This window comes from Hemicordylus capensis, chromosome 2 (genome assembly GCF_027244095.1).
Source record: "Hemicordylus capensis ecotype Gifberg chromosome 2, rHemCap1.1.pri, whole genome shotgun sequence".
In the NCBI taxonomy this organism is placed as follows: Eukaryota; Metazoa; Chordata; class Lepidosauria; order Squamata; family Cordylidae; genus Hemicordylus; species Hemicordylus capensis.
Window position 1 is genome coordinate 231,543,611 of NC_069658.1, and position 143,071 is coordinate 231,686,681.

At 47.7% G+C, this 143,071-nt stretch overlaps 3 protein-coding genes and 1 pseudogene across 13 annotated transcripts; 1 reads left to right on the forward strand and 3 right to left on the reverse strand.

Annotated features, from left to right (window-relative positions):
• Window positions 1–3,595: 3,595 nt before the first annotated feature.
• LOC128342314 (class I histocompatibility antigen, F10 alpha chain-like) lies at window positions 3,596–24,168 on the reverse strand (annotated as a pseudogene).
• A 2,908-nt stretch (window positions 24,169–27,076) lies between these two features.
• On the reverse strand, window positions 27,077–93,031 carry LOC128342295 (major histocompatibility complex class I-related gene protein-like). Of its 8 annotated transcripts, none has more exons than XM_053289449.1 (15): window positions 92,857–92,979; window positions 91,773–91,857; window positions 87,505–87,774; window positions 85,386–85,664; window positions 85,027–85,311; window positions 83,493–83,585; window positions 78,432–78,464; window positions 77,677–77,820; window positions 72,052–72,306; window positions 67,665–67,949; window positions 63,994–64,086; window positions 62,896–62,931; window positions 56,345–56,371; window positions 28,677–28,947; window positions 27,078–28,358 (listed from the first exon to the last, which is right to left on the reverse strand). In XM_053289449.1, exons 2-14 carry the CDS (start codon window positions 91,834–91,836, stop codon window positions 28,691–28,693), a joined length of 2,121 nt encoding a protein of 706 aa, XP_053145424.1. In that variant the 5' UTR covers window positions 91,837–91,857; window positions 92,857–92,979; the 3' UTR covers window positions 27,078–28,358; window positions 28,677–28,690. The 8 variants fall into 8 exon arrangements, 7 of the variants coding, with proteins under 7 accessions (XP_053145425.1, XP_053145424.1, XP_053145422.1 ...); XM_053289447.1 differs by lacking the exon at window positions 92,857–92,979 and adding an exon at window positions 92,013–92,110; XM_053289448.1 differs by having other exon boundaries at window positions 27,079–28,358; window positions 92,947–93,011.
• Window positions 32,826–38,864, forward strand: LOC128342303 (endogenous retroviral envelope protein HEMO-like). Of its 2 annotated transcripts, none has more exons than XM_053289474.1 (2): window positions 32,826–33,289; window positions 36,297–38,864. In XM_053289474.1, exon 2 carries the CDS (start codon window positions 36,586–36,588, stop codon window positions 38,266–38,268), a length of 1,683 nt encoding a protein of 560 aa, XP_053145449.1. In that variant the 5' UTR covers window positions 32,826–33,289; window positions 36,297–36,585; the 3' UTR covers window positions 38,269–38,864. The 2 variants fall into 2 exon arrangements, with proteins under 2 accessions (XP_053145449.1, XP_053145450.1); XM_053289475.1 differs by lacking the exon at window positions 32,826–33,289 and adding an exon at window positions 36,034–36,145.
• Window positions 93,032–99,386: 6,355 nt separating the features above from the next.
• Window positions 99,387–127,356, reverse strand: LOC128342302 (major histocompatibility complex class I-related gene protein-like). Of its 3 annotated transcripts, none has more exons than XM_053289473.1 (7): window positions 127,258–127,356; window positions 109,785–110,048; window positions 108,213–108,491; window positions 107,838–108,125; window positions 104,715–104,813; window positions 104,311–104,352; window positions 99,387–101,160 (listed from the first exon to the last, which is right to left on the reverse strand). In XM_053289473.1, exons 2-7 carry the CDS (start codon window positions 109,900–109,902, stop codon window positions 100,568–100,570), a joined length of 1,419 nt encoding a protein of 472 aa, XP_053145448.1. In that variant the 5' UTR covers window positions 109,903–110,048; window positions 127,258–127,356; the 3' UTR covers window positions 99,387–100,567. The 3 variants fall into 3 exon arrangements, with proteins under 3 accessions (XP_053145448.1, XP_053145446.1, XP_053145447.1); XM_053289471.1 differs by lacking the exon at window positions 127,258–127,356 and adding an exon at window positions 120,544–120,768; XM_053289472.1 differs by lacking the exons at window positions 104,715–104,813; window positions 127,258–127,356 and adding an exon at window positions 120,544–120,768.
• Between the last annotated feature and the right edge of the window lie 15,715 nt (window positions 127,357–143,071).

The following is a 143,071-nucleotide window of genomic DNA, read 5'->3' on the forward strand; positions in this document are numbered from 1 at the left end:
GGAGAGATTCATGCCTGGCCACTCGAGCCCAAGTTGAATTGCTGGTAGAGACTCAGGGGCAGGGAGCAATCTCAATCTCTCTTTCTCTCTCCCCATCCCACCCATGCTTTCCATCACGCTGACAGGGCTGGGGACAAATGAATCCACATAAATATTTGATGTGGTGGGGGGTATCATGATCAGGGGTCAAGATCCCTCCCCCAACAAAACCTAGTAACCCATATACTGTATTTTCAGTCCCATAAAACAAAACCTAATAACCCATATTTTTCAGTAGAAAAGGATATACATTCTTTTCCCACGCCCTGCAAAAAACGGTCTTTCTTCCTCAAGGTTTCTTTCCTCCTCCTCCTCCCTCTAAGGATAACCCAGGACTCTGACCCTTCTTCCCGCCCAACTCTGTCCTCTTCCAAAAGCCGCCTCCTTTTATTTCTATTTATTTATTTATTTATTTATTTAATTAATTAATTTTATTTCTATACGGCCCTTCCAAAAATGGCTCAGGGCGGTTTACACAAAGAAATAATTAATAAATAAGATGGCTCCCTGTCCCCAAAGGCCTCACAATCTAAAAAGAAACATAAGATAGACACCAGCAACAGCCACTGGAGGGGTGCTGTGTTGGGGGTGGATAGGGCCAGTTACTCTCCCCCTGCTAAATAAAGAGAATCACCACGATAAAAGGTGCCTCTTTGCCAAGTTAGCAGAGTGTTAGTCATTTGATTCAACTTGCATCTTAGAAAATGACTACCTTTTAACTGGTAAGTAGTAGTAACCTTTCACCTATAACTTCATGAGGCAGAGAGGAGGAAAGAAGGGCAGCATGGGGGTGGGGGGTGTTTCCTGAGGGGCGGCCAGGGAACCGGAGGAGTCCGATGGGGCAGCCAAGGAGCAGGAGGGTGGCGGCGGAGGGAGGTCCTGTTGGAGATGAACTTCCAGTGCATCGACCTTTTGCACCAGCTGTCCTAATGACAACTAGGGGCATTGGGAGGAGACAGTGAGTCAGGGTCTCCCTATCTGTCCCTATTCTATGACCCCTGAACTGACTCTGCAGCACTTCTTGTGCTGAGTCACACAATCCTTCCTTTCCTCCTAGAGAGCAGATGGAAACATCTCTCCCGCTCCTTACCTATCCACGATGTAGTCCTTTAGATTAGAGATAGGTCTTTCCTATCTAAGTGTATTTAACCAATAAATGTTTAGTGCTTAGTCATACAAGGATCTCCATGTGTTTTCTCTAAATAGCTGCAATATCCAAACCACCCTCTGCCACCTACTCTGTAACTGGAGTGTGTGCTCATTCCTTAGTGCTCTGCTGTTTTACCTATTGTGGGTAAAAATCAACAACCTCTAACAGGTCCAAGATGGAGGTGGTGCAGGGAGAGAAAGCTCAAGGCTGGCCAGGAAACCAGAGGAGCCCGATGGGGCAGACGGGTGGGAGGTCTCTGGGGTGAGGAGACAGTGGCAGGGGGTGAGGAGAGCAGTGTGCGTGGGCAGGGCTACTGAGGCCAGCATGCTTCTCTGGCAGGAAAGTCCCTGTGCCGTGTGAGCGGCCAAGGCAGTGGCAGCAAGGAAGGGCCCAGTCAACCACTGCTGCTGCTGCAAGGAGGAGGGGGAAGGAGCAGGAGCAAGGCTCAGGTGAGGGTGGGGAGGTCTCTGGGGTTAGGGGGCTGTGGCTTGGCCAATCAGTGCCGGTGATGCCACAGGCAAGAGGGGTGAGCGGGATGGAAGCAACGGGATGGAGGGGCAGGGGCATGGCTCAGGTGAGGATGGTGGTGGAGGAAGCAATGATGTGGGGGGCACTGAGAGTGTACGAGTGGGGAGAGAATGGGTGAGAAGCAATGACAGCAGAGGGGATGTTGCAGTGTGTGGGGGGGGGGCAAGGGGAGCAAACAAGTACTAACACAGAGATGCTCTTTGCAGGTTCAGCTAGTATTAAAGTATTTCTCTTTGGATTTTCTGCTTGCTCGTGAGAATTCTAGAATCAAGGTGTAAATTTAGATCGATGTCAGATTTCTTTTAGCATCTTGCCTGACTTCTTTCTTGCAGAAGAAGAGAGCTGGTCTTATGGCAGCAGGCATGAATGGCCCCCTTTGCTAAGCAGTGTCTACCCTGCTTAGCATTTGAATGGGAGACTACATGTGTGAGCCCTGCAAGATCTTCCCCGCGGGGATGGGGTTGCTCTGGGAAGAGCACCTGCACACTTGCATGCAGAAGGTTCCAAGTTCCCTCCCTGGCAGCATCTCCAAGATAGGGCCCAGAGAGACTAGTCCTGCCTGCAACCTTGGAGAAGCTGATGCTAGTCTGTGTAGACAATACTGAGCTAGATGGGCCACTCAGTAGAAGGCAGCTTCCTATGTTCCTAGAATGCAATTACTAACGCTCTGTGAAATTATCGTTCTTGTAAGGACTGTAATCAACTATACTTTGATGTGTTGTGCTTTGTTTTTATTCTATGGAAACCAGAGTCTTAATATTAGTTTAATTAATTTATATACTTCATATCCAAAAATTACTCAGGGCACTTCACAATATAAAAATAAAGCCATTTTAAATTTTAACATTTGTTAAAAAGAACCATTTAAAATATTAACATAATCCTTATTGAAAAACCATTAAGATCATTCAAATATTATTAAAAGCCAAGCTAAGAGGTAGGTATTTATGGCACTCTTGAAGGGAGAGGAGAGCTGGTCTTGTGGTAGCAAGCATGTCTTGTCCCCTTAGCTAAGCAGGGGTCTGCCCTGGTTGCATTTGAATGGGAGACTTGATGTGTGAGCACTATAAGAGATTCCCCTCAGAGCAGCCCTGGCAGGTTTCAGACCCCCCTTTCTGCACTCTGACATCTCTTTTAACTCCTCAGATTACACTTGGATGTACACTTGGAGAGAGAGCTGGTCTTATGGTAGCAAGCATAACTTGTCCCCTTAGCTAAGCAGGATCTGCCCCTGGTTGCATGTGTGAGCACTGTAAGATATTCCCCTTAGGGGATGGATCCGCTCTGGGAAGAGTATCTAGGTTCCAAGTTCCCTCCCTGGCATCTCCAAGATAGGGCTGAGAGTGATTCCTGCCTGCAACCTTGGAGAAGCTGCTGCCAATCTGTGTAGACAATACTGAGCAAGATGGACCTATGGTCTGACTCAGTATATGGCAGCTTCCTATGTTTCTAAGGCCTCCAGCGTTGATAAACGTCTTATACTCATGATGAGTGCATTCCACAAATTAGGGGCGACTTCGGAGAAGGCCCAATCCCAAATTGCCACCAGATGAACTGATGGCACCTGAAGACGGACCTCTCCCAATTATCTTAATGAGCGGTGGGGACCTTGCAGAGAAAGGTCCCTCTCAGGTAACTCAAACCTAAGCCACTCAGGGCTTTAAAGGTAATATCCAGCACTTTGTATTTTGCACAGATTGGCAGCCAGTACAACTGTTTAAGAACAGATATGATATGGCCTCTCCAGGCTACTCCAGAGGCCAATCTGGCTGCCACATTTTGGTCTAATTGGTGTTTCCGGACTATGTACAAAGGCACAGACTGCATTGCAGTAGTCCAGCCTAGAAGTTACCAGCTGATGCACCACAGTTTTGAGGTCTCAATATAATTATCTCAAGTTATTATATTTAATATTGTCAATGTAATATTTTAGTGTACACAAACCCAAAAGGGGACACATTGGCTAAAATGAGCTTTCCACACTTAGGCTTATCTAAATGATCCTAGAACAAATCAATCCAGAATTTTCACTCCAGGCACAAATGATCAGGCTCAAACTATCATACTTCGGACACATTATGCGAAGACCTACGGTAGCTACCTTGAGAAGTCCACAATGCTGGAAAAAGTTGAAGGAAAGAGAAGAAGAGGACGACCAACAGCAAGGTGGATGGACTCGATTGTGACAGCAATGAATGCACCACTGAGAGACCTTAAAGGCCAAGTTGAAGACAGCTAGTTCTGGAGAGAATCTATCTATGTGGTCGCTAAGAGTCGACACCGACTTGACGGCACTTAATCAATCAATATGTGAGGTGTGAAAAGTCATTCCATTAGAAGGAATCAGTTTGGCCTAACAGGGCAATTAAAGAACTTCCTTTCCACTGGTCTTGTGTCTGTCCATCGAGGTAGCATCTATACTAGCAGCATTTACAGAAGAACTGCTCCTCTGCTGCTTTTGTGTTGTTCTTGCTCCTCCTCCAGCGATTCCAAGAGGAAGACAGGGTCCATGTGATGGGAGGCAGTCAGTAGAAAGACGACATACACCTCACCACTTCTTTTTCAGTTCCTTTTCCTTCTCTCGTGTTGAAATCCTGTACAGGAGATGAGGAGTCGGACCTACTACGTTGATGTTGATGAGTACGGACATGTGGAGTGATATCTGGGGCACCTCCTGCTGCCTTCCTCTGTCTCACTAAAGGGCTAGCGTCGCAACTGACTCTCTTATGCACGGTGGGATGATGCTCCATATAGTTGCTGGATAGATGACTGGAGACGTTAACTGAGGAGGAATGATGGCTTCCTTCCTCCTGCTGTTGAGTCCCACCACTTGATGCTGCTTTTGGGGTTGCTTGGGAAACATCTAGCTGCCCTTCCTCTGCAGAGACAGAATTGGAGAGTGAAAACTTAAAGTGGCCGCCTCCCAGAGATTATCCATCCCCACCTCTGTAGTGAGTCAGAGCTCTCAGACCCTACACCCTTCCCATTTTCCATTCTCTTTGTGACAATCTGCCAGGAAGGAGATCCCACAGCCTTTTGGGGCAACGCATCACAAGAGCACATTCCCCACGGTCTATTGGAACATTTCCCATCATTGAGATGGTTGCCCACCCCTCGCAAAGTTCATTTACTTATCACAAAGCTGACACCTGCTGCAAAGCAGAAGTAAAGGAGGGAGTCAATATTGCTGTTTGCATTCTGGGGAAGGGCTTCCCAGTGCATTCCCTCTCTGTATTTCCCCACACCTAGCCTCCTTCCATAACAGTTCTGATCTGTGCATATGATTTAGCCATGACAAAAGATTGAGATAATAATTAAGTAATAGCCTGAAAGATCTCATAAGAACATCCCTGCCGGATCAGGCTCAAGGCCTATCTGGTCCAGCACCTTGTTTTACACAGTGGCCCACCAGATGCCCCTGAGAAGCCCACAGGCAAGAGCTGAGGGCATGCCCCTTCTCCTGTAGCTCCCCTGCAAATGGTATTTAGAAGTATATTACCTCTGAAGCTGGAGGTGGCCTATAGCTACCAGACTAGTAGCCATTGATAGACCTGTCCTCTGAATTGATCTAAGCCCTTCTCAAAGCCATCCAGGCTGGTGGCTGTCACCACATCTTGTGGCAGAAAATTCCATAGGTTAATTATGCACTGTGTGAAAAAGTACTTCCTTTTGTCTGTTCTAAATGTCTTGGCAATCAGTTTCATGGGCTGAACCCTGATTATAGTGTTAAGCAAGAGGGAGGAAAATTTCTCTCTCTCCACTCCATGCACAATTTTATAGACCTCTATCATATCACCCCTGAGTCACCTTTTTTCCAAACTAAACTTTTCTAGTCTAAACTGTTTCTAAACATCTCCTTCTTGTCCAGCCCCATAGAGGCAGGCATGAGACTCCCGACAGGTCCCAGGGCCCAAGCATGGGTGTGGGGGATGAGTACTCTTTGCCAAAACCTGGGGATACAGGACTGGACTACAAGGACATTGCCATGAGGGGAAAATAAGGTTCAGTAGGAGGATCATGGCGAAGGATATTTATGCAGACTTATTTCTCTCTAGCTAGATGGAGTGTCCAGAGCCTCTAACAAGAAGCAACGTTTGCTGGAGCCAATCAGAAGCAGAAGTAGAACCAACACTCTACACCGTGACCAGCTGACCCAGCCCCTCCTCCAGGATGGAAAGAAAGAGAGGGGAACAGCGAGACAAGTGTGCCCACTGATGCCCTACTCTCCTATTCCCCACAGCAGCAAGACTGCCCTTCTTTGATGGTAGTTGCCCATCCCTCGCAGACTCAACTCACCTGTGGCAGAGCTGGCAGACTCCTGGTCACCTGCTGCAAAGGAAAGGGAAAGGAAGGAGGCAGGATTGGTATTGGTGTTGTGCATTTCCGTTCCCATTTCTGCCTGTCTCGTGGATCTCTATTGGCATTCCAGGGCACAGGTTCCAATCTCCGCAGCCCCTTCTTTTCCTCTCTGATTCTCTACATCAGTTCTGATCTGGCCCAAAAGCAAGTTAACTCTCCACGGACGCACAAACATTTTCAATTGCACAGGGCCAGGAGCAATTTTCAGTGATCTCCCTTTCGCTCTGCAGTTTCCCGAAACTCTCCCCGAGGGTCCCGGGACCCTTGTCTATTAGGCATTTGTCAATGCAGTCAGGTATAACTAACAAGCCTGGTTATACACACAAAGCTCTTGGTAATCCCTTCTATTTTGACATGCTATGCTTTGTCTCTGCATGCTGCACTGGAAGCTATGCATTTACTAGAAACCACAACCGTATTCTAAGATGGTCTCTAACGTTTCTTACATTCAATATTGAACCAGCGTGGTGTAGTGGTTAGAGTGCTGGACTAGGCCCAGGGAGACCTGAGCTCAAATCCTCATTCAGCTACAAGACTCACTGGGTGACTCTGGGTCTCGAGGAGAGCTGGTCTTGTGGTAGCAAGCATGACTTGTCCTCTTTGCTAAGCAGGGTCTGCCCTGGCTTGCATTTGAATGGGAGACTATACCTGTGAGCACTGTAATATCTTCCCCTTAGGGAATGGGGCCACTCTAGGAAGAGCAGAAGGTTCCAAGTTCCCCCCCGGCATCTCCAAGATAGGGCTGAGGGAGACCTCCTGCCTGCAACCTTGGAGAAGCTGCTGCCAGCCTGTATAGGAAATACTGAGATAGATGGACCACTGGTCTTACTCGGTGTAAGGCATAAGGAGCCACTGAATCTTCAGAACAAACAGGCCAGGGGTTCCCAACTGGGGTCCTCCAGATGTTGCTGAACTACAACTCCCAACATCCCCGGCCACAATAATATGGAGCTGGGGATGGTGGGAGTTGTAGTTCAGCAACCTCTGGAGGAACCCAGGTTGGGATCCCCTGAACTAGGCTATTACACTTAAATCACATAGCTGGCTGCCACTGGCCTCTGCCTACCCTGGTTGATTGGCTGTGTGAGGTCATGAAACATTCACAACTATTTTAACTCATCAAAGCAAAAGTGTCAAGAGCAAAAGATAATGCTGGCTGGCCATGTAGTTTCTGTGAGGGAAGTGAATGGTCAGGTTTGCAAAAGGAGATGCTGAGTCAGGGCTTAGAGAACAGATCAGCTGCATGGGCAGGGAGGGAGCTCAGGGGTGACTGGGAGCTATGGAAGGCGGGGGCCAAGCGACAGGTAAGGCAGGAGGAAGCAACGGTGCTCTCTGGACCGGATCTCAGGGACAAAGTCCGGTTCTCAGCACCAGGGGAGGCCTCCGTGGGGCCTCCAAATTGCTCCTGGGGGGCCTCCCTCTGCCCTATACTGTGCAGTGAGGGGATCTGAGAGCCAAGCAGGAACATAGGAAGCTGCCATATACTGAGTCAGACCATAGGTCCATCTAGCTCAGTATTGTCTACACAGACGGGCAGCGGCTTTCTCCAAGGTTGCAGGCAGGAATCGCTCTCAGCCCTATCTTGGAGATGCTGCCAGGGAGGGAACTTGAAACCTTCTGCTCTTCCCAGAGTGGCTCCATCCCCTGAGGGGAATATCTTCCAGTGCTCACACATCAAGTCTCCCATTCATATGCAACCAGGGTGGACCCTGCTTAGCTAAGGGGTCTTCTTGCTACCACAAGACCAGCTTGTTCTACAGGCCTGCCTGCAACCACCTGGCCACTCACACCTGCGCAGTGTGACTTGACATCACGCACTTGCTACACTCATGCCATCACACAGCACAGGCGTCAGCAGCCCAGTGGCCACAGGGAGGCCCACTCAGCTAGCCTCCCTGCTGCACAGAACAGGGGAAGTCAACAGGCAAACAGGCCAAGAAGTTGTTAGCTTTTTTCTGAGGGGCCTCACCGGGGGTCAGGGTGTGCCTCCATAGCCCTCCAGGTGCGGGCTACAAAACTGACTAGGTGCACCAGTGGGAGGAAGGGTGGCAAGGTGGAAAACATGGATTGGTCAGTCCCGGAACTGAATCAAAGGGGGTGAATCCTCAGTGAAGGCCAAGGGAGAGACAGAAGTGGTTGGGTGCTGTTGACAGGAATAGGACAGACAGGCAGAGAAAAGGGGGCACTGGGAACCTCCAAAATAGTGGGAATAGTCCCTGAAGCTCATATACAGGACTGAACCAGGTCTCTGGCTAAATCTTTCAAGGAAGGCTTCTTGCTTTCCTTTCTCCCCCTCAAATCTGCCTTCCGCTGCTGCTTAGAGTCCACCCTCAGCCTATCTAATTTGTTTTTTTCCAGATGAGATGATTTGCCTCACAATTCAGAAACCTGAGCGAGTGAATGTGTGCGGGCATGAATGAGTAAAATGCAACACAGATCTACCTTCCACAAACTATGCAGCTTCAGCATGTGCCAGACACTCCATCTTCCCACCAACCTGCCCTCTACTACAGTCATATTTCAAAAAGGGAGACATTACTTACTGGATACTACTTTGTAGCTGATGCAGTGTTTCCGCCGTACTCCTGCAGGGAAGGAATCAGAGAGTCAGAGCCAGAAGATAATCCATCCTCACCCTCTGCAGTGATCTCAGACCCTAAAACCTCCCAGACCAAAACTCCTCCAGCAATCAGCAGAGGAGGAATGGCGAAGGGGCCGAGAGGCACCGAGGTTCTGAGGGTTTGCTTGGCACAACAGTGGGCAGATAAACAGGGTGGCACCTCCTCTGTTGGGTTCCCATGGGACCCAGTACAGGAGGTTACATAGGAAGCTGCCACTTACTGAGTCAGACTATTGGTCCATCTAGCTCAGTATTGTCTACACAGACTGGCAGCAACTTCTCCAAGGCTGCAGGCAGGAATCACTCTCAGCCCTATCTTGGAGATGCCAGGGAAGGAACTTGGAACCTAGATGCTCTTCCCAGAGCAGTTCCATCCCCTGAGGGGAATATCTCACAGTGCTCACACTTCTAGTCTCCCTTTCATATGCAACCAGGGCAGACCCTGCTTAGCTAAGGGGACAATTCATGCTTGCTACCAAGAGACCCAGCTCTCCTCCTGTTCTGTTCTCTCCATTAGGGGCAGAAAACCAGTTTTGCAGTAGCAAGCATGGACTGCACCATTTGCTAAGTAGGGTTTACCTTGGTTTGCTTTTGGATGGGTGACCACATGTGAGCACTGTCTGCTGCAAGATATTCCCCTTAAGGGATGGGGGCGTAGCTCAGTGGTAGAGCATCTGCTTTGCATGCAGAAGGTCCCAGGCTCAATCCCTGGCAGCATCTTCAGGTAGAGCCTGGGAAAGACTTCTGCCTGAAACCTCGGAGAGCTGCTGCCAGTCAGTGTGGATGATACTAAGCTTGATGGACCACTTCCGGGTAGTGAAATCCAAAATGGATTGTGAGCAGCTCCAAAAGGATCTCTCCAAACTGGGGGAGTGGGCAACAAAATGGCAAATGCAGTTCAATGTTACCAAGTGTAAAGTGATGCACATTGGGACGAAAAACCCCAACTTCAAGTATATGCTGGTGGGATCCGAGCTGTCGGTGACGGACCAGGAGAGGGATCTTGAGGTTGTGGTGGACAGCTCATTGAAAGTGTCGACTCAATGTGCGGCAGCTGTGAAAAAGGCCAGTTCCATGCTAGGGATCATTAGAATGGGGATCCTATATAATAAAAGGCTTCAGCGTGATCCTGTGCGCCCGTGTCTTTTTTGGCAGTTCTGAGCATGCGCTCCGCGCATGCTCAGAACTGCCGAAAAAGATATGGCCGCCCAGACACGGGTGGCCATGTTGTTGAAGATTAGGGGACAAATAGACCCATGTAATTCCCCCCGCGGCTGCCGCCGCCGACCACCCACCCTCCCAACTCCCCGAGTCCACCTTTCTTAAACCCCCCCCCCATGATTAAGGGCCAAAACGGCCCATGTAAATGCCCCCGCAGCTGTCGCCGCCAACCGCCCGCCCTCCCTCCCTCCCAGCTGCCGAGACCTCCTTACTCCTTATTTGGTTCATATTGGTCCAGGCATCGCATAGTTGATAGGGACAAACACATGGACACTGACCCAGAATGCTGGGTAATCTCATCAGCTTACTTTCCTTAAGGCAAGGAGGCCAAAAATAATAAATAAATTGATGCCAATTCCACAGAAGTCCCAGGGACTTAATTCCAAGTCCATGGGTTTAGGGCTCAGGGGAAATTTGGGCAGGAGAGGAAATTGTTTAGGTCAGGGTTTCTTAACCTTGGGCACCCAGATGTTGTTGGACTACAACTCCCAGAATCCCCAGATATGACCTTTGTGGCTGGGGATTCTGGGAGTTGTAGTCCAACAACGTCTGGAGGCCCAAGGTTATGAAACCCTGATTTAGGTGACCTTCAGGAGCCTTCCAGCTCTGGGAATTTTGTGGGCATAACCATGCGGGGATCAGCAATATGACCTTCAGGTGCTGTTCACTCCCCGTCCAAAATGGAACTTACAGAGAGATTTATGATGTGTGAAAATATCACACCGAGAGTTATGTTTTGATCAGCCTTACTCTAAACTTCAAAATGTCATTTAGGGAGGATGGGGCTGTTGGTACCGCTAGGATTGAGGGGTGGGTGGGTTTGCCACCCTAACAGCGGCCAATCCCAGAACATCCTCAGTAAGGGTTTGCCACAGAATATCATACACGTACCACACGACCCAACAAGTATGCTGAGTTTACTTACGGATGTAGAAGATGATTCCAGCCAACACCAGAACGGCAAGCACAGCCACGAATATGATTCCCACAGGCACCAAGGCTGAAATGGGACAAACATGCAAACCCAGAATGGTAGCGGTTCTCCAGGGACACAGGTGAAGATCCCGAGACCCTCAAACTGGAGCTGCTGTAGGCTGAACTATTGATGCCTCTGTGCAATGAGGTGCTTCTACCCCTCTGCCATGGAGCTCTGCTACTTGCACAATCCCCTCCTCCTAAGGATGGGCCAACAGAGCCCAGGACCCCAGGCCTTTGGGAAACATATCAATGCCTTTTCAGCTAAATAGGGCTTTTGTGACTTACCTCTCTCCCCAACCTCCAAAACGCAATACATACATTGTATGCTAACTGGGCAAAGAAGGCACCTTTTACCGTGGTGATTCTCTTTATTTAGCAGGGGGAGAGTAACTGGCCCTGTTCACCCCCAGCACAGTACTTCCAGTGACTGTTGCTGGTGTGTGTCATATGTTTCTTTTTAGAATGTGAGCCCTTTGGGGACAGGGAGCCATCTTATTTGTTATTTCTCTTTGTAAACTGCCCTGAGCCATTTTTGGAAGGGCGGTTTAGAAATCAAATTATTATTATTATTTCTTGTTTACACAGTCAGACAGGTGTTATTGACTGGTTTGTTTTATCCAGACATCGAGTCCTTCCCAAGGACCTGGGATGCCAGAATTTTATTGTCAATGTTGTTGCTGCTGTTATAGATATCGTCACAGAATATAGGCTGTTCCCAGTAAAGCTGCTTTTTGTAATTGGCTGATGGTGATTTCTGTGGCCCCGATGGTGTTGAGGTGCTCTTCAAGGTCTTTTGGAACTGCACCCAGGGCGCCAATTACCACTGGGATTATTTTGGTCTTCTTCTGCCACAGCCTTTCAATTTCCATTTGTAGATCTTTGTATTTGGTGATTTTTTCTATTTCTTTTTCTTCTATTCTGCTATCCCCTGGTATCGCTATGTCGATTATTTTGACTTGTTTTTCTTTCTTCTCGACTACAGTGATATCTGGTGTATTGTGTGGCAGATGTTTGTTTATTTATTATTATTATTATTATTATTATTATTATTATTATTATTATTATTATTATTATTATTATTACATAGAAACAATAACTGAGAGTTTATGCCTTTCCAGTGCCAGAAAGAAGCTCATTTCTTCCCAGGAGCACGCTGTTTACCCAACATGGGTGGTTTACCAAGAGGACAGCATTCTTTTGGAATTTTTCAGCATAAAAAGATCTTCAGCAGAAGCACCATCCATCTCCCACCAGGGCCCCCCTCTGTGCATTCTGGGAAGGAAAATGGTGGCAGCAGGGAGACCGGTGGCATGTCTGCTGTGTCTTCTTCTGTCAAGCAGCTTTTAATGCTCCAAGAACAAGAAGTCTGCTGTCATTCACAATTAGCCCCCCGCCCCGCTGCCCCCTCAAGTTTTGCTATGGCTTTTGTCTCACAACCCCACAAATTGGTAGGGGTTCTGACCCTTGCTACCCCCAGGCCTTCTTTACACCTGAAGTATGTTCAGGATCCTATCTGTGTTATTGTAACCCAATTGCCAGGAAATTTAGGTCCAACGAAAGAAAGCGGCTTTTCCACAGAGCACATAATTAATCTAAGGAATTATCTGCCACGGGATGTGGGGAGGGCCACCAACCTGGATTGTTTTAAAAGGGGCTTAGACAAATTCATGGAAGACACATCTATCAATGCCTACCAGTCTGGGTGGCTATAGTCTACCTCCAGGCTCAGAGGAAGGATGCTCTAAATACCACTTGCAGAACAACAGTGAAGCGGGGGGGGTGGGAAACCATCTTCTGTTTTGGGGCTTCCTACAAGTATTTGGTGAGCCACTGTGGGAAGCCAGATGCTCAACTAGATTGGCCTTGGGCCTGAGCCAGCAAGGCTCTTCTTATATTTTATCATTATTATTTTTTAATTATTATTTACATTTTATATCCCGCTCTTCCTCCAAGGAGCCCAGAGCGGTGTACTACATAGTTAAGTTTCTCCTCACAACAACCCTGTGAAGTAGGTTAGGCTGAGAGAGAAGTGACTGGCTCAGAGTCACCCAGCTAGTCTCATGGCTGAATGGGGATTTGAACTCGGGTCTCCCCGGTCCTGGTCCAGCACTCTAACCACTATACCACGCTGGCTCCTTCTTATGTTCTAACCTGCAGTGCTGCTCAGAAGACCATCTCTAGGAAAACGTCCTCCTCCCAGAATCTGCCACACCCTCCCCCAAAGGAGCCCTCCTTCTACCCCTCACAGTCTCTCACCAGGCTTCTCCCAGGCCATGTCCAGTGGTTCCAGAAGGCCATCATGTTCCACGTAGCACCGATACTGGTCCCTGTCCTTGGGGTCAATCTCAATGCTGAGCCAAGTGTGGTAGGTCCCATCTGAGTTGGGAGTTACAGCCCCACGGAAGGTCTCCTGCTCCTAGATCTCCCCGTCCTTCCTCCAGGTGGCATCGATCTCCTTGGGGTAGAAGCCGTGGGCCCGGCAGGTGAGTATCTCAAGGCCATCAGGGCCCACCTGGCGTGTCACCTTCATTGCGGGGGGGTCTGCAAAATCAGCACCACTGGAGTTAACGCTGAGACTCTCAGTTGGCTGGCAGGGAGGCTGGATGTTAAGAACATAAGAGCAGCCCTATTGGTTGACGCACAAGGCCCATCCATTCTAGCATCCTGTTCCACACAGTGGCCCACCAGATGCCTCTGGAAAGCCCACAGGCAAGAGGTGAAGGCACACCCTCTCTCCTGCTGTTGCTCCCCTGTAGCTGGTATTGAGAGGCCTCTTGCCTCTGAGGCTAGAGAGGCCTCAAAAGGGACTTAGACAAAGTCATGGGGGACAGGTCTCTCGATGGATACTCTTCAGGTGGCTATAGGCCACCTCAGAGGCAAGATGCCACTAAATAGAAGTTGCAGGGCAGCAATGGCAGGAGAGGGAGCAAGCCCTCACCCCCTGTCTGTGGGCTCCTTGGAGGCATCTGGTGGGCCACTGTGTGAAACAAGATGCTGGACTAGATGGGCCTTGAGCCTGATCCAGCAGGGCTGTTCTTATGTATTGAAGACCTGTTGCATCCCAACACATAGAAACCTCCCAAGATGGCCATTTCCTAACACTTCTTGTCCTGACATTGAACATTTCCAAAGGCAGTGATGAGCATCCATTGGCTCGCCCAGTGAGCGCTTTCAGGGCTTTGTGGTGAAGCTTCCCTGGCTGAACTGGTTAGGCCAAGGCCTATCTAGTCCAGCATCCTGTGGCCCACCAGAAGCCTCTGAGAAGCCCTCTCTCCTGCTGTTGCTTGGTTATGATACTTGCACTAATTGAAGGGTAATGACATATACTGGGTCTATTTTTAAAGTTGTTCAAGTGTCACCTTTTCCAAAACCCAGTCCTCCCCCTGCCTTCTCATTGTCAGCTGGCTCAGTTTCCTATAGAGGAATCTTATCTGACACAGGGAGTCAGATGTCAATTCACAAGTCACAGAGACAGACGAGGTCCTGCAGCGGCATGAAGAGAGGCGAGACCTGCGTTGCCTGCAGAAGTGGGAGTACAATCTCCTCCTTCTCTGGGCCACTGTCAAGAGCCCCTTTCACAGCTATTGTCACTGCCCTTTTGGCCCACCCACTTACTGAGTCCGTAGGTTTCCCATCTTTACTAAGGGAGCCTCCATTGTGGATTGACTCCCTGCTTTTTACACGGATTTGAGGTTCATTCACGCAACCAGAAGCAGGGTAGGAGAAGCGTCCCACCCAAGAAGAGAGAGCCGGGCGCAATCCCATTTTCCGCTTGTGTGTCAACAAGACAGGAGTTGCCAGCAGTCTTCTATTCTTCACAAAGGAATAAATTGAACATAATTCATAAGTGACTGCAAGGTATTCCCGCCAACAGAGGCACCATTCCCATTGGACCTCAGGGCACAAGTCCGGTCTCCTATTCCCAAGCTGTCTCAGGCCTCCCCCCGTCCACCCCAAATGCTCTATCTCTCTGTCTGCCGCTTCCTGGAAGGAATCTCCTGTCCCAAGGGGGCAGCCAAATGCACAGCAGTTTAAATTTCAACTCCTAACGGGGCGTGGTGGGGGGAGGATTCCTGTTGGCTGTCTTAATCTCCCCCCGCCAATGATCTTTTAAGCGTTTTTTAAAATATGCCAAAATATAATCCTTTGTTGTTTTGAAAAACAATCCAGTATTCCCTGAGTTGTTCACTTTTGAAGACCCTATGATTAAAGGGTAAAATCAACTAAGGGCATTTATGGTCGATTTCCCCCACTGAGGGCTCTTGCCCAAATGCAGGATTTTACACTTTCCGCTGCTCGTATTTTTAATTCTGGCCCAGTATTTGAGCATGTCCAGATATGACTGAATCTCGACTCTAAGATATTAGCTCCTGCCTTCCACTTTGTGTCATCTGTAGATCCAATAAGCATCCCCTCAAAGTATTTATGAAAGTGTTGAACAGCCCATGGCGCACGTCAGAGCCCTGTGGCACTGCACTCAAGGCCTTCCTCCAAGAAGACATGGCGCCATTCCTGAACACTCTCTGGGTATGAAAAGTCAATCAGCTGTGAATCCAGCTGTGAGTAGCAAGATACACTATATCCACAGCACTGCCATGATCTACTAAACTAGTAACTCTGTTGGGCACAAGGAAAAGTGTACTTTCCCCATTCAAACTGTGATGTGATACGCCGCACTCTGAAGTGGTACAATCCCAAACGTCTGCAATCTGCATAAATGGTATTGGGGGTGGGAGCAGAAGAACTGCTGCCCCTTTCTCCACAAACCACTCCCCTTCCCCTCCTCACCTCTCCTCAGCATAGACACCTTCCCATGGTCAAGGTATTTTTGCAGCCTCTCGATACATTGCTCCTCCAGATACAGCTTCCAAATTTGGGCAATGCCCTCTTCAGTCTCCCACTTCCTCTTGGTTTCTTCAACTTTGGCATCAGCCGCTGTCCAGGTGAAGGTCTCCTTGTCCAGGCTGATGAAGTCCCTCCCGTCGTAGCCGCACTGCATAAACCTTCCTTTCTGCTTCCCGTCTTTGCTCAGCTCACAGCCAACCAGGCACTGCCAGGTATGAAGCCCTGAAGGAGACACACAAGGCAGGATCATCAGAGGGTGCTGCGTGTCGGGTCTGTCCCACTCCTCATCCCAAATGGCTAGTATTGTAGTTTCTGCGCCTGTCCTCCATCCCCCACCCACACAGCCATCATCCTGGCCAACAAAAATGATGGGTGCTGGGGGAAGAGATGTATGTTTAAAGATGTGGTGTGGTCAGAAAGTACAAAATTGATTCTCCCCCCCCCTCCCCGCCCACCGCCCTGCCTCCTCTTCCTATGAAATGCTGCTTTTCAAACAGCCAGAGTGAATTGTCTCAGTTCACTTCGTTAAGTCCCATCCCATTCACTTGGGTATGGATATCCTTGGCTGCTGAAATCTGGCCCTTTAGTGCACAGGGCAACAAAGATGTCCCCTGACCAGGAACAGACAATATAGCCGGCAGCAAGTGGTGGTGCCTCACGGAAGACCCGTTCACAAAACTGCCTCCAAACGCTGAGAATTCCTTTGGAGAAGTGAGGGAATGCTCTTTGTTCAAATGGAAAAAAGCTGTAAGTGACTTTATGCCTCATTCTTTCCGGGTTTCCAAAGTGCATACCCATCTTGGCAGGACGTTCTGCTCAACGTCCTCCGGAAAGGTGAAAAGAAAAGAAAAAGACTGACATCTATCCTTTTACTTTGAGCCTCCCAGGGAACAATTTCCTATGGTGTGGCTAACACCACAGCTGTAGGGATGTGCACAAACCGGTTCGGAGGCCCTTTTTTGGGCCTCCGAACTGGTTTGAACCCTGGCCAGCTCGAAGGTTCGACGGCATGGGCGGGGGATGCCTTTAAGGGTGGGGGAGGATGCACTTCCCACTCCCCGCCACATTTCCCCCGCTGGCACACAACATCCAAAAAACATCCCCCCGTGGGCGCACAACATCCAGTCGGGGCGGCAACGTACCTCCCTGCCGCCCCGTTGCAACGTTTACTGGATATACCCAGAAGTACGAGGTGCACCTGCGTGTGTCGTGCACACACACCTGACATGAGCATGTGCACAAGCACACCTCGTACTTCCGGGTATATCCGGTAAACATTGCAATGGGGTGGCAGGGAGGTACACTGCCGTCCTGACCGACTTTTCGGATGTCGTGTGCTGGAAAGGGAAGCACGGCAGGGGTGGTGGTAAGTGCATCCTCCCCCCCACATTAAAGGCACACACACCCCGCCATCGACGCAGCCCCCGCCAGTTCTGTGCACATCCCTGTATAGTAGTTGTTATTATGGCTACCACTATTACTGCAATGACTCTATTGGACCACATACTGATGCATGTGATGGGAGCCAGCCAGCATCTTGGGGCTCCCACACTGAAAGCCCAGAAGAGACACACTGGATCCTTCAGACTGACTGTGCAGGCAGCAGGGGAAGGGCAATTCAGCTGTGCATCCACCACTCTATGCAGTCTGATAATGATCCCCACTGCTCCCTCAATCAAAGAATTTAATTTAGGTTCTCAAATCCCTTAACGGTTTGGGCCCGGGGTATCTGAGAGACCGCCTGCTCCCAAGGGTTGCTGCCCACCTGACGAGGACATCTGAGGGGGCCCTGCTCCGGGTGCCGACAATGAGGGAGGCCCGGCTGTCGTGCACTCGGGACAGGGCCTTCTCTGTTGCTGCCCCTAGACTCTGGAATGCTCTCCCAGTGGCCATTCGTTCCTCCGACTTCATCACGGCTTTTAGAAAGCTTGTAAAGACTTGGCTTTTTACCCAGGCTTTTACATAATCGTTTTTACTGCTGCTTCGGTGTGTTTTTATCTGTTGTATTGTTTTTATGCCTGTTTTTATATGTTTTTAGCTTGATGTTTTTACTGCTTTTTTATTATTTGTAAACCATCTTGGGGTTGTTTTTAACGAAAGGCGGTACAGAAATGTAAAAATAAATAAATAAATATTTTTTTAAAATTCACAGTGAAGTGCTTTTAAAAATTTGGGTCCTACTGCTAATTTTTGGAAAAGGTATCAAGGGAGGCTGTAGTGACTCTTTGATCACTGCAATTCCCATTCCGAGTAGCCTGTAGGAGAGATCTGGTGGCAGCATTTTGAACCTACCGATAACACAGAATAGTTTAAGGAGAAGCCCAGCCAAGCAGTTCAGCAGGGATGATTCAGCATTTCTTTCCCTCGTGTGAGCTTGCTCTAAGGCTGTAATCCGCTACAGAGGCGAACAAGTGTTCCATGTTAATTAAAAGATGTAATGGAAAGATATTTAAAATAAATGTTTGGCTGATCCCCTGATGCAAAATTGCTCCCCTACAAACCTGCTGTTAGTCTCAAAGAAGGGAAAAAAGACGGCAGCTCAAACCCAGGATCACATACCCGGCGGGATCCTTGAAGGCCGTCTAGTCCAACCCCCTGCTTGATGCAGGAAGGCCAAGACTAGAGCAGACCCAATGGGGTTATCCAGCCTCTCCTGAAGACCTCCAGACCTCTAGGGAATTAGTCCCATAGTCATTAAATAAGTTTTTCCTAAAGTCCAATCAAAATCTGTCCTCTTGTAAAGCCAATTAGACTTAACCCTCCCCTCGGGGGCAACTGAGAATATGTCACGGTCTTCATCTTTAGAGATTGTAATGCATGGAGTGGAGAGGGTAGACAGAGAGAAATTCTTCTCCCTCTAACACAACACTAAAACCAGGGGTCATCCCATGAAACTGAAGGCCAGGAAATTCAGGACCGACAAGAAGGATTTACTTCTTCACACAGCGCATAATTAGCCGATGGAATTATCTGCCATGGGATGTGGTGATGGCCACTAGCTTGGATGGCTTTAAAGGGGGGTTAAACAAATTCATGGAGGACAGGTCTATCAATGGCTACTAGTCTGGTGACTATAGTCTACCTCCAGCCTCAGAGGGAAGATGCCTATCAATACCAGTTTCACGGGAGCAACAGCAGGAGAGAGGGCATGCTCTCACCCCCTGCCTGTGGGCTTCTTGGAGGCATCTGGTGGGCCACTGTGTGAAACAGGATGCTGGATATGATGGGCCATGGGCCTGATCCAGCAGGGCTGTTCTTACTTTCTTAAGGCTGCTGTCATCATGTCCCACTACCTCAGTCTTCTGTTCTCTAGGCTAAGCATACCTCCGGCTGTTCTTGAACTACAACGCCCATCATCCCCTGCCACAATAAATTGTGGGGGGGCTGGGGGATTTATTTATTATTTATTTATCATATTTTATACCACCTGATATGTACATCTCTAGGTGGTATACAAAATCACAATAAAAACGATCCCATAAAAGAGATTATTAAAATTATTTCCAGTGAAAAGCCTGGTGTGCCTTGAGGGTCTTCCTGAAGAGAAGGAGACGCTCTTATTTCAACAGGGAGCATATTCCAAAAGCACTGGAGCAGCCACAGAGAAGGCCTGGTCCCAAGTCGCCACCAAAAAAGCCAGCGGCAACCATAACTGGACCGTTCCAGAAGATCGAATAGGCAGCAGGGCTCATGACCAAGAAGGCACTCTCTTAAATAATAATAATAATAATAATAATAATAATAATAATAATAATAATAATACCCTGCACCCAAGCCAGAATGTGGTTTAAGAAACTGTCGGTGGTGGGGCAGAGTGTGTGTGGGGGGGTGATACTCCCCTCCACCCGGCTATGAGTCTTGCCCTAATGCTGGTCTCCTCCACTCCCTTTCCTTCCACAAGAAAGGGAATTAGAAGCACTTCCACCTTTATCCTAGGGAGGGAGGGAGGGAGGGGTTCCTCACCCACCGGAATTTGCATTGACTATTAGGATGTGCACAGAACCAGGCGGGGTCTGTCTTTAAGGGTGGGGGAGGGTGCACTTGGCCTCCCTCCGCTTTGCCCCCGCCGGCGCTCGGTTTTTTAAAAGTCCTTCAGGGCGGCAGCATAACACCCCCTGCTGCCCCATTGCCCCCTTGACTGGAAGTACCAGATGCATCTGTGCACGTAGGCACATCAGGTATTTCTGGTCAAGGGGACAACGGGGTGGCACGCTGCCACCCCAAAAGAATTTTTTAAAAACTGAGTGCCAGCAGGGGGAAAGTGGAGGGAGGGCTACGTACACCCTCCCCAGCCCTTAAAGATTGACACACACACCCGCCTTCAAACCAGCTGAACCGCCAGTCGGTCAAACTGGTTCAGAGGCCCATAAAGGATCTCCGAATCGGTTGCGTGCACATCCCTACTGAATACGTGTGGAACTGGATGGCTTGCTGCCCCATTTCATCCCAGGATGCAAGCTTATTAATTCCTCCCCGCAAGCACCATCCCACACCCCACATGCTTCCCCCTTGCATTCCTCATTTTGGGGAGGAACGCCCCCTTTCCCTCCCTGCCAGCACTTGCCTCTCCTCGTCTCCTTTCCCCAGGGAAAGAGAGGCATGTTGGGGTGCAACGCCTTGTCCCTCTCCCCTCTACTCACCTCCATGCTGATTGTAGCGTCTCTGCAGGATCATCAGGGCCTGCTGGAAGAAGAACTCGGCATCCCGAGCATAATGGGTCTCCCACTCCCAGAAACTGGGATCCTCCGCCTTCTCCACCCAGGGGACTCGAGGCTGGTCCCTCCTTGTGTTGCTGTCATAGCGAGTGATGAGTTGGTCATCCACGAACCCCACCTGAGTGAACCAGGGAAGACCCTGGGTGGGCTCTGAAACCCCCAGGTAGAAATGGCGCAGGGAGTGCCAGGGGGATCCTAGAAAGGAAGAGAGGAGGGAAGAATTAAGGGGATGTGCAGCCTAGAGAACCCCAAAAAGAGGGAAATTCTAAGGGCATTAGAGAGAAGGCAGATATAGCAAGTGTGGAGGGAGTAACCATTGGAGTGGGGACAGAAGCACTCTTACTCCTGAACTTAGGGGCCAAAGTCCAGGGCCTCCACATCCTCTTTAGTCCGTCCTGGATGGTGTGGTTGCAGCCCCCAGGATACAGAAGGGGGCAATGCAAGAGGCCAGAGAATTCTTTGGGGCCAGTCTGAGCCTTTCCATAGGGCAGAAGAGGCAATCCCTTCAAGTAGCAGGTACAGGAGGGTGGGGAGGGGGGAAAGAGAGCGAGGAAGGACCCAATCCAGCCCTTCCAGGCACCTCGCATCTTCCTTCTCCCCACCCTGCCACCTCTTAGATGTCAAACTGCCCCCACACCCAACTGCTTTCAGAGAAACAGGGTTGCACAGCACTTACTCCAACATCTCCAGTATTTGTTTACGGTTGGCAGAGGTATGCCCTCAAATCTTCCTTGTCTCCGCCCCCCCCCCAAACGCCCCAATTCAGTTCCAATGGGCTGTTTGCAAAGGACTTTTTATCATTAAGGGCTGGGATGGCCAGAGCAGCTAACCTGAGGGAGCTGTCTGGGGTGGTGGCTTGCCAAGATAGAAGGGCGGATGGAAAGCAGCAAAGAGCCGGCCTCAATGCCTTCTCTTCCCAGGACCGGCCAGTAGGAAGTGCAGGGAAGGAAGAGAGGGAGGAAGGACACCGCCCTACACTTCCAAGCCAGACTCAAGACCCAGGGGCGTAACTACCATTAGGCAAGGGGAGGCAGTCGTCTTGGGGCCCCACTGCCTCGAGGGGCCCCCCAGAGGCACATCACATGACTCCCCACCCGCCCATGTTGCACCCCCTATGAATTATGTTGAGTCTCTTGGAGATCGGCAGGAGCAGAGAGTAAAAAAACTAGATTCAGTGTGAACCGGATATTCACCGTATTCATAATGGAGATGTGAGTGTGAGTGCACTATATATTGTGAAGTGTGCTTGTGTGTGTATATCAGCGAGGGGCCCATTTTAAAATCTTGTCTCTGGGCCCCCTCCAACCTTGCTACGCCCCTGTCAAGACCCCAACTCTTTCTGTGCTTCTTGGTTGCAGGAGACACAACACTTACTCCAGATTTTCCAGTGTGGGTTTACACAAGGGATGCCATTCCTTTCTTGCTTTCCTCCTTAAATCTAGATCAGTTTGCAAAGGATTCTCCACCCCCCCCCCACCCCCCATTGAAATGAAATATGAGAAGAAGGGCTGGACTCTGATGTGACAGACCCTAGAGTGTGTGTTTCATGGAGAGGGGGGAAGAATTGCATCAGGAGACCATGATTTCAACATGTTAGCTCCAGCAGGGCACCTATTGGCGTTCATTGTGCTTTGATTCAGTGGGCAATTGTTCCTTCTGGCTGTCCTAGTTAAACAACTAAAATGAAAGGCCTGGGGGGGGGGCTTTCAGTTCTAATTATCTGGGGGTCAGTTATTTATTTATTTATTTCTTTATTTAAACATATTTTTATACCACCCAAAACTTACATCTCTGGGCAGTTTACAACAAAATAAAAGCAACATTAAAACATTAGTTAAAAACAAAAACAAGAAATTTTTAAAATGACAATTTAAAATTTTTAAAAACAATATTCCAAAACAACATTAAAAACAATCAAAACAGTATCAGTTAAAAGCCTGGGTGAACAGGTGCGTCTTTAAAGACTTTTTTTAAATGGTCAGTTATGGACTTCCCTTGATGCAGTTCAAGTATTCTGAATGCTCGAGCACTCCGTATTCAATTTAAAAAGAAAGTTTCTTTCAAAACAAAAACAAAACAACCAGGGGGGTTCAGCTTGTATTCTTCTAAACAATATATCCTAGTCTTTGTTCTGGTTGTTGGGGGGAGATTGTCACCATGACTCTAATAGGAGACTGCGGCAGGGGCGGGGGGTGGGGAGGCTTGAAAAGCAACCCCTGGCATTTCTAGCTAGGGTTGAGAAAGACCCCTGAAGACCCAGGGCCAATCCAAGCAGTAAAACTTGAGCTGGATAGACCAGAAGTCTGGCTCAGGAGGAAGCAGCTTCATTCTCGGTTACTGCCCTGAGATTGTGGAATGCGCTCCCTACTAAGGTACGATCCTCCTCATTCTCTGGCAATTAAAAAATACATAAAATCTGAAAACCCATCTTTTCACCCAAGCTCTCTCAGCTTTTTAAAATTTGTCAGTTTTAATTTTGTAGTTGATTTTAAATTGTTGAATTGTTTTAACTTTTTATGTGTGTTTTAATTGTTTTATCTTAACGTCCCAGAGACAAAAGTTTGGGCGGTATATAGATTTGATAGGTAGATTGATAGATTTGTCCCTATGAACTAGCCCCTATCTGCATTTCTGGCCATAACTGAATTATACGTGCTCCTGCTGCTGCAGCTGCAAGATTAAAGCAGGGGAAAATGTGTGGGGCAGGGGAGAGACCCTACATACATATACTCATACACTTCTCTTACACTCAGGGTTTCCTGTTGGGATTCACCATTTTATTCAGGCACTCTTAACTTCCCCATCCTGATCAGGGCCTCAAAGACCGAGGAAAAGTGTGGATGCATGGAGGGCAAGTTGTGACATTGCACAACATGGACTGATCATCACGTGGCATGCCTGTTAGGCTCCCGTTTCCTGGCTTTGTGCAGCTTGAGCCAACATTATATATTATATATATTTATTCTATTTTTACCTTTATATCCTGCTCTTCCTCCAAGGAGCCGAGAGGGGAGTACATGGTTATGTTTATCCTCACAACAACCCTGCAAGGTAGGTTAGGCTAAGAGATACATGACCAGCCCAGAGTCATCCAGTGAGCTTCATGGCTGAACTCTGGTCTTAAACTGGCAGGGTTGTTGGTTTTTTAAAACCACACAATGGGACACAGAGCTGTGGGAAGTATTCGAGCCCACTTAATATTTTCTACCGTTTTAATCTAAAAAGCTCCTGAGAAGAAGGAAGCCTGCTAGGGCCTTGTCAGACCGGAGTTCAAATCCCCCTTCAGCCATGAGACTTGCTGGGTGACTCTGGGCCAGTCACTTCTCTCTCAGCCTAACCTACTTCACAGGTTTGTTGTGAGGAGAAACTTAAGTATCTAGTACTTGGGCTCCTTGGAAGAAGAGCAGAATATTTAAAAAAATGTTATTTAAGAGTGGGGGCACCTTGATCCTGCCTAGAACCATCGCCACCACCCCACGTCTGTCTCCCTTTTTATAAAGTCTGCCTCCCAGGGAAGTAAAGGGTGGCCACAAACACAAGATATTCAGCAAAACTGGGTGCAAATCCTGCTGCCCAGCACAGGGGAGAGGAAGAGGAGCCGCCGTCCGGAGGGACTCACCACCAGAGCAGCCTCCCAGGGGAACAGCAGCCGCCCCCAGGACCAAAAGGAGCCCTCGAAGCAATCCCATCACACTGCAGAAGACACCGGACCCCCTCGCTTATTACTCAAGCGCCGCCCGGCCGCCATCGCCGGCTTATCCCAGAGCCCGTCGAAAGAACGCACCAGGTGACAATGCCGCGCCCCAGACCCACCCCTGGACTTGCTTTCTCTCAGGCATTGTGCCCTCGGGAAAGGAAGGAGGTTTGCAAAACTCAAAGGTCAGGTTCCTTGAGCAGCTCTCCTTGTCTTGGAGAAAGGGGGGAGGAGAACTGTGTGAAAGCAGCAAAACAGAGCTCGGAGACGCTGGAGGGCTCCGCGTGCATCGCGGCAAGTGGGAGGACGTCTTTGTTTCTTTAAAAATTAGGTAGGAACCCCCAGCCCTGCGGGAAAAGATCTGCTGCGCTCCGTGCCACCTGTGACCAGTGGCCCCCATGGCAAACCTAGTGTTTGTAGAAGTGCAGCAGCGCCCTCTGGTGTCCAAAGAAGAGAAAGCTTCATTCTCGCTTATTGATTTCCTAGAAAAGGCAGGACGGGAACATAGACTGAAAAAACCCTAAACGGCCCATGCCATTGTGCAAAGTTGATGGGAAGGGCCATGCCTTGGCATGCATGTCACCCTCCTTGCAACCATTCCTCATAAGGCTGGACAGGACCAGATCAATGTGGAGCATGCTTGCTGGTGCCAGGCACTCCTCCCTCTCCATCTTGGGGAGGTCTCAATAGTCCTTTTAGTTGGGCCTCAAAAACCAAGGGAAAGGATGGGTATATAGAGGGCTGGTTGCAAGCCAGCACAGTTGGTGACATTGCCAGGGGTCAAGAAATCTTGGCTCTGTTTACCAGCCAGATAAAAATTTTACTCGTCTGGTGGTTTCTCAAGCTATGTCGGTATATTACTCATCAGGATTTTTGCTTATGAGGCATGATTTTTCACTCGACACAGACAAGTAGCCTAGTGGATTTCTTGATCCCTGGACATTGCAGCATATCATTCCTGATCACATGGCATGCCTGTTAAGGCATCAGACTTAGGTTTGAATTTCCTGCTTTTGTGGAGCTTGAGCTTACATAGGAAGCTGCCTTATACCAAGTCAGACCATTGGTCCATCTAGCTCAGTATCAGGGGTGTAACTATAATAGGGCAAGGGGAGACAGATGTCTGGGGGTCCCCTGCCTTGGCCCCCCCCGAGGCAAGTCACATGACTGACGCCCCCAACCACACACCCGCCTGGGCTTCCTTCAGTTGTATTCATCCTCCAGAATTGATGTAAGAACATAAGAACAGCCCTGCTGGATCAGGCCCAAGACCCATCTAGTCCAGCATCTTGTTACGCACAGTGGCCCACCAGATGCTGCTGGAAGCCACAGGCAGGAGTTGAGGGCGTGCCCTCTCTCCTGCCATTACTCCCCTGCAACTGGTACTCAGAGGCACCCTGCCCTTGAGGCTGGAGGTGGCCCACAGCCCTCTGACTAGTAGCCATTGATAGACTTCTCCTCCATGAAGTCATCCAAACCCCTCTTAAAGCCATCCAGGTTGTTGGCTGTCACCACATCCTGTGGCAGAGAGTTCCACAAGTGGATCATGCGTTATGTGAAAAAGTACTTCCGTTTGTTGGTCCTAGACCTCCTGGCAATCAATTTCATGGAGTGACCCCTAGTTTAGTGCTGTGTGAGAGGGAAAAGAATCTCTCTCTTTCTCTTGTCTTTCTCTAGTGCCATTAAATGACTTGCACCGTCCACAATTTGCAAAACCTTTTAAAAAATAATTTAGGATGATGTTTTAATCTATAGGATATCTCTCTCTCTCTCTCTTAGCCGGTGCGTGTCCTCCTGGATTTGGCAGCAGAATTCCCACGACACATTGCGAGAGTTCCTGAGCCAGCAAGAGTTGAGGGGAAAGAAAAAATGGCGGCGGTGGGGGCAGGACGCAAAACGGCCAGAGGAGGTGGCCTCGGCTCGGAGGCGGTGGGATGGCCTGGCCTGTCCAGGCCAGGCCATCCCAGGTATGGAAGAGGTGGCGGCAGCGGCAGCAGCGGCCCGACCTGGCGGGAGGCGGCAGGATGGCCTGGCCTGGCCATCCCAGATATGGAAGAGGCAGCAGCCCGGCCGGGCCTAGCCACCGGAGGCATTGGAGGCTGGGATGGGAGGGAAACTTTTCAGCGCCCCACCGCCGCCCCTGTAAGAAGGACCTGACTGTGGTGGGAGGGGGAGGGGGCAAGAGAGAGTGGGGGAGGGGGCTGGAGGGAGGGAGAGGGGGCAAAGAGAGTAGGGCAGGAGGGGGAGGGGAGCGGGGCAAGAGAGAGTGGGGCCGGAGGGAGGGAGAGGGGTAGGAGAGAATGGGGCTGGAGGGAGGGGAGGAGAGAGTGGGGCAGAAGGGAGGGGGAGGGGCAAGAGAGAATGGGGCAGGAGGGTGGGGGGAAGGGAGCAAAAGAGAGTGGGGCTGGAGGGGGGGAACAGCAGGCCCCCAAAGAGCGCCCAGATGCTCTGTGCAAGTTGGCTAGTATATATAAATTTTACTATACTTTTTGTTACCACTCTTCAGCCTCATTTAAGATTTATTTACTTCACGAGCTGAGCTTCAGTGCTGGGGGGGGTGGGGGAGCATTTTAAAACATTGTCTCTGGGCCCACTCCAACCTTGCTATGCTCCTGCTCAGTACTGTCTACACAGACTGGCAGCGACGTCTCCAAGGTTGTAGGCAGGAATCTCTCTCAGCCCTATCTTGGAGATGCTGCCAGGGAGGGAACTTGGAACCTTCTGTATGCAAGCCTGCAGATGATCTTCCCAGAGCGGCCCCATCCTCAAAGGGAAATATCTCATAGTGCTCACACATGTGGTCTCCCATGCATATGTAACCAGGACAGACTCTGCTTAGCAAAAAGGACAACTTAACTTATTTTGGACCAGTAAAGGTGTGTTTTTTTAATCAGTGAATTAAAATATAGCCAATAGAGCTGCATTTTGAGATCTAAAAAGGCATATTTCATTATTTTCAAAGTGATCCACCACTGTTTTAATAAGATGAGGTATTCAAGGTTATTTTTTCCAAAGATCTCAGATATAACCAATATCAATCTTATCAATGTCTTTAAGTTTCTGATAGAGCAAGGTTACAGGCTTAGGTGCATCCAATAAATGTTCCAAGTCCAATAATAAAGATGGAATTTCAGATTCCCATCAGGACCAAAGACTATAAATGCTTTAGTTGAATCAACTGCCAGCTAGCATTTGAAGTCAGATGGAGTCAGACCATTGGTCTATCTAGCTCAGTTTTGTCTTCCCACCACCACCACCCTGCACTTGTTGCAACCAACATAAGTGACAAGTACTGGTGGAGGGAGTGTGAAAGGAGACTTTTGCATTGGAGTGTTTATATTTAAACATTGCTGTCTGCCATTTTCTTCCTTTGCTACAGTTCCTTACTAGCAAGGATAAAACTGCTGAAGTTAAGCCATTTCCTTCCACACCTCTTTCAAAAAGAAAGACGGATTTGCTCTCTGTTTTGCACTCCCAAAGAGAGATGCTCAGCCGGGCCTTCCTCCACCTCAACTACCTGCTCTCAGAAGATGGAAAATGATACGGACATGTCTACCCGGATGGATTCCAAGACCCCCAGGTAGGTAGTGATGGTGGAGGGAGTGTGAGGAGGAGGAGGAGGAATCTGGAAAGGAACAGAGAAGGGCAGAGCCTTCAGCACCTGCCAAGGAGGCTGAACAATCGAGTCCACTGAGCCCCAGGAAAGGAACTTCCTGTTATTGTGTATAGGCAGGAAGTGGGCAGAGGCAGGGGAGGATATATTCAGATTAAAAAATAGTCACTGAGCATAGACTAAATAAGATGGGGGGAGGAGAGATACATGCCCAGGAAAAACGGATTTTACATCAGTGCCAGGCCCCTCCCTCTCCAAGAAAAGGAATTAATTTGGAAGCCATCTGCCTTCAGGGGTGGGGACGTGGATACTGTTCTACCGGAACTTGCAGGTATGGTGGTGGAAATGGATGGCACAGTCTGCTTCCCAGTTCATCTCATATGTCAGCTCCCACCTGGGGAACACACAGAACCGCCTCCGTCAAGACTTCCCTCTGGAGACATGAAAGGGAGGTATATTGCAGGGCTGTCCCTAGGGCAGGGACTTCCTCTCTGCTGCATCTCCTCTGGTTGCAGTCAATTTGAGAAAGGAGACTTTTATCCTGGGAGAAGACTCCTTCTCCCTTCCTGGCAGCACATGCATCTCATCTCCTGTCCCTGGGGTTAGAAATAAGGGGCATCAAATCCAAGGTCACCTCCACTCTGGTTGCAGAAAGTTCGCACGGTTGGGAGGGCCACCCCAAAGAAGAAACCAAGGCTTTCCTATCCCAGTGAACCGAAGTGGCACAGAGGGGTGGGTAGTGGGAAAGGAGGTGTGTGTGCAGAGGGTGTTCACTCCCCTGCCTTTCATTTCAGTCAAACTGATGGTGGAGACTTCTTTCCTGGGGGGCACCTCCCTTTCCTGCCAACCATTTCCCTTCCCCATCTCCCATTGTTAGGTGGGAGAAATATCAAACCCATCCCACCCCCACTCACCCCCCACTCTGATTTTAGCGAGTCTGCAGGATCACCAGGGCCTGCTGGAAGAAGAACTCGGCATCTCGAGCATGATGGGTCTCCCGCTCCCAGAACCAGGCATCCTCTGCCTTCTCCATCCAGGGGACTTGTGGCTGGTCTTTCCTTGGGTTGCTGTCATAGCGAGTGATGAGTTGGTCATCCACATACCCCAACTGAGTGAACCAGGGTAGGCCCTGGATGGATTCTGAGACCCCCAGGTAGAGATGGTGCAAGGTGTGTGAGGAGGAGTCTGGAAAGGAAGAGAGAAAGGCAGAGTTAAGTGAGTCTTCAGCCCAGGGAACCCCAAATCACATATGTCACAGCAGCCCCCACCCCAAGTTCAAAAGCCCAGGATGTGTTTGCATAAAATATGGACTGGGGGAGGTTTCTGTCTATCAAAAAAATTATTATTTATATACAGCTTTTCAGCAAAGATGTTCTCAGAGCAGTTTGATTGATTTTTTTGTTTAATTACTGTCAAGTTGGTGTCGACTCTTAGCGACCATATAGATAGATTCTCTCCAGGATGATCTGTCTTCAACTTGGTCTTTAAGGTCTCACAGTGGTGCATTCATTGTTTACATAGGAGCAGTTTACGTAGGAAAAAATAAGAGGAAGATAGTTCCCTTTCCCCAAAGGGTTCACAACATAAAAGCAATGCAAGGCAGACACCAGCAACAGCCACTGGAGGGATGCTATGCTGGGGTTGGATAGGGACAAATGTTCTCCCCTGAGAAGAATAAGAGAGCCACCACTTGAAAAGGTGCTTCTTTGCTCAGTTAGCAGGGATAAAATCAGGGGCGGAGCCACCATTGGGCAAATGGGTTCAAAGAACCTGGGCCACACCCAATCAGGGGCCGCACCTCGCGGCCCCGACACGCCCACCATGTCTGACGTCAGACGCGGGGGTGCTGGTTAAGCTCCCGAGCCGGGGCCACACGGCCCCCATACAGGAGTTAAATGGCCGCTGTATTTGCAGCGCGGCCAGGAGTGGCTCTTCCTTGCCCTTAAGACAGAGAAGCGCCACTCCTGGCTGCGCTGCGAACGCACAGCCCCTTCAAGAGTTAAATGGCCAGTGCTGTGTTTACAAACTGCCGCCCTGTAACCAGAAGGTTACAAGTTCGATCCTGACCAGGGGCTCAAGGTTGACTCAGCCTTCCATACTTCCGAGGTCGGTAAAATGAGTACCCAGAATGTTGGGGGCAATATGCTAAAAATCATTGTAAACCGCTTAGAGAGCTCCGGCTATAGAGCGGTATATAAATGTAAGTGCTATTGCTATTGCTATTCACGGCGCGGCCAGGAGCAGCTCTTCTCTGCCTTAAGGCAGGGAAGAGCCGCTCCTAGCTGCACTGCGAACGCAGCACCAGCACCAGACTAGCACCTGAAAGGGCCATGTGGCCCCTTTGGGAGTTATGTCCTGTGTCTAACATCAGACGCGGGGGGCAGGGTGAGCGGGGCTGCCGCCACTGCACATGGGCCACTGGAGGTCAGACCCTGGATAAAATACCCTATGCAGGAGAAGGAGGGTCTCTGGAGAGGGGAATCTCCAGGAAGCCAAAGAAGATGAGCAATAAGAGGGGGAAGGAGGTGGGGGAACCAAGTGGCCAGGGGAGCTGAGAGGAAGAATAGGGAAGGGGGGGAGAGAAGCCTTTGGGGGCCAATCAAGGAGAGTGATGAATGGAGTAGTACGGGAATGGGAGAGGGAATAGCTGGGTGGCTGGATGGCTGCCATCCCCAGAACAGGAGGAGAGGGAGGAGAAAGGAAGGGAAAGAGGAGTGCAAAGCTGCAGTGGCAGAAGGGAAACCGTTAGCATCCCTTCTTCGCCTCCTTTAAAGCCTAAAGGGGTCAGCTTGGAATGCCCAAAGACCTTGGCCTACTCCTGCAGAATTATACAAGTTAGGAATTTGCAAGGGGCCACTCTTCAGATGGAGAACCCCAAGCCTGTCCCCCTTTTCATGTGACAAAAAAAAAATGCATAGAGTGCACGTGCATGCACACAACATTCAGCTGGGTTCAAGTTCTGCCCTCTCTGGCCAGCACAAGGGAGAGCTTAGCCAGAGGAGTCCTCCAATAGAAGGGCAGTTGTTTTATAGGAACATAGGAAGCTGCCATATACCGAGTCAGACCATTGGTCTATCTAGCTCAGTACTGTCTACACCAAGCCTGCTCAACTTAGTGCCGCCGCCCCCCGACCTGTTTTTGGACTACAACTCCCATAATCCCCAGTCACAGTGGCCAAGAGCCAGGGATTATGGGAGTTGTAAACTAACATCTGCAGGCGGGCCGAAGTTGAGCAGCCCTGGTCTACACAGACTGCCTGTGGCTTCTCCAAGGTTGCAGGCAGGGATCTCTCTCAGCCCTATCTTGGAGATGCTTCCAGGGAGGGAACTTAGAACCTTCTGTTCTTCCCACAGCGGCTCCATCCCCTGAGGGGAATATCTACAATGCTGCTCACACACCAAGTCTCCCATTCATATGCAACCAGGGTGGACCCTGTTTAGCTAAGGGGACAAGTCATGCTTGCCCTTGAAGTAATTTCACCAGCACATGCCTAACTTTTCCACAAATCTGCAGTAGCATCACTGCCACAGAGTGGTAGGCAGCTTCACTATCACCCCTCCGAGGAACCCAGAACAAGAACTGGAAAGAACCTCTGCTAACTGAGCAAAGAGGCACCTTTTTAATGTGGTGATTCTCTTTATTGAGCAAGGGGAGAGCAACTGGCCCCATGCACCCCCAGCACAGTACCTCCAGTGACTGTTGCTGGTGTCTATCTTATGTTTCTTTTTAGAATGTGAGCCCTTTGGGGACAGGGATCCATTCTATTTATTTATTATTTCTCTGTGTAAACTGCCCTGAGCCATTTTTGGAAGGGCGGAATAGAAATCGAATTATTAATCATCATCATCATTGACATAGCAATACCAGGGGACAGCAGAATAGAAGAAAAAGAAATAGAAAAAATCACAAAATACAAAGATCTACAAATTGAAATTGAAAGGCTGTGGCAGAAGACGACCAAAATAATCCCAGTAGTAATTGGCGCCCTGGGTGCAGTTCCAAAAGACCTTGAAGAGCACCTCAACACCATTGGAGCCACAGAAATCACCATCAGCCAATTACAAAAAGCAACTTTACTGGGAACAGCCTATATTCTGCGACGATATCTATAATAACCAACAGTATGGACCATAAAATCCAGCCATCCCAGGTCCTTGGGAAGGACTCAATGTCTGGATAAAACAAACCAGCCAGTAACACCTGCCTGACTGTGTAAACAACAACAACAACAACAACAATAATAATAATCAGCAACAATATTGATAATAAAATTCAGCCATCCCAGGTCCTTGGGAAGGACTTGATGTCTGGATAAAACAAACCAGTCAATAACACCTGTCTGACTGTGTAAACAATAAATACTTATTATTAATAATAATAATAATGGAAAGCATAAATATGCTTGTGCATATTTGTGGAAATAATAATAAAGTGGTGGCTCCATCTTATATTCAGAAGTAGACCAGTTCTCCCTGTTCAACCCAGTTCAGCTGAGCACAGCATCCCTTCTTCAGTGGCCAGCCGTTGCTGGTGTCTCCCTTGTCCTGTCTATTAAAACCCAAAGCAAAAGAGGGCAGCAGGCCTGCACAATTTTGGCCCTCCAGGTAGTTTTTGGACTACAACTCCCATCACCCCTAACTATTGGCTCCAGTGTCTAAAGATTATGGGAGTTGTAGTCCAACAATAGAGCGGGCCAAAGTTGTGCAGCCCTGCTCTGGACGGAGACAACGCAGCAGCGGCTTTTCTTCTCATCGTTTCCCAGCGCTGAAGGAACAACCGCTGGCTGAGAGGCATCTGTCTTGTTCTTGGAGCTGGGACGGGAGTTAGGCAACAATACACACTCTCTTGCCCACCTCCGATACACTATCTGGCTAGCAGCCACTGACGAAATCAGGACTCTTCCCAATTGGCTGAATGGAATCCCTGTTGAAATCGGGGGGCGCGCGCGCACCCAATGCATTTCCCCTGGGATCGAACTTTCTCCCAGGGCTAATGCCTACCTCTTTCCTCTTTAAACTCTACCCCGTCACCTCAATTCATACACAATGACTACGTTTCAAGAGTGCTTGTTGCATTACGGAGCACGAGTTCTAAATCAACCGGACAGAACAATACGGAGGAGGCCCGTGCCCCGGAGCGTTTACAAAACACATGCAAGTGAGAATGCAAACAGGAAAAAGGACACACACCCACACCCGCTCCGTTTTGGATGGAGAACCCCACCTACTTCCCCTTTCCCCAGGCCCTAGGGAACCGCACCGCCCAGAAGGCTGGGTGCAAGTGTTGTTCTCTCCACCATATCTGCTTAGGAGGACACTGGAGAGAAGTGAGCGTGAAAGTGAAAGGCGGGAAACTGACGTCTGAGCCGAGCAAAAACGATTTCCGCCCGCCTTCCTCGTTCAGGAGAAAAGAGCAGCTTTGCCGCCAGATCTGCTTAAGAGAAGGAGGCGGCATGTTCGCTTCCATCTGTCGGGTTCGGTGTTCTGCAAGGAGCAAACTATCACCCAGTCAATTGGCCAAGCTTTAGGTAAGCGACCGCGCATCGTATCCATGTCACGTTTAGTAGGCGACTCCCGCTGAGCTCAGTGGGGTTTACCACCCACCCCAGTAAGGGTGAATCAGGTTGCCGCCCCCCCCCCAGCCCCGAATTAAACATCAGAGGCAACACAGTTCGTACTGCTCAAACCAAAAGCTTTCCTTGTAGCTCTTGGAAGAATAAAAGTTACCCGCCCTTAAAGGAGCTACTCCCCGCCATCCAATGTTTCCAAGTGGGCAATTTATTTGTTAAAATGTTAACTTCGGCATTTCCCCCAGTGGGCTCAGACTAACACGTGATCTCCCAACTCCTATTTTAGCTTCCCTGACCATCTGGGGTTGCTAGCTTTCTCGAACTGGCCTGGGGTTTTCAGGAATGAGCCTCAATCGCCAGTCGAAAGCAGTCTTAGATATTTTAATGGTTTAATATTGTGGAAAATATTGGGCGGGGGGAATCTGGAGGAGTCTCTTCAGTCTGAGTTGGCAACCTTAAACAACTCCCAACATAGGTAGAGATAGTGACTGAGATCAATGAAAAGGATTGAGACAACAAACCTTCGACAATGCATATATGATATGGAGCAACAGTTTTATTATTTATTTATTTACATTTTATATCCTGCTCTTCCTCCGTGGAGCCCAATTCATACTACATACTTCTGTTTCTCCTCACAACAACCCTGCGAAGTAGGTTAGGCTGAGAGAGAAGTGACTGGTCCCGAGTCACCCAGCAAGTCTCATGGCTGAATGGGGATTTGAACTCGGGGCTCCCGGGTCCTAGTCCAGCACTCTAACCACTACACTGTGCTGACCAGGGCTCCATCCTTGTTGGTGTCTATTTGGGCAATTAACCCTGCTAGATCTCTTAACTTGATTATGGTGCCAAAACATTGTAGAGCTTTGACACAGGCTGCAATCAGAGGTGCTCTTACCCCTAGACTTGCGGGCCAAAGACCAAGGCCTCTGCAACCCCAGGGGCCCCCCAAATCCTCTTTAGTCTGTCCTGAACATAAGAACAGCCCTGCTGGATCAGGCCCAAGAAGGCCCATCTAGTCCAGCATCCTGTTTCGCACAGTGGCCCACCAGATGCCGCTGAGAGCCACAGGCAGGAGTTGAGGGCCTGGCCTCTCCCCTGCTATTACTCAACTGGTACTCAGAGGCATCCTGCCTTTGAGGTTGGAGGTGGCCCACAGCCCACTGACTAGTAGCCGTTGATAGACCTCCTGGATGGTGTGGTCACCCGTTCGAGAGTGATGATGCTTAATTTGCGCAGGTGGGGGACTTATTTCCCTCCCATCCTCCTCTTTGTTTACTGAAATCATCCCCCCTCCCCCTACTTACAAAACATCTGTGTGTGTGTGTGTGTGTGTAACACAGTTTACAATATTGGCTGCACACATTATTTGTAAAGATTTGGAATGTGCTTTGTTCACATCTGTGAGGTTTATCCTGACTTAAATTCACCGATTTTGTGATAGCAAAGGAAATTGAATAGTTTTCAGAGACCACAAGTGCCATGTTCAGACATCATGTTGAATGCTCGTACAAGTGTAGTTTACTACTCTGTACCAAGGTACAAGTTCTTCACACATTATGTTGAACACAGATTACAGCAGGACATTTTTATCAGCACCATGCATGTGAGATGCCAGTAGCTGCTGTCAAAAGCCATGTGTTTTTGTTTACAAACAAATGCACGTGGCTGGAGGATGACATCATAGTGACATCACAGGTGGCAGGGCGTGCAACTGTCAAAATGCGCTGCCGTCACCGGAAATACTTCACCGGATATGCGCCACCGGAAATACATCATCAGAAAGGGCCAGAGGAGACCCCCACATGGCCGGAAAGGGTCATAAGTAGGGGTATGCCCTCACCCCGGAAGTTTGGCACCCACCCTACCACGCCTACCCCAGAATATGTCCAGACATGTCCCGAAGGTGGGCATGTGACCCCTCTACGAACACGCCTAGCCACCCTGGACCAATGGGAACAGGTTTCAGACCCCAGAAAGGTCCGTGTGCGCAGGTGTGATAATGGACGGGCGGCCATTTTGTGTAACTTTATTGGGTGAAATGGGGTCAAGTGACCCCTCTACGAACAGGACTAAGGGGGTGGTGTGTTTAGAGGGAAGTCATTTTACAGCTGTACAGATACGATGGCTGGTGCTAGTACTCAACTGCGCCCCACTGACCCATCATTGGCACAGGCACCCATGAAGATTAAACCTGTGCAACCACAGAGTCTGTCCTTCTTTCCTACGGGTATGAAAACCCCTCAGATGGCTGATCTTATTGCTGGTGAGGTTCCAGAAACTAACTTTGCAGCAGGGCCCTTGGATGAGGGTGGTAGACTAGAATGTGATTGCGGGCGCTGTGACACCAGCCTTCTAACCACCATGGAAACTGAAGATGAAGAGCCTCCAGCTACTATCTCCAAAGTGGGAAACGTGTGTTCATCAGATCCTGAAACAGAAGAGCCTGTGAAACAAAAGCGGCTTAGGAAGAAGAAAAAATGGGTGAAGAGCAGACCACAATTTGCATGGTGCGACGAGCAGTGTTGTGATAGCTCATGTGGAGAGTATACTTATTCAGATGAGTGTGGGTGCGAATCTTACCTGTCATCCAGGCCTAGGGTATCCTATTGTGAGCGCAAGTGCTGCAGGCCAAGCGAGGACTGGGGATCTTGTGATTGCCTGACCCCAAGTCCCACCGACCCATGGTCCGATTACTGTAGGGCTGTGTGCTTTACTTCATCATCTGAAAGCGGTGAGGAGGAGGAAACCATGGATGGTCTTGCGCTTACAAAGCCTGAAGAACCAGTCCCCGTTGCGGAAACCGGCAAGCAGGTGAGTTGGAGGGGTTTTAATCTGCCTTTGCTTTGCTCTTATTTCAAATATCACGAATGATATTGATCTAAATGTAAAGGGGGAGGATGCACAAACAGCATACATACAGGAATTGACGCAGTTTTTTTCTTCTTTGTCTCCCTATTTACAGGAGATCGAGCGGCCGGAACCCAAGGCACAGGCGCATTCCTTCCAGCCCGGAGACCAAGTCCTGGTCCTGAAGTGGAAGAAAGAACCCCTACAAGCCAGCTGGGAAGGCCCGCATATGGTTCTGTTGACCACCAGAACGGCTGTTCGTGGGCCCACCATACCAGAGTGAAATACGCACCATCAGCTCTTCTGGAGGATCTGCCACCAGACCCCACTTGGACAGTGCTCCCATCCCCCACCTCCGAACAGCCCTTGCATATCAAGTTCCAAAGACAATCCACGAATTAACCATGGCCAGATGGACTTTGCTGTGGGCGGCCATTTTGAGTCTGTTCCTGACCATCCAGGGGCAGTCAAAACCACACCCCCAGGTTCGAGGCCTCCAGGCTATGGTGGACGCTACTAAGATTAAGGACTGCTGGATATGCACACACGCTGACATATATTCAGAAGAGCAGATCGCTTTAGTGAGCGGTCCAGTACCCCTCACATGGTGGGTAAGATCCCCAAGGTTGGGATGGGGCCCCACCTGGGTGAGCAATACCGACCTCGCTTGGAGACCCACACGGAGGGAAGGCAAGTATCAGGTCAGGACTTTTAGTCGCAAATGGGAAAGGAATTGGTACTCCCTGGGAATCCCTGAATTCCATGTAGAAAGTCTGATGCAGCACCCTATCTGCATTCAAAACGAAAATGGCACAGGCCAATTCTTGGGAGTAGTGCCACATGAATATTGTGCCCACACATGGATTTTTGACTCTCTAGATGGGGAGTTTGTCCCAGCAGAAGATGATTACGGGCCTCCTAAGGAGGAATGTGAGGAAGGACAGTTGAATGTGGGAGAGTATTTTCCCTTGCAGGGTGGGCAGCATGGGGTCACCTCGATTACATTGTTCAATTTTACAGAGGGGGGCTGGGGAAACGATTCCCAGGGAATATGGAATCAAACCCTATATTTGCATGACCGCATGGGTATCCTAGTCAATAAGACAGCAGACAAGAATGAAACATGTGACAATGGAACCTATACTTGGGATACCCCCTTCTGGCGCCTGTGGCACAGCATCGCTTGTGCTTTTCATAGAGACCAAAATTTGACTCACAGATGGTATGGTGGGGCGGCAGGTGACTCTGGGACCTTTAGCTTGGATGACCATTGTAAACTATCTCTTAACCGAGGGGAAAAGAAGGTGGGGAAGCAAAGGTACGGGTACGGGAACTTTTTGACCCTGATCCTGAACGAACCAGGAATGTATTGGGTCTGTGGCAGAGCAGTATATAAGGCGTTGCCTCCCGGATGGAGAGGCCGCTGCGCCCCTTCCTATTTGGCCCCCCGGATAGAGGTACACCCACACTTAAACACCTCAAGAGTTCTGAACTTGGGGAGTTCCTTGCATCGAGGAAAAAGGGACATCAACCCAGTGGTGGAGCGAAACGCTGGCTTCCACAAGGCCTGGCGAGAAATCCTACCAGGATTAGGGGCAATGGAGCTTGAGAGAGCGATAATGAATATTTCCAGGGAGATTGAAAAATCGTTCAATGATACTTTGAGTATGTTGATGGACCTACAGTTGGAAGTTCCATCCTTCTCACAGGTGGTGCTCCAGAATCGAAGGGCGCTTGACATCCTCGCCGCCCAACAAGGAGGAGCGTGTGCCCTAATTGGGGGAAAGTGTTGTTATTACATAGATAAGAACCATCAAATAACCCAGAAGGCCCAGGAGCTCAAAAATTCCATAAAGGTGTTTCATGATATAGGGAAACAAGAGGTTTGGGACCTCTGGGGTTGGCTCACAGATTGGTTACCCAATCTAGGCTGGCTACGGTCTTTAGTGATGGGAGTCTTAGTACTAGGCATAGTGATCTTCTTTGGCTGCTGCTTTGCTAATTGTGCACCTGCCGCTTATCGCTTGATGAAAAGTTGTATCCCTGAAAACCCCAACACGAGATGTAGTGGCCTTGATGTCCTTTGAGGGAGACCATGTGATTTATCAGGATGATGATGAAAGATCAGATATCATCGGCTACAGAGATCCGGAATATAAGGGCCCAATTACTTGCATAGACTCAGAGCACGAAGGGCCAATTAGCCCAATTGGCCAGAGTGATTCAGGGTACATAGAGCCAATATGATGAATCATATTTTGACCAACAGAAGGGGGGACTGGTGTAAAGGAGACACATTTCAGGGAATATGCTCATAAGAATGCTCATGTAAGATTTGTTGCTTGGCATAAGCAACGCCATATTGCTGAGCTGTGTTAAAGAACCTTTACCTCTTTTCCTTGTTTTTTGCTTAGTAGCAGAAACCACAAGTGCTGATGGAGCAAGGCATGACTAGTTTAAACCAGCCAACAGCTTTGCGCGGGTATTTTGTAACTCGTTCTTGAGACAACATTTGGCTTACCACGAGTTTATGACATATAACTGCCTTTCTTCTGTAGCTAACTTCAGAGGAATAGCATGGAAGTGTATAACTATGTTACTTTGCTGTTTTGTACTTGTCCTGCTCTGAGCATGAGCCGAGCAGCCCCTTTGCTACTTTAGGGCAAATAAATTCTGATCTTAAGTCCTCTCGTCTGGGCTGATTATTGGGCTCCATCCACCCAGGAACAAACCTCCCCTATTGGGGTTAGGGGTACCCCAGTACTTCAAGCTGAATTCAGCAAACAGCAACACATTACAGTTCTCATTTTCCTCCCACCCTCCACTTGGTCTACTGAAATCATTCTTTTTCTCTTCCCTGCTTTTTAAATTTGCAGGGCTGGTTTAAGCCTACCGCAGATACTGCAACTGAAATGACATCTCTGGCTATTTTTAAAAAAATATTTGAGAACACTTTTTTCCCCCCCACCCAAGCCTTCTCGGGTTTTTAATTTTAAAATGCTGTTTGTTAATTTTAGGGTTTTTAAATTATTGTATTATTTTAACTTTTATATGTGCTATATGTTGAACTGTTTTAACTTTTATATGTGTTTTAATTGTTGTTAGCCGCCCAGAGATGTACGTTTGGGTGGGGTATAAATTTAATAAATAAAGAAATTGCGGGAGGCCCCGCCATGGGTGGAGGGGGGCGCCTCAGAGCTAGATTAAAGGCACTGTGAGAACCGCATTTTTGGTGAGCCCTTTGAAGTCCATTCTTCATATTGCAATGTCTGTGTTAAGCCGACTGCCTCCTGCAGAGTCCGTTTATGTCTTGGGTGCTCAGCAGAATCTTCCCCAGCTGCTGCTGACTTGGCTCTTCCCCCACCAGCATCCCCTTCTTTAAGCAGAGCCCCCCTGAGAAACAAGGCCGAGGGGAGCAGGCGGGCTGGCTACTTGAGTGGCAGGTACCTCAGCCAATAAATAAAGTGGATTCCTGATTGAGCTGCCCTCCACCTCAGTTCCGGGCAACTTTTAAAACCAGATTTTCTTGGCTGTTTTTTACTTTGGAGAGATCAGAGCCAAGGTGAGTAAGTAGGGGGGGAGAGAGAGAAAAATGATTTCAGTAAACAAAATGGAGGATGGGAGGAAAATGAGACAACAAATACAGTGAGGGAAATAAGTATTTGATCCCCTGCTGATTTTGTCCGTTTGCCCTCTGACACAGAAATGACCAGGCTATAATTGGAATGGTAGGTTTATTGTAGCTGTGAGAGACAGAATAACAACAAACAAACCCTCAAAAGCCCAGTGCCCAAAAGTCAGCGATGGATTTGCATTGTAGTGAGGGAAATAAGTATTCGATCCCTTCACAAAAGATGTCTTAGTACTTGGTGGCAAAACCCTTGTTGGCAATCACAGAGGTCAGACGTTTCTTGTAGTTGGCCACCAGGTTTGCACACAACCCAGGAGGGATGTTGTCCCACTCCTCTTTGCAGATCCTCTCCAAGTCAGAAAGGTTTCGAGGCTGATGTTTGGCAACCCGAACCTTCAGCTCCCTCCACAGATTTTCTATGGGATTAAGGTCTGGAGACTGGCTGGGCCACTCCAGGACCTTCATGTGCTTCTTCTTGAGCCACTCCTTTGTTGCCTTGGCTGTGTGTTTTGGGTCATTGTCATGCTGGAATACCCATCCACGACCCATTCTCAATGCCCTGGCTGAGGGAAGGAGGTGCTCACCCAAGATCTGACGGTACATGGTCCCGTCCATCGTCCCTTCGATGCGGTGAAGGTGTCCTGTCCCCTTAGCAGAAAAACACCCCCAAAGCATAATGTGTCCACCTCCATGTTTGATGGTGGGGATGGTGTTCTTGGGCTCATAGGCAGCATTCCTCCTCCTCCACACACGGCGAGTTGAGTTGATGCCAAAGAGCTCGATTTTGGTCTCATCTGACCACAACACTTTCACCCAGTTCTCTGGGTCATTCAGATGTGCATTGGCAAACTGCAGACGGGCCTGTACATGTGCTGCCTTGAGCAGGGGGACCTTGCGGGCACTGCAAGATTTCAGTCCTTCACGGCGTAGTGTGTTACCAATTGTTTTCTTGGTGACTATGGTTCCAGCTGCCCTGAGATCATTGACAAGTTCCCCCCATGTAGTTCTGGGCTGCTTTGTCACTGTTCTCATGATCATTGCAACTCCACGAGGTGAGATCTTGCATGGAGCCCCATACCAAGGGAGATTGACAGTTATTTTGTGCTTCTTCCATTTGTGAGTTATCGTGCCAACTGTAGTCACCTTCTCACCAAGCTGCTTGTCAATAGTCTTGTAGCCCAGTCCAGCCTTGTGCAGGTCTACAACCTTGTCCCTGACATCCTTCGACAGCTCTTTGGTCTTGGGCATGGTGGTGAGTTTGGAAGCTGAGTGATTGCTTGCTTCTATGGACAGGTGTCTTTTATACAGGTACTGTAACAAGCTGGGATTAGGAGCACTCCCTTACAGAGGGTGTTCCTCATCTCAGCTCGTTACCTGCATATAGTGAAAAGACACCTGGGAGCCTGAAATCTTGCTGGTTGATAGGGGATCGAATACTTATTTCCCTCACTACAATGCAAATCCATCGCTGACTTTTGGGCACTGGGCTTTTGAGGGTTTGTTTGTTGTTATTCCATCTCTCACAGCTACAATAAACCTACCATTCCAATTATAGCCTGGTCATTTCTGTGTCAGAGGGCAAACGGACAAATCAGCAGGGGATCAAATACTTATTTCCCTCACTGTATATGATATGGAGCGACAAATTGTCCAGGAGGGCTCCATTCCTGTTGGTGTCTATTTGGGCAACTAAGTTCTGAGTCTTAACCCTGCTAGATATTTTAATGCGATTACAGTACGAAAATATCATAGAGCTTTGACACAGGCTGCATGATGCACTGTTTTACAAACAACAGTCTTGGAAGGTAGATATCAAAAAATCCCTTATAAATCCCTTATACAGTTTCTGTTACTGTAATTTAGAAGATATTGAAACTATGGGCTCATTGCTCCTTTACTGTCAGCCAGCGTAGTGTAGTGGCTAGAGTGCCGGAGTAGGACCAGGGAGACCCGACTTCAAATCCCCATTCAGCCATGAAACTAGCTGGGTGACTGTGGGCCAGTCACTTCTCTCTCAGCCTAACCTACTTCACAGGGTTGTTGTGATGAGAAACCTAAGTATGTAGTACACTGCTCTGGGCTCCTTGGAGGAAGAGTGGGATATAAATGTAAAATAAATAAATAAATAAATAATCGATCTATGGTATAAATATATAACATATATTTATATAATATATAAATAATAATAATAATGGCTTTTATTAGTTGTCATCCAGGTTGTACGGACTCTGTAGCTTATAGGAGGAAACGCTTAAGTGGTGTGGAACAGGAAAAGGTTTGCCACTTAATTCTGCTGTATAAAGTAAACATGAAGTAAACGTGTTCATCCCTTTCTGTGTCTCAGGCAGCAAGGTTTCTCATGCCCCTTCTTCAAATGTGGAGTCTCGGAGGAGGAATAGAGTTGTCTTGAATTTATTTGGGCATTTGCTTCTTGCTTTCCCACCAGCTACATTGTCTTTAGAGCACCTTACAATAGATCGTTAAATTATTTTGTTAAAGACCGCCATTATTTCTCCCCACTGCCGCCGCCTCCTCTTCCCACGGCTTCCTCAGGCCGGTGGGGCTTTGCCCGCTGTCTGCCCACCTCTTCAGGCCGGCAGGGCTTTGCCCGCCTGCCTCCACCTCCTCGCCGCCGCCATTATTTCTCTCCGCTTCAGTGCTGAAACTCTCGCGCACTCTCTGTCAGCCAATCACCTCCTCCCCCTCTGTCAGCCAATTGCCTCCTTTCTGCTACATCCCCACACATGGCCCATCTTGGAGAATTAATTATATAGATAGATGGTGTTCTGTAGCCATGCTAGTTCGGGAATAAGCAAGAACTTTTAATTCCCCTCTCTCTGTAGCCCCTGGTTATGCTGTTATTCAAACTTCATTGTGACCTTGAAACGTATATCCTGTCCTATCAGGGGCGTAACGATAGTGGGGGCAGGCATGGCATGTGCCTTGGGCGCCACTTTAGTGGGTCATGTGGTGGGCGCCAAAAAGTGCCACCACGACCCCCCCCATCCCCCCTGGATCGCGCGGCAGTGGCGGGTGGTGGTAGATCGCGCGGCGGTGGCGGGCAGCAGCGGGAGTGAGCACGGCGGCGGTGGGCGGCGGATCATGCGGCGCCGGTGGTGGGCGGCGGCGGCGGGAGTGAACGCGGCGGTGGCGGGCGGCGGCGGATTGCCGAGTGCGCAGAGCAACGCCGAGGCCTGCCATCTGGCCTGGCGTCGCTTCCCAACTGCACAGGCGCACCTGCGCAGTTCATAGGTTTTAAATAATTATAAAAATAAATGTTTGTTTGAGAATTGCCACTAATAATTGCAGCAACCCCCGTCTCCCAAATAACCCACCCCAAAAGCAAAACTGAGAAGGAGCTCAAAATAATCTCAGATCATGGATTTGTTCATTAGTAAATGAGTTTACAAAACAAAGAAACATTTTTTGTTGTTTCAGTGCAGCTTTGCCCCCCCCCCACAAAACACAGTGAGGATAGCAAGCACTGCAAAGAGAGGGGCAGCCAGCGGCCAAAGAGGTGGATTTTCTTTCTTTCTTTTTTAAATGCAAGGAGACACAGAGAGGCGCTCTTACCCCTGGACTTCGGGGCAAAGGGCCTCCAAACCCCTGCACCCCCCCTCATCTTTAGTCTGTCCTGGGTGCGGTGTGGTTTGTGCCCTCAAGAACCGTAGGTTAAAAAAAAATTGATGCTTATCTTGCAGCGGGTGGGCTCCAAAGGCCTTTAGGTCCAGGCTCCAATATTGCCTAGGTACATCTCTGGAAACACACAAGTCCCCCTCCTCCTGCTGGTTCTGGGGAGTCCGGTGGGAGCAGCACAAGGCAGCGGCTCCCGCAACACATCCTGGCCTCGGCCACTCTGCTCACCGCCCGTCCCCTCCTCTGCCACTACTTCAGGCATGTCTCTCAGGCGAAACCATCCTCGGACCTAACAGGTGTTGCAATCGAGCTCCGCAGTCCTCCTCGGTGGCATCTCATTTCAAGTCTAACCCAGTTGTTTGCGTCCCTTTACAAGCCAGAAGTTCCCAAGGAATGGCTGGTGGAGAGGAAAGAGCTGCTCTCCACCCCTCCCCCATTTGAGAATTCATGCGTGGTGAATTGTGCTGCTTGTTTTACAAAATGCTATAGGTGTACATGGTGCTTTACTACAGATGAAAGGTTAGTGATCTCTCAGGGATGACATGTGGCCATTAATGAATACTTGCTGGGTACGATTGTTCCACCAGTTATGAAACCAGCTGGCAAAAGCAGCACCCAGCCTACATTTTACCAACTTGTCAACAAGTATATCACGGGAGAGACGTTGTCAAATGCTTTGCTAAAATCATGATACACTATGTCCATCTCATTCCCATGGTCTACAAAACTAGTAGCTCTGTTGGAAAAGGAAAGGAGATTAGCCTGATATGACTTGCTGCTGACAAAGCCATGCTGGCTCCCACTTATCACCAGGTGATTTTCCAAATGCTCACAAATTTGTTTCATCCTCAGGCCCCACAACAGCATAGTTTTGGTTTCCATAGTTATGCTTTCAATTTACTAATCTTGATGGACCAGTGCAATGCTTGGTTTGGGGACTGACTGTTGCTTTCTCCTTGCAGGTGGAGCCAAGTTCTTGAGCATAACAGTGTCTCAAGCAGCTATTCCATGGATATGTGTCGGTGGAGCAGTGGTTGGTGTGGCTTATCTCGTTTCTCAAATAGTTAAAATTCAAAAGAGTAAGAGTAAGCATCAATGTATTAATTACTGAAGCAATTGCCAACATCATTCCAAACATGACCAGTAGAATTAGTCTGGAAATTGACCCTGTCTAGGCCTTAGAGGATGCTTGAGTCTAGGATATTTCACCTTTCTGTATTGATTGACACGGTTCCCAGTGTCAATCTGAGGTGCAATTTGATATTCTGAGAATATTCATGGCATTATATTGTGAGGTGGAGTATAAGGTGACTTTATATGCAGATGATATGATTTATTGATAAGACAGAAAAATCCATTCCTAACCTCATTTCATTAATCCAAAGATTTGGTTCAGTATCTGGTTATTTGATTAATTGGGATAAATCAGAGGCGATGCCTTTAGGTTTGAATGATAGGATGGATGAATATAAGATATGAGGTTTTAAGTGTTGCCCGGAATGTTTATCTAGCTATTGTAGTGACTAGAAAATTATCTCAAATGGTTAATTTAAAATTTTCAAGGTTTTGGGGGCAGATGAAAAATGATTTGGACAGGTGGTCTAAGATCTCCCTAAATCTAAGTATTTGGGGTACGATCAATGTTATTAAAATGCATGTATTGCCTAGGCTTATATATATTTTAAGAGGTCTTCCTATGTATATATCTGTATTAATTTTCCTTCCCCAAAGACTTGTTCATCTTGTGCGTCATCTGGTAAAACCACATTTTGGAACTTTTTCATATCTAAGTGATGGAGATACTAAGCGTACCTTACAGAGCTAAAACAGCTCTCAGGTAGGACACTTGTCCTGCCCTATTAACAATCATGAGAACAGCCCTATGGTTTTGTTGCAGTCCTTATAACCAGATCATAGGGCTGTTCTCATGATCGTTACAACCAGATCATAGGACTGTTCTCATGATCATTTCAACCAAATCATAGGGCTGTTCTCATGATCATTAATAGGGTAGGATGAGTGTCCTACCCAAGTTCAGGAATTGTGGGCACTGAGTCAGTTAAAAGCAAGGTAGGAGAGGGAGGAAGTGATTGTGTGGGAAGCCAGCGCAGGCTCCAATGGCATTGTCTTAACCAGCACTTTTCCCTAGCATATTACCAAGGCAGGAGGAAGCACCATCAGAGCACTTCCCACATGATCACTTGCTCCCCCTCCTGGCCTGCTTTTAACTCACATCTGGTCAGAAAACAGGAGTGCACATGAAGTTGGGTAGGATGATGCTTGCCCTCCTATCCTATTAATGATCATGAGAACAGCCCTTATGTGTTAAGTGCTCTTATACTTTTTTCTGTTGCTGCCATGCTAGAATGCCTCAATGCAGCATCATTCTGGGGTGTTTGGGAGGAAATGGGTGTCTGCCAGTGGGGGGGGGGGGCTGCCTTTTTTCGGGCTGTCACCATCTCCCACAAAATGCCCTGGACTTGTGATGTGCTAGACATACTGGGAAAAGGGTAGTGGCTGTCAGGAATGGCCACCAGTTTCTTCCCTTGCTGCCATCAAGAAGGTAAGGGGCCCTTATCCTTAAGTGGCTTGCTGGACAGGAATGCAACTCCTGATCAGTATTCCCCTTTGTGCCCCTTCATTCTTCTCTGCACTTGTTTTGAGATTAATGCAAATTAAACCGAATGAGCGCCATTTGCCATGAGACAAGTGCATGCCCCTAGTTTACTTTAGTCTTGCCTTTGGAAGAGAGCTTGAAATCTTGGACTCCAATCCGTTTTCAGCTGGGAGTTCAGCAGATAGCCCTGGGTCCTTCTGTCTCTTAGTCTTCCTTGCCCTTAGGTAAATCAAGGAACAGTCCTGCAGAACTATCCTAAGGATAACTGAAGCAAGTCGAATCATTCGAAGCCTCCCTGACTGCTGCTGCTGCTGCTGCTGCTGCTGCTGCTGCTGCTGCTTTTGTAGTTTCACAATGCCAGGACACCCTCTCTCTTCTGCGGACTACTTCATTGAATTGTCTTGTATAGGGAGAAGAGCTGGTCTTGTGGTAGCATAGTTCCCCTAGGGAAGCAGGGTCTGCCTGGTTTGCATTTGAATGGGAGACTACATGTGAGCACTAAGTTATTCCCCTGAGGGGCTGGGGCTGCTCTGGAAAGAGCACCTGCAGGCTTGCATGCAGAAGGTTCCAAGTCCCCTCCCTGGCAGCATCTCCAAGATAGGGCAGAGGGAGATTCCTGCCTGCAACCTTGGAGAAGCCGCTGCCAGAGTGTAGACAATACTGAGCGAGATGGACCTGTGGTCTCTCAGTATATGGCAGCTTCCTATGTTCCTATTTGCTAGCTATGAGCATGTGTGTGTGGAGGAGAGAACCTGGTGGCTTTATATCATTGGAATACGTAGCAAGTAGGAAATGGTGTGTGTATGTGTGTGTGTGTGTGTGTGTGAGAGAGAGAGAGAGAGAGAGAGAGAGAGCGCACATGAGAGAGAGCGCGGTACACGAGAGTGAGCGCTGGGGTGGAAGGCATGTCCATGTGCAATGGCAGCAGTACAGTGTGCCATATGTGACCCAATGGTGGTGGCGGCGGCAGCAGCAGCAGCAGCAGCACTGCTTCAATGACACACAGCTGTGGAGGCACAGAGCAGCCTCTGCCTTCAGAAGAAGCTGCTTGGACAGGCTCTCTTGGCTAACTTGGACGCAGCAAGCAGGCACCACTTTTGGATGGGCGACTTATGGCACAGTATGTCAGCCAGTGCAGCCGGGCAAACTAAAGGACTGCTTTCTTCAGGGAAAAATTATTCCCTGCCATTTCTACAACCATGGAAACCATCTCATCTAAACCTAAGCTTGACTGTGTACAGTTATTGCTGATCTATGACCAAAATAAACATCGAACCTAATCTTGACTAATCTTGACTTGTTTGTTTATAGAAACTGCCTGAGTGCATCTCATTGGAAAGTGCCTCTGACAACGACGCTATAAAGGATGCCTTCATGGAAGGATGGAGCTGAACACAAACGTGAAAATAAGCATGCTATAATGTCATTTTCTGCTTTTCTAATCAGCACTTCTGAGCACTTTTATGGCTGTGTGGAACATAGGAAGCTGCCTTATATCATCAGAGTACCACTGGTCCATCCAGCAAAGCATTGTCTGCCCTGACTAACAGCAGCTCTCCAAGGTTTCAAGCAGGATCCTTTCCCAACCCTACTTCAGAGGAGAACTGGTCTCGTGGTAGCAAGCATGACTTGTCCCCATAGCTAAGCAGGGTCTGCCCTGGTTGCATCTGAATGAGAGACTTGATGTGTGAGCACTGCAAGATATTCCCCTCAGGGGATGAAGCCGCTCTGGGAAGAGGAGAAGGTTTCAAATTCCCTCCCTGGCTTCTCCAAGATAGGGCTGAGAAAGATTCCTGCCTGCAACCTTGGAGAAGCCACTGCCAGCCTGTGAAGACAATACTGAGCTAGATAGACCAATGGTCTGACTCAGTATATGATAGTTTCCTATGTTCCTACTTGGAGAGGCTGCCAGGGATTGAATCTGGAACCTTCTGTATGCTAAGCAGATGCTCTACTGACTGAGCTATGGCCCCATTCCCGTTTATTCCATGTAGCCAATGAATCATCAGTGTAATTGCCTTGCTTTGCTGCATACTAATAAACTGTGTGAATTGCCCAAAGTTTTGGTCTGTTATTCCCACCTCAGGTGTAATTAAAAAGAAAGATTATGCCATCGAGTCGGTGTCAGGAGGGGTTTACCATTGCAATCTCCTGCATAGTCTGAGATGATGCCTATCAGCATCTCCCTATATTGCTGCTGCCCGATATAGGAGTTTCCCATAGTCTAGAAAACATACCAGCAGAGATTCTGACAACCTCTTGCTCCCTACCCTAGGCAGGTTGCTTCCCCGCTGCACCATTAGGTGACTTCAAGTGTAATTAGCATCTCCCATATTCCAAGAACAGCCTATTTCCAGTAGGCTTATGAGATCACCTGGATTTCTGTGTGTGTGTATCCCCCTATCAACTTCGCAATACTATCTAGCTGATTTGAACCAAATTTGGTACAGTTGTAGTGGGAGACACATAGAGACAACACAACGGCACAGTTTGTGATGATGTCATCCACCCCGATTCAAGATGGTGGATGCGTTTTAGATGCAAGTGAGCTAACTTGTGTACTGCCTAACCAATTTGAATCAAATTTGCTACAGCTGTGGGGACACATAAGCCACCTCAATGGCATAGTTTGTGATGATGTCATCCACCTCGATCCATGATGGAGGACACATGAATGTCTGAGGCAGAAGTTGGTAATTATCAATTAAGGTTATAGTGAAAGGAAAGTAGGCAGATTAGTTCTTACTAGAACTTCTCATTTATATATGCATTCTGATTATATATTAAAAGTCAAAGGCTTACCTGCTGTACAGCATGCCAAAGGTGGTTTTGCACTGCCCATGCTGCTGTGAGTGCCTAAGACAAACAACATTGACATTACCATTGTGCATGTGTGATTGTGCAATTTTATGCAGTAGCACAAGGGCAATCTTGCACAACAGTACTGACGTCTTAGGCATATGCAGCAGCATGGGCAATGCAGAACCACCTGTGGTATGCTACACAACATATAAGCCAATACAAACAAGGAATAAAGAAATAACCAAGGAAAGAGAGCCACGCTGCACTAGTTTCATCCAAGGGTTATATGGCTCATATTCTAGAACAATCTAGAACTCATATTTTTGGACTATCATATATATTTTTGATAAGCTTTTATATGAGCTATGTTTTGGTTCCATGTTATATTTGTATAATTGGGAATTTAAATGGGACAGAAGGTCCACGGCTTCTTTGGAAGCTTAGCATTGCTGTTTCTTCACACATGCACATAAATATAATCGGTCATTTAGACGAGATTGGATAATGAAGCACATCCCTTGTGATCAAAGGGGAGTGAAAACATCTGGCAGACACTGTAGGATATATTAAGCATTATCTGTACCATTTGAAGCCAGTACAACTTGGAAATCCAGTAGGATTTCTCATTCAGAAACCACTGGTAGGTGCAGTGTCACTTCGGAAGAAATAAATGTGAGTAATTACTAAAATATTTCTAACCCTTTGAGTTAACATAATTTGTTGAAGGTATTTTAAAATGATACCTGTGTTATTGTGTATTCAGCTCACTTCTCCTGATGAAGTCCTGTTCAAGCAGGAGGAAACAGGTAAAAATTACCTAGGATACCTGTTGGGTATTTTTTGGACAAGGAGCATCTATTAGAAGGAGCAACATTTGTACAAGGAGCTACTATTAGAATAAGAACTTGCAAAGAAAAAGATCTGGAAGAATTTTGAGCAACATTTGGAGTAACAACTTGAACAAGAACCAGCAAGAGAAAAGATCTGGAAGGACTATATCTCTACATGTATAAGGACCATGGGCATAACTGACCTTCAGCCACACTTTTTTGGGGTCTAGAACACAGGCAGTTTCTTTAGTAATTGTGTGTTTCATAATATATGTTTAATTTATCCTTGTTCATGTAAGTTGTGTGTGTGAATAGACTCTTATACACAGCATATATACTACCCAGTATATGTTTTTGTTTTCTGGTCCGTGTATCCTCTATTCTTTCATATTCTAGAAGTGTGCAGAATATTATCCAATTTCATTTTTGGTTTAAAGTAACCATTTCTTAAGGAGAGGGATTTAGAAATGAATGAATTTTTTGCCATTTTTTATGTTGTTTGGTGTCATTTCTACCTCAGTTGTCTTTACTTCAACTGTTTCTTCAAGTTTCTTCCTCCTTTCCAACAACAATGTTGTTGTTGTTGTTTCCTAATTTAGAGTGACCCCCACTGACAAGTGATTGCAGCAGGTAGCCAATCAGATTTAGTTATATAATGACATCATAGTGGACTAGAGAGGGCAATGCTTCCACAGAGCATCCACAGAGCATTAAAAAAAGATTCCAAATATTTTATTAGATGAACATTGTAATATAATAGTAATAAAACTGTATGATTTGTAAACATTGTCCAACTATACTAGAAATTATGGAACTGGATCAGGAAAAATGTAACTATAAATCTCAATAAAACTAAGACAAATTGATCATTGAAATATTCTCCATGGACATCTCTGGAATGTCCAATAGTTCATTTCAAAATTGCTGATGAAATGGGAGAAGTATGGGTGAATATTCCCAGTATTATGCTTTAATTAAAAGATGAAGAATCATGTTCTGATTTTGCCAGCATCTGATCACTCATATGTTGTTGCCAGATATGTTCCAACTATATAAAGTCTTCTTCAGTGGCAATTGAATTGTCTACTATTAGTCCCCACCCAACCTGCTTTTGTTGGCAAAATCACAACTTGATCATTTTGTATTAGTTTTATTGAGATTTATAGTTATATTTTTACTGATCCAGTTTTATAATTTCTTGTATAGTTGGACAGTGTTTTCAAATCATACAGTTTTATTACAATTATATTAAAATAGTCATATATAATATTTGAATTCTTTTTTTGATGCTCCGACATATCTAAACAGGGTTTGGATTTCTTTTGTTTTCAGTGCTTCCACAGAACCAGCCCCTCTAATCCAGGCCTGCACACCATATGGCCTGGGGGCTGAATCCGGCCTGTGAGGACATTTTTGCTGACCTGCAGGTAGCCAGCAGCAGCAGGAACCAGAAAGATGTGTCTGAGGCTCCAAGTGCATCAGTAAATCAAAAAAATCAAATTGAAAGAGATTACAAAGTCATACCTCCAGTACGCTTATCCTCGCAAGGAAATTATAAAAAGCTGATTGCCGGAATGGGGTCTGATGATATAGTTTTATATGCATGATACCACTGTTCTCCTTATCTATGTGAAATGAACATTCTACCAAAGTGTCAATTTAAGGATAATATTACAAATTTTGCTTGATTTTCCCTGGCTCACCCTATTGTCTAAACCTGAACATTCTTAATGGGGCAATAGATGGTGATATCCCTGTAAATTACACTTATTGGGGGGCTGAGATGAGCATGATTGGTTATATGATCACCTCAAATAATGTGATTAATTAGTTTATTGACCTCTTTCCAGATGATAATGGGCTGCCCAGAGAGTGACCACCGCCCAATAACTGTAAGCTTAAAGCTGTCTGAAGTTATTATGCATCTTGATAGTTACTATCAAACTGATCTGGAAGAGAAATGTGGTAATGTGTGGGTTAAATGGACAGCTGAAGTGAGTGAAGTGCCCAGCTAATTCATTCAGATATGATGCAGCAAGTTAAGACAAATCTAATGAGCGATGATGACAATAAGAAAACTTTAGGAGTTTCATTAACGAACTGCAGGGGACCTTAATGAATAAAAAAGTGAGGAACTGGCAATCAGGGGGTTTAAGATAAAAACCATGGCTTGATCAAGAGTGTATACAGGCCAAAAAAGACCTCATTAGATCTTATGGCCATTATAGGGAAAATAGATGCCACAAATGCACACGCTTTGTTGTTTAAAAAAAAAAAAACTGCCAATACAAACAATTACACCTAGATTAAAAAAGGAAGGCAACTAAAGAAGGTTGGCAGCAACTGATAGAAGATGTAGAATCTAAAGACTCACACATCTTTTGGTGTAGTGTGACACAAAGATCAGGCTGTAAATTGGAATGTCATATCTGCGGCTGCCTGGGAAGCTAACTTTTGTTCAATATATGTACAACAAAGTGATGCAATGGTCTATATGTCCCTAGAGACAGAGCCGACCATGAAGACATTACCAAACTGGCTACCTGTATCTATTGGAGAGATGAAGCAATTAAATTGGACAACTGAAAAGGAACAAAGCCCCTGGTTGTGATTTTATTCCTGTTGAGGTATTCCACTCTAACACTGACTGGTGGGCACCAGTACTGGCAGCAATCTTTATGTATATTGATGAATCCCCTCATATCCCAGAAGATTGGGGCATGGTAACTATTGGGCAAAGGGAAGATCCTTCTAATTATCACCTGATCAGCCTTTTGAATGTAGTCAGCAAGCTTTAGACAAAGCATCTATTTGGGAAGTTTTATGACTAGATAAAAGAAAATAATATCCTAGCTGAATATCCATCCTAGCAGGATTTAGGCCAGGAAGATCTACCATAGATCATGCGATGATTCTGCAACACCTAGTGGAGAAGTATGTGTACAGTTTTAAGATCCCACGTCACACCACCTTTGTAGATCTAAAGTCCACCTTTGACTCTATTCCTAGAGAGAGACTATGGAAGAAACTATTGGCAACTAAATTCGACAAAAGACTTCTATTGCTGATATATACGCTACATAGTAACACCAAATTGAGTCAGATGTGGCATACAAGGCCAATTAACTGATTCAATCCCTACAATACAAGGAGTTAACCAGCCTCTTTGAGTGGATTTTTAACTCAGGAAAGTGGGGCTGGAAAGGGGTATACTCTGGAGCAAACACATCTCAAGTTTGATTGCTTAGCAACTCACTACCAAGTTTTCTCATCATGTGTAGGCTGCACGTGAAAGGGTTGTGTGTGTGTGTGTGTGTGTGTTTTATATTGTTCCATTGGTAAAGAGAAGGAGAGTTTCCCTGGAATTTTGCCCACGCCTGGGGTGGGGGGATAAACTCTTAAAAAGTGGCATGGTGGCAGCGATTGGACTACTAAAGGAACAGCCTTTGTTGAGCAAACATGGAGGGAATGATTCAGCATTTTTACTGAGCAATAGGATGTGCCCGAATGTTATTCGGCGCCGGTGGGGGTGGTACTTTAAGGGCGGGGGAGGGTGTACTCACCCCTCCCACTGGATTTGCCCCACTGGCACTCCATTATTTTTAAGCCCCTCGGGGCGGCAGCGTTCCTCCCTGCCGCCCTGTTTCCCTCATCAGCCAGAAGTAGTGACCGCGCATCCATCTGCCATACATGCGCATGCATGCGACGGGCGCACGTGTGGTTGCCACTTCCGGCCGATGAGGGAAACGGGGCGGCAGGGAGGAATGCTGTCACCCCGAGGGGCTTAAAAATAACGGAGTGCCGGTGGGGGAAATGCAGTGGGAGGGTGAGTGTACCCTCCCCTGCCCTTAAAGTACCACCCCCACCGGCACCGAAACCCTCTCCAGAGCCGAAATGTTTCGGAGGCCTTTAGAATGGCCTCCAAAACGTTTTGGGCTAAACCCTACTGAACAACTTGTCTTTTACTCAGTGCCTTATTGAAGCTATTCCCACGAGCAGCAGAAACTGGGCTAAGGGAGCCCAGCCCGGTTTCTGTAGCTCATGAGAACCAACAGACTTGAGGGCCCGAGTGAGCTGCGTCTGGGTGTGGGAGTGCCAGAGCAAAGCTGCTGCTCATCTGCGACAGGCAACTGATCGTCTGCAGGGATCGCAGAAATGCAACACGCACTTGCATGGTGCATGACTGGGGCTCTGGGGGCGGGGCACCGTGTGGTGGTGCTTCCCTGCACCTGACCCCCAGAGCTGCAGCCGAGCTGTGAGAGTGCTGGAGCAAAGCCACTGCTCGGCTAGGTGGGTGATCCACCCACCCAATGACGGGCAACTGATCATCTGCAAGAAAGAGTGGGTCAAAGCTGCTCTCCTCACAAACCTCCTCTTGGCACTTCACACTGCTTATGTGCAGCACCTCACGGCGTTGCCTGGCCTCTTGAAATAGTGGATTTACACCCTCATAGCTCCCCAATCTCTAGGGGGTATAATGTATTTTCTTTAGGATTTTCTCATGCTCTGCCATGGTGCTGCTTAACACAGGAATGAACACACTTTAAAAAAATAATAATTCTTTTATTGGTCACCATCAGTGCAAATGTCATGGTGAGACTCTTCCAAGTAAGAGGTTAAACTTGTTGGAAATCTAATTTATCCCAATCAAAGGGATAATCTAATTTATCACAAATCATAATTTATCCCACGCTCTATTAGTACCTTAATAGTACCAGGAAATAATACTGAAGTATAGATCATAGGTGTGGTGTCTTTTCTTTTATTGTCTAACAAAATCTAATACAAATAGTATGATACAGAGGTTTGGTAAAATAGGTTCTTCATGTAAGAGCCCTCATGCCCCTGCTAACTGGGCAAAGAGGCACCTTTTTGGTATAGTATACAGTGTACTGTGCTTGATTGGCCAGCAAACTCGCCTGACCTGACCCCATAGAGCAGGCTTCCCCAAACTGCGGCCCTCCAGATGTTGCTGAACTACAACTCCCAGCATCCCTAGACACAATTTTATGTGGCTGGGTATGCTGGGAGTTGTAGTTCAGCAACATCTGGAGGGCCGCAGTTTGAGGAAGCCTGCCATAGAGAATCTATGGGGCATTGCCAAGAGAAGGATGAGAGACATGAGACCAAACAATGCAGAAGAGCTGAAGGCCGCTAATGAAGCATCCTGGTCTTCCATAACACCTCATCAGTGCCACAGGCTGATAGCATCCATGCCACGCCGCATTGAGGCAGTAATTGCTGCAAAAGGGACCCAAACCAAGTACTGAATACATATGCATGCTTATACTTTTCAGAGGTCCGATATTCTTCTATTCTACAATCCTTGTCTTCTTGGTTCCATGTAATATTTTAATTTTCTGGGATTGTGGATTTGGGGTTTTCATGAGCTGTACGCCATGATCATCACAATTATAACAAATTAAGGCTTGACTTATCTCGCTTTGCATGTAATGCGTCTGTCTCATATCAGTTTCACCTTTTAATTTGCATTACTGAAATTAATGGACTTTTGCACGATATTCTAATTTTCCGAGTTTCACCTGTATTTCCTTTGGATATTTCCTTTAACTTCCTCTCATTGGGAAAGCAAAAAGCAGCTGTTCTGCATGGGGATTTTCTGTCTTTCTTTGCAAGGTTGTTAAGAGGATTTGTAAGGTTATTTTCGAAAACTGCTACATAAAATCTAAGAACATTATTATGAACAACTGAAGAAGAATGCATGGTCATGCAGCCTTTCAAAAGCAGAATGGCTTCTCTTAGACATGTCTATATTGTTCAGTGGGTTGGACTATATGACTTTCTAGACCTCTGGATTTCTCTGATTCATATTGCATACATTGTTTTTAGTTTTAAAAATCTTTGTTTTATTGTTGTCTTGTTTTTAGACTCATGGTGTTTGTATATGCTTGCTGCTAGGTTTAAATCTTTCTGCTTTACTTCTCCCTTGATCCAGTGTGCTTTGATATGATTGTTTGTGGGGAGACCTGATAGAGGTCTACAAAATCATGCATGGTTTGGAGAATTTGGAGAGAGAGAAATTCTTTTCCCTCTCACATAACACTAGAATCAGGGGTCAGTCCATGAAATTGATTGCCAGGAGGTCTAGGACCAACAAACGGAAGAACTTGTATGTTTTGGGGAGAGCCATGTCTTGTGTTATCAGTAGGGTGGATCCTCCACAAGTGGTGACAAAGCGGTGGGATAGACAACTATTCCTCTACAATAATGCTTCCCAATACAAAACTCATTCTGCTCACTGATTAAAAAAATTAGAGGGAACACTGTTCTTGCGGATGATGGACGATTCCGCATTCTCTTTGCAGACACCACCAGGGTAAAATCATGCCCTAACGACAACTGTACAAAAAGAAGACATGCATAATGAGCAAGGGTCACCAGATGACAATTCTAGCAAGTGAGCCAAGCCACACACAGCTCACGAGAAGGCAGCCTGCAGGAATGCAAGCCAATCTGATGCAGTAGGAAAAAATCCCTTCCCAAACTCTAAACTGGGCTCTCATTCAGACCTTGAGCAGAGGAAAGGAACTTCCCTGTTTGAACACATTCATCACAACAGCAAGAGCTACAGTCTGTGGGATGGAGAGCACTCACCCCAGGTGTGCATGCACACATACTGTACTTACTGTTGGTGGAGCTGGATCCTGGGCTGCCTGTTGCAAAAGGGAGAGAGAGAGTCATTACTGCTGGGTGATGCAGAAGGGGCACTGATCTCATTTGCTTATTTTCTTTCACTCTTTCCGACACCCACTTTCCCGAAGAGTTAAGTTCTCATCACTTAAGTTCTCATCACACACACACAAATGCAAAATTATACCAAATCAAATGAGTTCACATTAACAATAAAAGGAAGAAGATTCACCATGAACAGCTTTTCTGTGGTTCTTTGGGTCAGTTTCCCCATCTCGATCCAAGGGTCAATGTAAATTCTCAGAGATTCTCTGCAGGTCTGTCCCCCTCATTCACCCCTTCTCAATCACTAAAAAAATCCGATCATACCACAGACGACCTGCAGCTTTTCTTCCTAACATAAGCCATCAAAGACCATCATCTTTGGACATATGTCTGCTGACTGGATTTTAGAGGGTTTTTTTATTTAGTTCACCTCTTCAACAAAAAGCATTAGAGGATAGCCAGTTCAAAAACTCAAATGTTGCCCACCCTGGCCCTTCAAGATCCAGCAGGCTATACCCTCAAGTGGTATCAGAGAGGGACCTGGAGGAAAGGGACCTTGGGTGCAGCCTGCAATGTATTGCTTGGCTCAAAAGACGTGAGGAGTAGCTTGGTTACTGAATATGCAACAGGAAGGAACCCACTTTCCCCAGAGTCCTCTCTGGGAGGAGGCCAGGGTCTGTGATTTGGGCAACATCCACTCTGCAGTTGGTGATCCAGCTTAATGACTACACATGCATGTGTGCACACACACAGTGGATACAAACAGTAGTTCTGGGGTCTTGTGGGTCAGGCATCTGGAGGGGGACAGTCCCCCCTGCCCCGTTGAGCCAGACCCATTTAATTCAGTGGGACTTACTCTCAGTTAAGTGGGTATAGAATTGCAGCTCCCCACCCCCTCGCCGCCCCAGAAAGAGTCCTAAGGATGCCCATTCAAACCTAAGAGCAATTTAGCTCCTAAGAGATACCCCTCCCTCCCTCCCTCCCTCCCTCCCTCTCTCTCTCTCTCTCACACACACACACACCCCTGCCCCATAAGTAAAATAAAAATAAAAACAGATCATACTATGGATTACCTTTTAAACTAAACTAAACTTTTTAGTTTAGAAAAAAGACGACTGCGGGGAGACATGATAGAGGTCTATAAAATCATGCATGGTGTGGAGAAAGTGGAGAAAGAGAAATTCTTTTCCCTCTCACACAACACTAGAACCAGGGGTCACTCCTTGAAATTGATTGCCAGGAGGTCTAGGACCAACAAACGGAAGTACTTTTTCACACAATGCGTGATCCACTTATGGAACTCTCTGCCACAGTGATGTGTTTTAGAAAACCAAAGTAACTCCATTTTACTTAGAATACCTCACTCTAACTTAAAGTAACCCCAGCCCAGCTCAGGCCAGCTCAAGGACACGGCCTCACATGATCAACGCCATTATCTCTCTCCACTAAATTGTATCTAAAGAAACTTGGTTCTCACAGGACAGTTTAGAAAACAGGATGTAACCAAATAAGGGGTGATCACCAGATGAACAATGAATCATTCGCATGCGTACTAGATACTTAGTCCACCATTTTGTTGCCAAGTATACTATGTCTAGGGTGTCAACATCATTCAGATTGTCTGTATAAATGTAAGATGCACCTATAACCAATTTGTATTTCAATGCAGAGCAATAGCCCATTGATTTACCTTGCTGGCTGCAGCAGCAAATAAAATTGCCTCTAATTGATCCCCACTGAGTCTGTTTGATTGGCAAAAAGGCGGACCCAGGGACAAACCGGTATTCACATCAACAGGATGAGGTGACAGCCAACAATCTGGATGGCTTTAAGAGAGGTTTGGATAACTTCATGGAGGAGAGGTCTGCCAATGGCTACCAGTTGGAGGGCTGTGGGCCACCTCTAGCCTCAAAGGCAGGATGCCTCTGGGAACCAGTTGTAGGGGAGTAACTGCAGGAGGGAGGGCATGCCCTCAACTCCTGCCTGTGTCTTCCAGTGACATCTGGTGGGCCACTGTGCGAAACAGGATGCTGGACTAGATGGGCCTTGGGCCTGATCCAGCAGGGCTGTTCTTATGTATCTGTAGCATTTCTTTCTAATATATTCAGGCATTAGATCATTAAATCGGATTTTAGAGAAGATCGGCTAAATGAGCAAAGAGGCACCTCTCATATTTTTCAGTATAAAAATATTGATACTGAAATATTTTCATAAGACTTTTGAAAACACACCTGATTTATCAGGCTATTAGTTTATGAGGTTTTACATTTTCATTTATGGTAATTTTAATCTGTTTTATATGATTTTACTTGCTGTTTGTTTAAATTATAAACTGCCCTGAGATTTTATATAGGCTGGTATATACATGTGACAAATAAATAAATAAAATATTTAGCAGGGGGAGAGCAACTTTACCTCTCCACCCCCAGCACAGTACCTCTAGTGGCTGTTGCTGGTGTCCACCTTGTGTTTCTTTTTTTAGATTGTGAGCCCTCCGGGGACAGGGAACTATCCTCTCTAATAAAACGCTTGGTGTCCGTCCGTGGACGGACACCAAGCGTGCGTTTGTGCCTGGCCTGTTCTGGGCATGCGCGCAGCACATGCCCAGAACAGAGCAAGGGAGGCACGAATGGCAGGACCCGGCGACCATCTTGGGCGGCCAGAAGCGGCCGCCCTGAAGAAGCCGGGAAAGCGGCGGTGGGGGACACTGGCCGAGGCAGCGGCAAAGCCGCCGCCTCAGCCAGAGGATGCAGCGCGGCCAAGGCGCCGGCGGAGCCATGGCCACGGCCTGGCCGCGCCACGCCACGCCGCCAAAGCCGGGCGGGGGGAGGAGGCGGCGGGGGAAGCCGGCTGAGGTGGCGGCAGAGCCGCCACTGAGGCCTGGCACTGCTGCCGAAGCCAGGCGGCTGGGAGTCCTTGGGGCCCTTGCCCGGCTGGGGAGACCGGCCGGGAATGTGAGGCGGGGGCGGGCCGGACTGGACCGGACCGGCAGCGGCGCCCCCAGAGTCCGCCCAGCCGCAGATTGAGGGGGGAAGAGGCGGCGGGACCAGACCACCCGTGGGCGGCAGATAAAGATGGCTGCGACAGCCGCTTGGAGGCAGAGGCAGCTGCGAGGGGACCGGGAGGGCAGCGGGAGCAACGGAAAACAGCCGCAAATACTTAAAAAGCAGCGGACACAGAATGGAGAAGGGACCCAGCGGCAGGGACCAGGCGGTTAAAAAGCACACACTGTAAACCCCGTGGGAGGAGGAGGAGGAGAGCGAACAGCGGGAAGGAGCAGCCGCACCTTTACAAGTTCCGCGGCTCCTCCGCCGTGGAGCTGCTTGAGAGAGGGATGGCATGGTCAGAAGCAGAGCTGGAGGGAGCCGCTACCTGGAGAATGGAGCAGGGAAATACGGGGCAGGGAAAGGCGGCAGCGGCGGCAGCGGCGGCAGCATGCGCACTGCAAACAATATAACCAACGGCCGCCACGAGACCAACAGTACACAGGAGCAGCCGCTCAGAAGCTCTTTCTCCACAGCGCCTTCTCAGTCGGGGAAAAAGGCGGGAGAAAAAGCCCACTGCGAAAAGCCCTGTGTCCTCCACAAAGAGAAAACCCTTCTTCTCCCTCAAGCACGGAGCACACTCTAGAGCCAGAGAAGAGAGAACTCCCTGGCCAGGAAAGGAAATCGCTGGCTGCGCTCGCCCAGCCGAGCCGCGAGTGAGGGAAAAAGCACAAAACAGCCAAACACGACTGCTGGCCATTCTAATTAGATCTAACCCAGCTACATAAATGAGCCTGGCTCCAGGCACTTAGGCTAGGTGGCAGGGATAAGAGTTGATAAAGCTCCTCACAAAATTGAGGTGAGAAGGGGAAAAAACTTGAGAGAAAAATAGAAAAGAAAATCCGGGTGGGGGGGAGGAATCCAAACACATATATTTAAGAGAAGGGGGGGGATTAACACATACTGTATTTGATAAACACAGAAGACATCCTTGCTAAAAAATATTAAGGAGTGTTTACTACATTAAAATAAACAGTTTTATATCAACTCTCAGTACAGCAGTAGGGCAGACTATGACTGTAAGCTGCACGCTTTAGAGAGAGACTTTTATGGCTTTAAATATATCAGAGGAAATAATTAGCACACTTTGTGGCAGCCAGTGATGGAATTTATTCATTTGGAAGGCATTGGTTACCTGTCTTCAAAACTACATCATGTCCTTCCTTTTCTGTTAAACTTCAACTAGGGGCAGTAAGAAGTCACTAAAAGGAAATGAAGAGGTTTTTTGACAGTGCTCCCATGCAATGATTTAATGCTGCTAAAAGACAGCAACCCCATAATGGATGCCAACAAACATAGTTTATATTATCAAGCTTCCAATTAGCATGCTTACTTCATCAAGGAGGAAGGCAAAGACAGAGAGAGAGAGAGAGAGAGAGAGAGAGAGGAAGGAATGAGGGAGGGAGACAGGACAATAGAAAGATGGAAAAAAGGAAGGAGAGAAAAGAGAGAGAAGGGAGGGGAAAGGACAAAAGAAAGAAGGAGGGAGGGAGGAAGGGAAAGAAGGAAACAGAGAAGGAAGGAAGGAGAAAGAAAAAGGAGAAAGGAGTGAGGAAGAAGGACAAAAGAAAGACGGAAGGGAGGGAGGAGCAGCCAGCCCCAAAGAGCGAGCCCGTTAAAGGAAGAAAAGAGGAAAAGAGAAAGAAAACAGAAAGAAGGGAGTGAGAAGAGGTGGAAGAAAGGAAGGAAGGGAGGAAAGAGGGAGAGCGAGAGAGAAGGAAGGGAGGAAAGAGGGAGAGAGAGAAAGAAAGAAAGGAAAGGAGGGCGAGAGGGAGGAAGAAGGAAGGAATGGAGAGAGAGAGAGAAGAAGAAAGGAAGGAAGGAAAGAGGGAAAGAGAAAGAAAAAAGAAGGGAAGGAGAAGAGGGGGAAGAAAGGAAGGAAAGGAAAGAGAGGGGAGGGAGAGAAAAGGAAGGAATGAAAAAGAGAGAGAGAGAAAAGGAAGGAAAGGAGGGCAAGAGAGAGGGAGAAGGAAGAAGGGGGGGAGGTACTAGCGCCCGTTATTTTAACGGGCTTAAAAATACTAGTCTTATTTATAATTTTTTTTACTTATCTGTGCAAACTGCTTTCAGAACCTTTACTGAAAAGCAGTATGTACATCTTTGTGGCAGTAGCAGCCATAGTAATTATTTATATATCAAAAACTTTACAGAATAGCCACTTCAAAAACTTCAACTTGGCTCACCCCGAGCCTTCAAAACAAAGCTGGTTATACAACCAAATCATATCAGAGAGGTCAGTTTTTGTCTGCTCTTTATATATCTTGGCCCAGAAGACAGGAGGGGCAGCTTGGCTGCTAGGCAAGCAACATGGGACCCTCCTGCAACAGACCCCTGGGAGAAGGAAAGGAACAGGGGCGTAGCTATAATTGAGCGAAAGGGTTCAAAGAACACGGGGCCCCAGCTCCTGAGGCCCCTCCAGAGCCACCCCTCCCTATTTTCTTCATTATTTCCCTCCCTCTGGGGGGCCGCCAGAGAGAGGGATGAACACGGGCCCCCTCTCCCCTAGCTACGCCCCTGAAAAGGAACAGCCCACTAAAGCTGAAAACACACACATTGAGGCTATGCTCATGGTCTGCCAAAATCGGGCTAAGGGAGGCTAGCCCGATTTTGCCAGACCATGAGAACCACTGGGTTCACAGGTGAGCCCGGTTTCTCCTAAGCGAGTCACCTGCTTAATTGCCCCTGCCTAGGTTATGCCCAGGTTAGCGGAGCAGGTGTTCTGCTAACCTGGGCTTTCAGATCATGTGTTGCTGCGGTGCAGCTCTGCGCCGTGGCAACTCACAAGTAGACCTCCGACCGGGAGGCTAAAAAGCAGCCTCCTGGCTCAGGGGTCTCACCAGCATAGGAACATAGGAAGCTGCCATAGAATGAGTCAGACCATTGGTCTATCTAGCTCAGTACTGTCTTCACAGACTGGCAGCAGCTTCTCCAAGGTTGCAGGCAGGAATCTCTCTCAGCCCTGTCTTGGAGATGCTGCCAGGGAGGGAACTTGGAACCTAGATGCTCTTCCCAGAGCAGCTCCATCCCCTGAGGGGAATATTTTGCAGTGCTCACACGTCAAGTCTCCCATTCAGATGCAACCAGGGCAGACCCTGCTTAGCTAAGGGGACAAGCCATGCTTGCTACCACAAGACCAGCTCTCCTCTCCTAAATGCCCTGCGTGCTCGTGTAGGGCATGCTGGAGCTTTCAGGGGCCGCGCCGCCCCCGATCCTCCCACCCCCTGCCGGCTCCGTAACGAAGCCGGCAGTCATGTGGGCGGCTGGTTTGGCCGCCTGGAGTAGACTGCCTGCTGGTGTGCGTAACCCTCCCCAGGCGGCTCCCACTGATCGTGGGAACCGCCTCACACACACACACAAACTGAATACACACCACAGCTAGACCACGCATTCTCAACCTTTAAACCAAGGCTGCTCTTGTTGGAGTAACGTTTCAAGAATGGAAGGAGTCAGTGACTTACTTGATGCTGCTTTGTAGCCATCTCTTTTCTGTTTCCCTGCAGGGAAAGAACCAGAAAGCCAGAGCTGAATTCAGGAATCACCCAGCTGCAGCATCACAGACCCCTAACCCTTCCAGGCAGCTGCACTTCATTTCTTGCTAACAGTCTCTAGGAAAGGGGTCCCAGAGGTTACCCAGCAATTACTGTTATTAAGATGTAGGAAGCATCTACTGGTATCACCCCCAGCTTTGCGTCAACATAACCCCATTGCCTCTGCTCCTTCTTTCTAGGAGGACAACTCCGGTCAAAATCAGATGAAGCAGGTCGAGTGAGTGGAAGCAGCTTTGAGAGAACAAAATAAGGACTCCTCTTGTCCACAAACAGAAAGTGACGGAGATCCCTTCAGACATCAGAGTGCCAAGACACAACTGGATCCCTGGCAAGAGGCTCAACATAGCTCCGGTTCCAGATGCTGATGATAGGATTGCCAACTGTCCAGATAAAACTCAGCCTGGCCTGTCATTATGCAAAACAGAATTAACAGAAGCCTAAACTGCATAACATTAGAAGGTGAGTAGAGGTAAATACTATCACTTTCCTAATGTCTGCAGGTGAATTTGTTGTTCTAAAGTTGGCTACATGTGCTCATGCTGAGAGATGCTGGGAGGGGGAGCAGAGAAGCCCAACCCCAGAGTCAGGACACTGTCTTCACCCCTGAAAGAAAAGGGGGCAGAGGAAAGCCCCCCAGCTCTACCACATCCACACCATCACACACTCTCCTCCTGAATGTGTGATTGGACTAATGAGAGATTTTTCTTTAGAAGATTTTGAATGCAAAGCACACACAGGACCATTGGATTTAGTCCCAGGTAAATGTGTTTGTTTTACTTGGCACTAGTAAAACATAGAATGAAAGTGAGACTACAAGTGGAGGGCTGTAAACCCCAACATGTGAAGGACCTTGTTTCTAAAATGGGAGGCACAAAGAGGAGAAATAGATGTCTTTCAAGAATGCTGTCTTCTTCCAGGAGTGGTTTAGGGAGGCACTAGATCTTTTGGGTACCAGCTGCCACTGCCAGGAAGCAGACACAAATAACCCAAGTGATGCAGTTTACTTACTGATGTAGAAGATGCTCACAGCCCCTAGCAGGATGGCAACCAGCAGGGCCCCCACCACAATGGCTCTTACAATCAGCCAATTAGGCATGGAAACTGAAATGAAGAAAAGAACAATATGATTGAAGGAAAATCCCTCTCCAAAACCTACCCATGATAGAAAAAACCTGCTCACTTACAAGAGTCAGAGGCACCCATGAAGATTATCAGGCTAAGCTGGGGAGGGAGTGGCAAACCACAGGGAACTTCTCAATTAGGGATGTGCGTTTCGTTTCGGATACAAAGCATTTCGTGCACAAAACAGGCCATTTCGGCTGTTTTGTAGCCAAAACAAAACACCCAATGCTCAAAACAGAACATTTTGTAGCCAAAACAAAACATCCCTGTTTCGGATACAAAACATTTTGTTGTTTCGGCTGTTTTGGAACTCCATTTTGCAATCGCAAAAATCTCCTTCAGTCTCCATTTTGAGTTTTGACATCTGTTTGAATTTCCAGACCGCAGATTGGCCAGTGAAAGCATGGGCTGATCTGCTGGCAATTGCCTCCTTATTCCTTTTAAGCAAATTTAAGGGTAAATTTTACCCTCATTGGCTAGTGGGGCTGTGTGCATTTACCCTTATTGGCCAGTGGGGCAGTGTGTATTTCATTGTTGTTGTTTCACACTGTTGTGTGTAGATCAATTGCATTTCGGGCGGGGGGGGGATGTGGATGTGTGCATGACCTTTGGAAATCTGCCTGATTTTTTCCAAAGCTCTGCTGTTGTTGATGTGTGATGTTGATGTTATTTGGGGCTGGATTCAGGGCAGAAAGGGGGCTTGGGGGGGGTAGAAGAGTGGTTCAGGTGGTAGTGCCCCAGTGGGTGCCTGCTGCCACCCAGATTCCAGAGGAATTGGGGAAAGGGCTGATTTTTAAAGAATTTCTAAAGTTGACATGTCTTTGGGGCAGATTCTGGGCAGAAAGGGGACCTGAGGGGCAAAACAGTGGGTTGGGTGGCAGTGCCCCAAGGAGTGCCTGCCACAAACCAGATTCCAGAGGAATAGGGCAAAGGGCTGATTTCTTAGGAATTGTTGAAGTTTACACTTCTTTAAGGTATTTCCCCCCTAGGGAATAATGGAGGTTTCAGCAGACCCATAACTCCACCTGGTGGGCACTGGGGTGGCCAGGAGCGAGTGGTGGTGTAGTGCACATAGGGTGCTAACCACCCCCATGGGTTGCTAACCCATGGGGTGCTGGGTTCTCTTGTTTCTGAGGTGTTCTGAGTGTAGATTCTCTGGTAGCACATGAGATTTTCAATGACAAACCATGAATCCACTCTCATATGCTACCAGAGAATCTGAATCTACACTCAAAACATCTCAGAAGACAACAGAACCCAGTACCCCATGGGTTGGCAACCCATGGGGGTGGATGGCACCCTATGTGGTCTACACCACCACTCGCTCTGGGCCACCCTGGTGCCCCCCAAGTACAGTTATGGGGCAGGAATTATGGAGGTCCATCATTCCCTATGGGGAAGAACTTTACAGACACGCAAACTCCATTACATCTTTAAAAATCAGCCCTCTGCCCAATTCCTTTGAAATAATTATGGCAGCTTCCTTGCCCCCACTAGGCACTACCACCCACCCGACTCTGCTCTGGGCCACCCCTTTCCCCCCAACATGAAGCTATACTTTTGCTGAAACCTCAATTTTTCCCTATGGGAAAAATCCTATACTTCAAAAATTCACCAAAAATCAGCTCTTTTGTCCAGTTCCTCTGAAATTTGGGTGATAGTTTCCACCCATTGGGCACTATCACCTCCACCTGCTAGTTTTTCCCCGGGGCCATTTTTTAAAATCCAAAACGTTTCGGATTCGGATTTTGCAATTTCGAACAAAGAACAAAACTGGGGTGTTTTGGATTGGCTGATTTCGAACAAAAAACAAAATGGGGGTGTTTCGGATTTGGGCCAAAAACAAAACAGGGGAAAAAACAAAACGCACAATCCTATTCTCAATAATGTCATTCGAAGCCCATAGCTGAGCTTGGCGGTTCAGAAGATACTCTGGAGAGCAGCTGGAGGTTAGAGATCAGTCCCTTCCTTCAAGGGGGAAATTTCAAACTTTCTTCAAGGGGGATTGCCGGGAAATTTAGGACCAGCAAACGGAAGTATTTTTTCACACAACGCATAATCAACTTGTGAAATTGTCTGCCACGAGATGTGGTGACAGCCAACAATCTGGATGGCTTTAAGAGGGGTTTGGATCACTTCATGGTCTATCAATGGCTACTAGTCAGAGGGCTATAGGCCACCTCCCGCCTCCAAGGCAGGATGCCTCTGAGTGCCAGTTGCAGGGGGAGAAAGAGCAGGAAAGAGGGCATGCCCTCAACTCCTGCCTGTAGGCTTCCAGTGGCATCTGGTGGGCCACTGTGTGAAACAGGATGCTGGACTAGATGGGCCTTTGGCCTGATCCAGCAGGGCTGTTAAGTTCTTATGAAAGAAATGTGTGGAATGGGAATATGATGAGTGTTGAAATGGTTCTGCTAATGCATATTTGCATAAATATACCTGTTTTATACCCTAACATTTTTTGTGAGTTCAGTTGCTGTTTGTGCCCTTAGAACCCACGTGTTAAAAATACTGCATGTGTCATGCAATGTGTGTGTAGGGGGGATGGCATCCAGTGGCATCTGGTGGGCCACTGTGTGAAACAGGATGCTGAACGAGATGGGCCTCGGGCCTGATCCAGCAGGGCTGTTCTTATGTTCTTAAGGGGAGGTCATACAAAGAATTGACTCCAGTGGTGAAGCTAATGGGGGTGCAAATTGGAAGATGATCTCACCTACCAGGAGGATGGCAACTGTCACCTCCCCAGGGTGGCTCCCACAATGAGAATGAAATAGGGGAAACAACAACAAAATAATGCAAGAGTAATTCCTTCCCCCAAACCTCTTCAGTTGTGGGGAAAGTTCTGTATGTGTAGGGAAGTCAGAGGCACTCAGAGTTTGCCAGGCTAAGTTGGGGAGAGAGTAATAAAGAACATTATCATCACTCGGGGCCCATAGTGAGTGGGAAGGTTCAGAAGAGAGCCTGGAGAGCAGCTGGAAGGAAGTTGGGGCTCAGACCCTTCAAAAAAGAGGTGGCCATAAAACAGTGACTTCATTGGTGAAAGTGATGGAGATGCAAATCAGGGCCTTCTCTGCAGTGGCCCAAAGAAAACAAATTCCCTCCCCATGGAGACACATCAGAGCATTCCAGACATCCAGGGAAGCATGTGTATCAATTCTCTATTAAAAAGCCTTTACTGATCTTTTATCATGCTTTTATTTTGTTGCATCCTCTCATACATAATGGGATAAATCGGGAACTTTTGCCTCATCTGGGCCTCCTCTGCTTCCCAGGATCACTCTAGGCTCCTCTTGTCAGCATTCACAAATTACCAGAGGGCACTCCCCACCCTGCCAGCTTGCCTCCACAACATAGACACCTGCCTTCAACATAAGGCTAATCATCTGTTTTCACCTCAAAGCACGCATAGGGGCAACCAGGTATTGAGGTTGCAGTCCAATATGCTGCTCCAAGGGTGGAGGGGTGTGTCTTTTTCAGGGTACTCCTTCTTCCCTGAGTGGAAATTGGCCCCAAGAATTCAGCCCCACCCCTGCCAAACCTTCTACTCCTGCATCTCTTACCAGGATCCTCCCAGGTCAAGCGTAGAGGCTCCAGAAGACTGTCATGTTCCATGTGGCACTGATAGAGGCTCCTTTCCTTGGGGTCAATCTCAATGCTGAGCCAGGTGTGGTAGGTTCCATCTGAGTTGGGAGTGACTCCCCCACGGAAGGTCTCCTGCTCCCAGACCTCTCCGTCCTTCCTCCAGGTGGCAGCAATCTCCTTGGGGTAGAAGCCATAGACCCGGCAGATGAGGGTATCCAAAACATCATAGCCCGCCTTGTGTCTCACCTTCACTACTGGGGGCTCTGCAAAAATGACAAATTGATGTTAATATGGAAGTTCTCCAACGGGTGACAGGATGGGTGCTATAGTTTAGCTGCACTGGAGTTCAGTACAGGATGGTCATCACTTCTTTCCACTGTAGGTGAAGGCTTCGCTTTTTCATTGGGCCTTTGGAGACTTCTGACTTAGTGCTGTCAGACCTAGTGAATTCCTGATTTTATCAGCATCTACTGCTTTGGCTGTTCTTTTTGTATAATTGTCATTTCTAGCTAGTTTTTGAGGGAAGGGAAGCTGCTCACTGTTTGTGTATGTCCTTTAATTACAGTCTGATACAAACCAAATTCACAGCATATGAACAGGAGTCCTAAGTGAACTATGACGCGGACATTTCAATTTTCACCCTCCATTTTCATTCAAAATGGCAGCCAAAGGATAGGCGGTAGGGATGTGCGAACAGGTTCAATTCCAAACCTGTTCAAAGTTGAACCAGTTTGGTTCGACAGCTCAAGATTGAGCCAAACACCACCACCCCGATTTGGCTCGACATCAGACTGAGCCCTGCCCCCAGTCATCCGGCGTGGGTGGGTTTCAAATATATTTAGACCCCTAATAGGCAGCACCCTTTGGTAACCCATGTGCTGACAGTCTGATCCATACCAAATTCACAGCACATAGGAGGAGGTAAGAGTCACTCTAGCAAAAGAGGTGGGAAGTAGGATGTGCAAACTGGCTCGACATCGAACCACTTGCCCTCCAGTTCCTGTCTACTCAGCTTGACCTCTGCCCTGACTAGTTTCCTGGCTCTCCTGGTCACACCTTCTTGCCTTGTGCCATGTGGTGGCTGCTTCCTGCAACTCAGCCCTGACCCCTGTATGCAGCTTTGACTGGTGTGCCACCTGCACCCCTGCTTTCAGGCAGACTTGGCCACGGTTATTGTGACAGGAGAGGGGTTACTCTATGCTTTCCTGGGATCTACCCTCAGTAGAGAGATTACTCTGATCCCAATTTAGGAGCATGCCGCTCCTTCAAGGTAGGCTGCCACCAGCTGAAGACTGATCTAAAGCCACTGACCAGGTTTAGACACGACTTCAACAACCTAGAGCTGCCTGGCTTGTGACAGGCACTGTGCAGCCAGAGGACACATAACCCAGCACTAGACAAACAGCATATTACTCTAAAAACGACTCGTTAGCAGCGCATGGCCTTATGAGATACATTGAGAAGAGTTTTACAAGTAACCCTCAATAACTTTTTTAATCAGACTGAAGCCACTTCTTATATGAAATTTATTAAGAAATAAAGGTTGTGCGTGGAATAAGGAATTGGGGAAACTGGGAGTAAAGAAAGGCACACTGGAATTCAAAATAAATACAAAGAACAACAACTAGCACTGAGTTTTACATTAGTCTAGCAGTAGGTTGGTCCTTGGCTGAGAGAGCATTCATCTCTTCAGCTTCTCCCTTGGGGTACCAGAAGCAGCTAGTGACTTGGATTACTGGACTGGTGACAAAATGGCTACTGGTCTTGGCCCCTATTTTATAGTGATTACAGAGGGGGGAGGCTTTCCCACGCTTCCAGAGATAGACAGCTCTGGGATCCAGTGGAAAGAGCTACCACATCTCTGATGTAACGTTAGTCTTACCCCAATCCAGGGCTGAGGTTTTCCCTCCAGACTGGAGGTTCCTCCTCCTTAATGAGTCTGAACTTACATGTCCAACGGCAGGTCTGCTTTGAGCTGGTCACCTGTTGTGAAAAAGGTTTAAGACTATAGCTTGATAGCTCTAGGCTTAGACCCTTCAATGACACAAGCAAGGATTGTCCTCCTTTAGTAAAAAAAAGAAAAAGAAAGCGGAGAATGTCCCCTATTCAGAGCACTCAGGGTGGAGTGGGACTATCAGGCATTCTTGAGTTAAGATGGAATCTGTGTTTCGTCACAGTTATGAATGTCCCTTTTTCCGATCAGCATTACTCTTCCTTGGTCACAGCACAGCTTGAATACTGCCACACGCTCTGTGTGAGGCTGCCCTTGAAGAATATTCAGAGACTTCTGGTGGTTAGGGTTCTCTCTGGAGCTGCACCCATATTACACCCATTTTTAAAGAGCTGCACTGGCTGCTGGTTTGTTTCGGGAGCCAATGCAAGGTGCTGGTTATTACCTTTAAAGCTCTCAGTGGTTTAGATACTGTCTCCCTGAAGGACTGTCTGCTCCCAGGTTTCTGCCCATCTGACAAGGTCACTGGAGAAGGCTCTGCTTTGTGTGCTGACATTAAGGATAGTTGTACACATGGGACAGGGCCTTCTTGGTTACTGCCCTGAGGCTTTGGAATGCTCTCCCAGTATATGCCTGTTGCCTGACTTCCCTTGCAGTATTTAGGAAGCATGCAAGGAAAGGTCTGGCTGTTTACCACTAGGGGGTGCTGCTTTTTCTGTTGTTTTTGCTGCTTCTGCTGCTCCATTGTTGGTTGTTTAAATTAGGGAAGTGTACGAATCATGATTCGAAGGGCAACTCATAACACATCCCCTGCACCTTTAAAATGGAGGAGAGCAGGTTCATACCTGCTCCCCCACTGCTCACCACCACTTCCTGAATTGGTGGCGCTCCTTCCAGCTACCTTCGTGTGCTGGCGGTGCTCTCCCCCAGCTGCCCTCACGCAATGCAGGCATGCAAACAACTTTGAGAACAACCTTGCTGACCATGCAAATGGCCGTCACACATGTGTGGAGGTTGCCAGCATTGCATGGGGGCAGCTGGGGGAGAGCGCCACTGGCACACGAAGATAGCTGGGAGGAACATCGCCAGTTCAGGAAGTGGCAGTGAGCAGCAAGGGAGTGAGGATGTATTACGAATCACCCTTTGAACAGTGATTCATGCACATCCCTAGTTTAAATCTGGTGTTTATGGATTTTATTTTTGTATTTGATTTTAATTCTGAAGATTACCTTGAGATACAAGTCATGAAAGACAGTATAAAAATAATTATGTAACTATTAGGGCTGTGCACAAACAAAATAATTGGATTGGATCCTAATCCAATTTTGAAATTCCTACTCAGATTTGGATTCAACCAATCCTGCAAAAAAAATTTTTTAATGAGTTATTGCATAAGAGTACCATTCTGGCTGGTGTTCCTGTGCAATAACATCTCGTAAAACAAAATAAAAATCATTAACAATCTCGGGAATTTCCAATTCACTTCAAATTCACTACATGGAGTCCTGCCAACTTGTACTTCACCTCTGCCAAATTTTGAAGTCCTAGGCCCAGCCCTTTATTTTTCATGATTCCCCCCATGGCCATTTCCCCATTGACCTCTATGGAAAACAATACGGTTTTCTTTGGGCTTCAAAATGACATGAATTCTGATATTAATTCCAACAGTCTGAAATGAATTCTGGCAATTTAGATCCAATATCAGGGGCTTCATATTGGATAAAAATTTGGTCAATTTTTTACCCATTGCAGTGATGTCTGATCAATTCCGACATTGCTGATCCAACTTTGCACAGGCCTACTATCTCTGTGCGTGTGTGTGTGTGTGTACGCGTGCATTTTTCCTACACAAGAAAGCTTGATTTCGGAAATCATGAAAGTCTGTATTTACATACGTGTGTGTGTGTGTCTGTGCGCGCGTGCGTGTGCACATGCAGGGGTTGGAGGCATAACATGCCTCGAAACTCCATGTTTCTGTAATGGAATAGTCCTGGATTTTACTACACTGTCCCCTATGAGCAGCTTCTTGTTACTGCAAAGTAAGAAGACTCATCAGGGCTTCAAAACAAATAAGCTAATCTGGTCTGAAAACAAATGAACTGTCCCCCTTCCCACCTCCTCATCTTCCCCAGATGGAGATCACACTGCGGATTTTATATGCCAAAACTGCAGATGGAAGGGATCCAACATGAAATATTAACTTTCTCCACCGGGCTATTTTTCTACTTCTCGGGAGGTTTTTTAAGCATTCATCAATATTAGCCACCAGCAGTATGAAGGGCTTTATCCCTGGAGGCTTCTGTTACTTCTGCATGTGTAGATTAGCTCCTCAATCCAGGGTTTTTTTTGGCGGGGGGCATGATGTTGGATTATGTAGAAGAACTGCTCCCCACACCACCATTTCCAAGCCTTACCTCGCCTCAACAAAGTCTCCTTCCCAAACGCCAAAAATGTCTGAAGCCGCTCAATGCATCCCTCCTCCAGGAAGCGTTTGCAATACAAGCTAACAGCTGGCTCAGCCTCCCGGTTCCTCTTGGACACTTGAGCTGCTGCATCTGTTGTTATCCAGGTGACGAGCTCCCTTCCATCATAGGCATGCTGTGAAAATCCTCTCCTGTGCCCATGTTCATCAAGTTCACAGCCGGAAATACGCTGCAAGGTATGAAACCCTGAAAGACACAACCAAAATCTCAGAGCCAGAGTAAGGTTAAATTATTCTGCCTTTGTTGCACCCCGCATCTGGGGCAGGAGGGAGGGGGAGGGGCAGGAAAGACTGGAGGAGGGGCAAGAGAGAGTGGGGCAGGAGGGTGGGGGAGGGGGGAAAAGGAGAGTGGGGCTGGAGGGGGGGAACAGCAGGCCCCCAAAGAGCGCACAGGTGTTCTGTGTGAGTTGGCTAGTATATATAAATTTTACTATGCTTTTTGTTACCACTATTCATCCTCATTTAAGATTTCTTCACTTCATGAGCTGAGCTTCGGGGGGGGGGGCATTTTAAAATATTGTCTCTGGGCCCACTCCAACCTTGCTATGCCCCTGCTCAGTATTGTCTACACAGACTGGCAGCGACTTCTCCAAGGTTGCAGGCAGGAATCTCCCTCAGCCCTATCTTGGAGATGCCAGGGAGGGAACTTGGAACCTTCTGTATGCAAGCATGCAGATGATCTTCCCAGAGCGGCCCCATCCCCAAAGGGGAATATCTCATAGTGCTCACACATTTGGTCGCCCATTCATATGCAACCAGGGCAGACTCTGCTTAGCAAAAAGGATAACTTAACTTATTTTGGTGTTTTTAAAATCAGTGAATTAAAATATAGCCAATAGAGCTGTAGTTTGAGATCTAAAAAGGCACATTTCATTATCTTCAAAGTGACCTACCATTGATTTAATAAGATGGGGTATTCAAGGTTATTGTTCCAAAGATCTCAGATATAACCGATATCAATCTTATCAATGTCTTTAAGTTTCTGATAGAGCAAGGTTACAGGCTTAGGTGCAGCCAATAAATGTTCCAAGTCCAATAATAAAGATGGAATTTCAGGTTGCTATCAGGACCAAAGAGCCGTGACAATAAATGCTTTAGTTGAATCAACTGCCAGCTAGCATTTGAAGGTGTGTCAAACGCAGCCCTCGAAGTGTCAAAAGATTTTTAAAACAGCTTCAGAAGATATCAATTGATCTAGTGCAATAATGTTGTGGGAGGCCCAGTTAGCAACCAGCACTTTTAATGTTGCTCAGAAACATATTGGCAGCCAGTGTAATTCTTTTTAAATTGATGTTATAGGGTCTCTTCAGGTTGTCCTAGAGACTGATCTGGTTACTGTGTTCTGCACTAATTGTAGTTTCTGAACTATGTACAAAGGCAGCCCCATGAGGAGTCCATTACAGCAGTCAAGCCTGGGGGTTACCAGCATATGTGCCACTGTTTACCTCCAGATATGGGCGTAGCCAGTGAATCAAACGAAGCTGATTTTAAAAGTGCTCCTGGCCACTGTGTCATCCTGAGAAACCAGATAGTATGTTGGATCCAGGAACTCTGCAGGCTACATACTTGTTATTTCTGGGGGAGTGTAACCCCACCCAGAACAGGCAGATCCAAACCATCTCTCGAGTCCTGTCCCCAATCAGTTCCTCTGTCTTATTTTCAACTTTAGTTTGAATCCTTTATCCATTACTGCCTCCAGGCAGGCATTTAGGGAAGTAATGTCATTTCATGAGGTTGATATGGAGAAATATGGGTTTCTGGTATCATCGGCATATTGATAACAACCTGCACCTAATCTTATGCTCTCTTCCAGCGGTTTTACATAAATGTTAAAAAGCATTGGTGACAGTATGGAACCTTGTGGAACGGCATATCTTAACTCTTGCTTTGCCATGCCAGTCAGTCTGTACAAATCACAACCAAAACCCGTAAGTTGCGAGAGATGAGGGTGAACTTGTAACACAGCAAAATGCCTCAAAGCCTTTTATAGAACATGTGAGCCAGAGCAGGCACGTGGGGAAGCAGTACGGAGCAAGTTTCTAGCCCAGATCAAGTCTAAAACAGCCAAAGTCTAGTTTATTTAAGTAAATATAAAAAGCAGGACAGTTTGCAGGCAAACAAGGCAAAATGGTGAAAATGCAGAAGAGAGGTAAGGTACCTTTCTTCCTGTCTGGTGTTAGACAGGAGGCTCAGTAGATCTTAGTGGCAGTTCACAAAACACAAGCGTGCATAGTGGTGAACTCTGCACGCTCCTAGGAGCTATGTGGCATCTACTTGGCTAACACATCTAAACTCACACAGAAAGGTAACATTCTGTGTCAGCAACCTTGAGAACAATGATGTAGTTGCAAATTCAGAAGTGCAGGCACGCTCCATGACAGGCCCCATGGCCAGGCCCACCCCAAAAGCCAGAGAAGCTGAGAAGTACCAGAACTCCGTCCTTGAGCATCCCCCCGCCCTGCACTACACCCCTGCTCAAGAGTCCTACTGACTCAATTATTCACAAACACAGGCTTTTAGCCCTTATAGGTAAAATATGTGGATTCTCTGCATGACAAGGGGGACTCTGGAAGGTATGTGTAAATTAGAAGAAAAAAACCCCACCACCTCCTAGCAGAAAGGCAGAGTTCAGGACTCTGAATTCAAAAGTGCCATGTTTCTCCCTGATCGTGGCATGTCCTCAAGCATCCCTTTGCATGATGGTTTGGGTACTTAATAATAAAACTTGAGTCTTTCCTGGCATACATGGAGGCCACCTGATTCTCAGTAGGCTGGTGGGAGACAAGAAATAAGAAGCAACCTGGCTTTTAGAATTGAGGGAAGTTCTGATATGAAACTTACATGAGTCTTTGGACTGAACCAGGGCTATCCATCACAATGAACATGATTTTCTTGTCCTGTCTTCTGTCCGTCTTCTCCCTTTGTTTCTCCTTCCCTACCAGCATGAGAGAGAGAATGTGGGCTCCATGTAGGGCAGGGAGGGGAGGAGGGGATACTCAAGGGGAAACAGCCAAGTTGTAAATTACATAGCCTTGCAATTTAAAAAAACACCTTATTGTACTTCCTTTTCTTTAGCACACACTAAGATCCCCTCCCCTTCCCCGTGGCTAAACATCTGTGTGTGGGGTGGGGGTTACTTGGAGCTGCAGATCTGTACTCACCTTCTTGCAAACAGCTACTCATCCAGGGGCGTAGCTAGCGGGGAGAGGAGACCCGTGGTGTTTGCCCCTCTCCCCAGAGGCCCCTCGGACGAAGATAATGAAGAGAATAGGGAGGAATGGAAGTGGGGGGCCCTCAGGAGCTGGGGAGCCCAGGTACTTTGAACCTATCTGTTCAATTATAGCTACAATAGGGTTGCCATGTCCCCCAGAATTTAGGGTAGCCCCCGGATTTTGGCTCCTCCCCCCAGCTTTTAAATTCCACCCCGATTTACACAGATTTCAAATGCGCTGCCCAGATTTTACTCTGGATCCTATCACATAGGAGGGCAGAGAAGGAGGGGAAAGTTTTCAAATCTGTCATATAAATAAATGAATAAATAAAATGCAAATTAGGTTTAGCATAATTTGCATAATATGCAGATTAGGCCACCCAGATTTGGGGAGCTTGAATATGGCAATCCTAAACTATACCCTTGTGATCATTCCTCCTGACCATCCTTGATTCTGAAGTGATCCATTTGCTCACTTTAGTTGCCAGCCCCCTCTAGTGTGCTCTGCCTTTATTTGCCAAGTTTCTTCTCACTAGCCTCTTGGCCTGTAGGCACAAGGGTGGGTCCCCATATGTGCATCTCCACCCTGCATCTTTACTCAGATTTCAACAGGGCTTATTCCTAGGTAAGTAAATGTAAGGCTGAGCTATGTGCCTCCCTTGAGTTTGTGCATGTTTATTCAGAAGCCCAAGAGGGTTCAATAGGATGAATCCCTAGTTTGGGACTGAAGAAATCCGAGGGACGTTATCAATCCATCATTTCCCCCTTAGGCTTAAGTTCACCCCCTTTTCAGGGCAACACAAGTACAGCTGTGTAACTGACTTCTTTCCCCGCCTGCTGCCTCGGTTGCTGTTGCTTGTTTTGGTCTTTGCTGTTAATGCCTCTCCCAGCCACTAGTGTGGTTGTTGCTTCCTCCAGGGCCAGGACATCCCCAACTGGCAAGTGGAACGCATGAGCCACACATCAGGCGCCCACGGACTCAGCCTCACACTCTGCTTGTGCTTGACCATCTTGACCCCATTATCAGTTACCAGCCACATTGATACCAGCTTGATTTCTGCTGTGTAGGGCATGTCCATAACTTCGAATGTGAAAGAAGACCCATCTGAATACTACCTTGCATGTCCCACCGAACCTGGAGAGGAGAGCTGGTCTTGTGGTAGCAAGTATGACTTGTCCCTTTAGCTAAGCAGGGTCTGCCCTGGTTGCATATGAATGGGAGACTAGAAGTGTGAGTACTGTAAGATATTCCCCTCAGGGGATGGAGCCGCTCTGGGAAGAGCATCTAGGTTCCAAATTCCCTCCCTGGCATCATCTCCAAGATAGGGCTGAGAGAGATTCCTGCCTGCAACCTTGGAGAAACCGCTGCCAGTCTGTGAAGACAATACTGAACTAGATAGACCAATGGTCTGACTCAGTATATGGCAGCTTCCTATGTTCCTATGCCAGTGCCAGCTGTCCTTGGATCATCTCTCTGCAGGGAGACGTAAATGAGAACACAAGGAAAGCCCTGCTGGACCAGGCCCAGTGCATCGACCTTTTGCACCAACTGTCCTAATGACCACTAGGGGCACTGGGAGTAGAGGTAGTGAGTGAGGGTCTCCTTACCTGTCCCTACTCTATGACCCCAGGACTGACTCTTCAGCACTTCCTGTGCTGAGTCAAAATCCTTCCCTTCCTCCTAGAGAGCAGATGGAAACATTTCTCTCTCTGCTCACCTATTCATTATGTAGTCCTTTAGATTAGTTTCAGGTCTTTCCTATCCGTGTACTTAACCAATAAATACTTAGTATTTAGTTCTATAAGGATCTCCACGTGTATTTTCTCTAAACAGCTGCAACCACTAAACCATCCTCTGCTACCCACTCTGCAACTAGAGTATGTGCCCATTCCTTAGTGCTGTGCTGTTTTACCCACTGGGGTAAAAATTAACAACCTCTAACACCACGAGGCAGGCATTCCTGGAGTTGAGTCACTCTGTGTTTCCAGACGGAGAAATACTGTTTGCAAATGTGAAATACCTGCACTAATGATGTATTTGCTGCCCTCCTCACCCACATGGCCAGTCCCCCCTGGCAGCTTTTATTTGACCATGTTACAGTGAAAAGCTCTTCCTCTGCAGCTCGGTCTGACACCTTGGTCCTCCTCCACCTTGTCCTGCAATTCCACGAGGAGGAGGAGAGGACAGAAGAGAGTATGATCGGAGGCGATGAGAGGAGACTGGCATGAAGGAGCTTCTCTGTCCCTCTTGCCGAGATCTAGAGCAGCAGGTGGGGAGGGCCATAGTATTTCGATGACGACAATAGGAGGCAGGTGGGGTGTCCTCTGCAACCTTGCTGTACGTGCCTCTCCTATGCAGAGAGGGATGAGGCTCCTCATAGATGCTGGGTAGATCATCAGTGTGTACATGTGAGGGGATGAAAGGGCTCCTTTCTCTTGGCAATGCTGCTGGTTCTTGGACTGCTCTGGAAACATCTTGCTGACTTTTCGCTGCAAAGACAGAATCAAAGAGTTACTGCTGAAAGGGACTCCCTGCACCCCAGAGACCGTCCATGCCCACCTCTCGAGTGAGACAAGACTCCTGGCCCCTCAGTTCTTCCCAGCAGATGCTCCTCCATTCTCTCCCTAACAACCCACAGGGAAGCAGATCCCACAAGCTTTCTGGGCACTTGCTACTTAAGAACATAAGAACATATAAGAACATAAGAACAGCCCTGTGCTGGATCAGGCCCAAGGCCCATCTAGTCCAGCATCCTGTTTCACACAGTGGCCCACCAGATGCCACTGGAAGCCTCCAGGCAGGAGTTGAGGGCATGCCCTCCCTCCTGCTGTTACTCCCCTGCAACTGGTACTCAGAGGCATCCTGCCTTTGAGGTTGGAGAGGGCCCGCAGCCACCAGACTAGTAGCCATTGATAGACCTGTCCACCATGAATCTGTCTAAGCCCCTTTTAAAGCCATCCAAGCTGGTGGCCATCACCACATCCCATGGCAAATAATTCTATAGTTTATTTATGTGCTATGACAGCACCTTCCCCACAGAGTCTGTTGGATGTTTCCCCATCTCTGAGATGGTAGCTCACCCCTTGCATATTCCACTTACCCTCAACAGTAATGCAAGACTTCCAGAGACTTACTGCAAATACAAATAAATGAGGGTGTTAGTATTTCTGTTTGCCCTGTGAGAAAGAGATTCCCAGAATCCCATATCCCTTTTCCTTTCTATTATTCCACTCATCACCATCCTTCCAAATTAGGTTTGATCTGTGCATACACTTTAGGTATTTAAAATGAATAATAATTTCAAGTCGTACGTAAAAGATCTTCTACTTCTTCTTCTTTTATGTCCCGCAGTGGCAGATACAACACTCTGGATAGGTGCTGGGTATACTTTGCCAGAGCCCAGGGATCCAGGATTAGACTACAAATCCATTACCGTGGGGTGGGGGGTGGCTGAATTGAGCATCACAGTTATGCAAACTTATTTTCCTTTACTCTATGTGGGGTGGGTGTGTCTCTGGATTCTGTAGGATGACCTGAAATTTGCTGGAGCCAGTCAGAAGCAGAGGTAGAAGCAAAATAACTCAGTGGGCACCTGGCCTGGCCATCTTCTAGGATGGAAAGAGAGATTGTTGCCAGTCTATGTGATTGCCTCTCTTGAGAACCACAAGTCCCAGAATCCTTTGCTTCCTACTACATTACAGTGCACAAGGAGAAGCTAACAGGCTGAGAGAGCACCAAAATTATCAAGGAGAGGGGACCACTTCCTGAAGCAACCCCCACCCGCAAGACTGGCCAGCCTGTATCAGCAGCCACTTTTTATACTCAAATCCACTAACTGAGCAAAGAGGCATCTTTTAAAAGTGGTGATTCTCTTTATTTAGCACGGGGAAAGCAACTGGCCCTATCCATCCCCAGCACAGCATCCCTACAGTGGCTGCTGCTGGTGTCTATCTTATGTTTCTTTTTTAGATTGTGAGCCTTTTGGGGACAAGGAGCCATTTTATTTATCTATTTATTTCTGTATGTAAACCGCTTTGAGAACTTTGGTTGAAAAGCAGTATATAAATATTTGTTGTGTTCGTATTCAAATTTCACGCCTCTTGTGGAACACCACGAGAGGGGTAGGATCGGGTGACCCCTGGCACTTCCTGCAATATAGGATCACAGCTGTGTGGAATCCTGAAGTGGTGGGGGCAGCCCACTCACAAGGCCATCTCTTCCTTGGTCAACACAACCACCCCTCCTGCTGTACAACTGTGGCACAGGGGTCTCCTTCTGCTCAGCGTGGCAATTCTGCCATCCTTTGGGGAACGTGAGAAACTCCAGCCTTCCTCTCTACCCTAGAACTAGAGAGAGGGTGGGAAGGCATTGTCTCTGCAACTGTGCTGGGCTTCCAAGCCACCCCTCCAAGCACCTCTGAATCCCAGCACAACCATAGAGAACAGTCCCTGCTCCAAGCTGGACTCCAAGGAAAGAGAAGAGAGGGGCCAACAAGCAGCCTAACCCTCCACCACCAATAAACCAAAGTTTTCCATTGCATGTGAGGGGAGGGGTTGATTTCTGACAATCTCCCTTTCCCTGCGCAGCCTCCTGAAAAGAGGTCCCTCAGGGTTCCCCAGCCCACATCTATTAGGTACTTTGACAGAGAAAAATGTGATACTCTTATGTCTGGCTATAAATACAAATCAGGCCATCAGAAACTATGATGCTTCATAAAATCTGTTCACTGCATTGAAAACGAAGGCCTTTGTAACCCCACAACATCTGGAGAGGATCTGGTGATGCCCTGCATTGGTTTTCAAATGTAAAGGGAATTAAAAAGCTAAAACAGCAATCAGTCCTCCAATTTTTAAAACCAGACAAGGCCTTTCCACAGTTTGGCTCTGACAATGCAGCAACTGGAGGAACCAGAGGAACCAAAACCACATTTTGGTTCCTGTAAAATGCCATAAAATAAAAGTTGTGCCATTGAGTCAGTGCTGACTCCTGGCAACCACAGAGCCCTGGTATTGGTAGAATACAGGAGGGCTTTACCATTGCCATCTCCCTTTCAGCATCTTCCTATATCGCTACTGTCCGATATAGTTGTTTCCCAACATACCAGTGGGGATTCGAACCAGCAACCTCTTGCTCCCTAGGCAAGTTACTTCCCTGCTGCGCCACAGTTCTGTTATTTCAGAAATGCAAACCATGTCTTCTTTTGTACCTCATGAGATGATACTATGGGGTGGGATCCTGCAGCAAAGGGGTGGGTCTGTCCTCCAAGCTTGACCCAGGCTTGAAAAACCAATGCTGGGCATCACCGGATCCCCCCAAATGTTGCAGGGTAACAAAGGCCTTCATTTTCAATGCAGTGAACGGTGTTATGAAGCATCATAGCAACCCTCCCATCACAGATGGAATGTCATGGGAACCAGAAAAGCCCAGATCTTTCCTGGTGCCACTCCTTCCAGAGAGCAGGCCTCACTTAGAACAACTGCTGGGCGGATGAGCCTTTCCTGAAAAGGAACAAAGCCGGGGAAATTCAAACCCGAGGACCAATCCAGATGACGGGGCTTTCTCACACAGGGATTTCTCACACAGCCTCCAGCAGAAGCTTTGGCTTGTTAGTCTGTCCCAAGTGGGCCCTGAGGAAGCAACTGACTGGGAAGCTGCTGGGAATTGGGAGGCCGCAGCCGGGGAGTCTGGAGTCAGCAGGAAAATCCCTGCTTGTGAGTACAAAGATAGGGACCAGTTCAGTCAGACGTGTGAGGAAAGTTATTTTCCTTTGTTGTACTGCTTGCATCCAATAGCAATAGCAATAGCACTTACATTTATATACCGCTTTATAGCCGAAGCTCTCTAAGCGGTTTACAATGATTTAGCATATTGCCCCCAACATTCTGGGTACTCATTTTACCGACCTCGGAAGGATGGAAGGCTGAGTCAACCTTGAGCCCCTGGTCAGGATTGAACTTGTAACCTTCTGGTTACAGGGCGGCAGTTTTACCACTGCGCCACCAGGGGCTCTGCGCCAATCCAGTGGCGTATCTAGGGAAAATAGTGCCTAGGGCAAGCACTGAAATTGCGCCCCCTGTCCAAACATCTGACACCCATCTTTGAGATAACTTTACCATAATATCAGCTGAAAAATACAAGTCAAGCTCGTTAATCTTTTAATATTTCAAAAATTATTTAGCAGTGGACGTAGCCAGACCAAAAAATGCTGGAAAACTACAAATTTCAGTATGCTGGGGCTCCTGAAATACCCAAATACTATGTGGAGGTGTACTTGGAAAACTAAACAGAAGTGCCTGTCTAATTCTCTACTATGCATTGTTGCATCACTATTATATAAGTTTTAAAAATAAATGGAGAATTTGACTTTTCCCAGATACTCTGAAAATAATTAAAGGATATGCAGAGTAAACTGTGTCACTGCTTGGAATATATTCTAGTATTTCAGAAAGACAGTTAAAATTTGAAAAAGAGAGCAAGAAACTCCCAGTGGGCCTTAATACTAAGGATTTCACACTGATTCAAAGACAAACTCACCATTAATAGCCATATTATTAAGACATCACATTTAACTCACTCATCACAAGAAACAAAGTAAGAGCAAATGAATACAATCCTAGATCATAAGCTTCAGCTCATTATTCACAAGCCCTGATTCTCTGTACATAGTGCCAAACTGAATATGTGTACAGTGATTTATATTATATTGAATTAAAAATAATACCTGTAGTCCCTTTTGGGGGCTTCCTAAAGGCTGGGGGGGTCTGCAAAGGTTCCCCTCTCCCCGCTGGCTTCTAGGGCCTCGCAGGGACCATTTTAGCATGTGTCATGGCCATTTTTTATTTTTTAAATGGCAGCTAAAAACAAAGTGGACACCATGCATGCTCAAATGGCCTCTGCGAGGCCTGGCCTGGCCTAGGGCCTCACAAAGGCCATTTGAGCATGTGCAGTGGCCATTGTGTTTTCAGCAGCCATTTTTTAAATTTTATGAAATGGCGCCCCCCTTCAAGTGGCGCCCGGGGCACATGCCCTGCCTGCCCCACCCTAGATATGCCCCTGCTTGCATCTGAGTTGCTGGTTTATATGAAACTCTCTTACAATCTGCTTTATGAAGAGACAGTTCTTATTGCATACTCTTGTTTTTCTTTTAATCTAACAATAAATCCTTGTTGCTGAAGTGTGCTTCTCTTCATTTTGCGTCTGCCTTAGTCACACGCCTTTGAAGGCCTAGGACGACTCAGCCCTTTTGGGGAGGGTTTTGCCACTTTAACCCCCAGAAATCTTATTTAGAGAGTGGGTTTTCCCACATTAAAATAAAGTGGATAGTGGCAACCTACTGTGAATCCTTTACAGATCAGGATTCAACCCCAATGAACCCCCCCACCTCCTCCTCTGCCTCTGGTAGGAGTCATGACAGTCACAGAAGCTGAATCTATGCTAAAGGTCCAGGGCCCAACACTGATGCATCCAGCTAATATGGATTTATCAGCTCAATGCAGTCCAGACTATCTCCTTCATCATCAGCACAATGCAAGAATGGTTCTGATTGGGATCAGCCATGCACAACACTAAAAAACAGTATGCAGATCTCTATACATGGAATAACCTTAAGTTTATATTAAGACTATCATTTAGGGACGGTGGGATTGTAAGTACCACCAATTCTGTGGGTATCTACCAATGCCAGAACACCCTAGGCAGCTTGTGCCATCTGGAGCCCTCTGCTAAAGGCTGCTCCAGACCTGAGGAACCCAACTTTTTAACCTGGCATTTTACCAAAGTAGAACAAATCGTGGGTTCATTCTACTTCAGCCGGTGATTGTCTGTGTGATCGATGCTGGGTAGATGGCTTCCTCCCTGGCCCTCCACCATTTTGTGCAACAAGGAAGGGGGAAGGAATGGCCTCGCCAAGCAGACTAGCTTTGTCCTCTTGATCCCAGCTCTAGACTCCATTGCGGCACCTCTTGTGAGAGCATGTGATGTGGCAGAGCCCGAGGCAGCTGCTGCTCATCTGAGGGGAAAGGCAGGCCAGCTCCTGCTTGCCCCCACCCCCCGCTGACCTCCACAGCCACGCGGAGATCATGCGAATGACCTCAACCAGAGGGACTCCTCCCCAGAGAAATACACACACACCCAGCCCAGCCAATGCATTCAGTTTACTTACTGATGTAAAAGACAATCCCAGTCACCAGCAGACCAGCAGCCGCAGCCGCAGCCCCAAATACAGCACCCATAATGTTGCCCATGGGCACTGAGCCTGAAATGGAACAGACACATTCAAATTGATGTTGGAGATGGACTTCCAGTGCATCGACCTTTTGCACCAACTATCCTAATGACCACTAGGGGCATTGGGAGTAGACACAGTGAGTCAGGGTCTCCCTACTCTCCCTAGAGTAGGTCTGTCCCTACTCTATGACCCTTGAACTGACTCTTCCGCACTTCCTGTGCTGAGTCACAATCCTTCCTTCCCTCCTAGCAAGCAGATGGAAACATCTTTCTCCCTCCTTACCTGTTCATTATGTAGTTCTTTAGATTAGGTTTAGTTCTTTCCTATCCAAGTTTACTTAACCAACAGCTACATAGTGTTTAGTTCTACAAGGATCTCCATGTGTTTTCTCTAAATAGCTGCAACCAGGGGCGTAACTATAATAGAGCAAGGGGAGACAGTTGTCTGGGGGCCCACTGCCTTGGGGGCCCCCCCAGAAGCCAGTCACATGACTGACTCCCCCAGCCGCGCACCCAGCTTCCCTCAGTTGTATTCATCCTCCGAAACTGATGTGAGTGTTAAGACCTGGAGCTACCAGAACAGCAAGTCTTTCTCTAGTACCATTAAATGACTTCCATCATTCACAATTTACAAAACCTTCTTTAAAATAATTTAGGATGATGTTCTATTGTGGCACATAGGATATAAATTTTACTATGCCTTTTGTTACCTCTATTCAGCCTCATTTAAGATTTCGTTACTTCATGAGCTGAGCTTCAGTGAGGGGAGCCCCATTTTAAAATCTCGTTTCTGGGCCCACTCCAACCTTGCTACGCCCCTGGCTGCAACAACTAAACTATCCTCTGCTACCCACTCTGTGACTGGAGTATGTGCCCATTCCTTAGTGCTCTGCTGTTTTACCTATTGAGGGTAAAAATTAACCTCTAACAATTGAGACTGACAGCTGGTCTCCAAAGACTCAGCAGAGATCCTTGAACAGGAGCTGCTGCAGGTGGAGCCATGTGCTGTCTGCACGCAAAGAGGTGCTCTTCCTCTCAGCCATGCAGCTTTGCTCCTGCAGAATCCTCCTCATGGAGACCCACCAGAGCCCAGCATTCCAGGCCTACAGGGAAGCCATCACAGCTTTCTTTTTACATCAGAAGGCCTTTTGCGACATGCTATGGCCTGGTAGTTTTAGCACACACTCAGCCCATTCACAGCAATAAACATTCAGAATTTCTGCCTCTCCTGTGCCGAGAAGAGCCACCTTTACTTCCCAGCATCACTCTGGTCACCACCTGTTGGCAGTCCTATCTCCCCCACCGCTGGTTCAACACAAGAGCATATCACCTGCTTCACACCCAGAACACATACAGGATCTAATGGGTTAATGCAAGCTGCAGTGCTGTTTAGAGGGCCTTCCTTCCTCCCTGAGAGAAAGTTCACCCCCTAGAACTTGCCACACCCTCCCTCCCCTGCAGTCTCTTACCAGGGTCCTCCCAGGCCAAGTCGAGAGGCTTCTGCAGGCCATCGTGTTCCACATGGCACCGATAAAGATCCCTCTCCTTGGGGTCAATCTCACTGTTGAGCCAGGTGTGGAAGGTTCCATCTGAGTTGGGAGTGACTCCTCCACGGAAGGTCTCCTGCTCCCAGACCTCTCTGTTCTTCCTCCAGGTGGCATCAATCTCCTTGGGGTAGAAGCCGTGGGCATGGCAGGTGAGGATCTCAAGGCCATCAGGGCCCACCTGGCGTGTTACCTTCATTGCTGGGGGCTCTGTGAAAATGGCACCATTAGAATTCATACTGTCATCCGTCTCCTCCCAAGCCATCCCCGCTTCCCTTCCTCACCTGTTCTCAGCAGAGTCTCCTTTGCATAGTCCAGGTATTTTTGTAGGTTTTCAATACATTCTTTCTCTAGGTAACCTTTCCATTTCACACCAATGGCCTGTTCAGCCTCCCACTTCCTCTTAGTCACTTGTGCCTTGTCATCAGCTGCTATCCAGGTGAAGGTCTCCTCGTCCAGGCTGATGAAGTCCCTCCCATCATAGCCGCACTGCATGTACCTTCCAGTCTGCTTCTCATCTTTGTTCAGCTCACAGCCAACCCGGCACTGCCAGGTATGAAGCCCTGAAGATGACACATGATATAGGATCAACAGAGCCACAGAGTTTTAGGCTCTCCCCTTCCGAAACCTAAATCTCCAGGGGGGTTCCCACCACCACCCTGCACTTGTTGCAACCAACATAAGTGACAAGTACTGGTGGAGGGAGTGTGAAAGGAGACTTTTGCATTGGAGTGTTTATATTTAAACATTGCTGTCTGCCATTTTCTTCCTTTGCTACAGTTCCTTACTAGCAAGGATAAAACTGCTGAAGTTAAGCCATTTCCTTCCACACCTCTTTCAAAAAGAAAGATGGCTTTGCTCTCTGTTTTGCACTCCCAGAGAGATGCTCAGCCGGGCCTTCCTCCACCTCAACTACCTGCTCTCAGAAGATGGAAAATGATACGGACATGTCTACCCGGATGGATTCCAAGACCCCCAGGTAGTGATGGTGGAGGGAGTGTGAGGAGGAGGAGGAGGAGTCTGGAAAGGGCAGAGCCTTCAGCACCTGCCAAGGAGGCTGAACAATCGATTCCACTGAGCCCCAGGAAAGGAACTTCCTGTTATTGTGTATAGGCAGGAAGTGGGCAGAGGCAGGGGAGGATATATTCAGATTAAGAAATAGTCACTGAGCGTAGACTAAATAAGAGGGGGGGAGGAGAGATACATGCCCAGGAAAAATGGATTTTACATCAGTGCCAGGCCCCTCCCTCTCCAAGAAAAGGAATTAATTTAGAAGCCATCTGCCTTCAGGGGTGGGGACATGGATACTGTTCTACCGGAACTTGCAGGTACAGTGGTGGAAATGGATGGCACGGCCTGCTTCCCAGTTCATCTCATATGTCAGCTCCCACCTGGGGAACACACAGAACAGCCTCCGTCAAGACTTCCCTCTGGAGGCATGAAAGGGAGGTATATTACAGGGCTGTCCATAGGGCAGGGACTTCCTCCCCGCTGCATCTCCTCTGGCTGCAGTCAATTTGAGAAAGGAGACTATTATCCTGGGAGGAGTGTTGGAAGTTAAAGGACTTTGTGCTGTCTCTTTGCCTCAGACAGTGGAGGACAGACTAGTAAGTCAGAGGGCTAGAGAGTCAAGACATTGGTCATCACTTCTCCACTGCTCTGATGCTATCCCTTTAAAATGTAGATTGCTACTCTTAGGGATTCAGATTCCTCCTTCCTCTCTCTCTTCCTACCTGCCCCTCTACCTTGCAACATGGCAAGCCTCTCTCCCTGCACCATATGTGCAGAGAAGATGCAGAATCCATCTGCATCCAGCTAGATAGATAGATTAGAGATCCTAACTCCTCACTTTCCTATCTAGAATGGAGTTCCTTAATAAATGCCTTTTATATTGATTTGAAACTATGAATTGGCTCCAAGTTACTTTACTCTCAGCACACACGCATGCCTAACTAAACTACCGCTGTGTTGTGCCTCTGTGTACTCTGCTATAATGAGAAAGGGATTCTCTCACCACAGAGAATTTCCAACAAGGAGAAGACTCCTTCTCCCTTCCTGGCAGCACATGCATCTCATCTCCTGTCCCTGGGGTTAGAAATAAGGGGCATCAAATCCAAGGTCACCTCCACTCTGGTTGCAGAAAGTTCGCAGGGTTGGGAGGGCCAGCCTGAAGAAGAAACCAAGGCTTTCCTATCCCAATGAACCGAAGTGGCACAGAGGGGTGGGTGGTGGGAAAGGAGATGTGTGTGCAGAGGGTGTTCACTCCCCTACCTTTCATTTTAGTTAAATTGATGGTGGAGACTTCTTTCCTGGGGGGCACCTCCCTTTCCTGCCAACCATTTCGCTTCCCCACCTCCCATTGTTAGGTGGGGAAAATATCAAACCCATCCCACCCCCACTCACCCCCACTCTGATTGTAGCGAGTCTGCAGGATCACCAGGGCCTGCTGGAAGAAGAACTCGGCATCTCGAGCATGATGGGTCTCCCGCTCCCAGAACCGAGCATCCTCTGCCTTCTCCATCCAGGGGACTTGTGGCTGGTCCTTCCTTGTGTTGCTGTCATAACGAGTGATGAGTTGGTCATCCACATATCCCAACTGAGTGAACCAGGGTAGGCCCTGGATGGATTCTGAGACCCCCAGGTAGAGATGGTGCAAGGTGTGTGAGGAGGAGTCTGGAAAGGAAGAGAGAAAGGCAGAGTTAAGTGAGTCTTCAGCCCAGGGAACCCCAAATCACATATGTCACAGCAGCCCCCACCCCAAGTTCAAAAGCCCAGGATATGTTTGCATAAAATATGGACTGGGGGAGGTTTCTGTCTATCAAAAAAAATTATTATTTAAATACAGCTTTTCAGCAAAGATGTTCTCAGAGCAGTTTGATTGATTTTTTTGTTTAATTACTGTCAAGTTGGTGTCGACTCTTAGCGACCATATAGATAGATTCTCTCCAGGATGATCTGTCTTCAACTTGGTCTTTAAGGTCTCACAGTGGTGCATTCATTGTTTACATAGGAGCAGTTTACGTAGGAAAAAATAAGAGGAAGATAGTTCCCTTTCCCCAAAGGGTTCACAACATAAAAGTAACACAAGGCAGACACCAGCAACAGCCACTGGAGGGATGCTATGCTGGGGTTGGATAGGGACACATGTTCTCCCCTGCAAAGTATAAAAGAGCCACCACTTGAAAAGGTGCTTCTTTGCTCAGTTAGCAGGGATAAAATCTGGGGCGGAGCCACCATTGGGCGAACAACCCAGGCTGCACCCAATAACGGGCAAAACTGACAATGAAGCCCTGACACGCCCCCCGCGTCTGATGTCAGATGCGGGGGTGCTAGTTTAACTCCCAAGCGGGGGCCCTGTGGCCCCCGTTCGGGAGTTAAATGGCTGCTGCATTCACGGTGCGGCCAGGAGCAGCTCTTCTCTGCCTTAAGGCAGGGAAGAGCCACTCCTGGCTGTGCTGCGAATGCAGCCCCAGCCCCAGACTAGCTGCCAAAAGGGCCATGCGGCCCCTTCGGGAGTTAGCACCCATGTCTGACATCAGACATGGGGGGGCGGGGTGAGCGGGGCCACCACCACCGCCGCACACGGGCCACTGGAAGCCAGGCTCCATGCCTGGATAAAATACCCTAGACAGGAGGAGGGTCTCTGGAGAGAGGAATCTCCAGGAAGCCAAAGAAGATGGGCAATAATAAGAGGGGGAAGGAGGTGAGGGAGCCAAGTGGCCAGGGGAGCTGAGAGGAAGAATAGGGAGGTGGGGGGAGAAGCCTTTGGAGGCCAATCAAGGAGAGTGATGAAAGGAGTAGTATGAGAACAGGAAAGGGAATAGCTGGGTGGATGGCTGCCATCCCCAGAACAGGAGGAGAGGGAGGAGAAAGGAACGGAAAGAGGAGTGCAAAGCTGAAGTGGCAGAGGGGAAACCGTTAGCATCCCTTCTTCACCTCCTTTAAAGCTGAAAGGGGTCAGCTTGGGAGCTCCCTCAGGATGTGGTGCAAGGAGAGGCAGCATCGGATGCCCAAAGACCTTGGCCTACTTCTGCAGAATTATACAATTTAGGAATTTGTAGGGGGCCACTCTTCAGATGGAGAACCCCAAGCCTGTCCCCCTTTTCGTGTGACAAAAAAAAAAATGCATGGAGTGCACCTGCATGCACACAACATTCAGCTGGGTTCAAGTTCTGCCCTCTCTTCCCAGCACAAGAGAGAGCTTAGCCAGAGGAGCCCTCCAATAGAAGGGCAGTTGTTTTATAGGAACATAGGAAGCTGCCAAATACGGAGTCAGACCATTAGTCTATCTAGCTCAGTATTGTCTACACCAGAGATTCTCAATGTTGGGTCCCTAGATGTTATTGGACTTCAATTCCCATAATCCCCAACTAAAGGCCACTAGGGCTGGGGATTATGGGAGTTGAAGTCCAATAACATCTGGGGACCCAACGTTGAGAATCCCTTGTGTACGCCACGCCTGCTCAATTTAGCCCCACCCCCAGCTGTTTTTGGTTTACAACTACCATAATCCCCAATAGCCAGGGATTACGGGAGTTGTAGCATCGCTGCCACAGAGTGGTAGGCAGCTTCACTATCATCCCTCCAAGGAACCCAGAACAAGAACTGGAAAGAACCCCAGCTAACTGGGCAAAGAGGCACCTTTTTAATGTGGTGATTCCCTTTATTGGGCAAGGGGAGAGCAACTGGCCCCATCCACCCCCAGCACAGCACCTCCAGTGACTGTTGCTGGTGTCTATCTTATGTTTCTTTTTAGAATGTGAGCCCTTTGGGGACAGGGAGCCATCTTATTTGTTATTTCTCTGTGTAAACTGCCCTGAGCCATTTTTGGAAGGGCGGAATAGAAATCGAATTATTAATCATCATCATCATCGACATAGCAATACCAGGTGATAGCAGAATAGAAGGAAAAGAAATAGAAAAAAATAACAAAATACAAAGATCTACAAATTGAAATTGAAAGGCTGTGGCAGAAGAAGACCAAAATAATCCCAGTAGTAATTGGCGCCCCTAGGTGCAATTCCAAAACACCTTGAAGAGCACCTTGAAGAGAGCCAGCGTGGTGAAGTGGTTAGAGTGCTGGACTAGGACCGGGGAGCCCCGAGTTCAAATCCCCATTCAGCCATGAAACTAGCTGGGTGACTCTGGGCCAGTCACTTCTCTCTCAGCCTAACCTACTTCACAGGTTTGTTGTGAGGAGAAACTCAAGTATGTAGTACACCGCTCTGGGCTCCTTGGAGGAAGAGCGGGATATAAATGTAACAACAACAACAACAACAACATCAACAACAACATCATAGGGGCCACAGAAATCACCATCAGCCAATTACAAAAAGCAACTTTACAGGGAACAGCCTATATTCTGCAACGATATCTATAATAACAAGAGCAACAATATTGATAATAAAATTCTGACATCCCAGGTCCTTGGGAAGGACTCGATGTCTGGATAAAATGAACCAGTCAATAACACCTGTCTGACTGTGTATATAATAAATAATTATTATTATTAATAATAATGGAAAGCATAAATATGCTTGTGCATATTTGTGGAAATAATAATAAAGTGGTGGCTCCATCTTATATTCAGAAGTAGACCAGTTCTCCCTGTTCAACCCAGTTCAGCTGAGCACAGCATCCCTTCTTCAGTGGCCAGCCGTTGCTGGTGTCTCCCTTGTCCTGTCTATTAAAACCCAAAGCAAAAGAGGGCAGCAGGCCTGCACAATTTTGGCCCTCCAGGTAGTTTTTGGACTACAACTCCCATCACCCCTAACTATTGGCTCCTGTGTCTAAGGATTATGGGAGTTATAGTCCAACAATAGCTAGAGGGCCAAAGTTGTGCAACCCAACTCAGCTGTGATTTTTCTTCTCAGCGTTTCCAAACGCTGAAGGAACAACCGCTGGCTGAGAGGCATCGGTCTTGTCCTTGGAGCTGGGACGGGAGTTTGGCCACAATAGAAACTCTCTTGCCCGCCTCCGATACACTATCTGCCTAGCAACCACTGACGAAATCAGGACTCTTCCCCAATTGGCTGAATGGAATCCCTGTTGAAATCGGGGGGCGCGCGCGCACCCAATGCATTTCCCCTGGGATCGAACTTTCTCCCAGGGCTAATGCCTACCTCTTTCCTCTTTAAACTCTACCCCGTCACCTCAATTCATACACAATGACTACGTTTCAAGGATGCTTGTTGCATTAGGGAGCACGAGTTCTAAATCAACCGGACAGAACAATACGGAGGAGGCCGGTGCCCCAGAGCGCTTACAAAACACATACAAGTGAGAATACAAACAGGAAAAAGGATACACACACACCCGCTCCATTTTGGATGGAGAACCCCACCTACTCCCCTTTTCCCAGGCCCTAGGGAACCGCACCGCCCAGAAGGCTGGTGCAAGTGTTCTCTCCACCATATCTGCTTAGGAGGACGCATCCTCACTTCTTGTCCCAAGGCCAGCATCTCTAAGCAGAGGTGCTCCCTCCTGGCACCGCGGTGGGGTAGCCAGCTGTGACCCACTCAGTCAGCAGCAGTCATTGAGAGGGGTCTCTCCCCCCCCCCCACAACTAGGAAGGAAATGCTCTAAAACTGCCTCCCAGATATTTGGCTGAGGCAGATCCTCCCCTCCTCCCCAGCGCATGGGGTTCTTCTTTAGCCCTTGGAGTCACTCACCAGATCTGCCCGGCAATGGAATGGCAGAACCTGGCCCCAGGAGGATGCAGAAGGGCAGCCACATCTTCACCGGAAGGAGAGGCTCCTAGCAGACACAACCATCACCAGAGGACACAAAGAGAGCATTTCCAATCACTACCTCTTAGATAAGAGGCTTCCTGCAGGCAATGTTTTATACAGGAGGCATGTGTGATAAAACTGCCTTAGGGGCAGTGCCAAGGTAACTGGGAAATGTGTCACCTGACTTGCTTTGGAGGTTCTCTTTAACCCTCTCTGGCCAGGGACTTTCCAATGCAAAGCATGAGGTTTGTGCAGGAAACTGGAGAACAGCTCTTCCATCTCCCTTGGCCATCTATCTATTTATAGAATTCTCCTGAATGTGCCTTGGAATGTGGTCCCAGCACCCAGCTGATTGGCTGGGCAGCGGATGCACCTAATTGGCTGAGGCACACCCAGGAGGATTGGCTGGGTGGCAGATGCACCTGATTGGCTGAGGCTCACCCAGGAGGATTGGTTGCCATGGCAGCAGGCCTGGCCCAGCAGTGGAGACAAGGCCCAGGAGGGGGAAAGAAAGTGCGGGGGCAGAAGTGGCTGTGGGGAGGAGATGTGGCTGGGCCCGGAAGCAGAGACTGGGGCAGAAGGTGGGGGGGAAGAGGTAACCACCAGCCCCAAAGAGTGCACAGATGCTTTGTGTGGGGTCAACTAGTTTCTTATGAATTTTGACATGCACAGCTGTTTGACTTGCATGTGGCTTTCAAGAGGACGCTACTGTGAGTGAGCTGAATTCAGCAAACAGAAACACATTACAGGTCTCATTTTCCTCCCACCCACCACTTTATCTACTGAAATCATTTTTTTTCCTCTTCCCTGCTTTTTAAATTTGCAGGGCTGGTTTAAGCCTACCGCAGATACTGCAACTGAAATGACATCTCTGGCTATTTTTAAAAAACATTTGAAAATGCTTTTTTTTTTTTAACCCAAGCCTTCTCAGGTTTTTAATTTTAAAATGCTGTTTGTTAATTTTATGGTTTTTAAATTATTATATTGTTTTAACTTTTATATGTGCCACCCACAAGCCACCCACCTCCTCCTTGCCACCACCATTATTTCTCCCCACTGCCAATGCTGCCGCCGCCTCCTCAGGCCAGTGAGGCTTTGCCCGCTGTCTGCCCACCTCTTCAGGCCGGCGGGGCTTTGCCCGCCTGCCTCCGCCTCCTCGCCGCCGCCATTATTTCTCTCCGCTTCAGTGGTGGAATTCTCGCACACTCTCTGTCAGCCAATCACCTCCTCCCCCTCTGTCAGCCAATTGCCTCCTTTCTGCTACGTCCCCACGCATGGCCCATCTTGGAGAGTTAATTATATAGATAGATGGTGTTCTGCAGCCATGCTAGTTCGGGAATAAGCAAGAACTTTTAATTCCCCTCTCTCTGTAGCCCCTGGTTATGCTGTTATTCAAACTTCATTGTGACCTTGAAACGTATATCCTATCATACCATTATATCATACCACAGGCACCATGAATATTGCAATCCCAAGTTTATGTCAAAACAGGCATTTACGATAATCACTTCTGCCTCTGAACATGTTGATTCTGTGGTAGGAGGTGTGTGCGTGCACGTGTGCACATGCGTGCCTGTGGACACCTTTGGATCAAAGGTTCTGCTGTAGGCAGGAGGAGAGCAGGTCTTGTGGTAGCAAGCATGAATTATCCCACTTGCTAAGTAGGGTCTGCCCTGGTTTGCATTTGGATGGGAGACTACATGTGTGAGCACTGAAATATTCCTCTTAGGGGATGGGGCTGCTCTGGGAAGAGCACCTGCATACTTGCGTGCAGAAGAGAGGAGAGCTGATGATGTGGTAGCAAGCATGACTTGTCCCCTTAGCTAAGAAGGGCTGCCCTGGTTGCATATGAATGGGAGATTTGATGTGTGAGTACTGTGAGATATTCCCCTCAGGGGATGGAGCTGCTCTGGGAAGAGCAGAAGGTTTCAAGTTCCCTCCCTGGCTTCTCCAAGATAGGGCTGAGAGAGATTCCTGCCTGCAACCTTGGAGAAGCCACTGCCAGTCTGTGAAGATAATACTGAGCTAGATAGACCAATGGTCTGACTCAGTATATGGCAGCTTCCTATGTTCCTAAGGTCCCATGTTCCCTCCCTGGCTGCAGAAAGACTCCTGCCTGTAACCTTGGAGAAACTGCTGCCAGTCTGTGTAGTTAAGCTAAATGCATCAATGGTCTGATTCAGTATAGGGCAGTTTTCATTGTTCTTAGGAAGGTGCTGCCCTTGATTCCTTCATGTGCTAGTTTCAAGCACGTTTGAGGACAGTCAGTTCTAAGTTTGATGCAAGCATTAAAAATACAGACAACAAAATCATGTAATGTTTGTAGGGGGCTAAGAGGGAGAAAGGTTTGATTTTCAGTTTTGCACTTTGTACCCCCCCTTTGCAAACAGCGGTCACTCAAAAATTTGGGGCGGTTTTATTACACAGCAAACTTTGTGGTATAGTGGTTAGAGTGCTGGACTAGGACCGGGGAGACCCGAGTTCAAATCCCCATTCAGCCATGAAACTAGCTGGGTGACTCTGGGCCAGTCACTTCTCTCTCAGCCTAGCCTACTTCACAGGGTTGTTGTGAAAGAGAAACTCAAGTATGTAGTACACCGCTCTGGGCTCCTTGGAGGAACAGCGGGATATAAATGTAAAAATAAAATAAAATAATAATAATAATATATAAATGACTTAATTATGAGCTATTATAAGCACTGAGCAAAAATAAATAAATAACTACTCTTTTGAGGAAAGCTATATTGGAACAGAGAACCATTTTTTCATATTTTTTGCAATTGAAATTGCTCAGAGATTCTTTGTATAAAAGTGGTGTGTGTAAATATATAAAGAAAGGAAAAGTGGCGAGGGGGGCGGAGGCGGGACAGATCCAACCAGACCAGTTCAAAATGAGAAAACAATCCAGGATGCTGCACGCTTCTCAAACCAACCAACCAACCCCCCCCCCGCCTCCCGTATATTGTGAGCCATTCTGGGAGCAAGGAATCGTTTTCTTAAATGCTTTGCTATGTGTACCGTTTTTGAGAACTTGTTTGGTTGAAAAACAATATGTGAATATAATTTTTAACAATAACAGCCACACACCAACCAATAAACTAGCCTTTCATTAACCCCCAACACATAATAAATGAGACAGCAAAGCTGAAGCATGTGTTCATGAATAAACACACACACACACAGCATGCACACACACACACACGTACATGGTGGTGAGAAGAAAACACATCCTCCCCCCTCCCCCTTTCTTACTTCCTCTTTCCTTTCTAGACACATACAGCGAGAAGAAAACACACGCTCCCACCTTTCTATCATAATCCCCAGCCACAGTGGCTAATAGCCAGGGATTATGGGAGTTGTGCCAACATCTGCAGGAAGGCCAAAGTTGAGCAGCCCTGCTTGATTTATTTTATTTGTTTTATTTTATATCCCGTTCTTCCTCCAAGGAGCCCAGAGCAGTGTACCACATACTTAAGTTTCTCCTCACAACAACCCTGTGAAGTAGGTTAGGCTGAGAGAGAAGTGACTGGCCCAGAGTCGCCCAGCAAGTCTCATGGCTGAATGGGGATTTGAACTCGGGTCTCCTTAGTCCTAGTCTAGCACTCTAACCATTACACTGCTCTGGCCATACAACACACACATACACCCCCCCAAGAAGAAAACACACACTCTTCCCCTTCTCTTATTTCCTCCTCTTTCCTTTCCACAGAGGGAGGGAAAGTCAATAGGATTCTTGGAGATCGAAGCAGTGGAAAACACTTGAGTTAACTCTGTCTGTTCCTGCTGCCTTCAGTCAGGAAAACTGCGGAGGGAAAGAAAGGGCTTTGAAATCAAGCCCACAAACGTTTAAAGCAAACGAAGGAAGCCAGAGAAGCAGAGACGGTAAAGGGGAAGAGAAACAGAAAAATAGTAAGAATCTCCTGTTTCTTTCTTTGCTCAACCCTCCCTTTCCTCTCTTTCTTCCTCCATATTGAAAGCTTGTGTTTGGCAGCTCGCTCTGTTTGGCAGAGGGGAGAGGAGATTCCGGGCACTAACAGCAGCTCCCCGGGAGTGCTTATGGGGGTGATAGGGTGACCCCATAGAGCAGGGACTAAAACAGCAAGGTGGGTGACTGGGACACAAGTGGAGGAGAACTCAGCTCAAACTTTACAGGACCTAGCATAAAGCCCATTTGAAGGCTTATGCAGAGGAGGTGTGTGCAGCAAAAAAACGCAGTTTTTTGGTTCTGGTCTGCACGCATTGCTTCTGCAGGTTCACGTTCAGCAGAGTTGTCCCAAGTCATGAGGAGTTTGATTCAAGCTAATTCAGTTTTGAACCAGTCCCCGGAGACGATGTTCTGCTGTAACTCTTTTAATGGGTTATTTGCAGACAAAATCTCTTGTATTTGGGCCAATTTGGGCTCCTCTATTTTTGCAGAGTCTGTTAAGGAGGTATCCAGCAATCTCTCTTGCAGTATTACAGGGGATCAGTTTCAGTTTGTGATGCCCAAGGACATTGACAAGCTGCTTGGAGTGGTGCAGCCCATCACTTGTTCTCTAGATCCTCACCCAACTTGGCTGCTTCTATCTAGCAGGGAGATTGTTGGAGATGGCCTAGTTAATATCATTAATACTGAGGGAGGTAGGATGCCTCCTTGTTTGGTTAGACCACTTCTTAAGAAGCCTTCCTTAGATCCTTCAGTGTTGGATAGTTATAGGCCAGTCTCCAATAGTTGGGCAAGGTGATTGAGAGAGTGGTGGCTAATCAGCTCCAAGCAGTTTTGGAGGAAATTGATTATATTCTAGACCCATTTCAAACTGGCTTTAGAGCAGGCTATGGGGTTGAGATGGCCTTGGTCGGCTTGAATGACTTTTACCAGGGAATCGACAGAGGGATTGTGACTCTGTTGGTTCTTTTGGATCTCTCGGAGGCATTAGATACCATCAGCCATGGTATCCTTCTGGATCGCCTGGGGTATTGGGGATAGGAGTCACTGCTTTGCCGTGGTTTTGCTCCTATCTCTCAGGCAGATTCCAGATGGTGGAGTTTGGTGATGGTTGTTCTTTGAAACAGAGCTATTATATGGAGTCCCTCAGGGCTCCATTATGTCACCAATGCTTTTTAACATCTAAGTGAAATTGCTGGGTGAGGTCATCAGCAGGTTTGGTGCAGGGTATTATCAGAATGCTAACAGAATGCTAAGGACACCAAAACTTACTTTTCATTGTCATTGTCATCATCAGGAAATGGCATTCATTCCCTAATTGCCTGCCTACGGGCAGTAATGGAATGGATGAAGGACAACAAATTGATGACATTTGGATTCTGTTAACAGTTGCATATATTGTTGAATCCATATAGGGTTTTGTTTTCTCTTGGGATCAGAATTTGAAGGATGAGTTGGATCTTCCTCTGCTGGATGGGGTTACACTTCCCCAGAAGGAACAGGTACACCGCTTGGGAGTGCTCTTGGATCCAGGCCTCACTCTGGTAAGGATGTGCACGGAACTGGTTCTGTGCACTCCTGGGAGGGCAGTGGGGTTACTTTAAGGGGCAGGGAGGGTGCCTCCTACCTGCCCATCCCTGCCCCACCGCTTCCCCCCGCCAGCGCTCTCCCAAAAAAGCTGGGTGCGGGGCTGCAGCATTCCTCTTTGCAGCCTCGTTCAGCATCACCACACAATGCACACACGTTGGCCATCCCTGCCCCTTAAAGTAACTCCTGCCACCCTCCGAACCAGTTCAAACCCTGGTCGACAGAACTGGTTCGGCTCTCCAGAAAAGGAGCACCAAACTGGTTCTGTGCACATCCCTACACCCTGGTATCTCAGGTGGAGGCTATAGCCAGGAGCGCGTTTTATCAGCTGATTTGACAGCTGTGTCCATTCCTTGAAGAGCATGATCTCAAAACCATGGTGCATCAGCTGATAACTTCCAGGATAGACTATTGCCTACGCACACACCCCCGTCGCTGGATCTGAACACAAGGCACTTCTCTGAGGAAGGGGTGGGTGACTGACAGCTCCTCCCCCCCGCCCCGGTGAATTTGTGTAAGGGCAGCAGACTCTTGCCGAAGGAAATTGACGACTGACAGTGCACACGTGAGAGAGAGTGTAGCCCACACGCTGCTTGCCTGCGACTTGCAAGAAGACAGAAGGGATAGGAAAATAGGAAGCTGCCATATACTGAGACAGGCCATTGGTCTATATAGCTCAATACTGAATGTCTATACAGACTGGCAGTGGCTTCTCGAAGGTTGGAGAAGGAATCTCCAGCCGTCCTCAGCCCTATCTTGGAGATGTCAGGGAGGGAACTTGGAACCTAGATGCTCTTCCCAAAGAGGCCCCATCCCCTGAGGGGGATATCTTACAATGCTCACATTTTTAGTCTCCCATCCAAATGCAACCAGGGCTGACCCTGCTTAGCTAAGCGGACAAGTCATGCTTGCTACCACAAGACCAGCTCTCCTCTCTCTGGATGGAGCAGCAGGGCTCAGCAACAAGGCTCCAGCCTCCAGGCCCACTGGGTGCCCAGCTCTCTGCAGCTGTGGCACAACCCAGTACAGGCAGGAGGTGGTTAAGGAGAGCATGGACGGAGTTTGTGCCCAGAAAGAAAGCAAGATCTCCCCAGTGTGTGCCAATCACACATGTGTCAGTGACAGCACCACTTTGGCCATTGCCCTCAGTCGGCCCTGCTGTCACAAGAGAACTGTGATTGGCCAAGGGGGAAATATTCCACCAGTGAGAGAAATGGTTGTTCCCTTTCTCCACTTGGGGAAGAAGATATGAAAGCAGCGAGGTGGAACCTGAATTTGCTGCAGGGGCCCTGTGTGCACCGCGAGGGGTGGGAAGGATATCTTTATTGGTATAAGAACTAGGTGGAAACTCAGCCCTTCAGGCCAAGGGCTACTTTACAGCTATCTCACTCTCTTAGCACTTTTTGGCAAACTTAGTGTTTGTGGAGGTGCAGCAGTGTTCAAAGAGGACAGGGCCGCTTGTTTTCAAAGCAGGATGGGGCCACATTCTTAGTGCCAGTCAATCATGAGAACAGCTCTTATTTCAGTGTGCAGGGGGAAGCTTGCATTGGGATGGACGTGGTGGTGGTGGTGGTGGTGGGCCGATTTCCAACATGGAATTTTACCCACGATGGAAATGATGGAGTCTAGGGAAAGTTTTACTAATCCCAACCAGCTAGATTGGAGGCTTCTTCAACAGTGCTCTTTTGTTATTGTTAGATAGACTTAGTCACCAGTGTACACATTCTAACGTTTAGGGCTTTTAAAAAACAAAGTAAAGTAAAAGGAAGTAAAGGAAGTAAAAACAAAATAATAGATACTCAAGATCTCTCTCAGACTCAGATAAGTGGGCAAGGACACCTTCCCCATAAAGATTACTTTGCCAAACAGGAAATTACTTTGCCAAACAGGAAAAGCCACCAGTTTATAAGCAGTCTAGGCAAATACATATCTGCTACCAACTTGATTTTAAGTCTGACAGCTGAACAACAGATGGAAGGAATTATCCTAGTTTTTTAGGATTTAAGAAGGTGAGCAAACGCTTTAAGGGTAGAGGAGAAAGGCAGGGTTTAAACACACTTTTATTTTTATCATACAAAAATACAAAACATACAAATAAATCTTCACGTATAAATCTTCAAAAGCTTTATCACAATTAGTCATGTGAGTATTATATATCCTTGTTTCAAGGATCTAACAAATGTAAATGTTCCTGTGCTAGAATAACTTCATTCACATTTTGTCTGCTTACCCTATATTTAACCAGATGTGTCAATTTAACCATAGTACTGACAATACTCTTTCCAGTCATCGGTAGTGTTTGGACCCTGAATCCTTTTACATTTTTGTGCTGCTACTATTAAATCAATCACTCATTCCTGTCACTTTCTTGGTATCCTTCCGAAAGGATTTTAAGAGGCAACGGGAAGCAAGCTGATCTCTCTCTCTCCCCAAACATTCCAACAACTCTACCACACATGGAAATTATATAGGCCAGCCCTTTATTTAGCAGGGGGAGAGCAATTGGCCCTACCCAGCCCCAGCATAGCATCCCTTCAGTGGGTGTTGCTGGGGTCAATCTTATGTTTCATTTTAGATTAGTGAGCCCTTTGGGGACAGGGGACCATCTTATTTATGTATTATTTGTGTAAACCGCTTTGAGAACTTTGGTTGAAAGCAGTATATAAATATTCGTAGTAGTAGTTAAAATGCCATCTATACATAAAACTTTAAAATGATTCTCCTGAAGGCTCACAGAGTAACTCATTGCATTCTGCCATATTCTTCTGTTTTTAATCAGAAATTTCATTCTCCCACATAATCTGTCATACATTTTTTGAGTCTCTGAACTCATCTTCTACTTACTGAAGCAATGTACAATGAACATTTTATAATAACCTTTTTGTCATCTGCATTTGTCCCATAACCTCAAAATCAGTTAACTGTCTAATAGAGTTATTCAGCAGTCTGGGTTAATTTCTTGTTTTTGGACTACAGCTCCCATTATCCCCAGTTTTCAGCCATTGTTGCCAGGGATGATGGTTGTTTTAGTCCCAAAAATAAGAAGTTACTCAAAATTGCTATTCCATAATCATCTGCTTTCAGTGTTCACTCTCGTTCCCAAAGCCATGGAAATTGCAAATTGAGGTGCTCATCTTAACTTCAGTGCCATTATAAAGACTTCGCACAATGTTGGTGTTCCTCAAGCACGTGAGCTCCTTTTCCTTCAGGGCACTCATTTAGTTCACTGGGGCAATGAAAGAACCCCATTTTCACCAGTCTTGTGTGTTCCTATTGCGGTAAGATCTCTCCATAGTCTTTGCCCTGCTGGCAGCAGTTGCAGTGACAACCTCTTCCCAGGTTGCCTGGCCTGAGACCTTGCTGCTGTTCTCCCTTCTGTAATTCCAACAGGATGAGAGGGCAGCAGAGGGAGAGAGAGAAAATCGGAAGAGGATGAAGAGGAAATGCTTCTCCCCATCACTTCCTTTTCTGCTTCTTCTTCTTCCTCCTGCTGTTGAAATCTTGTGCTGGAGGAGGGAAATGAAATTATCTGGAGGTGGTTGTGAGAGAGCACAGGTGTGGTAGAGGCAGGAATGCCTCCTGCCACCTCCATATATGCATCACCCGAGTCAGCTCTTCCCTCATGACGACTCATGGTAGGGCTAGCCCTGTCAGTGTCTTCACTGTCCATAGAGAGATGAAGCTTCTTACAGTTACTGGGCAGATGGTCAGAGAGGTCAAGTGAGGGCAATGAAAGGCTTCCTTCCTCCTGTTGCCGGGGCCCATCACTTGATGCTGCTTCTTGGGTTGTTTGAGAAACATCTTGCTGTCGTTCCTCTGAAGACACAAAATTTGAGAGTCAGGGCTGGAAGTGAGCCCGCCCCCCAAGATTGTCCATACCTACTTCTTCACAGAGGCATGGCTCTCAGATTTAAACCTTCCCAGAAGATACTCTTCCACTAAGGAGAGTATCAAGTCACCGTATGCTTAACAGAATTTCTCACAGAATCTGTTACACGATTCCCCACCAGCCTGTGACCACTTTTTAAAATGACCGTAGCCATAAGCAAACTTTCAAGTTGATTATACACACACCCACACACACAAACACACCTCCTACTACTACAAGACCATATTTTTATAAAACTCTTTTAATATTATAGATGGTGTGAAATGTGCAAAATACATTGGTAATGGAATCAGAATTTTTGGACATGGCTTCTGATTTCATTACTGGCATCTTTTCAGGCATCTGTAAAAATATGGCCTTATAGGAGGGGATGTTCTTTTGCCAGTGGCTTTATACACACACACACACACACACACACACACACACACACACACACACACACGAGAACCTCGTTATACGCGGATTCTATATCTGCGGTTTTGCGTATTCATGGGTGTCTAATTGACGCCCGGTTTCATTACCCATGGATACAGAAGAGTTAAAACCCACATATCTGTGGTTCCTAGAGGGCTGGAAGTGACCCCAGAGGTTATTTTTTGGCTGCCATTTTGTCCACGGGAGCCATTTTGTGGCTGATCAGCAGGATTTTATTTTTTTTATCAGCCACAATTTGGGGGGACATTGCTGGATGTCAGGAGAGTTGTGGAGCACTGTAGGGCATTTTATTTGGCCTATTTTGGTGTTTGGGGAGTATTTTTGTTTTGTTTTGGTCTGGGAACCTAAGCCCCACATTCCCAGACTCAATGACTCAACTGCGGTTTCACGATCTGCGGTTTCACGATCTGTGGTAATATGCGGGAACAGAACACCCACGGATAATGAGGTCTACCTGTAATATCAGCTTGAACATTTGCTTATGGCTACATTCCTTGAAAAAGTGGTCACAGGCCTGATTCTGTTTACCCATGGAATTACTCAAAGGCAGGAGAAAGGGAGCAGTCGGTATTTTGGTTTACATTTTGAGGAAGAACTGCTAACAGCATCAGGCCTTTTCCTCTCTATTTTTCCACCCTTCTACATTTCTTACACATCTGCGTTAGCTATTACAAATGAATACATCATCACTGTAACTAAGAGCCTGGATTGTTTTCATGTCCATTCCAACAGAGGCAGGCATGAGACTCTGGACTGGTCCTAAGGCCCAAGCATGAGGGTAGGTGGTGGTGGTTTGGTACACTGTTCCGAGGCCCAGGAATCCATGACTGGATTACAGGTCCATTACCATGAGGGGGGAAATAAGGCTCAGCTGAGGATGTTACTGCAGACTTATTTCCCTGTCACTAGGTGGGATCTCCAGGTCTTGCAAAATCATGCTAGATTTGCTGCAACCAGATCAGAAGCAAAGTTGAAATACAAAAAACAAAAATTTTAAGTAGTGAGCTGCTGGCCTAAGACTTCCTCTAAGGAGGCACAATCCAGTGCCAATGGATATCCTCGAAAGATGCCGATCCGATATGCTCTCGAGAACCACAAGTCTCGGAATTCTTTACCCTCTGCCAGGGGTGTAGCAAGGTCTGAGTGGGCCCCTGCAGCATCACCTGGGAGGAGGGGAGCAAAGAGCAAGCTGTCACTCAGCTGGCAGCCCCCCCCCCTTTGGCAGATGCGTTCCCAGCCCCATCTTATTCAGCTTTCGTTATGCCCTTGCTCCCTGCTGGCATTTCCTCTGCACAGGGCTGGAAGACCCAACAGCATGTGGGAGCAGGAGGGAAGAGCATCCACCAAAATCATCAAGGAGAGGGACTCACAACTCTGGCCATCCCAGCCAGCATTCCACTGTACTTCAATGGCTTGACCAGCCCCAGCTCTCTTCTCCAGCTTGGAGCCGTGATGGGGAGATGCACACTTTCCACAACGCTCCCAAGACCCCTCCACACAACCATAAGGAATGATCCCCTGTACCAGGCTGGAGGAGGAGGAGGAGGAGGAGAGGGATTTGCTGCCATGCTTCCATTGTTCTCACTGACTTGGTGCACCCCTGAAATGCAGCATGACTCCCCTCAAGTCTCCTTGGAGCTGGAGAAATGGCCCCAGACCTTGTGCTGCATTTGAGGGGTACAGGATGAGGTCAGGGACAAGACCTCATGTCATGAGCCCTGAACTGGGTTCATGACACAGGGGGCCTCTGCTGAATGAGGCGGGGTTTAAGGGGCCTCTGCCTCCAACACCAGAGTCCCCTTTGCTGACCCTCTCAACACTCCCCTATCCTTGTCCTCCGACTCAGGGTGAAGCAGAGGCACCACAACCTCCACCAGCAGCTACCCAGCTCTGCCATAGCAAATACGTGGGACACAAGGCTCAAACCTGGGACAGTCCAGGCTTGGGCAGGGCTGCTCCTCAAGGATTCAGTTTGCCCTTGCCTCTTACTGAAACTCCTCATTGTAGACATGTTCTTTTGGATTCCTGGTTTTTGACTGACCAACCAGCCAACCAACCAGGGGCTTCCCTCTAGTGATGTGCATGGACTGTGGAGGCACGATCCAACACCGGGGGGTTGTCGCTTTAAGGGCGAGGGGTTGTACTTACCCCTCCCGCCGCTTTCCTCCCTCCGGCGCTCCAGTTTTAGCCAAATCTTCGGGGCAGCGGCATTCCTCCCTGTTGCCAATGCCCCCTTGTTGGCTGGTAAAAGCAGGCGCACATGCGCCCACCGCCAACGTGTGCCACGCAAGTCACTGCGGCCGCGCATGCACCACGCACATCACAGTGACATCACTGTGACATGTGCAGCGTGCGCACATCGGCAGCATGCGCATGTGCGCCTGCTTTTACCAGCCAACAAGGGTGCAGGGGCGGCAGGGAGGAACGCTGCCACCCCGAAGATTTGGCTGAAACTGGAGCAGCGGGAGGGGTAAGTACAACCCCGCCACCCTTAAAGCGACACACACACCCCGGCGTTGAACCATTGGACCAGGCCACATGCGAACTGGTTCGCAGGCCTTTTACATGGCCTCCGGACCGGTTCGTGCACACCCCTACTTCCGTCTGCTGCAGAAATATTTCAAGAGAGAAGTGTTACTTACTTTGTACTAGTTTGTATGTGTTTCTCTTTCTCTGCCATTTCCCTGCAAAGAAAGAATTAGAATCAGAGCTAGAAGGCACTCCATAGTTCATCCATACCCACCCTTTGCATAATCTGGGGCAGATGGCCCTCTAGCCGTTTCCCAACCACCATCAGGAAAGAAAATCCCACAGAGTATCTCAGTAATTGCCATTTTAGTACACCTTGACAGTCTTGGATCTCAGTCTTAGGGACACAGGAAGTCGCCTTCTACTGAGCCAGACCACTAGTCCATCTAGCTCAGTATTAGCTACAGCAACTGGCAGAAGACAAGAGTTAGGGGCGTGGGTGTGGGCATGTTAACCAGCTGCCGAAGTCTGGACATTCACTCACGCTCATGTGCAGATACATTCATGGTTTACTTACAGACACAGAGGACAACTGCAGAGGACAACAGCAGTAGAATCAGCAGTAGAATGGTGAGCCCCGAGACGGCTCCCTCAATGGCCCCCACAGGCACCAAGACTGGAATGGGATAAGCAGAAGTCTACTCAGACTGGTAGTGGCTCCTCAGGGGCCCAGGCAGAGATCCTAAAAACCTTGAAGTAGAGCTGCTGTGGGCTGAAACTTACATGGAAGATTCCATACTAACTGGGGGAAAGGCACTTTTTCAAGAGGTGATTCTCTTATATTTAGCAAGGGGAGAGTAACTGGCCCTATCCACCCCCAGCATAGTACCTCCAGTGACTGTTGCTGGTGTCTATCTTATGTTTCTTTTTAGATTGTGAGCCCTTTGGGGACAGGGATCCATTTTATTGATTTGTTATTTCTCTGTGTAAACTGCCCTGAGCCATTTTTGGAAGGGTGGTATAGAAATCAAATTAATAATAATAATAATAATAAATTATTATTATTATTTCTTGTTTACACAGTCAGACAGGTGTTATTGACTGGTTTGTTTTATCCAGACATCGAGTCCTTCCCAAGGACCTGGGATGCCAGAATTTTATTGTCAATGTTGTTGCTGTTGTTATAGATATCGTCACAGAATATAGGCTGTTCCCAGTAAAGCTGCTTTTTGTAATTGGCTGATGGTGATTTCTGTGGCCCCTATGGTGTTGAGGTGCTCTTCAAGGTCTTTTGGAACTGCACCCAGGGCGCCAATTACCACTGGGATGATTTTGGTCTTTTTCTGCCACAGCCGTTCAATTTCAATTTGTAGATCTTTGTATTTTGTTATTTTTTCTGTTTCTTTTTCTTCTATTCTGCTATCCCCTGGTATTGCTATGTCGATTATTTTAACTTGTTTTTCTTTCTTCTCGACTACAGTTATATCTGGTGTATTGTGTGGCAGATGTTTGTCTGTTTGTAGTTGGAAGTCCCATAATATTTTTACATCTTCATTTTCTACAACTTTTTCAATTTTATGGTCCCACCAATTTTTGGCTACAGGTAGCTTGTATTTTTTGCAGATGTTCCAGTGTATCATCCCTGCTGCCTTGTCACGCCTTTGTTTGTAGTCAGTCTGTGCGATCTTTTTACAACAGCTGATTAGGTGGTCCATTGTTTCATCTGTTCTTTAAAAAGACGGCACTTGCTGTTTGTTGTTGATTTTACTACTTTTGCTCTTATTGCACTTGTTCTTAGTGCCTGTTCTTGTGCAGCCAGTATTAAACCCTCTGTTTCTTTCTTCAAGTTGCCATTCTTAAGCCATTGCCAGGTCTTGGTGATGTCTGATTTTCCACTTATAATGTGCAAATATTGACCATGCAGGGGCTTCTTTTTCCATTTTTCTGCTCGGTTCTTGACTTGTTCTTTCTTGTAGGCCTGCTTTCTTTCATTGGTGTTGAATAGTTTCTCGTTATTGACCATTTGAAGTGCATCTTCTTCACTGTCCTTGATATATTCTTCAAGGCCTCTTTTCTCCTCCTCTACTGTTTGATGGACTTGCAAGATTCCTCTTCCACCTGAGTTGCGAGGGAGATATAGCCTATCGACATCACTGCGGGGGTGCAGAGCATGTTTGATGGTCATGATTTTCCTGGTCTTACGATCTAGCGTCTCTGGCTCTGCCTGGGTCCAGTCTATTATTCCTGCAGTGTATCTGATAACAGGGATAGCCCAGGTGTTTATGGTGTGTATGGTGTTCCCGCCATTGAGTTTGGACTTTAGGATTTTTCTCACTCTCCTGATGTATTCACTTCCAATTTTTCTTTTAACTTCAGCGTGTGCAATGTTATCAGCCTGGAGAATGCCCAAGTATTTGTAAGGTTCTTTTTCTTCCAGTTTCTTGATCTTGCTTCCATTGGGCAGTTCTATTCCTTCTGTTTTTCTTATTTGTCCTCTGTTCATTATTAATGCAGCACACTTGCCTAATCCAAACGCCATTGCTATATCACTACTGAATATACGGACAGTGTTTAGCAGTGATTCAATTTCTGACTGGGACTTTCCATACAACTTCAGATCGTCCATGTACAGCAGATGGTTGATTTTACTGGATGTTTTAGATGTTTGGTATCCGAGGCCTGTTTTGTTTAGTATTTGTGAAAGTGGGGTCATGGCGATTACAAACAATAGAGGGGATAGTGAGTCCCCTTGGAAAATGCCTCTTCTAATGCTAACCTGTCCAAGTGCCTCGCCATTGATTAACTGTGTACTCCACATGCTCATTGCTTTTTTTATAAATATCTGAACGTTTTTGCTGACAACAGTTGTTTCTAAACATTTTAGTATCCATGTGTGAGGCAATGAATCGATGATGATGATGATGATGATGATGATGATGATGATTATATTTAGCAGGTGGGGAGCAACTGTCCTTATCCAGCCTCAGCGCAGCATCACTCCAGTAGCCATTGCCGAGGTCCACCTTGTGTTTAGTTTTAGACAGTGAACATTTGGGGGACTGGGAAAGATTATCTTATAACCACTTTGAGATTATTTTTTAAAAGAAGTCTAGAAATAGTCTTACTACTACTTTGGGAAAAGTTGAAGGAAAGAGAAGAGGACGACCAGCAGCAAGGTGGATGAACTCGATTATGACAGCAACAAATGCACCGCTGAGAGACCTTAAAGGCCAAGCTGAAGGCAGACCATCCTGGAGAGAATCTATCTATGTGGTCGCTAAGAGTCAACACTGACTTGACAGCATTTAATCAATCAATCAACTACTTCTACCACTATCAATAATGAAGTGCTCCACCACTGAGGCGTTGCTACTGCAGAATCCCCTCTGCCTCATGGAAGCCCACCACATATCATGAAGGTTCCCCTCCCTGCCCCCATATTCAACCCATGCACAGCAACAATTCTCCCCAATGTTACTCTGTCCAACTCCTGTTAGCAGCTACTGTACACCCCTTCCCCCAATCTGCATGGGCAGTGGCACAACACCACCAGCTTGAATTTCAAAACATATACAGGATTTGATTTTATTGCAACCAGCAAGGTTGTTAAGCAATCCCTCCTGGATGAAAGTTCTCCTAGAATTGGCCACACCCTTCTCCTAAGGAGCCCTCCCTTTCCTCCTTCACTGCAGTCTCTCACCAGAGTCCGCCCAGGCCAAGTCCAGAGGCTTCTGCAGGCTGTCATGCTCCACATGGCAGTGGTAGTGGTGGTCCCTGTCCTTGGGATCAATCTCAGTGCTGAGCCAGGTGTGGTAGGTCCCATCAGAATTAGGGAGGACATCCCCACGGAGGGTTTCCTTCTCCAAGACCAGCCCATCCTTCATCCAGGTGGCATTGATCTCCTTGGGATAAAAGCTGAAGGCTCTGCAGATGACAGTCTCCAAGCCATCTTGGCCCACCTTGTGTGCCACTATCACGATGTGGGGTTCTAGGGAAGTAGCACCATTGGTGTTAATACTTAGATTTTTCAGTTGCCTCCCTCTCCTTGCAAGCTGCCCCCTCTTCCCCACCTCACCTGTCCTCAGCAGAGTCTCCTTCTCAAAGTCCAGGTATTTCTTCAGCTTCTCAATGCATTCCTCCTCCAGGTAGGGCTTCCAATACTTGGCAATGTCTGGATCAGCCTCCCACTTCCTCTTGGTTATTCGGGATGCATCATCAACTGCTCTCCAGGTGAAGGTCTCGTTGTCCAGGCTGATGAAGTCCTTCCCGTCATAGCCCCACTGCATGAACCTTCCTTTCTGCTTCCTGTCTTCGCTCAGCTCACAGCCAACCAGGCACTGCCAGGTATGAAGCCCTGAAGAGGACAGACAAGACAGGATCAGCAGAGCTGCAGCACATCAGACTGTCTCCCACCTAATACGGATGTGCACAGAACCGGTTCGAAAGACCAGTGGTTCAGCCGGTTCGAAGGTGGGGGGGTCTCTTTAAAGAGGGGGAGGGTGCTCTTACCCCTCTCGCTGCACTTCCTCCACCAGCACTGCCTTTTAAAACGGTCCAGTGGGACCGTGCTCCAGTGCCTCTGTGCTGCTCCAGTGCCTCTGTGCACTGTGCACACGAGCAGTTGCCACTTCCGGTCCGAGGAGGCAAAGAGATACGCTCCCACCTCGCTGGACCATTTTAAAAGGCAGTGCCAGTGAGGTAATGAGGTGGGAGGGTAAGAGCACCCTCCTCTGTCCTTAAAGAGATACCCACTACCACTACCTCCTAATTCTATTCTGGCAAAACCTCACCGCTGGCAAATTCACAATTGGCAAGCAATTGAAATCAATGGGAATCAGGGGGTTAGGGGAACTGCTGTCGCAAAAAGACAGAAAAAAAGAATTAAAAAAGATTTGCCAAAAATCACCCGGAATCTCTTAAAATCACCAAGAATAAGCAAGAGGAGTGAGCAAATTGAACCGCTGGAAATTTTTGAAACTCCCCCCCCCAAAAAAATCGCTCAAAGGCACTTTTGAACACCCAAACCCCACTCAAAATCACTTTAAATCGCAAGCAGTTGGCAGGGTCAGCAAGAGGAATGAGTGGATTGAACTTCCCAAAATTACAAACAAAAAACCAAACCCCAAATCACTAAAAATGTCTCACCAAACCCTGGATACATTGTGAAGGGCAACTATTCACAATGGACATGCAAGGTCAGGATTGGTGGAGAGTTGCACATCTTTCCTCTGCCACCAATTTCCAGGATGCAGCACCTCAAAACCATCTCTGGAAGCAAATCAGAGGGATTCCCTGAACTGACAGCAGCTTCTGAGGGGCTGAGCAACAATAGAGTAGGCCAAAGTAGAGATGGAGGATAGGGGTGTGCATGGAACCATAAAGGGACCACAAAGGGCCTCCGAACCGGTTCGAAAGACCAGCAGTTCGAAGGTGTGTGTGGGGGTGTCTCTTTAAGGATGGGGGAGGGTGCTCTTATCCCTCCTGCCACATTTCCTGGGCATGTTACCACCTGGGAGAGGTGAGTCAGACCTCTGGTCCTCTAGCTCAATAGTATCTACACTGACTGGCAGCGGTTTTCCAAGATTTCATGTTGGAGTCTCTGCCAGCCCTATCTGTAAATGCTTCCAGACACTCAATCTCCACTCACCTCCACTCTGGTTGTAACGACTCTCCATGGTCGCAAGGGCTACCTTGAAGAAGTACTCAGCCTCCCGAGCATGGTGGGTCTCCCGCTCCCAGTACAAGGCATCCTCCGCCTTCTCCATCCAGGGGACTTGAGGCTGAACCCTCCTTGTGTTGCTGTCATAGCGAGTGATGAGTTGGTCATCCAGGTACCCCAAGTGAGAGAACCAGGACAGGCCCTGGATGTGTTCTTCTGATACCCCCAGGTAGAGATGCTGCAGGAAGGAGCCTGGACAGGAAGAGAGAAGGGCAGAGTTAAGGAGGTCTGCAGTCTAGGGAACCCCAAACTGCAGTTGTTCAAAGATTCTGCCATCACATTAATTATGCGCTGTATGAAGAAGTACTTCCTTTTGTCAGTCCTAAGTTCCTCAACCTTTCGTTTCATGGGATGACCCCTGGTTCTAGTGTTGTGAGAGAGGGAGAAACTTTTCTCTCTGCACTCTCTCTACTCCTTGCATAATTTTACACACATAATGTGGTGGCTCCCTCATTTTTAGGGAGGGTGGGAGGGCAACTGTCCCTATGCATCCTGCCATAACATCCCTCCAGTGGTTATGGCTGGCATCCCCCCTTGTGTTTCCTTAGAGACTGTGAGCCCTTTGGAAAGAGGGAACCACCTTCTGACAACAGTTTGTTATGGGGTGGCTAACAAATAAAATATATAATTATTATTACTACTACAACTGCTCATTTTACTGTGTTCTCAAATCGCTTTGAGAATTCTGTGGTTGAAAACCGGTATTATAATACTAATAGGCCAAGGGAAAAGATCTGACCAATTGAAAAACGCTTTCCAATTCTAGCAGTGCTTACTGAGCAGACGTCTGTTCCAGGCAAATTGATGGAAAGCGTCCTCAAGGATAAAACTGTTAAGCACACAGAAGAACAGGCCCTGCTGGCGGAGAACCAGCATGGCTTCTGCAAAGGGAAATCCTGCCTCACCAACCATTTGGAATTCTTTGAGAGTGTCAACAAGCATGTGGATAAAAGTGACCCAGTTGACATAGTCTACCTGGACTTCCAAGAAGTTTTCAACAAAGTTCCTCATCAAAGACTCCTTATCCCATGACTGAACTTAGCAGTCATGGGATAAGGGAACAAGTACATGTGTGGATTGTAAACTGGTTGGAGGACAGGAAACAGAGGGTAGGTATAAATGGAGAGTTTTCACAATGGAGAGAAGAAAGAAGTGGGGTCTCCCAAGGATTTGTACTTGGAACGGTACTTTTTAATTTATTCATAAATGATCTAGAAGTTGGGGAAAGCAGCAAGGTGGGCAGATTTGCAGATGATACCAAACTTTTTCGAGTAGTGAAATCCAAAACAGATTGTGAGGAGCTCCAAAAGGATTTCTCCAAATTGGGTGACTGGGCGACAAAATGGCAAATGCGGTTCAGTCTTGGCAAGTGCCAAGTGATGCATATTGGGATAAAAAACCCAACTTCACATATACACTGGTGGGATCTGAGCTGTCAGTGACTGACTAGGGGAGGGATTGTGGGGTCGTGGTGGACAGCTCGTTGAAAATGTCGACTCAGTGTGTGGCAGCTGTAAAAAAAGGCCAATTCCATGCTAGGAATCATTAGGAAGAGGATTGAAAATTTATTATTTATTTTATTCTATTCTATTAAAACTGCTAAAATAAAACTGCTAATATTATAATGCCCTTATACAAAACTCTGGTGTGGCCACACTTGGAGTACTGCATACCATTCTGGTCACCACATCTAAAAAAAGATATTGTAGAACTGGAAAAGGTGCAGAAGAGGGCAACCAAGATGATCAGGGGCCTAGAGCACAGTTTCTCAACCGCCGGTCCCCGGACTGGCGCCGGTCCGCGACGGGTTGAGTGCCGGTCCATGTCTTGGGGAGTTAATACCTGCATTGTCCCTGGCCAAACTTGGTTCTCAGGCAAGAAAACAGCCCCATGAATCTACTGCCGGTGCAATTTTGCCCGATGGCTTAAGCCAGCCCTGAGAAGAATGCCACAGAAACTGGTGGCCAGTGCCACCATCAAGCAGAGACCATGGGGAAACTGTTAGCGATCCGAGCGCTGCCCTGGCTTGAGCGCACCATTTGCTTATACAGATCGAGCACTCGCTCGCTCTGCCCCTTCGGCTTTTGCTCTTTGGCGTCTGCTGCTGTGGGTTTGCAAAGTGCAAGCTTCCTCATGAGAAGGCGGCAGCGCGAACTCCGCAGCAAAACGCCGATCGAGCTGCAGAAATGCGTCAGCAGCTCAGCACTCCACTTCTTATGCACGTTGCCATTGTGCGAAGCGCTAATGCAGACCCAGCAGGGCTGAGGTTGGCGCCGAAATTGAAACCTTAGACAGGACCCAGTAAGTTTGTGGAGGGCGCCTGCTGCGCTGCCTTGTGTACTGCTGCTTCTCTTCTTTTTGGTGGCGTGCCTTGTGACTCCCTCGCCACATGTGTGTGTGCCGCTGAAGGGCATCTGGCACCCCAAAATGGGGCAGGGGGCGGCACTACAGAGAAGAGCCAGACAAGCAGAAGTAGCCCAAGAAGCTCCCCGCTTCCCCAAAGAATCTGCACTGACTGATTATAAGCTGTGGTAGGGACTGAGTGAGTGGCTCCAGCTGGGTGGGGGCTCTGGTATCCTCCACCTCCGCTGGGGTGTGTGTGTGTGTGTGTGTGTGTGTGTGTAAGGACTACTGGCACACACACGCACACACAGATCCATTCCTTGGCCGTGCAGCGGCTGGTATTTGAAGACTATATTTTTAACAACAAGGAGGTTTGCGGGGGAGATGGGTGGGGGTAGAAGGACTACTGGCTCACCCCACACCTGGCAGCCGTCCCCAGCCATCCCCTCAGCATTGAGATTTTTAAAAATGCACGGAGGTTCGCAGCAGGGGAAGGCAAGCGGCAAACAGAGCAGGGTGCTGCATGGTGGGGTGGTTCTTTCCATCAGTTTTGTTTTAAACTTTCTCTCCCTCCCTCAAGCCAGACCTGCCTATCCTCTTTCCATCTCTTTCTTTTCTAGCTTTTTCTCTCTCTTTTTCTTTCCATTCAAGCCTGCTCCACCCACCCACCCCACCCCCGTTTCCTTTTTCTATCCCTCTGTCTCTCTTTCAAGCCAAGCCTGCCCCATTCTCTTTCTCGAGCCAAGCCTGCCCTATTCTTTCCCCATCGCGCTTCTCTCTTTCCTTCTTAAAAGCCTGTGTGGTGAAGGATCAAAGTATAATCTTCTTAACCAAAATTATGAGAAAAAAATCTCTAATTTTTTTCCTTAGAAGTGCTCCATGTTAACTGTGATGATTTGGCAGAGGTGGAAAGGAAGAACAATGCATTTTATTGTTATGCATTTTGTACAGATTGTATTGTATTGTATTTATTTTATTAGAGTTTTTAATTATTATTTTTATTTTTATTTAATCTTGGCCTGCCAGAACTTCAAAAGTTAAATTTTGATTAAATTCATTTTAATTAATTTCACATTAATTTGATTTAATTAATTGATTGATATTAAGTGTTATTTTAATAATCAGCACCCTAAAAATTGACCTCGGCCCCCATGAGGCAAGTCACAGTCAGTTTTGGCCCACCAGGTCATTTGAGTTGTGCACACCAATAGTATAGTACTAATAGATAAACTTGAAACCCCTTTATTAACTGCTGGTCCGGGAAACTGTGCACCAAGAATGTAGCGGTCCTTGAAACTCAGCATGAAGAATTTACCGGTCCTTGACTCCAAAAAGGTTGAGAAAAACTGGCCTAGAGCACCTTTCTTATGAGGCAAGGCCACACCACCTGTGGCTTTTTAGTTTAGAAAAAAGACGACTGTGGGGGAGACATGATAAGAGGTTTATACAGTCATGCATGGTGTGGAGAAAGTCAATAGAGATAGATTTTTTCTCCCTCTCACATAACACTAGAACCAGGGGTCATCCCATGAAATTGATTGCCAATAAATTTAGGACCAACTAGCAGAAGTACTTTTTCATACAATGCATAATCAACTTGTAGAATTCTCTGTCACAAGGTGTGGTGACAGCCAACAACCTGGATGGCTTTAAGAGGGGTTTGGATAACTTCATATGTATTTTTAGTAGTACTTTCAGTACCGTGATCTATGTTCAGGAGGACTTTTTAAAATTTATTTGGTTTTATTGTTTGTAGTAGAAGTTTGATCGTCTTCTCTTCTACATTTGTTTTAATCTCATGCTGGTTGCTGACCGAAATAAAGAGATTTGATTTGATATGATAACTTCATGGAAGAGAGGTCTACAATGGCTACTCATCTGAGGGCTCTAGGCCACCTCCAGCCTCAAGGGCAGGATGCCTCCGAGCAGCAGTTACAGGGGAGTAACAGCAGGAGAGAGGCCAGGCCCTCAACTCCTGCCTGTGGGCTTCCAGTGGCATCTGGTGGGCCACTGTGTGAAACAGGATGCTGGACTAGATGGGCCTTGGGCCTGATCCAGCAGGTCTGTTCTTATGTTCAGATATTGTGTAGGCAGTCTAAATGACAATTCCTTTTGGAAATTCCTCTCCCGAGTTTGCCACCTGTCCTCCACTTGGTAAAAGGGAGGAATATATAATACGAAAGCAGTGAGATGGAGCTCAGAAAGGCTGGAGCAGTCAGTGAGCACCATGATGCTCAGGAATAGCCAAAAGCTTCCTGCTTTTCCACTACATTCAGTTGGGCTTCTTCCCAAGAAGGTGTGTTTAGAATTTAAGACAACCCTGCAAAAAAGGCCTTATATAATTGCACATACAATTCCCACTCAACATCTTGGCTTCCCAACATCGCAACAATCTCTGGAGAGGAGAGCTGGTCTGGTGGTAGAAAGCATGACTTGTCCCCTTAGCTAAGCAAGGTTAGCCCTGGTTGCATTTGAATGGGAGACTAGAAGTGTGAGCATTGTAGATATTCCCCTCAGGGGATGGAGCCGCTCTGGGAAGAGCGGAAGGTTCCAATTTCCCTCCCTGGCTTCTCCCAAAATAGGACAAGATTTTTTTTTTTAATAGGACAAGATTTTTTTATTGAACCAACAAACTACCAAAGCATACAGTACGTTGCCAAAGCACAATTATATACAAAGTGGTTCTTTGTACATGATATATCTACAAAGATTTACACACAAGGATTTGGAAACCCACAAGGTTATGAAGTACTAGTAACTTTCAGCCCGTTAAATTAACGGGCACTAGTAGACCTTTGGGGCCAGCTAACTTTCTCTCCCCCCCCGTCTCCGGCAGGGCCGAGTGCGCCCGCCACTGCCATCAGGCCCAGTATCCCCGCCGCCGCAGAGCCCGATGTTGGCCGCCAGCCCACCGCCTCCTCCGGCTTCCCCCGGGCCTGCTTCCCCCAGGCTCCAGCTTCGGCCCGCCGCCTTCTCCGCCCTCCCCCGCCCGGGCCCACCGCCTCCTCCGGCCGGGGCCGGCGCCACCCGGGGCCGCTGCCGCCTCACCCGGCTTCCCCCGCTGCCTCCTAGCTTCGCCTGGCCGTCCAGCGGCGGCGGCCACTTGTCCTCGGCCGGCTGGCCCGCCCGCCCAGCGGCAGCCGCTTCTCCTCAGCCTGCCGCTGCTCTTCCCCCCGCGCGGCGGCGGCCGCTTCTCCTCCACCCGCCCAACATGGGGGCCGGCGCCCACTCCGTGTCTCTCTCGCCGTGTTCTGTGCACGTGCGCACCACGCATGCGCAGAACACCCGAAAAAGACACAGACGCAGGTACCCAACCATTTTATTATATAGGATATGCAGGTAGTACTGTAACTCAGGGATGGGGGATTTCAAGGCACATCAGGTAATCGGGGGGGGGGGGTTTACATCCGATGTCCATTTCCACAATTTGTCCCATTGCTTGTTTAGAAGAGATACTCTTGTCTTTTTGCACATAACCATACAAACTTTTCCAGAAGAGATTTACTGTCTCATCTGCGTGGGCTGAGAGAGACTCCTGCCTGCAACCTGGGAGAAGCCGCTGCCAGTCTATGTCGACAATACTGAGCTAAATGGACCAATAGTCTGACTCAGTATATGGCAGCTTCCTATGTTCCTATGACTAAAACTATGTTGACATAATATGAAAAATCATAGTCTAGTTTGACCCATCAGCCCTCCATCTATGTTACATTATTTTCATTTGGAATCAGGAGGGAATTTGAAACCATTTATTTCACTTTTCTGCCAATTCTGGGGTTGCTGTAAGTGTCATTCAAGACAATCAAACTTCCCATTAGTTTTAATAGCTTCATTTTTTTTTTACATCCAAGACATGCAATGATAACTCACTCTTGGAGGCTCGTTTGGTGAGGGTTGTAGTTCAGGCAAAGACCAGAGAGTCCAGCAGACACATTCTTGAAGGTTATGCATTGTGGAAAGGTGAAATAATTGGTGGCTTTGCTAACCACGAAACAGTTCAGAGAGAGCACTCATCTTGCTCTCAGCAAGCCTGAGTTGAGACTAAGAACTAAGGGCGGAGCTGCTTACTCTGGATTGGCTGAGAGGAAGGTGAATTCCCAGGTGAATTCCCATTTACATAACCAGGTACGCTGAGAGCCAGCGTGGTGTAGTGGTTAGAGTGCCGGACTAGGACCAGGGAGACCCGAGTTCAAATCCCCATTCAGCCATGAAACTAGCTGGGTGACTCTGGGCCAGTCACCTCTCTCTCAGCCGAACCTACTTCACAGGGTTGTTGTGAAAGAGAAACTCAAGTATGTAGAACCTTGCTCTGGGCTCCTTGGAGGAAGAGCGGGATATAAATGTAATCATCATCATCATCATCATCCTAGGTAATTCACTGGTATCTACACGAAAGCTCTAGACAACTACATATGCTTATGTAGCTAAGCCACACAGCAATAGTATAGTATCCCTTAAAGACCAACAACATCACTCCTTAGTCTGAATGCATTCTAAACCCATGATGCCCTTGAGGCAGAACAAGGAATATGCAAAAGGAACAATATAATATGCTGCTTCACATGGCTGTTAGAATTGGAAGGAGGTGAGCTACCCAGATCTGCATGATAGATTGCCAGAACTCATGCTTGCCCCTCCAGCCCAGGTTGCCCCCAGCAGGCCTACTCAGCTTTTTACCAAGGGTGGAGGATAGGAGAGCCCTCCTACCCTGATTCTCCAGTAGTGAGAACCCTCATGCCTCTTCTATGCAGCCACCAGCACACGCTCCCATGCACAGAAACCATAGAAAGCTGTGCATGCAGCAGTGGACATGCTAGCCCGCAAAGCACACTCTATGATCCTGAAGCTGCAGCAGCTTTGGCAAGGCTGGATCTGCCTTCTGTTCCTTCATGGTGAGTGCTCCCATTGACAGAATGATGCTTTTCTAGTCTGCTGGCAGTGCAAAGCATGATGGGAGGGCATATGCTTGACTTCTGTAATGCGCTCTACGTGGGGCTGCCTTTGTACATAGTCCGGAAACTTCAGTTGGTCCAGAATGTGGCAGCCAGGTTGGTCTCTGGGTCATCTCGGAGAGACCATGTTACTCCTTTACTGATGGAGTTACACTGGCTGCCAATAGGTTTCTGGACAAAATACAAAGTGCTTTGTATTTTGTATAACTTTGTATTTTGTAGAAAAAGCTGTATAACTTATAAAGCCCTAAACGGCTTAGGCCCTGGGTATCTAAGAGAGAGTCTTCTTCATTATGAGCCCCACCGCCCATTGAGGTCATCTGAGGAGGTCCGTCTCCAGTTACCACCAACTTGTTTGGTGGCTACACAGAGACGGGCCTTCTCGGTCGCTGCCCTGAGATTGTGGAATGTGCTCCCTGCTGAGATACGATCCTCCCCAACTCTGGCAATTTTCAAAAAAACACCTGAAAGCCCATCTTTTTGCCCAAGCTCTCTCAGCTTCCTAATATTTTGAGGTTTTAATTTCTGGTTATTTTTAAATTGTTTTTAAGTTTTTGTATATGTTCTTAACTGTTTTTATGTTATTGTAAACCTCCCAGAGATGAAAGTTTGGGGAGGTGTACAAATCTGATAAATAATAATAATAAATAATAAGATGCACCCTTGGAGGATCTTTTATGGAGAGGTTCAGCTTGCAGCCACCCAGCACCGCAGTGAACCTGTGATTGTCTTGTTGGCTGGGTTTTCAGACCCTAACCAAGGTGAGTGTTGTGTGCTGCTGACCTAGCAGTTTTGCCTAGGCTCCACCCACTCCCAAAGGATCATGTGAATGGGCCTAATGGTTTGGGGGTACTCAAGAGGAGGGCAGGATAGGATAGGACAGGGACACTGGCTGGGATGGCATGTTGGCTCAGTCAGCTTGAGAAGTGAAGAGCTTGAACTCCCTGCTTTGGAGCTGACTCACTCCTTTAGGGCTATGTATAAGGAGTTCCTCCCTTCTCTTATTCATTTAATTGTATTTAATTAAATTCTTTTAAATCAGATTTGTTTTTGTATTTTTTTTAGTTCAAGATTTTAATGTGTCTTTTTTATCATCTTGCTTTTAAATTTTATTGTGAGCCACCTTGGGATTCTCCTCATGAAAGGCGGGGTATAAATTTAACAATAAATAAAATAAATAAGAATAAATAAATTGACCAGATATGGTAAATCCGCTAAGTGACAGTGCAGTGCTGCAGTTAGCCATGACAACAGGAATAGGCAACGTGAGCAGTGCACATACGTGTGAGCTGCACACAGGCGCTTTGATGGAGCTGCCTTTTGGTGCGCTCAGACTGGAGCATGTTGCTGGGCATCTAGACTGTGGCGTGTCAGTCAGAACAGTGAAAGGAGGAGGGGAAAGAACGGCCATTTGTAACAAGTGCTCTCTTTTATTTTATTTATTTATTTATTTATTTTTACATTTCTATACCGCCTTTCGTTAAAAGAAAACCCCAAGGCTTTTCTCTCCTCTCCTCTCCCTCCGTTCCCATGACACTGCACACTGAGGGAGATGCTCTTTCCTCTGAATGCTGAAAGGCTCTTCTCTTTCACAGCTTCCTTTACATCAGGGATTCTCAATGTGTGGGTCCTCAGATGTAATTGGACTTCAACTCCCATAATTCCCAACCAAAGGCCACTGGGGCTGGGGATTATGGGAGTTGAAGTCCAATAACATCTGGGGACCCACATGTTGAGAAACCCTGCCTTACATCCTCAGGGTGGCCTGGCTGGGCTTCCCCCAGCAGCTGGCAATGGGATCCCGGCTACATGTGAGCAATTGGTTGCTTCCCTCTCTGCCACCCTGCCTGCTCCCTACATGAGTCACAGCTCGACTAATAGATTTGGAAGAAGGAGCTTGTCCCAGACACGCCAGCAGAGAGGAAGAAGCCAACATCCACCCACACACATGCTTCTGGCACCCAGATCCTCCAGGCTGGTTTATTCCAGAAGAGAAAGCATGTCCCGCCTTTGACATGAGCAGAAGTGAAAGTGCTCCACACGGGTAACAGAAAAAACAACTGGGTTCCACTAGGCTGGGAAATCTGACAAACTTCAAATGGGGAAGACACCACAGTGCATCACCAATGCACTACGTATATGTATATCTCTGAGCAGTTCACTCATTATATTACTAATATATAGTAGTAGTAGTATTTTACAATATGAAACATAGTAATATATTACTAGAACTATGAGCTAAGGCCGGAGGAGAGCTACCCAAGTGATCTTGCCACAGAAGGATTGTGCATACCAAACCTACAAGTTGGGGGGGAGGCATTTGCAAAGGGCTCTCTTTTGGATGCAAACTCCAAGATCGACCTTCCCCACCCCTCCATTTTTGCATGGCAAAGAAAAGCATGACCCCCACCGCTGCTACACACACAAGTGCACCTAGGGAATTTTGGAGCCTGGACCTAAAGGCCTTTGGAGCCCCCCACACCACCACCACCCCAAGTTAAGCATCATTTTTTAACATGTAGGTTGGTTCTTAAGGGCACTATTCCCCCATGGTTCCCAATAGGCAAGCAGCAATCTTTTTGCTGCTGAACCACCCTGAGCCATTTTGGAAGGGCGGTATAAAAACAAACAAACCCCCCATGATTCCCTATTGGCGAGTAGTTTCATTCCTTTTGTTGGCCTTCCTAGGTTTTCTATTGTTCCCTACCGGCAAGCATGCATTCCCTATTGGCAAGTGGTTTAGTATCACCCTTGCGCACAAGGAAAAAATGGAGTGAGTCAGCGATTCCTGCACGGAGCTAGATGTTGTACCAGCAGAAAACACGGAGTAAGCACGGTTCCCTCTAACGGGGATTCCCAGATGGTGTTGACTACAACTCCCAGAATCCTCAGCCGACAGTCCCTGCAGCTGGGGATGCTGGGAGTTGTAGTGAACAACAGCTTGGTACCCAGGAGGGAGGGTTGTTTTGCTAAAGCGGGCCAAGGTCTGACACTTCGCGGGCCAGCCCGACTTTGCAGGGAAGTGAGTCCACAGTGACCCCATGGGTTGCGACAACGGGTGAGGAGAGTGGTGGCCTCTGTTGCTGCCTCCTCCTGTCCACTCCAGTCGCCTGCAGCCAGCGAAGAGGGCCCGCCGCTGTTTCTCCCGGCTGGTCAGTCTCTCCCCGCCACGTCCATTTTCCATTCCCAGCACCAGCCACTCCCAGAAACCCCATAGAGAAATACACGCTACGCGCCAAGCCTCCCTGATACCCCTTCAGCTCCGTTAGCACATTTGTAAACAGAAATGCAGACCAGACAGGAGCGCTAGCCTACCGCCTTGGGTGGCTGTGCAAATTCTACCCTCCTCTCTGCTGAGCACATGTGGGCAGTTGCGCTCTGGAGCTACTCACCAATGCAGCGCCCCAACAGAAAAGCAGCGACCCCACAAAGAAACAGGAACCGCTCCATTCTCATTTGCAACCCGACTGAAATGAATTCCAATACACTGGACTGCGGATGGAATGCAGAACTAGACTCACGATTGGCCAAGAAAGAATGATTCAACCAATAGGAAATATACATCCCGATTACAGCCGCGGTTGCTGGGCAGATTTTTAAAAAGTTTGTTTCATCATTCATTCATTCATCCTCTCTGGTACTAAACATCATCTCGTGTGAGAAATAGAGATCATTCAAGAAGATTTCGTCAGCTATGCCGGGTGGAGGGTGCGGTTCAAGAAAATAATAGCTGCGATTGGCTGAGCGAAATATTAAACCAATAAGAAAAAGAACCCTGATTTCTGAGGCTGTTGCTGGGCGGATGTTGCTGAGTCATACCGATTGGAAAATATCCAACCAATAGGGGGGAAAAGTGCCCCTACTGATCAGCGATTGCTGGGCAGATCCTGCTGAGGCATGTAGATAACGGGGAAAATATTCATCCACTGGGGGAAAGGCTTTCTGATTGCGTCAGTGGTTGCTAGCCATATGTTCTGCTGGGGGGGAGGCAAGGGAGGTTTTATTTATTTATTTATTTATTTGATTTATATACCGCCCTTCCGTAATGGCTCAGGGAGGTTTTGCAATATTTATCTGGGATTTCTTCTTGGAGTCCGTCTCCCTCCTCTTGGGGAAAAGGGAGGGATTTTGTTGGATTGCACAGTAGTGCCGCTATGTTAGGTGGAGGATAAAACCACTGCTTATGGAGAAGTGGCTGCTTTAATCATCTGGACTGGCCAGGAGGAGAGCTGGTCTGAACATAAACAGCCGCCCTGCTGGATCAAGCCTAAAACCTATCTAGTCCAGCATCCGTTTGACACAGTAGCCCACCAAAGGCAAAATATGTGCATGCCCTCTCTCCTGCTGTTGCTCCCCTGCAACTGGTATTGAGAGGCATCGTGCCTTTGAGGCTGGAGGTGGCCCACAGCCACCATACTAGTAGCCATTGATAGACCTTGTCCACCATGAATCAATCTAAGCCCCTTTTAAAGCCATACAAGCTGGTGGCCATTGCCACATCCTATGGCAAAGAATTCCATAGATTAATTATGCGCTGTGTGGAAAAGTATTTCTACTTGTTGGTCCTAAATTTACCAACCTTCAGTTTCATAGGGTGACCCCTGATTCTCGTGTTGTAAGAGAGGGCGAAAAATTTCTGTCTACCCTCTACACTCCATTCATAGTTTTATACACTTCTACATACATATACAAATTTTGTACACTTTATACTTCATACAAATTTTAAACTTCATACATTTCTCATGTTGTAAGAGGGAGAAAAATTTCTCTCTGTCTACCCGCTGCACTCCATGCATAATTTTATACACTTCAATCACGTCTCCCCTTAGGCGCCTCTTTTCCAGGCTAAAGAGCCCCAGATGCTGTAGCCTTGCCTCATAAGGAAGGTGCTCCATTCCCCTGATCATTCTGGTTGCCCTCTTCTGCACCTTTTCCAGTTCTACAATATCCTTCTTAAGATACGGTGACCAAAGCTGTAAGCAGCAAGTACTCCAGATGTGGCTGCACCATAGATTTGAATAAGGGGATTATAATATTAGCTTTTTTCCCCCAATCCCCTTCCTAATGGTCCCTAGCATGGAATTAGCCTTTTTCACAGCTGCCGCACACTGAGGCGACACTTTCAATGAGCTGTCCACCATGACCCCAAGATCTTGTAGTAGAAAGCGTTCATTCTCCCCTTTACTAAGCAGCAGTGATACTTCTGCCTACAATATCGGCTTAGACTTCTCAGATTGGGGGTGGGAGGCACACAAGGCACAGGAAGAGAGCTGCTGTTCTTGTGGCAGCGTTAGCAAGCAGAAATTCTCCCCTTTGCTAAGCAGGGTCTGCTCTGGTTTGCATTTATTTATTTAACTAACTAACTAACAATTATTTTTGAATGGGAGACTGCATGTGAATGCTCTAAGATAGTCCCCATAGGGGATGGGGCCTCTCTGGGAAGAGCATGTGCCCGCTCGCCCGCAGAAGGTCCAAAGTTCCCACCCGGGCATCTCCTGATAGCTGGCATGCAGAAGGTTCAGAAACCAAGCTCCGTCTGTGTGCTGTGCTGGGGAAGAACCATTCCTCGGCATGCAGGCCGCCCTCCTTGCAACCATGCCTCGCTGCATCCATGCATCGCACCCCACCCCCCTTGCATCAGCTCCTTGGCTGGGAAAGCGGCCGTGCCAGGGCCCCTCAGTAGCAGCAGCCGTGGAATTGCAGCTCCGGAGCAACAGCCTGCCTGCCTTTTGGAGTGGACAGTTAGCCTCCTCCGCTCCGACGACCTCCCCGTGTAATCCGCATCTCGCTTTCATGCATTCCTCCCTTTCCCCAAATGGAGGGTGGCGCGGCGGGCGACGACAGACACAGAATAATCGGGTGCCTGGCTTTGAGTTCAATCGCCTTTTTCACCAGCCCCTCTCCACGACCGCCGACACAAGCTCTGCCCAGCAACCACTGACAACCAGAAAACCTTTTTTCCTATTGGTCAGGTATTCCCCTCCTTGGCCAGTTTCAGTCATTCTCTGTTTCTTGGTTTCGCTTTTAACCGGTGCGTGGTGGTGGCTGCACACAAATGCAGTTTGTAGGCAAATGGGAGGGATTTCTTTCGTTGGCCGGCTTCCTCCTGGTGCCCTCCACCTTTCTGTTGTGGGGTTGCTCTGGTGAGTCCCTCTGCCGGCTAAAATGCCGCTTGTAGGAGGGCAGCATTTGTTCCAGCCGGCCGCGAAAAGGCAGATGTGGGGCTTCTCAGGGTTTGGCTGGCTTTTAGCTGCCCCCACCAAAAAGCAAGTCCCTGCTCCAAAACGTGTAGTCTTTGTAACGCAACCCTTTTGTGGGCTGTTGCTTCCTCATTCTCTCCTGCTGTTTGGACGCAGGAAGTGGGGCAGATCTGGTACCCTGGGCTTTCAAGCAAGTGGGGGTATTTATTTATTACATCTATATCCTGCTCTTTCTGCAGGGAGCCCAGAGTGGTATAAATGGGTATGTTCCTCCTCACAACAACCCTGTGGGGTGAGTTAGGCTGAAAGTTAAGTGACTGGCCCACAGTCATAGGAACATAGGAAGCTGCCATATACTGAGTCAAACCATTGGTCTCTCTAGCTCAGTATTGTCTTCACAGACTGGCAGAGGCTTTTCCAAGGTTGCAGGCAGGAGTCTCTCTCAGCCCTGTCTTGGAGATACTGCCAGGGAGGGAACTTGAAACCTTCTGCTCTTCCCAGAGCAGCTTCATCCCCTGAGGGGAATATCTTGCAGTGCTCACACATCAAGTCTCCCATTCAGATACAACCAGGGCAGACCCTGCTTTTTTTTTCTCTTCACTTTAAATTTTTATTGATTTTAACAATATCTTAACATTCACATCACATTACACAAATGTTGACTTCCCGCTCACACCTCCTCGCGAATCCCCAACTATAGAATTAACCCTTGCTATAACAATAATTCAAAACATATATCTTAAACCTTACAAACTCGATTTTAATCCACTCAACCTGCTAATATTACTAAATTTCAAACCCTGCTGAAAATAGTTCTTTAAGTATAATAAGAATGGTTTACAATCTTCTTTAGGGGAGACCCTGCTTAGCTATGGGGACAAGTCATGCTTACTACCACAAGACCAGCTCTCCTCCCTGCCCCGCACCAGCTATTTTGGACACAGTGCCAGTGGAGGAAACGCGCAGGTTAGGAAGAGCACCTTACCTGCTCCTTAAAGGTAAACCCCACACACACACTGGACCTTCAAACCAGTTCGTGCACATTCCTACCTCTGGCCCCATGGGTAGACTTGACGTCCCAGCTGGACACATTATTAAAGACTAGCCAACCCCACACAGAGCATCTGTGCACTATTCGTGGCCAGTGGTTACCTCTTCTCTCCCCCCCCCCCGCCACATTCTGCCCCAGTCTCCGCTTCCTGACCACGGCTGGGCCCAGCCGCCTCTCCTCCCAGCCCCCACTTCTGCCCCCCACTTTCTCCCCCCACCTTCTGGGCCTGGCCTCCGTGGCCAGGCCCACCACCGCCACAGCGACCAATCCTCCTGAGTGCGCCTCAACCTATCAGGCGCCTCTGCCGCCAACCAATCAGCTGGGCGCTGGGATGCACATTCTAAAGGCACACCCAGGAGGAATAAATATATAGATGGGGTTTTTAGAAAGCATCCATTGATTGGAATTCTCTCGGGGAGGAACCTCTCTGCTACAATAATCAAACAGATCCTGCATGTGTTTTTTGTGTAAAGCAGGTGATGTGCCCCCACTACCCACATTGAAGGGTGTGGCTGCCAACAGGAAGTGAACTATCCAGAGGCTTGAGGATCATAAGAACAGCCCTGCTGGGTCAGGCCCAAGGCCCATCTAGTCCAGCAACCAGTTTCGCAAAATGACCCACCAGATGCGACTGGGAGCCTACAGGCAGGAGTTGAGGGCATGCCCTCCCTCCTGCTGTTACTCCCCTGCAACTGGGACTCAGAGGCATCCTGCTTTGGAGGCTGGAGGTGGCCTTTAGCCCTCCAACTAGTAGCCGATGATAGACCTCTCCTCCATGAAGTGATCCAAACCCCTCTTAAAGCCATCCAGATTGTTGGCTGTCACCACATCTCGTGGCAGAGAATTCCACAAGTTGATTACGCGTTGTGTGAGAAAGTACTTCCGTTTGTTGGTCCTAAATTTCCCGGCAATCAATTTCATGGGCTGACCCCTGGTTCTAGTGTTATATGAGAGGGAGAAGAATTTATCTCTCTCCACTTTCTCCACATCGTGCATGATTTTATAGACCTCCATCATGTCTCCCCGCAGTTGTCTTTTTTCCTAAACTAAATAGCCCCAGGTGTTGTAACCTTGCCTCATAAGGAAGGTGCTCTAGGCCCCTAATCATCTTGGTTGCCCTCTTCTGCACCTTTTCCAGTTCCACAATGTCCTTTTTTAGATGTGGTGACTAGAATTGTACGCAGTACTCCAGGTTTGATCAGTGATATACACATAATAACAAGGTCCCTAGGAGGAAAAGGAAGACTTTCCTGGCACAGGGAAGGCAGGAACTCCAAATAATTATAGTTCTGCATGAACAGAATATTCAATTTATAAATGCATGATAAAGATAAATGCATGATACTCACAAAAGGCCTTTTAAATTTAAAAAAAGCCTTTGAAATTTCCCCTAAAAGCCTGGGATGCTGGGCTTGGTGGGCCTCTATAAGGAGAAGGGAAATCTCTGGTAGCAAAGCTGCATGGCTCAGAGAGGCGGAACACTTCTCTGCATCATGGAGTCAGTGCATGGCTTAGCACACAGCAACTCCCATTCAAGAGTCTCAGCGTCTCTGCCTGGGTTTCTTGAGAACCACTACCAGTCTGAGTCAATGTGTGTTTCTCTCATTTTTTCAGCCTTGGGGTTCTACATGCAGCTTCTTGGAGGAATATTCTTGGCGATTGTGGCTGTCATTCTGCTGGTTAGCATCATCTTATGCTTCCGTAAGTAAACTCTGAACACATTGCTGGGCTGTGTCTGTGGCAGATCTTCACTGAGAATTTCCTAGCATTAGAGGCTAATACACACCGATCCCCCCGCAAACTCTGGTGGTACCCACTATCCTACCTCCTTAAATGACATCTTAAAATTTTGTATTGAGGTTATTAAAAATAAACAAATCGGTATAATTTTGTTATGAATATCTGCAGTTTCAGGTGGCCAGAAATTACCTCCCAGGTAATTTACGGCCATTATCTTGCTAAATGGAGCCATTTTGTGGCTCCCTTGTTTAAAAAAATAAAAAAAAATTATTTAAAAAAAATAGAGAGGAGAGCTGGTCTTGTGGTAGCAAGCATGACTTGTCCCCTTAGCGATGCAGGGTTCGCCCTGGTTGCATGTGAATGGGAGACTAGAAGTGTGAGCACTGTAAGATATTTCCCTCAGGGGATGAAGCCCCTCTGGGAAGAGTAGAAGGTTCCAAGTTCCCTCCCTGGAAGCATCTCCAAGATAGGGCAGAGAGAGATTCCTGCCTGCAAACTTGGAGAAGCCTCTGCCAGTCTGTGATGACAATACTGAGCTGGATAGACCAATGGTCTGACTCAGAATATGGCAGCTTCTGGCGGGGGGGGGGCACTGCTGGACAGCTGGAGGAACCTAACCCCCCAATTTCCATAGCCTCAAGCTCTCATTATCTATGATTTTTTTATCCACAGAAATTGGCAGGAACTTAACCCCGTTGATAACAAGGGCCACCTGTATATGGTGTTGGTGGAGGGGGGAATGATGGCTCCATCCCAAAAGGGCTTGCAGAGTGTAAAAAGAAATAGCCACTGCAGGGATGCTGTGCTGGGGTTGAATAGGTACAGTTGATCTCCCCCTGCTAAATATAACAGAGTACCACTTGAAGAGGTGCCTCTTTACCTACTTAACAGAGGTTGTTACATAGCAAAGCTGCTCTCTGTAAATGGACTGAACAGAACATGAAGGCTCGTGCCCATCCCCCATGCTTTAGAAACACAAGTTTTCTACTTATGGGGATCGAATAGCCCTCCAATGATGAACCAACACACTCCACCTTCCAAATACTTGGACCCTGGAAGGTCATCTAAATCTCCTTCCTTGCTCAAATTTTCACTGGGATGCTAAACACACTTACTTGGTATCAAGTCTCGGTGACTTCTGTGGACTCTGCGTCTTACATATATGTATGCTTTGTAAAAGGCTCTTCTTTCCAATCAAGCATCCTCTTTGGGAGTTCAGTTGATGCCCCAAGGCCACCTGGGAAAAATAGTGTCCTGGGAAACGGATGTCTTTGGCACACACACACACTCCCGCAACAGGCCCAGTTCTGATGGCCTATTTCCAGCCCACATGATTAAAGGGGATATGCCAAAGTATGCCCATCCTGATGTCTTTTGTGGCTGTCCTGATGCTCTATGTGCAATCCAAATACTAGCTTAAAGTAATTTGAGTCATGTGTAGAGTTATGATTCAGATTAATCCCTCTCTCCAGGTTCCAGGAAGTGTGTGTTAACAGTAGGATGTCTAAGAGGCAATGAAGTTACTCTAAACAGTTGGTGCACTGATATTGGAAGAGACTTCCAAGTTGTAGTTGTAGTAACAGAAATTATATTTATATATGTATTATAGTATTTATGTTTTACATAGTTGTATACCGCCTAAAACGCAAGTCTCTGGGCAGTTTACAACAAAGCAATAAAAACAAGTAAAAGGTTAAAACATTACAACAATTTAAAACATTAAAACTATTAAAAATAATCAAACTATGAAGACAGTATCTAATTAAAAGCCTGGGTGAACAAATGCGTCTTAACTGCCTTTTAAAAAGTTTTCAGATAGGGAGGCTCTTATTTCAGCAGGGAGCACATTCCAAAGCCCAGGGGCGGTAACCGAGAAGGCCCGTCCCCGAGTAGCCACCAGACAAGCCAGTGGCAACTGCAACCAAACCTCTCTTGATGATCTCAATGGGCAGTGTGGTTCATAGCTAAGAAGACGTTCTCTTACATTCCCAGGCAGGGCCCAAGCTGTTTAGGGCTTTATAGGTTATAACCAAGACCTTGTAATTTGCCCGGAAACTTATAGGCAACCAGTGTAGATGTTTTAAGATAGGAGTGATATGGTCTCTCCGAGATGACCCAGAGACCAACCTGGCTGCTGCATTCTGGGCTAACTGCAGTTTCTGGACTACATACAAAGGCAGCTTCTCATAGAGTGCATTGCAATAGTCAAGTCTGGAGGTGACCAGCAGATGTACTACTGTTTTGAGGTCCTTTTATATCTAAAATTACCTAGAACAGTGTTTCTCAACCTTTTTGGAGTCAAGGACCGCTAAATTCTTCGTGCAGAGTTTCAAGGACCGCTACATTCTTCATGCGCAGTTTCCCGGACCGGCAGTTAGTAAAGGGGTTTCAAATCTATCTATCTATCTATCTATCTATCTATCTATCTATCTATCTATCAGACTTCTATACTGCCCAAAACTTGCATCTCTGGGCAGTTTAGAATGAAAATAATATAAGCATTAAAATAATTAAATTTGGAATCTTTTGCAAACATGGAATATTAGGGGTTCTCAACCTTGGGTCCCTCAGTTAAACTCCCATAACCCCCAACCACAATGGCATTTGGCCATTATGGCTGGGGATTATGGGAGTAGAAGTCCACCAATGTCTGGATACCCAAGGTTGAGAACCCCTGAATCTAAAAGCCTGGGTGAACAAATTTGTCTCCAGTATGTCTTCAGTATGTGTGGGGTGGGGGTGGAGGTGCTTGTGATTACTCAATGGAGAGGGGATGTTGGGCCATTAGAAAAATTCAAAAGCTACATGGGGGCAATGAAAACAACACACAAGCAAGCTTTTGAATCCCCCAAAATGCTTCATCAGGCTGGATGTCAAGCAAAGCAAAAAGGAGGTGAGGAGAGGAGAGCAGGGCAAGCTCAGTAGAGCCGGAAATCTACAGTTTAACCCTCTCATGATGGAGGTGGAGTTTTAGCAGGAGTTGTGTAGTCGCAGGGCAGGATCCAGACAACGTTAGTCACGACCACCCACTGGAATTAATTTAGTCATCTCTCATTTGTGTCAATGCTGCTTGGTCATGATCACCTGACTTGATCTGGATCCTGCTCTTAGATGTGCACTTTGTGAGGTGGACCTAATGAAACCCGTGCAGCTCCTCCAAAACTCGTTAAATTCGTTACATGGCAGGTGCTGGGAATGGGGTTTTTTTTAATGGTGAAAGAAAATGTGAAGAAGAGCGGTGGAGACCTGGCATTAAAAGAAAGGGGGTGATTCTGAGATGGCGGAGGGTGTGGGGCATTGTAGTGGTAGATGCCTCATTTTCCTCGCTGGGGAGATGAGGCACTGTTCAGGGTGGGTGAGGCAATGGTGCACCGGACTGCACTCGGAAGGTCGCCTGGGTCCAAGAGCTGCCGCCACTGTGCTTGCGCACCAGAGTGTAGCAAGTGTTCCCCATCCTCTCTCACAATGTGCACTTCTGTGCCCCCCTCCCAACTCCCCTGCGGGAGCCAATCACACCAGCCTGCCTTTGGGGCCACGCAGCTCACGTGGTCCCACATGCTGCCCGCGCATACCTGCGAGGTGAGCCAAGGCGGCCCTCCTCCCTCCCTCCTCTGCTTAGCCCTCACCGCGGCATGATCCCGGCCAGAGATTGTCCCCCGCACCCGGCGAGGTCATAAAGGGGACCGCCGTCCTCCACCGGCGGTGCAGACCAGGGGGTTACAGGGGGCAGAGGGACCACAACACCCCACCGATGCAAGAGGGAAACAGCGTTCCCTCTCAAGGTGCCTCGACCACAATAGGCAGCTGGGTTTCAATCTATCAACCTTTGGCTGCAAACAATGAGCATGCAAGAACCAGCAGCCCTTCAAGTGGCAGCCCTTCAGGTGGCATACCTTTTCATGCCCCCACACCGCATACAGTTTGAAGCTGTAAAGATAGGGAATAAAATAGCTGTAGGAAGATCACAGCAGCACGTGGAGGCAAGGGACAAGAAGGTGATACTCTTCCTCTTCCGTACCATGTGCAAAATTGAGGAAGTGAGTGCCTTGATTGCAGTTGTTGGGGGGGGGGTTGACTCTTAGTCAGGGACCGGCGCTCAACCCTTCGGGGACCGGCAGCGGTCCCCGGACCGGTGGTTGAGAAACTCTGACCTAGAAAGCTTGTGGGATCTCCTCTTCTGCTGGTTGTTGGGAAAAGGCTGGAGTAGCATCTGGCACAGGGGCGTAACTATAATAGGGCAAGGGGAGACAGTTGTCTGGGGGCCCACTGCCTTGGGCTCCCCCCCCGAGGCAAGTCACATGACTGACTCCCCCAGCTGCGTACCCGCCCGGGGAAGGAAGCTGTATTCATCCTCCGAAATCGATGTGAGTGTTAAGACCTGGAGCTACCGGAACAGCATGTCTTTCTCTCGTACCATGAAATGACTTGCATCGTCCACAGCGTACAAAACCTTACTTCATGAGCTGAGCTGGCGGGGGTGGGGGTGGGGGGGCATTTTAAAATCTTGTCTGTGGGCCCACTCCAACCTTGCCCCTGATCTGGCAGGGAGGTTTAAGGGTCTGAGATCACAGGGGTGGGCATGGAGGATCTCTGGAGGTATGTTCCAGCCCTGACACACATCCAGACTCTCTTTCTCTCCTCTCCTGCCACTCCCCCCGTGTGTGCAGGAAACAGACAGAAACATTATACAGAAGTAGTGCCTCCCTCTTCAGAATGTGACTGCAGCAGAGGGCAGCCCTGAGCTGGTAAGTTGATGGGACAGGTAGAATATCAGGGAGGGAAGGAGGGCTAGTCATCTGGGAGACCTTGAAGCTGAGTTGGGACTGCTGACAATCTCAGAAATGCCCCATCCTGTCCATTTTCTCTATATGAACTTCAGGCAGGGCTGTTGATGTGGGGGTGGAGAAAACACCAGACCCTGAGGCACCACCCCACATGCCTCCTGCTTGCCCACCACATGGCAAGCATACCCTGGAAACTTCAGCACTGCTCAGCCCCTCTTCCGTCCCTCTCCGTTCGTTCCCAGGTGGATCTTCAATTCCTTTATTGTGGCCCATGACCAGTACTAGCACACTATAGTTTAGTCAAGTTTATTTACAGACAAAGACCAGAATTCCACAATATACATAACATATAATACTCCTCAAACCATGCACCTTAATAGTGAATAAGCTATTATATTAACCAATTACTATATTAATCATTTAATGGTTATCTCATTAATCTATATATATCATTCTCCTGGGTGTGCCCAGGGAAAATGCATCCCAGCAGCCCAGCTGATTGGCTGGCCGGCGGAGGCGCCTGATTGGCTAAGGAGCACCCAGGAGAATTGGCTGGCCAGGTGGCCGCTGAGGCAAGGTGGCGGCTGTGTGCGGCAGCAGTAGTGGGCCAGGCTGCGACCCATGTGGGCAGTAGTGGACCAGGCTGCAACCTGCGGCGGCAGTAGTGGGCCAGGCTGCGGCGGCGGGCCAAGCCGCGGCAGTGGAGGGAGAATTGGCTGGCCGGGCAGCCGCAGGCCCGGCATGGCGGAAGTAGTGGGCCAGGCGGCGGGTCCGGCCCGGCCGCGGAGGCGGTGGCGGGCCTTGCCACAGAGGCAGCACTTGGCCAGGCCGGAGACTGGGGCGGGGGGAGAGAGGCGGCAGATCCGGGCCAGCGCGGAAGCAAGGCGAGGAAGTGGCGGTGGCCCGGCCAGAGACTGGGGTGGTGGTGGGGAGAGAGGTTGCCGGCCCCAAAAAACGCACAGATGCTCTGTGCAGGGGCCAGCTTGTTGTTCAGAATTCGCTGATGGATTTTTGTGGCAACAGAACAAAACTTAGCTACATTATATGTGATGTTAAATAACGGGTCAGACAGTAAATATAAAATAAAAGTTTCATCCCCACCATCACCAGGCAGCTTACTGAACAGTGGAAATATCAAAGGAACCCGCACATCCTGAAACCTACACCACATGACTTGTTTTCGTTATCATTCATTCCACAAGGCAAAAATATTTCATTCTCCGGTGCACAAAGGGAGATGGAGGGGAGGAAGAAAGAAGTGGAGACAGTTAGCTGCTTCCTTTTGGTTGAAATGGATGTGCACGGACCGGTTCGGCGGCCCTTTTATGGACCACCAAACCAGTTTGGAGGTCTGGCATTTGGATGGTGTGGCGGCAGGAGGTGACCTTTTTAAGGAGTAGGGAGGGTGCCCTTACCCACCCCAACTGCCCACTGTGTTTCCCCCGCTGGCACTGTCACCAAAATCGCTGGTGCAGGGCGGCAGCGTACCCCCTCGCTGCTCCAGTCAGCGCTGTACTGGAAGTGGCCAGAGTGCATGCGCATGTCATGCATGCGCACCAGCCACTTCCGGTATGGCGCTGACCGGAGCAGCAAAGAGGCACACTGTTGCCCCACGCCAACTATTTTGGGGCCAGTGTGGGTGGGGGGTAAAGGCACCCTCCCTGCTCCTTAAAAGGCCAAACGCTGTCACCGAGCCATCCGAATGCCAGTTTGTGCACATCCCTAGTTGAAAGACAAACTTTTTGGCTGCTTCTAGTTGCTTTTGCACCTGACATTCTTCTGTTTGTTTTGAGTTAATAGCCAAACATGGCGGTACCTTTCTTATACATGAGGGCATTAACAGTTGACTAATAAGCAAGGGTTGGGGAACCCTCAGGAACATTGTTTTGGGACAGTACTGTAGCGATGTGGGTGGCAGCCCATAGCTAGGCGGCTTCCGCTCCCCACTCTCTTGGCCTCCCCAGCCAACCACCTCCCTGCCTCATCAGTGCCATCAAAGAACTGGTGTGCACGGAGCCAGGGTTGACGGAGCTGCAGTCCCCCTTTCTCTCCAGCCCCCCTCCTCTCTCCCTGTGCTTTCCTCGGAACCAGCAAAGAGCTGACGAATGGGCTAATGATGACATTGCTTGGGAACGCCTGCCAGGTGGTGGTGTCATTAGCCATCATAGATTTTACCAGTGTTGGCAAGGCCAATGGGGGATAGAGGAGGTTGAGCAGGTGCCTCCCTTGGCCCTGGCCCATGAGTGCTGGTTCTTAGTGGGTGCCCACAAGGGAGGGAGGGAGGGAGGTAGCAGCTGCCCTGCCCCACCCGAGGACAGTCCATGATGACTGAACATGGTTGCCCAATGGTAGTCCCACCCCTTAGGCACAGGAGGCTGCAGGAGGAAAGGGAGATCCAGCTCTAAGGGGGAGTGGAAGGCCTGGGCTTGTCATGATCTTCAAAGGGTGGTGCAGCACCACCCGTGGTAAGCAGACCTGAGGACCCCCCCTCCTCTTTTATCCTGTTGCTTGTCCTCCCTCCTCCCACACCCTGTTGGCTTCCCCTACTTGTGCATAGGAAATGATGGGGTTTGTCTTGCCCATTGAAAGGTAAGCAGAGTTGTGGGCCCCTCTTGCCTGTGCCTAGTTAAGACCAGAAGAAAATAAGGAATTCTGCATCATGTGGTTCTCAATCAAGCATATGATAGGCTGGCACACTTCTCTCTCCATCTCCTTTTCTGTCCCTGAAATGCCGCTGGCTTGGACCAATAGCTTACTGTTCAGAATGCTTATCTGCATATTTATTCTTACATTTATATCCCACTCTTCCTCCAAAGAGGCCTGAGTGGTATACATGGTTGTGTTGATCCTCACAACAACCCTGTGAGGTAGGTTAGGTTGGGAGTGAAGTAACTGGCCCCGAGTCAGCCAGTGAGTTTCATGGCTGAACGGGGTTTTGAACTCGGGTCCCCCTGGCCCTACCCCAACACCCTAACCATTACATCACACATACTCTAGATTGTGGCTTCCACTTCTGATTGTCTCCAGCAGATCTCACATCATATTACAGCAGGGTTAGGCAACCTTGGCTCTTCAGCAATGCCGCTAGGGATGATGGGAGTTTTAGTTCAGCAACAGCTGGTGAGCCAAGGTTGCCTAACCCTGTCTTACGGGATCTGGAGGATCCATACAGTGATAGGGAAACAAGTTTGCTTTAACAGCCTCAAGCATGATTCTCAACTGAGCCTTAGACTTTCTCACTGGTAAAGGACGTGTATCCAGTCCTGGATTCCCAGCCGCTCGTAAAGTGTTTCCATCCCTTGCCCCCTCTGCATAGATCCTGGGGTCAGTCCAGAGTTTTAGAGCTGCCTCTGCAGGATTAGTCAAGAAGATCTAAATAGATAGATCTTCCACACAGCTCCTTACAATGATTATGCCTTTCATTTGCAGTGGCTAAAGCATATAGATAGGACAGAACTGATAGGGAAGGAGGCTAGATGAGCAGAAGGGTGTAGGGTGGTTGGGAGCCCCTCCCTTACAATGCAAACAGACCGATTCCTTCCTTCTCCCTCTCCTCGGCAGCATCAAACAGCCAGTCATCCTTCAGCTTTGACCAGACGTCTGTCAACATTCCCATGGGTAAGTGGAGTCTGTGAGGAGTGGACAGCCATCCCGAAGATGGGGAACCCTTGCGGCCGACTTTGAGGGCGACGTGCTGTCATGAATAGTGAAGCTTGTGGGATCTCCTTCCCTGCAGGTAGCTGGAGGATCGAGGAGCATCTGCTAAGGAAGGTTTAGAGGTGGAGTAGGCAACCTTGGCTCTCCCACTATTGTTCAACTACAACTCCCATCATCCCCAGCCACAATAAAATTGCCCCCATTTCTTTCCTGTTAGATATAGGGGTCATCTTGAATTCAGATTTTAACCTCTACCTTTTAAGGCAGGGTTTCTTAACCTTGGGCCCCCAGATGTTGTTGGACTACAACTCCCATCATCAGCTCCCAGACATGGCCTTTGTGGCTGAGGATGATGGGAGTTGTTGTCCAACAACACCTGGGGGCCGAAGGTTAAGAAACCCTGTTTTAAGGCATTGTCTTAAGTTCAGAGCCTTTTGTTTGGGTAAATATGGGTATGTGCCTGTACCTGAGACTGAGTTGTGTTGAACTCATGGGGGCTGTCCTGCCCCTGGCTTTGTCCCTCTGTTTCCCTTATTGCCACCAGTGACCTCAGAGCTTAGACAGGAGGGAGGAGCCATTCAAGCTCCCCTTCCCTCTGTTGCTGAACAGCTCCAGGCAGCGCTGAGGGTCTCGGGGCTGGCTGGACCTCCAGGGCCATTTCCTCTCTTGCTGGCCTCTCATCCTTGGCTGGCCCTTCCTTAAATCCCCACAAAACAAGCATCACAGGCGGCAGGCCCACCACTCAACAGGCTTCAGCTGAGCTGTGAGGGTGGTGAGGCACACCCAGCCTTTGGGCAGGGTATTTCAGCTTCAGGAGGCCAGCCCCTCTGGTACATTCGGCCCCAGGTAATCAGTCAGGGAGGGTGGGACTCGCGCACCCACCATCACGAGCATGCTTGACCCGGTGGCAGCATAAGTTCCCCCAGCAAAGCATTTCTGTGAGTCACCATCTCCCGAGAGGCTTACCATTCATTGGATTGCACTACATGTTTCTAGCCCTTGTTGATGGGAATTGGAGACAGGGTTTTCTCTCTGGTGGCTTTGGAATGCTCTCCCCCAAAAGGCTCTCCAGAGACCCTATCCTACAGTTTAACATGCAGTGAAGTCTCGTTTTCTCACAAACCTTTTCTTTAAGGGTTTTAGTTGCAGTTTTATCTGCTGCTCTGCTCTGATTGTCATTTTGCTTTTTCCTTATGGAGTGGATATATTTTCATTTTGTTGTGTTTCACCTTGCAAGCTCTTTAACCTGAAAGGCAAGATATCAGCCCTTCAACCTTTTTTCCTGGTGGAAAAATGTGCATTGTGCCCATTTCCTCTGTCAGAACAGACACACTGCTCCTTATTTCCACTGCCTTTCCCGTGTTATGACTGCCAAGCCCTTGACACTTGTGTTTAGACACTGTTGTATTTTTTGTTATTAAGCTAAGTGTCTTGTGAAACAGATCCACCTACCTGTATTTAGGCTTTGTTCTGTTCTGCATTGAATTCTCCTACCCAGTCGGCATCATTGAAGAAGCCTCTGAAGACCCCGTGTCCAGGAGGTCCACTGCCAAGCTTGGAGACTACGGGTGAAGAGGCAACAGGGTAGGACCAGAGTACCTTGAGGACCACCGCCTCTGATATCTTCCAAGGGCTGTCCACTCTGGATCCCACCTCTAGAGAAGCCAAGGGCCACCAAAACATGCTACAGCAGCAGCTGCACAACTGGGCAACAGCCAGCGGCGGGCCCAGGCTTCATGGAAAACACTGGGCAACGGCCCAAGGCCCATCCAGTCCAGCATCCCGTTTCCCACAGTGGCCCACCAGATGCCTCTGGAAAGCCCATGGAGCAGGAGATGAAGCCATGTTCTCTCTGCTGCTGCCCTGCAACTGATATTGAGGCAGCCTGTCGCCCTCCAGACTAGACCTGTCCTCCACGAATCACCACATTCTGTGTGAAAAAGAGTTTCCTTCTTTCCAGTCCTTAATTTCTTGGCAATCAGTTTAATGGGATGCCCAGGGGTTCTAGTGTAGAAGGAGCGAGGGAGGGAGGAAAAACATCCTCTCCCCCTCCACACCATGCATTATTTTATAAACCTCTATCAGTCACCTTCTCCATGGGATGAGCATCGAGGCTCCTGTGAAGTAGATGGACAGAGAGCCCCCTTTTCTCTAGTCCAACTATATTTAAATGGCCATTAAAGAAACTGTTCAAGAAATAGAACACTTAATGCAGGTCTCACCTCTACTTGTGTTGCCGTCACTTATTTTGTATATTTGATGGTGTTTATTGAGGTGAAACCCTCCTAATCCACTTGTATGTAATGAATGTGATAGCTGGGGAAAGTGCAAAACAGTTGCCAAGCTCCACTTCTGAGCACGCTTTCCAATCCTGGTGTTTTGTTTTTAAGTAGTGTTTTAAAGTGAGTGCCCCCGTTGTGTCTAGGAATTCTGCAATCCTAGCTCAGAGCCTTCAAGGCTAGTAAAACAATCCGCTTGAAAGCAAGGCAAGCAGGACTATGCTTAACTTCTATACATGAGGGTGTTAGACATCTGCACACTTACTTGGGAGTAAGCCTGTTGATATCATTGAGATATTCTTCTGGGTAAATGTGAATAGAATCAGGTACATGCATACTACCTCACTCACAATACCTTTCCTTAATTATTTTAAATTTGGTTTTCACTTACCTTGGTGCTAAAAATGTGTTCACGGTGTTGTATCTCACTTTTGTCCTCGCAACATCCCTATGAGCTAGGCTTGGCTTAGAGAGAGGAGATTGCCTTACAGTGGCATACAACTCTATTGCAGAGAAGCTGAATGAGTTCTTTGCATCTGTCTTCACAGCAGAGGATACTGACCATATACCCTCTCTAGAATTGAGCTTTTCAGGTTTAGCGGCTGAGGAACTGGGTCATTTGAATATCCCCAATATATATCTTTAAAATTGCTAATAAAAACAATTTTAAAGATATACATTGGGAATGTTCAAACGGTAGTTATTTACTGCTGAGGAATCTATTTGGGCTCCACCTAGAGAACAGAGGCCTGTGAGTAGAAACGGGAGTACTTGTCCTGAAATCTAAAATATCCTTGTACAGCATGCACACACATGTGGAGTGGGTGGGTGCACATAGGGGCACCACCAATACTTCTGGGCCCAGTACACAGTATGTGGATTAGCCCACCAACTACAATCTCCTGCTAATAAAAAGAACCACCTATATCGGGCAGCAGCGATATAGAAGATGCTGAAAGGCATCATCTCAAACTATACGGAAGGAGGCAATGGTACACCCCTCCTGTATTCTACTAAAGACAACCACAGGGCTCTGCGGTCACCAGGAGTCGAAACGGACTCAACGGCACACTTTACCTTCAATAAAAACGACAGAAGTGAAGCACAACTTTCCCAGCCTTCAGAAGTGGACTGGGTTTGAATGCTGATGCCACCCAGGCAAGAAATAGGTTGATACAAAAAGCATTTATTTCATATCTATTGGACAACCCAAAGAAAGTTTGTTAACAGCTGGTTGCAGTATCCTATTTTTTGGAGGTGTCATTTAGGAATAGGAATACTTGTGCATATGGCTTGGTCGTGTCCTTCTACTGTTTTATTCTGGTCTGAATTAATAAGATTGTTAATATGACTTTGCAGTGATCTTTGCTACTTCAAGGTGTTTATGTGCTTTTCAGGGGGCATATCCCAAATATATGGAATTTATCCCTGTATAAAGAATCATGGATCCTTTGAGCATGGGGAATTGCTAAAAGGATTATTATGGAACTCTGGAAGGGAAGATTAACTCCTGACCTCCAACTTTTAATAACTGATCATGTGTTCGCTGTTGGCATTTGAATTGGTATTTTTTCTAGCACAATGACAAACAGAAGGAATTCTTAGCAATCTGGTCTAATTTTGATGAACTGCTTTATTCATCAGAAATATCCTTGAAAGAACTTTTACCTATTAATATTACTTATGTGTGTGCATAATGATTATGAGTGTTAACTGGTTTTCCCCCATGTAGATCATGTAATCTGTGCATCTTATTGTTTGCTGCTGTTTTTCATTGACACAAAGCAAGGGGAGAAATGGCTCCTAAATCTACTGCTTTCCTACCTTGCAGCACCTGCACAGGTACTGCCCAAATAAGGTTTATCCCCATGGGAGCTAATATATAAGGCACCTATTTTATTAGGTTTTTTAGTTCATAATGTCTTAAAGTGTTATTGGTAGTATTTTAAAAATGGTTTTAAATTATCTATTGATTTAATTGTTTATGTTTTAATTTGTAAACCATGCAGAGATTTGTATATGGGGTAGAATATACATGTGAAAAATAAATATATAGGAAGTGAAGTCTTTTTGGTCTTTTTGTTTTAAACTAATCACGGATTTTAAGCTCTGTGTAACTTCTCTCAAGCAGGACGTGGCTTTTTTCAGACTAGATGAAACCCCCTTTCCCCCCAAACCGAAAACCCTCCAGCTCTAACCCCCATCTTATCACTCTCCATCTCTTGAACTCTGAACCACCAGCTCATTTTCCTCAGCTTGTTCTTTCCAGCTAAGCTCTACACACACACACACACACACACACACACACACACACACAAACTTACTTTTCATAAACCCCCTTGCTTGGTTTCAGATCTAAGGTACCACCCACTTGGGGATTAGGGGCCAATTTTACATCTACTTTTTTCTCCCATATCTTCAAAACTTGAAATTCCAGCTTTCTGAATACAGCTATCTTTGCCTCAGAAAGCTTTGTGCCAATTGGCTGACTTGACTGGGGATGTTTTTTGGTCAAGGTTGGCTTTATTCTATTCCTACTGATAGTGTGTTGGTTAGGCTGGAAGGACATGGGCACTCGCATCCTGAACATGTGTGGCATGCTGGGCAGATGAGGTATCGCCCAAACCAGGGCTGAGAGATCGATCATATGACAGATATCTGTCATGACAGATAACAGAATGAAAATGTTCACAGTGTGCAGCAGCTGCTTATAAAAATAAAAATCCCACAGTAGGGCTCATTGGCAAAGAGGAAAAACAAAAGCGTCCAATATTTTAACGGCCTCTTACAAACCCAGGTTGTAACCATATTTGTATACTGTGTGCAGCTGTGGTTATGCCTGATCCAGCAGAGCTTTTCTTATGGTAAATATGAGGCAGCAGTATCTGCTTCTCTCTCCCTAAACTGTGGAGGAAGTGCTTCTTCACAGAACATGGACTCTACTTAAGGAACTCACTGCCACAAGATATGGCAATGGCCATTAGTTTCAGTGGGTGTTGGAGAAAGGAAACCTCAATCTGAGGATGAAAGGTAAACCTGTGCAGGCTTGTCTGGATTGCAGTGCAGTGCCACAAGAAAATTATTTCTACTTTAACTCTTCTGTAAAAAGGTGTGAACAGGTTTTATGCTGCTACTTTTATTTAGGTGTGTTGCTTGAACTGTTATGCAGCTCAAATTTAAAACATAGCTAATAAAACAAATGAATCTCCATTGATTTTCAGAGCAGCTATTGTCAAACACCCACTTGCACATAAAGGACAAGGGGAGGGGGGATTACGTGAGATTAAAAGCAGCTTTAAACAGATAAAGCAAGGCCTGAGGGGAGACAAGCCCGATTTCAGGAGGGAGGAAGTCCAGAAACCTGGATGTTGCGTCAAATCAAACTCCAGACAGCAGGAGCTCTCTCTCTCTCCTTTGCTGTTCTTCCTGCTTCTTTTCTGGTGCCTCTTTCGCGAAGCACAGCTGTTCATTGGTCTGTTCTTTTCTCCCTTCGGAGCAAGATGGTCCCTGGTTGCTTTGTGGTGGGGAGAGGGGCCATGCAAAACTGAACTGTGTGAGACTTCAGCCCTCCTGCCGAAGATGCTGAACCACGCCTCCCACAATCCCTCACCATTGGCCACTGGGGCTAGGGAATGATGGGAGCTGTAGTATCAAGAAGGTGGGGGTGGGGGAGGGGAGCTCAGGACTGCAGCAGCCCTGTTGGCGAGAGGCATTAAATGGCTAGTTCTCATTGTTTTCTGGTGAGGGTCCATCTAAGGGTTAAAGTGCGGGAATCTCGACTCCTAGAGGAGGAAATCGGAAGGAAGGAAGGGAAAAGGGAAACCACTTCCTCCTTCCGTCGCCCTCCCTCTCTCCGCCAAACGGCCTGGGTTGCTTGGCCTCCCGCGGGCTTCTCCCCCTGTGAGATCCGGTGAGTTCCACATGCACCACCCCCGGCCACACTTCCCCGGGCGGTGCTCGCGGCACCGGAGTCCGCCTTTTAGAATGTCCACCTGGGGCTCGTGCAGGGGGAGGAGGGAGCGGGAGGAGCCGGTCCCTTCCTCAGCCACGTGGCTGGGAACAAGATCGGGAGGGCGAGGAGGGGCGCGAGCGGGATGGCAGCTGCATCTGGCGGGACTCGCTGAAGCAGGAACTGCCTGCACGGGCGCCTGCCACCCCTTTACCCCTCCTGCAGTGGCGAGCTCTCCTTTGCCGGAGGGGTTCAGTCAGGGGTTTATTTATCTTATCTAATTATTTTATTTTATTTTATTTTAAATATATATACCAGTTGGAGTGGCATCCGCCAGTGGTGCTTGCCTGGAGCAGTTTTCCTCCCCTGAGCAGGCGGTTGGACTCGATGCCCTCCATGGTCCTTTCCAACATGAACACTGTATGATTCCCATGCCCCACAGTCTGTATGGCAATTTTAGAATTTGCCTGCCTCTTCTGGAAGGGGGATGCCTGGAAGGTGCTGGAATCCTCCTTCCTTGCTTGGAAGGATTAATCTGCAGAGAGGGGGAAAGATCCCTAATCTCTCCCAGCACCCGTCTTTCTGTGTCCCATTCCTAATGTCTTAAGAACATAAGAACAGCCCTACTGCTACAGGCCCAAGACCTATCTAGTCCCGCAGCCTCTTTCACACAGTGGCCCATCAGATACATCTGGGAAGCCCACAGGTGCAAGCCCTCTCTTCTGCTGTTGGTTCGGTGCAACGGAGAGGAGAGCTGGTCTTGTGGTAGCAAGCATGACTTGTCCCCATACCTAAGCAGGGTCTGCCCTGGTTGCATCTGAATGGGAGACTTAATGTGTGAGCACTGCAAGATATTCCCCTCAGGGGATGAAGCCATTCTGGGAAGAGCAGAACATTTCAAGTTCCCTCCCTGGCTTCTCCAAGATAGGGCTGAGAGATTCCTGCCTGCAACCTTGGAGAAGCCACTGCCAGTCAGTGAAGACAATACTGAGCTAGATAGACCAATGGTCTGACTCAGTATATGGCAGTTTCCTATGTTCCTAACAGGTATTGAGAGGCATCCTGGCTCTGAGCCTGAAGGTGGCCTATAGCCATCAAGACTAGTAGCCAGTGATAGACCTGTCCTTCAGGAATTTGTCTAAGCCCCTTTTACCATCCAAGTAAGATCCATTCAAGCTGGCAGCCATCACCACATCCCATGGCAGAGAATTCCACCGATTAATTATGCGCTGTCTGAAAAAATATTTTGGGGTTGGTCCTAAATTTCCCGACAATCAGTTTCACAGCATGACCCTTGGTTCTAGTGTTCTGAGGGAGGAAGAATAAATTCTCGCTATCCACACTCTCCCTTCCATGCATAATTTTATAGGCCTCTGTCCTGCCTCCTCTTAGTTTTTCTAAACTCAGTGCCCCTGATTTTGTAGCCTTACCTCATAAGGAAGGTGTTCTAGACTCCTGATGATCATCTTGGTTGCCCTTTTCTGTACCTTTTCCATTCTATGAGATATGGTGTCCAGAAATGTACACAGTACTCCAAATGTGGCTGCACCATAAATCTGTATAAGGGCATTATGATATTAACACTTTTATTTTCAGTTGCCTTCCTAATAATCCCAATTGTGGATTAGTCTTTTTCGCAGCTGCCACACACTGAATTGACACATTCAATGAGCTGTCCACCACAACTTCAAGATCCTTCTCCTGGTCAGTCACTGAGAGCTCAGACCCCATGAGTATATATGTGAAGTTGTTGGGGTTTTGTTGTTTGCTTTTGCCCCCCAATGCATCACTTTACACTTGCTTACATTGAATTACATTTTCCATTTCCCACTCATCCAGTTCGGAGAGATTCTTTTGGAGCACTAGAATCCATTTTGGATTTCACTACCCTAAATAGTTTGGTGCCATCTGCAAATTTTGCCATCTCACTGCTTTCACCCAACTTTGGGGCATTTATGGATAAATTAAAGAGCACTGATACCAGGGACCTTTCTTCTCTCCATTGTGAAAACTGTCCATTTATTCCTACTCTCTATTTCCTATTCTTCAACCAGTTGGAAATCTACTCATGAACCTGTCCCATTATTTCATGACTTCTAAATTGACTCAAGAGCCTTTGGTGGGGAAGTTTCTCAAAAGCTTTTTGGAAGTCCAAATATACTGTCAGTTGGATCACTTTTATCCACATGCCTGTTGACACTCTCAAGGAATTCCAAAAGGTGAGTGAGGTAAGACTTCCTTCTCTTGGCAATGCCCCATA

Coding starts and splice junctions, on each gene's coding strand:
- LOC128342295 (XM_053289449.1), bottom strand. CDS start 91,836: ATGTGGCTGCCCTTCTGCATCCTCCTGGGGCCAGGTTCTGCCATTCCA. Junction 83,586..85,026: donor CTTGGCCTGGGAGGACCCTG/GTAAGAGACTGC, acceptor GTTCCATTTCAG/GCTCAGTGCCCATGGGCAAC. Junction 28,948..56,344: donor AGGATCCAGCTCCACCAACA/GTAAGTACAGTA, acceptor CTTCCTTTCCAG/ACTCCTCCTCACACACCTTG.
- LOC128342303 (XM_053289474.1), top strand. CDS start 36,586: ATGGCCAGATGGACTTTGCTGTGGGCGGCCATTTTGAGTCTGTTCCTG.
- LOC128342302 (XM_053289471.1), bottom strand. CDS start 120,715: ATGTATATTTCCTATTGGTTGAATCATTCTTTCTTGGCCAATCGTGAG. Junction 108,492..109,784: donor TCGTTACAACCAGAGTGGAG/GTGAGTGGAGAT, acceptor TGTCCTCTTCAG/GGCTTCATACCTGGCAGTGC. Junction 104,353..104,714: donor TGCAGTTGTCCTCTGTGTCT/GTAAGTAAACCA, acceptor CTTTCTTTGCAG/GGAAATGGCAGAGAAAGAGA.